At 40.0% G+C, this 122,500-nt stretch overlaps 2 protein-coding genes across 13 annotated transcripts; both read left to right on the top strand.

The window, feature by feature from the left end:
- Positions 1 to 24,716: 24,716 nt before the first annotated feature.
- On the top strand, positions 24,717 to 78,400 carry LOC121872970 (protein prune homolog 2-like). Of its 12 annotated transcripts, none has more exons than XM_042376140.1 (13): positions 24,717 to 25,191; positions 40,807 to 40,823; positions 46,566 to 46,737; positions 50,147 to 50,309; positions 51,702 to 51,884; positions 52,818 to 53,042; positions 53,656 to 53,777; positions 59,226 to 59,365; positions 60,005 to 60,110; positions 60,379 to 60,491; positions 62,478 to 62,576; positions 65,979 to 66,022; positions 75,053 to 78,400. In XM_042376140.1, the coding sequence occupies exons 2-12, from the start codon at positions 40,813 to 40,815 to the stop codon at positions 66,016 to 66,018; spliced, it is 1,374 nt and encodes a 457-aa protein (XP_042232074.1). In that variant the 5' UTR covers positions 24,717 to 25,191; positions 40,807 to 40,812; the 3' UTR covers positions 66,019 to 66,022; positions 75,053 to 78,400. The 12 variants fall into 12 exon arrangements, with proteins under 12 accessions (XP_042232074.1, XP_042232079.1, XP_042232080.1 ...); XM_042376145.1 differs by having other exon boundaries at positions 40,807 to 40,843; XM_042376146.1 differs by having other exon boundaries at positions 40,807 to 40,941.
- Positions 78,401 to 79,136: 736 nt separating this feature from the next.
- On the top strand, positions 79,137 to 91,053 carry LOC121872972 (voltage-gated hydrogen channel 1-like). The gene is made up of 6 exons (XM_042376150.1): positions 79,137 to 79,168; positions 82,717 to 82,898; positions 84,088 to 84,282; positions 84,688 to 84,823; positions 87,042 to 87,243; positions 89,840 to 91,053. The coding sequence occupies exons 2-6, from the start codon at positions 82,725 to 82,727 to the stop codon at positions 89,871 to 89,873; spliced, it is 741 nt and encodes a 246-aa protein (XP_042232084.1). The 5' UTR covers positions 79,137 to 79,168; positions 82,717 to 82,724; the 3' UTR covers positions 89,874 to 91,053.
- Positions 91,054 to 122,500: the final 31,447 nt, after the last annotated feature.

Genomic DNA, 122,500 nt, shown 5'->3' with positions numbered 1-122,500 from the left:
AACACAAAAGTAAAAAACAAAATCTAATCGCATTCACGTGTTTTAAAAATGTATAAAACAAATGTTCAATACGTTGTAATTCCCCTTGTTAGTAGTTTACAATGTGTCGCCGTATTTATTCGTAACACAAATGTTCAGAATAGTTTAAAATTGTGTTCAGAATTCTAAATCACTTTATATCTAAACCGGTGATGAAAATATTTTATTCTGAATTTTCTTGTTTATTAATATAAGGGATAAGTGCGTGAGTGCGTGAGACAAGAAGGTTATAATATACAAGACCGAAACACAAGTGGTCTTTAGGATTACCAAACAAATGACGAAACAATGGAGGTCTCTCTCTCTCTCTCTCTCTCTCTCTCTCTCTCTCTCTCTCTCTCTCTCTCTCTCAACAGGAGATTTGTGCTCAACATAACTTTCAGTCTCGCTTTTTCTCCTTTTAAACAGCTAGAGATGTTTATGATTTCCGGGCAGTCCAGAGAAAAGAGAAGAAGAGAGAGAGAGAGAGAAGATAAGATAGTGAGTGAGAAAGAGAGAAAAGATCGAAAGACTAGACTTGGAAGATATAGGAGCAAGATAAGAGATAAAGAGAGGATATTGACTTTCGAAGACCAGTAGAATTTACGCTCGTAGATTGGGTACAGTGTTAAAAGTTCGAATGACAGAGTACAATATTGACGTTCTTAGATTGAGTACAGTATTGACATCAGTGGATTGAGTACAGTATTGACATCAGTGGATTGAGTACAGTAATGACATCAGTGGATTGAGTACAGTAATGACATCAGTGGATTGAGTACAGTATTGACATCAGTGGATTGAGTACAGTATTGACATCAGTGGATTGAGTACAGTAATGACATCAGTGGATTGAGTACAGTAATGACATCAGTGGATTGAGTACAGTATTGACATCAGTGGATTGAGTACAGTATTGACGCTAGTGGACTGCGTGATGTTTATATGTATTGGCGTTCGTGAATAGTGAGGAGGAGGGAATCCGGATTCGACTGGCCGCTGCCCACCATCCTCACGACCCATTGGTCAGGCTGATCGATCGTATTCCACTAGCTCTTTGAGAGAGAGAGAGAGAGAGAGAGAGAGAGAGAGAGAGAGAGAGAGAGAGAAATAAACGGTGTAATTTGGTCCAATCGAACACCACACATACAGTCCAGTATATAAAATAAACACAGAACTGTCCTACCCAGAAGACTATACACAGCCCTATACTTACCACGACAACCAGCAGGCCAATAAGCAGACCACCAGCGTCCTACACAGGCCAGCAGAGGAAGAGTATAGGAGAGGTCTTTTAACCGGGGCAGTTGAGTTGCGGAGACTTTTAACAAATCCTCCACCACAAAATATGCCAAGAAAACCCGCTAAAAGGAAAACGTGTTTGGACTTGACGGCGGCCAAGGGATGGTTGGGGTGGGGTGTGGGGGGTAAACTCGTCTCCAACCAACCAACATATTTAACTTCTGTGTGTGTGTGTGTGTGTGTGTGTGTGTGTGTGTGTGTGTGTGTGTGTGTGTGTGTGTGTGTAAGGAGAGGGTCATCAGGGTGGGAATGGAGATGGAGGAGGCTGGTGATGGATGAGAAAGGAAGATAGGATGGAGGAAGGAGAAGGGGGTAGGTATAGGTGGGGGGAAGGATTAGGAGAAAGAGGAAGAACATTAAAGAAGGAGAAGTCAGAAATAAAGGAGGATAATGATAGGGATGGGAATGGTATTAAGAGGGATGGGAAGGATAATAAGGGGGATGGTAAGGACAAAGAGGAAGAAAAGAAGATAATGAGAGGGATGGGAAGGATATGGAGGACGGGGATGAGGATGGAGGAGAGGGAAAATAAGGAAGGTAATTAAGAAATAAATGAAGGAAGACGAATAAAGGAGAAGAAAAGGAGAAAAGAGAGAAATGGGGAGAAGGAAGAAGAGAAAGGAAAGAGAGATGAAGAGGAACACAGAACAGATACAACAATTAATTAGACAAAGGGATGACGCTGATTGTTAATTCTGACACAAGCGAGACCGACCAAACGAGAAAAATCTAAAATAATTGAAATTCTGAGTCACACAGGAATCAGACTTTAAAAATCCCACTAACACCATGATGAATCTGACACTCGAGGAACTCTTTAACTTGAAAACATCTGACAGACTTATCTATAACACAGGGATGTCTCTTATTAGAAGTCTTGTCAAGGGAATGCAAGTTTTCTACCATAGTTAAGGCTGATTTAGACTGGGATAAAAAATCACTAAAGTTCCCTTTAACTCGGACAGCTCAGACAAATTCACTCTGACTGATTAGCAAAACATAGAAACTCACTCTGACTGCCAGAGAAAATAACACAAATCCACTCTTAATACAACAACCGAATCACACAAAAATTTCCACTAAACCTGACTGACAAAACACACAAACACTCATTCTGACTTCAAGACAAAACACACACAAATAATCAAGCTGACTGACAGGCCAACACACACAAATAATCAAGCTGACTGACAGGCCAACACACACAAATAATCAAGCTGACTGACAGACAAACACACACAAATAATCAAGCTGACTGACAGGCCAACACACAAAAGTTCTCCCTGACTCTGGCGGACAAAACTCACCCGACTGACTTACGGAAAACAGCAGAATTCCAGTGGGAAATTTTTCTCAACCGGACTATAATTTCTGTCGTTTACGTTCCGGCATTTGGCTCTGTAGATTTTAGCTGACTCACTATTGGAGAGGGATGTGCTGTGGTGGTGGAGAGGGATGTGCTGTGGTGGTGGAGAGAGGTGTGTTGTGGTGGTGGAGAGGGATGTGCTGTGGTGGTGGAGAGGGATGAACTGTGGTGGTGGAGAAGGATGTGTTGTTGTGGTGGTGGAGAAAGCTGTGATGTGGTGGCCGTGGAAATAGATGTGTTGTGGTGGTAGAGAGGGATGTGCTGTGGTGGTGGAGAGGGATGTGCTGTGGTGGTGGAGAGAGGTGTGTTGTGGTGGTGGAGAGGGATGTGCTGTGGTGGTGGAGAGGGATGAACTGTGGTGGTGGAGAAGGATGTGTTGTTGTGGTGGTGGAGAAAGCTGTGATGTGGTGGCCGGAGGGATGTGCTGTTATGATGGTGGAGAGATGTGATGTGGTGGCGGTGGAAATAGATGTGTTGTGGTGGTACAGGGATGTGTTGTGGTGGTAGAGAGGGATGTGCTGTGGTGGTGGAGAGGGATGTGTTGTAGTGGTGGAGAGGGATGTGTTGTAGTGGTGGAGAGAGATGTGGTGTGGTGGTGGAGATGGATGTATTGCCGTGGTGGAGAGGGATGTGTTATGGTGGCGGAGAGAGATGTGGTGTGGTGGTGGAGATGGATGTATTGCCGTGGTGGAGAGGGATGTGTTATGGTGGCGGAGAGGGGTGTGGTATGGGAAGCTGTTGTTGATGGTGATGACAAGGAGGAGGAGTCAGTAGCTTTATTAAAGGCAACATCACGGGTGGTGGTGGTGGTAGTGAAGGTAGTGATGGTGGCAGAGGTAGTGACGATAGTGATGGTCTTAGTAGTGCTGGTAGTGATGGTGGCAGTGGTAGTGACGGTAGTGATGGTCTTAGTAGTGGTGGTAGTGATGGTGGTAGTGATGGTGGTAGTGGTGCGGTGGCGACGGTGGTGGTGGTGGTGGTGGTGGTAGCTAGAGGGTGATTTTTTGTGATGGTGTGATTAATCGAGAAAGGCCGCGTCTGGTGGTAATACCGAGGCCAAGTCGTGGAAAATCTTCAAGCTGGTGTAGTGATCAAAGCCAAGGAGCAGAGTCCACGGTTAACTATTCTGAGACACAAACTTAAACGCTTTTAAAGATCTCCTGAAGATTAGGCACCCCAGCTTATATCACCTTATGATTAAAGACCCTAACCTAACCTAACCTAACCTAAACTAACATTACATAATATAACTTAACCTACCCTAACCTGACCTAACGCTACATAATCTAACCTAACTTAACCTACCCGAACTTGACCTAACATTACAGAACCTAACTTAACCTAACCTTAGTAACTGTTTCTTCACTTTCTTGAGAACAAAGAACTTACAACAACAACTACGATACCTCAGCAGACACACACAGGCAGGACTGGCAGAAGGAAGGAAGAGGGAAAGAAGAAGGGTAATGATAAGTTGAAGGGAAGGAGATGACAAATATGAAGAATAATGACAAAAACTAGAATGAAGAACAAAGGAATAAAGAGGGGTGACGGTAAGTAGATGGAATGATGATTGAAATTACAATGAAATAAGATGGAAAGTAAAAAGAAGGGACATAGAACGTAGATAAAAAAGAACACAAGTATCATCACACGGGAAGAACCAACAAGAACAGGACGACAATAATAAAACTAAGAAGAAAATTGTAAAAAAAAAAGGGGGGGGGAGGGATTTAGACCTTATTGTGGCAAAGACCTTCAGATTATGTTTTTTTTTTCCTCTTATCACTTTGACATAATGGTATACTTATCCTCCCCTTAATCCCTATATAAATAAAAAATCTCATTATCCTTACTCCAATGTGTTTGTGACCTTATATGAAAAGATCAGTGAAAAATATTGTTGTTGTATTTTTTCTACCGTAATGACCACACTTGGATTTCCTTAAAGGCGTATTTACAAAGTCCTCTGAATACGGTTCATTATGATGGTCCATTATAGTAGTCAAATGGTGAATTAAACTGAATAGCACGTGAATTAGGAATGGGAGGAAGGGGGCTCTCTCAGCCCTTACCTCACTGAACAACCCCACCCTCACTCTCCAGCCCCTCCATCACTCTCAGCCATCACTCTCCAGCCTCCCGTCACTCCTCAGCCCCATCCTCTCCAGCCCCATCACCTCCAGTCTCCTCCATCTCCAGCCCCTCCTCACTCTCAGCCTCCATCCTCCTCAGCCCCTCATCTCAGTCCCTACCTCACTATCCAACCCCTCATTTCTCTCCAATTTTCCCCCTCACTCTCAACCCTACCTCAGTATCCACCCCCTCCCTCCTCCCACTGAAGCTGATGGTAACACTCACACAATTCCAGGTCCAGGGTGTGGTGGTGAGAGTGAGGCGGACTCTTTCAGCTGATGCTCCGCTGTGTGTAACCAGTGAGGCGTCATCACATGGAGAGAGATCCTCCCTCCTTACTCCCATAGTAGTGCCAGGGAGAGAGATCTTGTCCTGCCTCCCGCAGTAGTGCCGGGGCTCACCTCCTCCTTACTCATAGTAGTGCCGGGAGAGAGAGACACCTCCATTTCCCCCATGGTAGTGCCTATAGAGAGAGTGAAAACCTCACTCCATTTCCCCACATGGTATTGCCTACTCTAGAGAGAGAACACCTCGCTCCTTCCCCCATGGTTTGCCTAAAGAGAGCGCCATCTTCCCCGTGGTAGTGCCCTACACACACAGAGAGAGAGAGAGAGAGAGAGAGAGAGAGAGAGAGAGAGAGAGAGAGAGCCTCACTCCACTTCCCCCGTGGTAATTCGTCCACGGACCAACACGTCCCTTGCATATAAAAATTCCTCTCTTCTTTTTCATCAACCTTACGAACCTTCAGTCCTTCCCGCTACGTGAAGAATGTGGCCTAATTTTTTACCTCTCTCAGAATACCAATATGGAGCTTCTCTCAGTATAATCATGGTGAAAACACGGTCGACGAGTCATCAAATGTCACTAGAAGTACAGTATTATAATTTACAAAAAAATATAAAGTATCAATGCTTTTTCCTTAAAGTGTTATGCCAATTTACGCAATTTGAACAATAAAGATTAAAGAAAAATTCAATTAATTTACTTAACCAACAAAAGTTCCTTCATATTTTCAAATAAAATAATCTTCTTGTGTCATTTAATTAGGAAATGTATTGCAGTTAAATTAAAAAAAGTCATTTATATGATATGAATGAACTTGTATCTGGTATTGCTTGTGAACTATGTTCCATACATAACGAGACACAGAACACCATCTTATACCAAAGCTTCTGAACCTAGTTTCATAGTTAACCAGTACGGAGAGTAATAGAACACTGACTCATATGAAGCAGCTGACAGATAATAAAAAACAAACACGGAACATCAGAAACATATTTCATATAACCAACCCTTCAACATGATACTATGAAACATATCTCTCACACATAAGATTTTTCCTCAGCTCAAAATAGCAATAAAAAAAACAATTCTCTCCCGGACTCGATTAGTAAGAGGAGGGTTCAACCACCTTAGTCGACCATCTATTAATATGTGCCGTTGTGAAATTAATTAATGCCTCGACTCATCTCCCATCCTAAGCTGGCTACTAATACTCATCTCAGCAGCCAATAGCCAAGTTCCCCGTTGATTAATTTCACCATTATTTATGTCACCCCTACCCCCCTCACCCGGCTATTATCACCAGGAGAGAGTTATATAGCATTAATCCTTCACTGTTCTTCTGTCTGCTTGATCTGTCCGTTAAGTCACTATATCACACCTGTCACCATATCACACCTGTCACCATTATCACACCTGTCACATCAATCACTGTCACATTATCACTGTGTAACCTGTGCATCAATTTCCATCAATTAACAATATAATAACAACCATTAATAGTTTCATCTCTCTACCCGTTACTCTGATTAACTACGATAGAGAGACAGACTGACAGAGATATTGAAACAGAGAGAAAGAAAGAAACAGACAGAGAAAGAAAGATATAGACAGAGAAAGAAAGAAACAGAGAGAGAGAGAAGCAGAGAAACAGACAAAGAGAGAAACAGACAGACAAAGAAAGAAACAGACAGAAATATTTAGACAGAGAAAGAGAGAAACAGAGAGAGAGAGAGAAAGAAAGAAACAGACAGAGAAAGAAACAGACAGAGAAAAAGAGAAACAGACAGACAAAGAAAGAAACAGACAGAGAAAGACAAAAATAGACAGAGAAAGACAAAAACAGACAGAGAAAGACAAAAATAGACAGAGAAAGACAAAAAACCGACAGACAAAGACAGAAACAGACAGACAAAGACAGAAACAGACATATAAAGGACACACTCCATTAAAACCTATACATCTCATCTAATTGACCGGACAAAAACATACATTCCAATTACTAAAAAAAAAAAAAAAAACCGTCTTATTAGTTGTAAATATTTAATGAGCTTATGTTATGATGCTATAAATACCCTTTCCCTATGAGGTGGCTTTGGTATGGCTTAGCTGAGGTGGCTTTGGTATGGCTTAGCTGAGGTGGCTTTGGTATAGCTTAGCTGAGGTGGCTTTGGTATGGCTTAGCTGAGGTGTTTATGTACCCAGATGCCTTTTTCATTAATACAGGTGGCCAAGGTGAGCTTATTGGATTGTTATTGTTCTGGTGGTTAGGGGTAGGGTAGGGCAAGGTGGGGTAGGGTAGATTAATTGGATTAGGTTAGGTTAGGTTAGGTTAGGTTAGGTTAGTATTCAATGTTCCGAGATCGCAACGTTAGCCTAAGCCTCCAGTCAACAGTCCCTAAACCTCCAGTGAACAGTCCCTAAACCTCCAGTGAACAGTCCCTAAGCCTCCAGTCATCAGTCCCTCAACCTCCAGTCAACAGTCCCTAAACCTCCAGTCAACAGTCCCTAAACCTCCAGTCAACAGTCCCTAAGCCTCCAGTCATCAGTCCCTCAACCTCCAGTCAACAGTCCCTAAACCTCCAGTCAACGTCAAAACCTCCGGTCGACGGTCCCTAAACCAGTCGACAGTCCTAAACTCCAGTCGACAGTCCCTAAACCTCCAGTCAACAGTCCCTAAACCTCCAGTCAACAGTCTAAACCTCCAGTCAACGGTCCTAAACCTCCAGTCAACAGTCCTAAACCTCCAGTCAACAGTCCCTAAACCTCCAGTCAACAATCCTAAACCTCCAGTCAACAGTCCTAAACCTCCAGTCCAACAGTCCCTAAACCTCCAGTCGACAGTCCACAAACCTCCAGTCAACAGTCCCTAAACCTCCAGTCAACAGTCCCTAAACCTCCAGTCAACAATCCCTAAACCTCCAGTCAACAGTCCCTAAACCTCCAGTCAACAGTCCCTAAACCTCCAGTCAACAGTCCCTAAACCTCCAGTCAACAGTCCCCTAAACCTCCAGTCAACAGTCCCTCAACTTCCAGACAGTCACCCAGGTTTTAGGCACAGTCAGTCCACCAACTCCCTGAACTGAATGAGACACGCGGAAGAAGACAAATGGAGAATAATGACTATATAAGTTGTATTACTCCATCATCATCAACATCATCATTCTCTCTCTCTCTCTCTCTCTCTCTCTCTCTCTCTCGTCCACCACCTGAACGAGACGGTACGCCAGCTTCCAGAAAATGGGAGAACCACAAATAAAGCGAATTTCCTTTTCTTTTTAAAGTGAAGGAAAATATTTCTCTCATAAGGAAAGGAGCGACTTTTTTCTTTGTATATATTTAAGTGTTACAGTGAACTAAACTTATATTTTCTCTCACATGGGAAACTGAGTTAAATAATCAGGTGTATATTGCGACTTGTAATGTAGCTAAGAGAACTGATTGATATCTTTTTAATGGGTATTTCTCGTGTTGCTTGTGCGGTGTATATAATGTTAATATAGTGCGTGTGTGTGTGTGTATGTATGTGAGTGTGTGTGTGTGTGTGTGTGCGTGTGAGTGTGCGTGTAATAATAATAATAATAATAATAATAATTAACGGTTTATTGAAAGAGCTTGGAGCCAGAGGCTGAAAATTTACAGTTACATATTTGGGGAATGGGTTGCAATTACAAAAATATACAAGTAACATAAGTGGCACAAATAAGACATATAATAACTTAGATGGGGATCGGCTCAAACTACAGTTCATTTCAACATAGTGACAGTGTAGGGCAGTGTGTTCATGTGTGTGTATGTGTGTGTGTGCGTGTGCAGTTGCGTGTGTGTGTGTGTGTGCGTGTGTGTGTGTGTGTGTGTGTGTATGTATGTGTGTGTACTTGGATGGTTTCTTACAGCAGCCGTCACAAAAGCCTCATCAGGAAGGACACCACCACGAGCCCATCATCCTCACCTCTCCAGTCCATCATCTTTACCTCTCCAGCTCCTCTTCCTCGCCTTCACCACTCCTAATCATCATTATTCTCTTCTGTCTCCCACTTACTTCTCCTTATCCATTACTACATCACGAGTATATCTTTCCACATCTTTCTTAATTCCATCTCATCCTCAACTTTCCCACTCCGTCTTTCATCACTTTCCTAACTCTTTTTATCATCCATTGTATCCCTTGAATCTTCCTTATCTTCCACTTCGTCTTTCATCATTCTCTATCTTCTTTTTGTTATCTTTTGTATCTCTTAAATCTTCATAGTATTCTTCGTCTCATCATCATCCGTTTCCCTCATGTCTTCTGGTTCTCGTCCTCCTAAACACAGACCCACATCAATATCCTATAGTTTACCCTAACAAGGTCATAATTTTCTTTTATCTCCTTAACTTGACAGACCAAAAGCCATTCAGTTTCATTAGACACGTAACGAAATACTATAAATCTTATAATGCCCCACTTAAGCTGTCCTTAGTTGAATTTACAGAAATATATCATCTTATAGTTAACCCTCAGATGTTCACCGTTTTCTATAATTCTCCTCAACATCACAGGCGAAAAAAGATCTTCAGCCGTTTCATTAGACAAAATTAATGCTCAAGAAAGCGTAATAACTTCCTAGGAGGAGAAAGAGACGTTTTCATTAGACTCATGTGACCAGAAAGACTTATTGGAGAAGTTATGGAAGACTTATGACTTTGTGTTGGGGATTTATGATGAAGAATCCCACCCACTTGAGGTTGAGTGCATGGTTTCTCTTTCCCTTCTTCCTTAAGCTTAATAATAAATCCCACTCGTTTCTGGGCATGACGTATGCTGATTGGGTGTTGTTGTACATACATATACCTTAACGAACGCTAATTGGTCCTTGTCCCGTTCCCGCCATGCCGTTTGCTTTTGTCAGTCCCAGTACTGTACTCTGTTAAGTTATGATTAGATTAAATTATGTTAGGTTTAAGTTAGATTAAGTGATTGTGTGTGTGTGTGTGTGTGTGTGTGTGTGTGTGTGTGTTTTCACGATGAGAAGAGGAGAACGTTCAGTGGAGTTCAAATCTTTGTTCAATATGAGAGAAATAATAAATAAAGGATGAAGGGAACAGACGAGACTGGAAGAGGAGGGAGAAAGGAAGAGGGAGGAGGAGGAGGGAGAGAGGAAGAAAAGGAGGTGGAGGGAGAGAGGAAAACGGAGGAGGAGGGAGAGAGGAAGGGGAGTGGGAGAGAGGAAGAGGGAGGAGGGGAGAGAGGAAGAGGGAGGAGGAGAGAGGAAGAGGAGGGAGAGAGGAAGAGGGAGAAAGAGGAGGGAGAGAGGAAGAGGGAGAAAGAGGAGGGAGAGAGGAAGAGGGGAGGAGGGAGAGAGGAAGAGGGAGAAAGAGGAGGGAGAGGGAGGAAAACGAAGGAGGCGAAGGGAGAGGGGAAGAGAAGTATCGGTAGGGTGTGTCCACAGCTGGGTTTCATTTTTCCAGCTGTCAAACAAAGGTGAAATGTGTTAAGGAAAAGTCTTGACCAGAGATGTTCTGCACACACACCACACACACTACACTACACCACACCACACCACACCACACCACACCACACCACACACACTACACCACACCACACACTCTCTCTCTCTCTCTCTCTCTCTCTCTCTCTCTCTCTCTCAGCCCAGCTTTTAGCCCCCTCAAAGTTATGACACAGTCATAACTTAGCGTTGAAGTGGTCTGTATCCAGTGTACCTACCGTAGGCATGGCTCTGAGATGATGTACTGGAGCTGAGAAATATACACGGGCAGAACTAGGAATTTATGTACAAGAGCTGGGAATTATACACGGGAACTGGGAATTTATGTACAAGAGCTGGGAATTATACATGGGAACTGGGAATTGTACACAAGAATTAGGAAATTTGACATAAGAACTAGGAATATATACAACACAATCGGGAATTACACCTTCGAAAACTTGTTTGGTGAAAATAATTATAATAAATACTTACACTTGCAGTACACACACACACACACACACACACACACACACACACTATTCAAAACACTGACTAACAAGAAGGAAAAACTTGACAAACTTTTTTTATTTATTTCAGTGAAATTAATTCCAGAGGTGAATGAAATTGATCAAGGCTTACCTGGGGATTAGACTCCCCAACTTCTATCAGGTGATGATGAAACACCCTAACCTAACCTAACACTAATTTACCGTATGCTAACCTAATCTAACCTAACACTAACTTAATCTAACACAATGCTAACCAAACCTAATCTAAATTTACTAAACCTATGCTAACCTAACCTAACACTAATTTACCGTATGCTCACCTAACACTAACCTAATCTAACTTAACACTAACCTAATCTAACATAATGCTAACCTAACCTAACTTAATCTATCTTAACATTTCCAGGCAAGCTTGCGTTCATTAGATGATGTTGAGGCTTCTTATGTAAATTATTGTCGTATACGTCAGTTTTTGTCGCATACGTATTACGAGTCTGAATGAAATACCTGTCGAACTGAAATGGGAAATGCGAGTCTGTGTTATGTAATTTGTCATGGTTTGTCGCAAGGGAGGGAAGGAGAAAAAGACGGAGAAAGAAAGATAAGGAAATGCTTTAGAATATTAGGGAGTTGCATCAGACTCACGCCAAGGTACACAATGAACACGTAAGAAGAAGGCGACTGTGTAATGACTTTAACACATTGACTTAACCCCCTCTGAGTACGATAAATTAACCCGAGTACGATGAATTAACCCCTTCAGTACGATGAATTAATACTCTCATTTGCAATATCGTAGTATTCGTATTCAAGTGGTTAAATCATCATCGTCAAGGGGTTAATGTTCACACCTCAATAAATAAACCAAATTAACCTGAATATAACAAATAAATGATTATTATCCACCTATCTAATATACAGTTGCTGCTGCATCAGAACTCTAGCTTAAGCCTCGAAATTGAACCTCAAAGATGGCAACAAAAATGGTTTTAATCAAAGTGAGGAACATTTGGCTAAAACTTTGGTCAATACTTCCTTGGGGTTCCGTGAACACTTTTAGCTCTGGCTTTCTACCGGCAACAACCACCCATAACCCGTGTGGTTCAAATTCGCTTTTACTCCCGGTTCATAACATATGGGTGACATTTTACATCAGCTTATTTTCTAAATTCGATGTGGACGGAGGTTACATATATGGACCCGATCACTCTACCTCTAGCAAGAAATGATTGAAGTCGCAAAAGAAACAAAACAAGATGATGTTGCTGTTGATGTCAAAGCGTATCCGGTGGGTTTGTAGGCATGTCTTGGCTGACTGAAGGGCTTGAAAGGGAACATGATGGTCTAACGGATGTCGTGCTTGATTACGCCCTAACTGGGTGCGACTTCACTTCCGCTTTCTTTCGGAAAGGGAAGATGAAACCCTTTAGTCGGTTAGAGGAAGACTTGAACACTATCATATATCTTCGGAGTTTAGCATCAAACGAAGTAGACACTGAGGGAGTCACAGGGTTCATCTGCTCTATGTATGGGTATTCAGGCAACACCTTCAATTAATGTTGGTACAAAGCTTTCCTGAAAGTTAGCAGCAGCGGAGGGAAGACAGCAATACTCACCAATTTGAAAAGGATTAACTGTGCCCTCCTTCCTCCTTGTGAGAAGACCACTTTACTCCACATCAAACGTGCAAACTAAGTTACCAGAGTATGGAGGAAGGCAGACAGACCTAATCCAACTGGCGACGGGAATCCCTGCGATTATAGCTGGTTGGCAACCACCAATGGACTTCAGCCCCAGTGGATTCCTGGAAACCACGTTCCAGACTCCCTCTCTGCACTGAATTGTACCACAGATCAGGCAACTCTCTCAGATTTATTTATTTTTATCAAGAGAATGCCTGGAGTGAAGACACTGAGAGCGACACTGACGACGAGTAACCTAATAAAGTCACCAAGAGAAGGGATTTTTTTCTATATTCTAGGATTATCAAAGTCGTTTCATGTTAAAAGCAAAGTTGTGAGCAGAGTGAAGAGAACTTGGCCAAATATTTGGATGGGCATTTTTATTTTGGCCATGGAGAAAATAGTGATATTATATTGTCAGGATGTTTTGGCTTTTAGTGATATCAGATTTAAAATACACTAATGTCATAAAAGACATTGCTACCAAATACAGCTCTGTCTTATTAGAGATTCATCAGATTAAATAGGCATTAGGTACTGAGGACAAAGTTTGGGGAAGAGCTGCCGGGTAAAAAGCTAGCGATGAAATTGTTGGGATTGGTCATTCTGTGTTCAGGGGGACCCCAAGGAAGGTCTTAGGAAAGTTCAGCCAAATGATCGTAACTCAATCAATCCTCTGGGCTGTCGGTCTACGTGTGTGGTATGTGTATCTCCTAGTCCCGCATTAATCATTATGATGCTCGGCCCAGAATGATGCACCGTATATTAATTCCAGGTTGGTAAGTCATCTTCTCATGGTTATACAATTTAATGAATATATTAACGCCACACTCCCTCTGTCTCTCTCACATTCCTGTTCTCCAGTGTCCCCTCTCACACATCCTCTCCTCTCCCCTCCACCTCATCTTCCTGATTCCCCTCTCCCACGTCATCTCCCCTCCCTACATCCTCTTTCCCTCCTCTCCTCACGTCATCTCTCCCCCCCCCTCCCACACACACCATAGCTCTCACATCAACAGATATAATTGTTAAAAATACTGAAGTGTTGATGAGACTCTTCCTCATTATAAGACAATATTAGGTCTTGTGTACACTCCTAACACTACTACACCCCGGTTCTTTTATTAGGTATTATAAAGGAAAGATTTGTCTATTATTCATATCTAATTTTAAATCCAACTATCAATTAAAAAACAACATTCTCCTTTCACTCAAACGTATATGAACGTCCTGTCTACTTATTCATCCATCAACCGTATTCAATTTCTTGCCAAACGTGATGGAACAGGTATATTTGTTATGATGAAGTAGAACGTCTGCTTACCTGGATTATGTAGAAGACAGCAGAAGGGCCCGCCCGCCAGCAGAGACCAACTTCTACTGCTGGTGTGCCGACGTCTGCTTCACTATCACCACCCGATAAAGTTACTACTGTGCTATAGTTTATTTAATCAGCAGAGGACACCTTTCTGGTTATCCTCACCACCTGGTTACCTGTCTCAGCGCCCTGTAGGTGACACGGGTTATCTGTGTCGTAAACAAGGGGTATAATATCTAGCTCTCAGCACGTCTCAGGAGACCTATCACAGCAGTGTACAGCATCATCCATCACAGCGCCACCCTCGACAACCCTCACAGCTCCACCCGCGACAACCCTCACAGCACCACCCACGACAACCCTCACAGCGCTACCCTCGACAACCTTCACAGCATCATCCACCACAGCAACACCCACTACACCCATCACAGCATCATCCACTACACCCATCACAGCAACACCCACGACAACCCTCACAGCACCACCCACGACAACCTTCACAGCATCATCCACTACACCCATCACAGCATCACCCACTACAGCAACACCCACGACAACATTATTACACACACACACACACACGCCCCTCCCCCTCCATACATACCCATATTCACGCACATGACACAAAAGATGGCAGTACAGGCGCTCAGGATCTTCAAAATCTATTTCTAAATAAGATTTTAGAATCAGAAATGAAATTATCCTATAAAAAATCACAACAATTATAATTAAGAAAACACACATACACAAAAAACTTCCCGGTACAACTGAAATATTTAAAAAACTAATCACATATATTTTAAGTTTGTAGTCCATGCTGTAGTTTACATATTTTTCTAATAACAAAAGTTTTACGAGTCTCAAACTTTTTGTGTCACGAGTCAGAAAATACCCAAAAGTTTAAATTTCCAAGTAGCGTTTTCACTTCACTTATTTTTTTTTAATCTTTTGGTTTTTCTGGGGTTTTTTTTTCGTTTCACATTTAAAAGTCGTCACTTGTAATAAAATGTCAAGTGTTGTGAGTTAACCAGGTGAGAGAAGGAGAAGCGGTCAGTGTTGTTGTGACGACGGTCCGGGAGAGAGTGAGGCACCAGTGTGGGTGTGTGTGTGAGCAACCCTGCAGTCCACCCACCACCACCGCCTCCCCCACCACCACCCACATCCTTCTCCTCCATCTCCTCCTTTTCCTCCTCCTCCCTTAGTGTGTTTCCCATCACCACCATCTCCACCACCACTCCATCCCCACTACCTCCAACACCACCTCCACCATTTCTTCGTACTCCCTCAGTGTCTCCCCACCATCTCCACCACCACCACTGTAACTATTAAAGTTTATCTCATCCTCCCCAACTGTAACACCAAACTACATAAACTACCCCAGACCCCAACTGTAACACCAAACTACATAAACTACCCCAGACCCCAACTGTAACAAGATTGAAGAAGGGTTTTCATCTGTATAGTCTAGAAGATTAACAGACGCCATTACAAGCTTAATCCTATTCAGTAACACCAAACGTTAAAACAAACTGAAATATTATCACTATATTTCAACTTGCTATGTAATAAACCCTCCACACTTACCCTTAAATACCGCAAACAATGGTACCTTCCTTAAATACCGCAAGCAATGGTACCTCCCTTAAATACCGCAAACAATGGTACCTTCCTTAAATACCGCAAGCAATGGTACCTCCCTTAAATACCGCAAGCAATGGTACCTTCCTTAAATACCGCAAACAATGGTACCTTCCTTAAATACCGCAAGCAATGGTACCTTCCTTAAATACCGCAAGCAATGGTACCCTTCTCAACTACCGCAGAAACAACAGTAGTTCGGTGTTCAGTATATATCATGAGAACGACCGAAGAGGCGAGAAATAGGAGGAGAGTTTGTGAATGGTGGGAGAGTGTAAGAGTGATAAACGATGTGATAAAAGGCAGATGGATTATGGGCAGTGTTGAGGAGGAAGGGGAGAAGGAGACGGAAGGGAGAGGAGGAAGGGAGGAGGAGGAGGAGGAGGGTGAAATGGAGGGGAAGGAGGGTGATGTGGATGGGGAGGAGGACGAAGTGGATAGGGAGGAGGGGGAAGTAAAGGGGAAGAGGAGGGTGTGGGTGCTTACACTTAGTATTATTATCTCACATCAATAATAATAATAATAATAATAATAATAATAATAACAATAATAATAGCTTTAATTCACTTAGCATCTCAGACAACAACAAAATTACATGATGGGACAGATTATGATGGTCGGAGAGATGACACATGACAGTACCTGAAAGTAAGTCGTCCTTCACCAGCCCTCTACCACGCACACACACACACACACACACACACACACACACACACATCAACAATGTCTGTCATAATTCCACCATTATTTTTTGTCGAAGAAAATATCGTTTGGGTGAGAATTTATTTTTAACAAAGATACAAAAAAATCTGAATATATCTAGAATTGTAGAAATTCCATTTGCAATAAACTATACAAGTTGCTTTTATGATAAAACTCCCGCAGATCGCAGTTAGCTTCAGGAAGTCCTCGACCTTATAGAAGAAAATTAAAACCGTTCAGGGAAAACTGGAATAATTTTACCTGGTTTCGCTTAACCATCGTCATCTACAACCCGTAAGTTGTCTATGGTTTGTTATGAAATTTCTTTATTCCTTATATAGTAAAACAAAGAGTTGTGATGTAATGACTTTAAAACTCCTCCACCACCTGTTCCTCCGTCTACCCTTCCTGGATCACTACACAGAGGTGTGTCTGTGTGGACTGGGGGTGAGGTGTGTGTGTGTGTGTGTGTCTGTGTGGACTGGGGTGAGGTGTGTGTGTGTCTGTGGACTGGGGGTGAGGGGTGACTGGGGTGAGGTGTGTGTCTGTGTGGACTGGGGGTGAGGTGTGTGTCTGTGTGGACTGGGGTGAGGTGTGTGTGTGTGTGTGTGTGTGTCTGTGTGGACTGGGGAAAGGTGTGTGTGTGTGTATCTGTGTGGACTGGGGGTGAGCCAGGCGCGAACCAGCGACCCGTAAAATAGGAAGCGAGCTCTATGTCCACTCGGCAGCTGCACCCCTTCGAACCCCTTGGAAAATTACTAGAATATCCTCTGAGGACGAAGGTCCATATAAGGAAGCCCTTAACATAAAGTGATACCATTTAAATATTTCTTGTGTTGACCTATTACGACTAGTTAAGGCAAGACAAACATAAATAGCGCCATTATACCATTTTACACGTTTAACTTATAATCCTGTTTTGTTATGGCCCCGCCCGTGTGAACTCCTGTACGCGACCGCCAGATTTAATGAAATTTTTACCGAGAAGGACCGACCAATAACTTCTCCGGACTATGATTTGGTAGTAGTCTCCAGCAGGGAGAGACACAGGTGGAGAAGTGGTGTGAAGAGGGAATGACCATATATATATATATATATATATATATATATATATATATATATATATATATATATATATATATATATATATATATATATATATATATATATATATATATATATATATATATATAATATATATATATATATATATATATATATATATATATATATATATATATATATATATATATGCAAGTAAATCACTGTAGGTGCGCGTGATCTAGGTATATGCTGATAACCACAAGGAAAGAAGAAAACACGAAGTTCCCAAGCGCTTTCGTGTAATTCACATCTTCAGGGGTGAGTACAGACTAGAGAGAGAATTACAAACCAAGGTGTATATATACAGAGGAGGGTGAGACCAGGTCCACAATGGTCAGGTATTAGGTAATGACCCTACTAATCTTTAAATAGCACGAAACTGTTAACACTAGAAGTTGTTTGTTGTTTTTCTTTATTTTTACTATACTTATATTTTTGATGATTTTAATTATATTAAAAGAGACGACAACTTTCTAGCATATTTTTCAGTATTTACGTTTTTTTTTTATTTAGTCTATCCCGCTTAACAATTCTCCTCCCGGCGCCATTTTTTTTACCTCGCTGAATCCCTCTTCAAAAGACGTTTCCTAAATGATGGTGAACGCTTCCATGAATTCCTCCTCGCCATTGCTGATGTATATCCATCTAAATATTAAGGTAAGTTGTTTAACACATATATTAACAAGGTGATACATAAAACCTAATAAAACCTGACCTAACATACCCATATGTTAGGTCAGGATCTATTAGGTTCTATGTACTGTCGTTTCCATTTCTGTGTTTAACATTATGCTAATAATACCCAAAATTTTTAACCAAATCGCACATTTCCTTCTGGTGATAACGGTCTCGTAAGCCTTTACCATATATATTACCATTATGCATATACAATAAAAAATGTATATGATCAAATGACATCTTCAGTACCAAAGCCTATAGATAAATGGTTCTTGGGCACATATTAACATAAGAAAACATTATAACATAGTATCTCATCCATGTATTACATTTTCGTTTGTAGAACCTCGAGAAAAAACACTCAACAGGGATAACTCCTTAATAATGAAGGCGCCGCATTGGTATGAAATATTGGCAAGGTTTAAATTGTTACCCTAGCTCTGCTTTTAACCTAATGGACATGCATGACCAATAAATGAGACCTAGACCATTGGACCTAGTTTACGGTAAACTGTGCCATTAAACTTGTCATTTTCAAGGGGAGATATACATACTCGTACATTCAGGAGCCGGTGCATGCCCAGTACTTGCCAACAGTGCGTAAGAGAAGTGACCGACCGCCCAAGCGGCTAACGAGCCTATTAGTGGCGAAAAGGATAAAAATTAAAGTAAATATGGTCTACTGAGTTTACCGCCCATTGGGATTCAATAAAAGAAACAATTACATCTAACCAAATTGTTTCGTAATAATTAAACTTTCACTTACATCCTCTTCACCACTGATCGGCTCGTTAGCTTCTTGGGCGATCGGTCACGTCTCTGTTACGCACTGTTGGCAAGTACTGGACATGCACCGGCTCCTGAATGTACCTGAACCTGCTCCAGTGTTGTCAAGTCTGGTGTTGAAAGAGCTTACGCTCGGTTCCGTCACAACACTTTCTGGCAGATTGTTCCAAGAGTTCACAACTCTCACTCCGAAAAAGTTTGCCCTCACAGTTTTCTGGACCTGCGGCTTCTTTAATCTTGAGCTGTGACCCCTTGTGAGGCGAGCGTCCGCCAGCTCCAAGTAAGGACACCCGATTGAGTAGTGCCCCTTGAGATGCTTATACACCTCAATTAGGTCGCCCCTTGCCCGTCTGTAGTATAAGCTAGGCAAGTTCAGGCGCTCCAATCTCTCAGGGTAGCTGAGGTGCCAAAGCGCAGACACCAGTCTGGTGACCCTCCTTTGAACATTTTCAACCAACTGACAGTCCCTAGTATATCTCGGGGACCAGACGGGATGACTGTACTCCAGATGGGGAAGCACTTCACTCTTGAAGATATCTGAACGACCTTCTTATAAGACCTAATAATTTATTTGCCCGATTTACCTTCTTCTCGCAATGGCCCGAGAACTTCAGCTCATTGTCAACATACACACCTAGGTCCTTCTCACATTCAGTCTCAAATAGTGCAGTTTCTTCATCCCGTTGGGACATATGATGCGCCTCCTTACCGTTGGTACGCCCCAGGTGCATCCTCTTACACTTCGTGACATTGAATCTCAGCAGCCATTTCTTCGACCATTCTTGAAGCTCACAGAGAGCCTTCTGCAGTTCTTCCCAGTCCGCTTGGTTCTTGATTTCCCGAAATAACTTGGCGTCATCCCCAAACATTTGCATGGAGGAGTGTACAAGGTCAGGCATGTCATTTATGAAACAAACATGTCATTAATGAAACAAACAAACAACAGCGGGCCCAATAGACTGCCCTGTGGTACCCAGCTTGTGACAGGTACAGATGATGATTTCGTGCCATTAATCACCACACACTGCGTGCGGTCATGTAGAAAGTCTTCTATCCACGCTAGGACATTTCCCCGAATTCCGTACCCTTCCAGTTTGATTTTCAGCCTTTCGTAGGGGTACACTGTCGAAAGCCTTGGCAAAATCTAGGTATATCTTGTTAATATTACCACCCCGTTCCAGAATATGGGTCCAAATATTCAATACCTTGAGCAATTGTCTTAAGCAGGAGCGCCCCAGCATAAAACCGTGTTGGCAATCCTTTACAAGGTTGTTTCGAAGTAGATGTTCCATCGCGGCATCACTAATAATATTCTCATTTACTTTACATATTATGCTGGTCAGGCTCACCGGTCTATAGTTGTTCATGGAGTGACGATCGCCCTTCTTAAAGATGGGACTCACATAAGCCATTTTCCAATCACTGAGGACCTTTTGTTCATCCAGGCATTTACAGAACAGGATCTTCGGGGGCTCGGCAAGCTCGTTTCACAACTCTCTTAGCACTCTAGGATGCACCATGTCAGGGCCGGACTCTTATGGACCTTTAGCCTGGACAGTTTATTTCTTATACCCTCTTCTGTGAACACAATGTGGGTCAGTGCTGTGTCGAACCGTCTGTCCTCAAACGCAGGGAGGTTAATCGCATCCTCTCTTGTGAACACCGAGGAAAAGAAGCTGTTCAATGCCTCAGCTTCATCCTGGTCAGAATCTGCATAACTACCATCTTCAAGCCTCAGGTCTGATACTCCTACACGCATTTTTAATTTCGATTTTGCATAGCGGTAAAACGCCTTTGGGTTTGACTTGACCTAACTTGCAACCAGCTTCCGGAACTCTTTACAGCCCTTCTACACTCTACATTTGCTTGGTTTCTGGCTCTTGCATACATCCTCCTGTCCTGCTCATCGGTTGACCTAACCCACGTCTTGAATTTCTGGGTTTTCTTCTTAACTTTGTCGACCGCCGCATGGTTCATGTGTAGAGATCCCCTCGTATTCCTAGAGGCACTGGGTTTGGTCTTGGGTATACGTATATTTATCGATTAAATGGGTCACTTTACTAGTTATGATATTCAGCGTAGTGTCTGCTTTCTTGTGCCTTAGTGAATCAGGCCTCATCTCTTCCCTCATCCCGTTGTAATTTCCCTTGTAATATTTGCACCTTGCCCTGGCTTTATATTGAACTAGGTAACAATTAAATCTGAATGACAACACTACATGGTGACTGGTGCCAACTGGGGCAAGGTGTTCCAGTATGGCCACCATACCCTCCGCGTTTGTTATGGTGAGGTCAAGTGGCTTGGGTGTTTGCTCCCCTCAGTAATGTGTCGGGTCTCTAACATATTGGAACAGAAAATTATATTGCGGAGTTTCTACAAAAAGAGTAGCAGGGTCATTCAAGTCATTTGGGATGAACTCGTTTCTCCAGTCGATGTCGCCATAGTTAAAGTCCCCCATGATAAGGAGGTGGCTGCATTGTCTATTAAGGCTCTTAAGTTCCTTTGATTTAGTGGGCCACAGGTTGGGGATCTGTAGATACACCCGACAATAAGTAAGTCCCCTCCCTTTAATTTCATTTTACACCACTTGGACTGGCTCTAAGGTCTTGCCTAGCATAGATAACCACATCCCTCTTGCAGGTTTCTTGAGAAAGGTTCGTAAAATAGCAATAATAAAAATAAAATTAAAACCCAACAGTTGAACCTAACAGACCATCCATGGCTACACCATCCTGCCACATGTAAGTATTTGTTAAAAAGAAAAAGATGAAAAAGGGTCTATTCAATGACTATAGAAGAGATTTTAAATATTTTCCTATATATACACACAAAGCTTTTATCAAACTACGTTTTCCATGCAACAAATGTATTGCCGACACACGCAAATTATATATATATATATGTATATATATATATACACACATATATATATATATATATATATATATATATATATATATATATATATATATATATATATATATATATATATATATATATATATATATATATATATAAGGCTCAGACCTACCCTGTTCGTGATCTACATTAACCATAATAATGAAAATATATCGAGCCACATTATCGAGTATGCGGACAATACGAAGATACATGGGAAGGAGGCAACCAAAAGATCTGCAAGAGTTTTCAAATGGTCGCAACACTAGGAAATTCATTTTAACAAAGTAAAATATAAAACTCTGCATGTGGAATACAATAACCAGAAACACAACTACCCTGTATTAACCCTCCTTTGGAAATTTTTGACAAGGAAAAAATATCTAGGCATCATGATAGATCAGTCACTGAGAGCTGTGCCACATGTGGGAGCAGCAGTGAAAAAGGCCAACCGAAATTCAGGAATTATAAGTGATATTTTCGAATACAACGATAAGAAAATGTTTCTACTATTTTAAACGTCAATTGTGCGTCCCCATCTGGACTACTGTATACCAGCATGGAAACCAGACCTCCAGATAGAAAAGGTGCAACCCAAAGCGACTTGGGTTATTCCTGAATTAAATCATCTGCATTATCCAAATACGCTAAGAACATAAGACTGACAATTCTTCAGACAAGACACTATACTGTAGAGCGGATCTCGCAGATATATTAAAAACCTTGATTGGGGTGGAAGACGACTTGTACAACCAGATTAATTAATCTTAATAGAACGATAGAATGACTAGCGTGACCGCAGTACCTGTGTTTGTATGTCTCGGCCTCGATGTTGTGATGCTTGTCGTGAGATAAATAAGACGAGGAAAGTCCTACTGGGAAATTCAACCTCCTCACCCCATCTCTCCTCCACACCACCTTTCTTCCACACTACCTTTCTTCCACACAACCTCTCCTCCACCCCACCCTACCTCTACCTCACCCCCACCTCTCAAAAACCCCACCTCTCAAAAAACCCCACCTCACCTCTTTCCACTCCTCCCCCCACGCCAGGTTACCTCCCTTCCTCCTCTCCCCCACTCCACTTCTCCTGCACCTCTCCTATTTCCGTCCCCACCTCTCCTCCACCCCCCTCCCACCCTCTCCTTCACATCTGCGACCTGGATGTCGCCATTGTGGTCTGGATTTCGTTTCTTGACGTGCGTTAACACTCAATTTCTCTCTCTCTCTCTCTCTCTCTCTCTCTCTGCTGTATTTATACCGTAGTCAGAAATAGTTGCCAGTCATTGAGGTTAAGGCATCATGACTTTATTTAATCTTTCAAGGATTTCTGGGAAAGTAAAAAAGCAAATTTTTTATGTTGTTTACCTGCATTATTCTCAGGTTTGTATGTGTACAGGTGTAATAGTGTACAGGTGTAATATACGTGCACGTGTAATATGCTTACAGGTGGAATATGTGTACAGGTGTAATATATGTACTAATGTAATATACAGTATGTACAGGTGTAATAAGTGTACAGGTGTAATATGTGTACAGGTGTATTATATGCACAGATGTAATATACATACTGATATAATATACGTACAGGTGTAATATACAGTATGTACTATACAGGTGTAAAATGTGTATATGTATACATTAGTTTCGATTTGATTTGTGTACGTTAAGCTCGTGAATACAATTATGAAACCCATTGGGGACGATAGCTTAAATTATCGTCCTTAAGGAAAGATAGTTTAAAACATCGTCCTTAAGGAGTTATATTTAAATCACCGCCCTCAAATTATTAATGTTTTAGTCTTCATTTAATAAGATGTTGGCATGGTTCTATTTCTGTTGCATGGGCTGCCAGGCTTTAGATTCACAGATATTTGCACGATGAAATTTTTTTGGTAATATTAGATGTTAGAAAGGACTTAACTGATTGATTTAATTAAGGTAAAACAAAATAATGTAAAAAAAAAAAAAACATGGAGACGCTACCTAACCTATAATACGTTCACTTAGCACTCTATTGTACACTCAAGAGCCGCTGGGTTCTTCAAGCTCACGTCAACACTGATTACACTTACAGTATTTATTACCTTACCAGAGCTTGTGTTGTCCTCTCCAGTGAAACACCAACATAAACATTGACTATAATTAGATCTAAGTGACTCCATCACTTTTTAATGCTCTTATAAGCAGTTTTTAACGCACGAAAATATTCCAGAATACTACAACAAGAAATAATAATAACAATTGATAATAAAAAATCTTGGACTTTGAACCTTAAAGAAGCGTGAGGAAATTGTATTCGCAGTGGTTGTGATGTGCGATTATTTACGAAAAATCAAAAATTTTCGTCTGCTAATGCATGAAACTGTCGCCAAGAGTGAACGAAACGTAATGGGGATGACCGGTAAGCGCACTCGTATTCGTTCCAGATGAAATAATAGTTGCTGATTCTCGTTTTTACATATTTTATATTTGATTTCATGGTATTTTCGGTATGGGAACATAAAGCGCTTATTAGTGAAAAATAAAAGTGATAATTTTATATGAAAAGAAAGATACGATAAAACAATACAATGAAAAATGGTAACCTGACAACTTCCCAAGTCAGCAGAGCTGGAACATCCTGCGTTGCCAAATGCAGGTCAATCATTCCCAGTCTTTTCAAATAATTCTACCTTTCATTTATGTTATCCTTTCGTTCCTTATATCACTATTTACAACTATGATATAAAAAAAATTCTTATATATCTAAATTGTTGACGCAATTTTATAATTATAGAGCGACAGAGGGAGAGCTAACAATGTGGTGGCTAGAAGCTCGGGTGGCGCATGAGCAGTAATATGCGCTCCAATCAAGAAGGTCTGGAAGGTGGCTGCCAAATCTTTGATCCCAAATTCCAGTGGAAGAAATTACTAGTTTAGGAAGAGATCGCCGTCTTACTGAGCAGTACTGGCATGAAAAGTGTATCGGAACTTGGCAGGAAGTGTAGGGACTACCATGCACCGCCTAATCGATAAAATCAATGTTTTACCAGATAATACAGACGCCAAACCCTCAGTGATTCACCACAGCAAAACACTGACCTCACAAAGATGTCCTCGACACTCTCATCACCCTGCCCAATGTCCTGTGTGAAGACATACACCGTACAGTTACTTCGAGAATAACCTGAGAAGAGAAGTAGAACAGTGTGGTGCCAACCAGTAAGCCACCCTCCACCGCCACACCACCACAATCAATTCTGCTCAAAGTGTCACGACAGCAACCGACCTACACATCGAGGTTTCTTAAGAACATGTGGTGAGTAGTTGTGTTCTGTTGTTGTTATTGTGGCGTTACTGACACTAGCCCCACTGTTAAGATAACTGCCTGTGTTGTCATCAATTAGGTTTAGTGTGTGCGTCGTCGTGTTTACATACGCTATGAAATTTCGCCTGGGAACTGCGACGTGCCAGGGATGGTGGTATGTGGGTCAGGGTGGCAGCTCATAGTTATCCAGCAATACTCTCAGTGTGGCGTCATGGCGAACTTCAGCCCAGGGAGTCTGTTATACGCGGATACGATATTCATATAAGGAACTCTACTATAATAGTTCACATCATTTAATGAATATCTAATTTTTATTGCCGTAATTTTTCTTCTCAGGGTTAGCGGAATATATATTACAGTATAATATTTTCATGATCCAAAAATAATGTTTTCATGCAGTGGTTCCCTCCCCTCCCCAGGCGGCACAGGGTTCCCTCCCCTCCCCAGGCGGCACAGGGCTCCCTCCCCTCCCCGGGCGGCACAGGGTTCCCTCCCCTCACGGCTGATGCACACACGTAAACAAAACCATCTTAATCTATTAATAGTTCAGTGTTAAGATGTGTAGCTGATGTAATAATTCTCAAACATTTAATTTTTCTTCATATAATATTGTGTGTAAACATAAACTTAATTGTATTTTACAACAATGATTTGGCCTTACAGCATATCTACATATAGAGATCTATGTAATAACGTAGACCTCAACATTCGTATAGTAAACAAAGCATAAATTAACATGGAACACCTGAAGATTAAACATCCCAGTTCATTTCACTCGTAGATTAACCACCTTAACGCTACCTGGGGAAGGTTAAATTTGGTTAAGTAGATCAGTTTAGGTTAGGTTAACATTCGTGAGAAATATGCTGAGATGTCTAATCATGAGGAAATCAATTAAATATTTGACTGATTTTTCTTTAGGGAAGTTGTGTTCTTCATACAAAAAAAGTTATTTGTAATTATAACTACTATTGACACAGAGGTCACATGCCTCTCGGTTCAACAGTTGACGACCCAAAATTTCTGAGTGAATTTTAATGTAAGATAAACAACCTCCAGATCATCGAGGGACCCCGCCCATTATAAGTGACTGGGGAGATATAAGGGTCTCGAGTTCCGGATGTCTTGAGTGACCTTCACCTCTTCCTGGTTGCTGCTTTACCTTGTCACCCGTGTGTGTGTGTGTGTGTTTGGCTCCAGGTGGTTCCTCTTATAGTGACCTGGAGAAACTAACATCTTTTCCTTCCTTTACTGTCATATAGCTATCGGTTATTTACTTTTGGATCACCTGAAGATTAGACACCCCAGTTTATATCACGTGAAGATTAGACACCCCAGCTCATATGACCTGAATAACCACCTTAACCTAACCCAACATAAATTACTCAAACAACCCCCAGGCAGCGTTAGGATTTAAAATTAATCTTCAGGTGAAATAAGCTGGGGTGCCTAATATTCAGGTGATCCCTACTTTATACATTAGTGCTGAGGTTTATTTCTTTAGCATTAAAAAGAATAGCCCCAGTGGTCCTTTTGTTTTCAAGGACGACTCACGTAATAAGGAGAAATTCAAAGAAGAAAAAAAAAAGAGTCACGCCCGTACAGTATTTCGTTTTGCCAGCAGACTCTTGACACCAATGACCTTAATCCTATAACATCACCAGACACAAAACCCTCGACCCAAGTTTTATAAAATATGTTTCTTTCCTCCCTCTTTTCTTCCCCTCTTCCTCCTCCTAGTAACACTATTTATTACTATTTCTCTTTCTATTACTACTTCTGTTACTACTACTATTATTACAACTACAAATACCTCTATTAGTAATACTATTACTTTTTTTTTAATAGCGTGGCCTCCATCCCCCTTATAGCCACACCTTCGCCACTATTTTATCACACTACTACTGTTACTACTTCTACTATTCTGTAACTACTACTACTGTTATTACTACTGCTTGTTACTACTACTACTACTACTACTTTTTCTTGTTGTTTCTACTACTACTAATTACTACTACAACTTATTGTTACTACTTACTACTACTACTTTTTGTTAATTCTACTTCTACTACTTATTTTAGTACTAGTACAACAACTACTATTAATACTACAACTAATCTCACTAGTTATCTCGAATACCAAAGAAAAATTATAACCCACTCCTACAATATATAATTTTGACTTTTACACTTTCATTTTAGTGTAGAGTGTTAAAAAGATATTATTTCCTTCACGCCAGGTCCCTCCCTCCTCTCTCTCGCACACACACAGTCACCTGCCTCTCTCACGCCTAATACCTAATTACCATACTCTAGCCTGGGTCAATCATGTGATAATCCGGAGATCCTTTCTGTCAATCTATCATGCTGCTGACCAAGACATGACTTTAACATAAGAACATGAGAATGGAGGAAACTGCAGCAGGCCTATTGGCCCATACTGGGCAGTCCCGATAACACCCAACCCTTATTGCTCATAAATCCATCCAACCTATGTTTGAAGCTATCCAGCGTATTCGAGTTGATGATGATATTTGGTAATGATATTTGGTAACTTGTTCCACTCATCCACTACTCTATTTCTAAACCAGTGTTTACCTATCTCGCGCCTAAATCTAAATTTGTCTATTTTTAAACCATTGCTACAAGTTCGCTTCTGGTTGGATAGTCTGAGTACCTTTGTTATATCACCTTTGTTTAGCCCTGACCTCCATTTATACACCTCGATCATATCGCCCCTCACTCTATCACGGTGTTAAGACATGACCTTCATTTAACGTCAAAATTGATCATGTTTCTGACCAAGACATGACCTTTATCATTCTAGTACATAAATGCAAATTGACATAATTAACTCACCCAGGATGACGGTGATAGATAATAAGAAATAATCATTATGTCTGGTAACAGTAATAGTGACGTACTCAAAATGACTATCACATTGCCCCCCCCCCCCCTCCGTGTGACCTACTGACGGTATCAAAAACACAAGTCCATTTTAAACTGTACAACAATCAACAAAACATATTCTCGCTCACTTAAACCTGACACATATAGCCAAATTTACGGGGGAAGTGACATAATGACTCATAATTAGAATCTATGGCTGATTTTAAACCACCGAAGGGAAGCAAGTCATATATAAAAGACATTGAGACATATTATATCTAAATTTTATAAAAAGTGTGATGTTTTTTGGTGTTAATCGATAACACTTTGGTTCAGGGTTACTGCGTTGCTCCTCTTCATAACAGCTTTAGGTTAAAATTCTAATTGTGATAGAATGGAGGAACATGTAATGACGTAATCGTGACGTCACTATGGGCAAACGATGACGTCATCTGTAAACAGCATAAGAATTCTGAGAAACTTGAATTTATTAAAGTGACACATGACTTATATCCCTGATGGACCCCAGAAGACACATTATTTTTTATTCCGAAGGTGACACACACACACACACACACACACACACACACACACACACACACACACCGAAGAACCACATCCGCTTGTGTCATATATACCACGTAAACTCTTCAGAAAATAAAGTAATAAAAACAGAAGGCGAGGACATGACACAGTCCTCTTGACACATGACCTCGCTGCCTCTCCTCTTCATAGGCAGTGTATAAGGTTAAGGGGGGAACTCATTTATCATTTACCACGGCATTAAAGGTAAGGTCGGGGTCAAGGTTTTAGGATGGGCGGGGGGGGCAGGGTGGGAGGGGGTTGAAGGTTTAAGATGGTCGGGGAGGTTGAGGGTTTAGGGTGGGAGGGGGTTGAAGGTTTAAGATGGCCCGAAGTCGAGGGTTCAACTACCAATTCCCTTTCTAGGACATGAAAGTGGCCCAACTTCAAAGACTCACGGAAGCTTTATAATTATATCAAGTAGTAGTAGTAGTAGTAGTAGTAGTAGTAGTAGTAGTAGTAGCTACCTCTCTCCGCTAACTAATAGGACCCTTGGGCGATTTTAGTGTTGTTTAGATGGTAGGAAGGGTTCGTGTTTACATCAATTGGAGAGGCAGGGTTGTTAGGGGCTGCGTTGGATAAGAGGTATGGAAATAACGTTAAGGGGGTTATAAGGTTGGTTAGGTATTCTGTACTTATATTTAGGGGGATATAAAGGGTGTTTAGGTTGGGCGAGGGGTTCTGTACCTATCGTTAAGGGGATATAAGGTTGGGTAAGGGGTTCTGTACTTGTCTTCGAGGGGATATAAGGGATTTTATAATTACAGTTAAGGGAACTGGTAAGAGAGGATATTGGGTATCTGTATTTACCTAAGGGGGACATGAGAGAAGATTAAGGGGGTACCATATTTACCCAAGGGGGAGTTGAGGGAAGATTAAAGGGGTATCATAACTAAAGATAACTTCAAGGTAGGGTAAAAAGAATCTGTACTTATGGTAACTTAAAATCTCCTTTAAGTGAGAATCTCATTAAAATGTGAATCTCCTTAAAATATGAATCTCCTTAAATGTGAATCTCCTTAAAATGTGAATCTCCTTAAAATGTGAATCTCCTTAAAATGTGAATCTCCTTAAAATATGAATCTCCTTAAAATATGAATCTCCTTAAAATGTGAATCTCCTTAAAATGTGAATCTCCTTAAAGTGAGATTCTCATTAAAGTGACAATCTCCAGAAGACGAGAATCTCCTAAACGCCAAGACCTTAACTCAAACAAAGCTTTTACCTCGTAAGAAGAAAAAAACTTCACCGACTACTTGAGCTTTGAGAAGAGTAATTATCGCTTCTTTCATTTCTTTCTTTCATTAATTCATTCATTATATTGGGATAACCTGAAGATTACACACCTCAGCTGATTTTACCTCAAGATTAACCTCCCTAATCTAACGTAAAACTAACCCGATTTAACCTAAACTAACCTAACCTAACGCAAAAGTAACCTAACCTACCCTAGCCTAGCGCAAAACTAAACAAACCTAACCCCTCAGGAAGTGTTCGAGGTAAATAATCTTCAAAATAAATAACCAGGGGGTGTATAATCTTCAGGTAATTCTTATCACAACAATATCTTATTTCACCCAGTACCAATGATGAGTTTGGGCACGCAATGAGTCCAGATATATCAATGAACGGTTCGAAACGTCCAATCAAAACAAATAGGCGACTTGCGGTTCTTTGCGGTTCGATTCGGGGTTCATTTAAACTTTACTTGACCTCCGGACCCACGAATCCTATACAACAATAGTGATAATATGGTGTTTCGTACAGAAGTGAGATTGGTACATACATTTCTAATACCAATATATCTGCAGATTGTGAGATGAAGGTCAATATATTCGTCTTGTTTATAATAGGTATTAAAAGAACAGTATAGCGAATAGATTTTACACTTATTGGTAAACATCTTAGTATTGAAAGAAGATTGTCTAAAAGGTAAGTGTGTTTACTTTAGTATAACCCATTTTTTTGTGTTGATAATTATTATTAGAGAACACAAATGGGGGAAGCTTGAGGTGTTCCATAGTTTAGTTTAAGTACCTGGTTCATGATATTATGCGTGGGAAAATACAAACTAGCCGTGAGAAATACAAAAGACCCGTGAGAAAATACATACGTACAGGCCATGGGAAAATACAAGTCAGCAGCCACGGAAAAACACAAACTGGCCTTGGAAAAGGTACCAACTAAACAAAAATAAAACTCGTTGGTTGGGTCGATGTGTTTTTCCGAGGCAATCTAGAGTTGAGACGGTTGCCAATCAACTAGTTTCCAGCGCTTCTCGCTCCAGGAGGCCACAGTTTTTTTCTCAACTTGGCGGCCTGGCTGTGACCCACACCTGCCTCGGCACAATGCCTGGCTGTGACCCACACCTGCCTCGGCACAATGCCTGGCTGTGACCCACACCTACCCCGGCAGTGCCTGTCTGTGACCCACAGCACAGTGCCTGGCTGTGACCCACACACAGTGCCCTGTGCCTGGCACAGTGCCCTGTGACCCACACCTGCCCCGGCACAGTGCCTGTGACCCACACCTGCCTCGGCACAATGCCTGGCTGTGACCCACACCTACCCCGGCACAGTGCCTGTCTGTGACCCACACCTGCCCCGGCACAGTGCCTGGCTGTGACCCACACCTGCCCCGGCACAGTGCCTGGCTGTGACCCACACCTGCCCCGGCACAGTGCCTGGCTGTGACCCATACTTGCCCCCGGCACAGTGCCTGGCTGTGACCCACACCTGCCCCGGCATAGTAACGGCTGGTACCGTATATGGTAACTGACGGAGTATGAAAATAAACAAGTTTGGTAACTATATTAACCCGTACTTAGTTTTATGTTTACGAGACATAATAGAGGGGTTACGGATCACTGTAGAGTTTTCTTAACTAAGCCTCAAGTCTTGTACATAACCGTTTATTAACGTTATCAGGAGCCGTTTCAGTGATAGTGTATACGTAATAACTAATACTGTATACAGTAAGAAGTTGTTTTAATTATGATACAATCTAAAATTTAAGACATAAGGTACAGTAAGTGTTCATTTAAACCATTAAACAAGAAAGGTACATTTTGCGCATAAATAAAATCAATAAGCAATTCTGATACAGTCGACCTGCTTCCCTGCTTCCACTTCCTGCTGTAATTGCTCGCCCAATTATAGAAGGTTCATTCTAATCCCCAGTAAATGTTTTACTTGAATAAAAGATAATTAAATAGTAGAATTACAGATTCATTTCGCCTGACGTATCTCACAACATGTGGCTTCTACTTGAGGGTCACGTAGGTAAATGGTATTGGAATTTTCTCCATTTCTGAGTACTTTCCTGTTGTTATTCAAACATAATAATAAGCATAGTTCACTCGCTGTAAACCAGCCACTTGTACGACCCACAAACAGGTGCCGGATATTACCAAGTATAGAGGGAATTTTTGCCACAGTTGTGTCAAACGTCCTCTAGACTACACCCCCCTCCCCTCATGACGCAACTAGTAAGACGCACCACATCAACACTACACAATGTTACACGATGGATTTTTATAACATCATGACAGCTTGGGTAAACATATACATAGATTTTTACATTCCTCGACGCTGATTCACGCAAGTTCCTGGGATAAATATTCCTCGTAACTGAAGCTCTAAGACTGCACACGTCTGACTCGCTTAAAATAAACCAGAAAAATGACGTTCTGGAATGCTATCAATATTACCCTGGGAATTTTTACATTAAATACGTTCACTTTTCACAGGGATGACATGTTAAAATATTCTGTGTCTTGGTTTTATAAATGAATCAAAGTAAACATATCTAGGTGAGGTAGTGAACGTATCTACTGTAGGTGAGGTAGTGAACGTATCTACTGTAGGTGAGGTAGTGAACGTATCTAGGTGAGGTAGTGAACGTATCTAGGTGAGGTAGTGAACATATCTACGTAGGTGAGGTAGTGAACGTATCTACTGTAGGTGAGGTAGTGAACGTATCTAGGTGAGGTAGTGAACATATCTACGTAGGTGAGGTAGTGAACGTATCTAGGTGAAGTAAACTCTCAATGTATAATTATCCTGTGTTAATTTTGATAGTTTTTTGTGTTTCACCTTAAACCAACTCGTCTGGTGTATCTTGACGTCACCAGTAACGAGGAACAATTAATCATACGAGCCATTGTGAATCTGAATCCTGTCTTCCTAATGGTTTCCTGGGAATATAATGGCTGAAATACTGCACCACACCACTTCACAATTACACTCCCGACAGTCAAAACAAAATAGTGACTCGTCGTTAGATCAAAACACAAGGACGGAGCCTTAACATAGCACAAGACAAGTGAACCAATATTGATTAAATTTGTGCAGACCATTGGCGGAGAAGTTGAGCCACACCCCAGTCCATGACAATGAATATGCAACGAGGAGAAATATATGGTTTATTGCCACGTGTCTCGGAACCATCTGAAGACTAAACCTCCCCCAGCTTATTTCATCTGACGCTACCTAGGAGAGATTAGGTTAGGTTAATCTTCAGGTGATATAAGCAAGGGTGTCTAATCTTCATGTGATTCCTTTTTTTTGTAAGTGTTGATCTCTGTAGAACAATGAACATTTTACTGACTTCACTGATTGTTTATTCAGGATATTGATGAGGTTCTAAGTGTTGTTCCTTGTGGTGGTGAAGGACGGTGTGGTGACGCTGACCTGATGATGAATACTGCTTCATAAATAACTGTCATGAATAATGCATCAGAAGTCATTGTAAATCATAATGACAAACCTGAAAGGGACGTAACTCAGGTGGTTTTTTTTTATATTGAGGATAAATCACCGTTATTTCAATGTGCTGGCAGCTGTAGTTGATCATTACTGTTGGGTAAATGGATTTTATGATTACCTCTGAGTCTGACTTCAAGCTCATACGCTGTGACCTCCGAGCCACTGACCTAGCCAAACAGATTCCCGCATTGCCTAACACACAATCAAGTTTCATCACAATCTGTTCTCTGGTTCCTAATTATTTCATTTGTTTGGTTTATGAAATACCACAGTGATGAACCCCTGACTCGTTTGTTATTATACTGGGTGTACACTATTACCAGAGAGAATTTCTACAGTATTAACTTCTTTAGAAACATTTAAAATCACACACACACACACACACACACACACACACACACACACACACACACACACACACACACACATACATACATACATACATACCCAAACACACACATACACACAAACAAAACATACACACACAAACAAAACATACACACACAAACAAAACATACACACACAAACAAAACATACACACACAAACAAAACATACACACACATACATACATACATACATACAGACAAAAAACATACACACACCTACTTACACACACACACACACACACACACACACACATAAATTGTATTGCACTCAGCTGAACCGATTTTGACGAAACCTGTCAGATATCAGACAACATATTGGCTGTGGGAAAAAAGGTTTAATTTTCACGAAGGTAAGTTAAAGGTGGAAGATCAAAGATGCACCCCCTCACCCTGACACAATAAGACTCCTAAAACAGTATTGTGTTACCTATGAACCCCTAAAACGGCCGAGTGATGAAACCCTAAAAAATTCTCATAACTGAACCCCTAAAACGACTCATTATTGAACCCTTAAATTTTCCATTAATGATTCCCTAAAATGACCCACTAATAACCCCTTAAATTCACCTAAAATTAACCCCTCTGGCCCATTAACAAATCCTCCTAACAGAACCCATTAAAATACCCCATTAATATATAAAAATACGCCTCTCTCTCTCTCTCTCTCTCTCTCTCTCTCTCAATGTGGTTGGGTTTGTTAGATAATAATACTAAATTAAAATGTATTTCTTTTACCTTAGGAGTATAAATATGTTCCATTTGAATGTTTAGTTGTATTTTCTGTCTATATTATTCTCGATCTGTTTACTGTTAGGAGAGCCTGTTTACTGTTGGTTCATTTGCTTTACTGTTGGGACAAATTTTATTTATTATTTCTCAACCATCTGGATATACTCGTACAGTACATATCCTCGAACCAGTTACATTATGTCGTCCTCGAACCAGTTACATTATGTCGTCCTCGAACCAGTTACATTATGTCGTCCTCGAACCAGTTACATTATGTCATCCTCGAACCAGTTACATTATGTCAATCCTCGAACCAGTTACATTATGTCGTCCTTGAACCAGTTACATTATGTCATCCTCGAACCAGTTACATTATGTCATCCTCGAACCAGTTACATTATGTCGTCCTCGAACCAGTTACATTATATCATCCTCGAACCAGTTACATTATGTCGTCCTCGAACCAGTTACATTATATCATCCTCGAACCAGTTACATTATATCATCCTCGAACCAGTTACATTATGTCGTCCTCGAACCAGTTACATTATGTCGTCCTCGAACCAGTTACATTATGTCATCCTCCAGACCAGTTACATTATGTCGTCCTCGAACCAGTTACATTGCATCTTTCCGGTACTAAGGGTGACTGACTGGTGTTGTTGTCATTATTATCGCTGTTGTCATCACAGAGAGAACGAAACTAAACAAAAATCCTCCCTGTCACCAGGTGCTCATGGTTATATTCATCCCATTGAAGGTGATACTGGCACCCGACACACCCCCTACCCCCCACCCACCCGACACACCCTGGCCCCACCTGGCACACCTGGCCCCACTAGCACACCCTGGCCCCTACCCGACACACCTGTCCCCATCCTACACACCTTGGCCCCCCTACCCGACATACCCTGGCCCCTCACCTGGCACACCCTGGACCCTCACCTGGCACACCCTGGACCCCCACCCGACACACCCTGGCCCCATCCAGCACACCCTACACCCTCTCACCCGATACACCCTGGCCCCCAACCGGCACACCCTGGTACCCTCTCTCTTTGGCCTCCACCCTTCATTAATCTTATCATTTCTCCTCGGATGCTTCCTACCAACTGTCCACCTCCCAGTTACAATTTAAGTGGTGGGAGTGTGTGATGGGGGAGGAGGAGGAGGAAGAGAAGGTGGTGATGAAAGAGGAGAGGTGTTGGTGAAGGATAAATCAGGAGGAGGAGGAAGAGGCAAATAAAAAAGAATGAGGGAGAAGTGGAGGAAAGTCAGGAAGGCGAGGAATAGGTAGAGGAAAATCAGGAGAGAAGGAGGAGAGAGGAGGTGAAGGAAAACCAAAAAGAAGAAGAATTTTACCACTAGTAGGACTCAGCATCACCTTCATCTAAGAGTAAAAACAGATAGATGGATCCTCACTGGAGACTGACCTTACCACAAGATGGGTCATACATATTACCTACGGCCGGGTCATCCAGGTAATGGGTCACCCCTGGCAGGTGCTTGGCAATCAAAGGTCGCCCAGGAAATGGATCATATCAGGTCGTCTAGTGGAGAATTACTACCCTGGAAGTTAATTATTCCAGGGAAGATTTTTTTTTTTTTCAGTTATGGAGAAAGAGAGAACCAAGGAGAGAGGGCGTGAGTGGGGGGGAGGGAAGGAGAGCATCCAAAGAGAGGGAACGCTCCAGAGAGTGAAAGAGAGAAGGGGGGCCTCCAGAGTACACAAAAAGAGTCAGAGAGAGAGAGGGAGGAAACGTCCGGAGAGAAAGAAAGGAGAGTATCGAGAGAGAGAGAAAGAAGGAGAGTTTCCAGGGAGTATCTAGACTAGAGAGAGAGAGAGAGAGAGAGAGAGAGAGAGAGAGAGAGAGAGAGAGAAATCATTCCAAGCTATCTGTCAGATCTCTTGTCACTGCCATCCTCCAAGGCACACACTCTATCCTTTATCATGTGGACGTATAGGACACATACAGGTACATGAGTGTTTGACAAGTGCGTTGATGACGTGATAAGAATTCTGTAACACCCCCTCACGTGATAGGCTTCTGTAACACCCCCTCACGTGATAGGCTTCTGTAACACCCCCTCACACATGATAGGCTTCTGTAACACCCCCAAACGTAATTGCAGAATATAACAGTGTCTTACCTGCCCTACTAATGAAGAGAGTAGAGGGCGTAGTGTTTATTTTGACTCAATAACAACTTAAATAAGCGAAGTATTAACTCAATATTGTGTGTTTTTAAAGGAAGTTGCCCCTTAAGTAAGATAAAATATATGCCCGTCACTCCTCCCCTCGCTCAGTAAACATAAGTAAATTTCTTGGGAGGTTAATATTTTACTAATGTACACAGCATCTCTGAAACAATTACCTGCTGCCACAGAGTCAATATAGACTTTGGAGGAAACGATATAATTAAGTTGTATTGCTCCGCTTTACTGCGTCCCATCATACATGCATTTTCTTCCTTCTCTTTAAAAGGTTCATTACCGACTGAATTACCCAAATGCAGTGCTTTAAACTGTTGACCACATTTATGTCACTTGAGAGACCTGTGGTGTACCACACTAATGACTTCAGTCACCAAGATCCCGAGACAGCAGACTCTCTCACCAATGTTCTCAGAATGTGCCGGAGGGCTATATAGAGCCGCCAACTCTGGGGTCGGTCGTTTACACACGTCCCAGCTGATTTATCAGTTCACGACTTAACAGCTTACTAGCCGTTGGGGTGGTTGGTCTGTTCTTTGTTATGACCTTCACTGCCCGAAGTACCCAGAGACACCCTGCCATGTTTGGTTGGGTCACACTGCATAACGCCCTTCTCACATTTGACCCGGGCCTGGACAATGTTGTGGGAAGCACACGTGTTTTATATATATATATATATTACTCAGTGAAGTTGACAACATCACCAAGTCATTTCCGTATCAATAAAGTAACAATAAACATTTTCTTCCCGGAGGTAATGATGGATTGATGGTAACGTTAGCCAACAATGGTACTGACGTAATGTCACCGAACTATGAGTGGAAGTGCTTGGGGGTGTTATCGTGACGACTCCTGTAGAGAGCCGTCAGGACAGCCACACGAACTGATTTGAGGAGTCGAGAAGAGAACGATCACCGCCCTATACGCACATCTTACCATTGCCTTTTCATTATATTTTTAGAGATCATTTGGTAACCAAAACTTGAGCTTACAACTAATAGTTTCTTTCATTCAATGCCACTATACTACAACTCTGTTCCTGGCCTCAGAATACGAGTCCGAGTTTTTTATCAGAGGTAAAATTGTGATGGTAAAGTAGTACTTGTATGTGCTACGTTTACTGTCAGCTGTACTTAACAGTGTCCTGCGTCACCGTATTGTTAATTAAACGTGAGTCTAGGCCCGTGTGCACGAGAGGGTTGGTTCTTGTGCTTGAAGAGGGGAATCCCGTGTGCACGAGAGGGGGAGGGCACGTGTGCACGAGAGAGGGGAGCCCGTGTGCACGAGAAAGGGGGCCCGTGTGCACGAGAGGGAGGGTGTGTGCACAAGAGGGGCCCGTGTGCACAAGAGGGGCCCGTGTGCACGAGAAAGACGCCCGTGTGCACGACAAAGACGCCCGTGTGCACGACAAAGACGCCCGTGTGCACGAGAGAAGCACGCCACTCAGCCTGGTGGTGATAGGCGGAGAAAGGCACGCCTTGAACAAAGACTAGTTTAGCATAGTTTAAAGGCGCGAGCGAGATAATGACAGGAGGAACTTGACACCCGTGCCCAGCGCACCTGCTGAGCTCCTTCTACAGGAAAGAAGTTAAGGTGTCGTTAATAACTTGTTTGTCTAACATTAACGTTAATTTGGAGCTGGAGTTGGCAGCTACGCAACGTTAAACCTACACGTGAATTACTTCGCGTGGGCTGGATTTTTTACCAAAAGTAATTACCTGTACCACTTCTTTATACGAAACAAAATTGCAACCATGCGAAGTTGTATGGCATTCTGTCACCGATTTTAAAATTATAAAAATTTACAGGAAACAAAGCAGGAGAAACAACTTCGATAACAGTTGTCTGCAGGACGTAATCACACCCGTGTGAGCTGGAAAAAGAGAAGAAGGGAAACGATGGAGCACCTTAGCTTTCGTCTTTATTCAAGACATCTTCAGAGGCAACTGAAAATGTCTTGAATAAAGACGAAAGCTAAGGTGCTCCTTTGTTTCCCATTTTCCTCTGTGATTTTATCAAGATTTATCTTATCCATGTTTCCATTGTGGATCTACATGAAATATATATATATATATATATATATATATATATATATATATATATATATATATATATATATATATATATATATATATATATATATATATATATATATATATATATATATATATATATATATATATATTTATATATATATATATATTATCTATCTATCTATCTATCTATCTATATATATATATATTATCTATCTATCTATCTATCTATCTATCTATATATATATATATATCTATCTATCTATCTATATCTATCTATCTATATATATATATATATATATATATATATATATATATATATATATATATATATATATATATATATATGTATATATATATATATATATATATATATATATATATATATATATATATATATATATATATATATATATATATATATATATATATATATATATATATATGTATGTATATATACATACACAAGAATGTACAATATCTCACTAAAGTGTCTGTCCACACTCCGTGTGAAACATTATTTGACCACGGTTGATAGATATTTGGACATGCATTTACTTTGGTATATAGTTTAACATAAGTAATGCAATGTGCATTTATTTCGGCGTAATTAATATGATGTTCGGTTACCAATTATTGTACGGTCACGAGTTGCATGTAGCATTTCGGAAGTCATCGGACCCATCCTGACAGATACTTTTTTGAGGTACTGCACACTAAGTGTCTAAATCAATAGATAATATAAATCATACAAAAATTTCGTCTATCGTGATGCTCTTTTTCATTTCACTACATAGTTCATGCTTGTTTCATCCTTCATATCAGTCAGATCAATAAAATAAATATAGTCAACATGTCTAATATGCCTTCTATATTTTACTATATGGGTAATAATTGCTTAACTTAAATGACTTTAAAAATAAAATCCCGTTTTTCCAGACTGGCCAAAACGCAGATTCAATTTATCTCCGGAAATTTTGAGAGCATCTTGACACTGGCCCAAGAGAGAGTGGATCTAATGAAGGGCTCTTGTACGGCGGCTCAACAAACTCCCTTTAAAACAATAAATGAAAGCTCGGGGTGGTGAGGAGTCAATGCTTTAGTAAACCACAGTCTGGCCACTGCATCTTTAAGCCCTGGCTATTTATAGTGCTGCTGTGACCACTAGAGTTTTTTTAACAATGCCTCCCTGAAACTCTATGGGTAAAAGTATACAATTTTAATTAATTTTCCTGTTAAAATAGTAGAGGTTTTATTCCTCCACTGGTAGCGTAGTAACAACTAAGGCTTTATTGATTAACTTAGCAGGGGCGGATCCAGGGGGTCCTGATTTCCCCTTTCATCAGAACATTCCAATACTTTTTCTTTAATGCAGTATTGTACTCAGGCTTTTTTGTATTGAGAAAAATAATTGCTTTTGACCTCATAATATGTCCTAATGTCAAGTGCACATGATGTCCTAATGTGAAGTGCACATGTCTTCAAAATGGCCTCTGCTCGCCATGTTCCCCCACCCACAACTTCTTTGATATTCCTGGATCAGTTCCTGTTCAGTTAATATTTCCCTTCGTACTTCCGGCCTTCACTATCACAAACAAAAACTACCGGGTACTTGCAGTTTTTTATTTTTCACTTGTTGATGACCTGTTTAACGTCTGGTCTCTCGATCCTTACTTTTTCTCTTCAGATGTGTATCTGTTTAATACTTGGATTTCCAGAGTTATACGGTATATACAGGGAGCTTTACCAACTGGTGGGACCAAAGATTCTATGTATGATATTATGAAATCTCTTGGCGTCCCAAAATGCTTCACCTTCACTGTCGTCATCCCACAGGGCATTCAATGACATTATCCCGAGAGAGAAAAAGAGATAGAACATCCCACAGGCTTAGTGGCACTATCCCGAGAGTCACAACGCAGGCAAGTACAGGTAGGTAGAAGGTGATCTTGACATGAATAGGTTCCTTGTTTACCTCGAGCCACTAATCAGATGTTCTCATTACAGGTGAACATGAATGACATGTGAGTGGCCCCACACACCTGTGAGTATACTTGTGTACTGGCTAATGAGCACCTCCCTCACCTGCCTACATTTCCATTAATCACGCCAACGACATGTGTCTTACGCTATCCTCAAATGGTAGGGACGTAGCTTATGCATGGTTGGATAGTCACTTTTAGGAATGATGGTAGAGTGTATTTAGGAAAAGTAGGATTTGTTATCTGTGAATGGTATAAAAGGATGGGGGGAGGGTTACGTAGAGAAGTATTGCCGAGATGATATCAATATTTCAAGTATAGTTACCCATAGTAGAGCATAGTTATCAATTGTTTTGTGCAGATAAAATGGTAGCTCGTAGTTACGCATGGTAAGTAATTTAGCAATGAACGATTATATGAACTCAGGAAGGATAGGCGTGTGATTAAGATATAATCAGGGTTGTATTAAGGCAGGATGGATTAGTTATAAAGAATACTTAGCATGCGATTACGTAGGTTGGGCTCTTAACTAAAACCAACAAGGTGTAGTTAGGTAGGGTGGACTTGTAATTAAGAAGAATTAAGTGTAGTTAGGTAGGGTGGAACTGTAGGGTGCACTGAGAAAAATAAAGAAAAAGTAATTCAAGAGAAAGAGTGTTCGTACAGTGTCACGTGACCAGGGGGGTGAAGGGTTGACCAAGGGGGGTGAAGGGTTGACCAAGGGGGTGAAGGGTTGACCAAGGGGGGTGAAGGGTTGACCAAGGGGGGTGAAGGGTTGACCAAGGTAGAGACGAGAAGGAAATTGAATTATATTTAAGATTTTTTTCCTGTTTTAATTATGAAATTTTCGTCTGTTGTATTTTGGTAAGTTATATTGTTGGAGAAACTGTTATGGTGGGTAGTAGTGTTGGAGAAACTGTTATGGTGGGTAGTAGTGTTGGAGAAACAATGCTGTGGAAACTTGTTGTACGTAGTATTTTGGGAGAAAGTTGTGGGTTGTAGTGATGGAAAAATGATTCTGGAGTGTAGCAATGTTGGAGGTTCCAGCTTGGAGCTACTTATATTAGTTTGATGTGTAACAGTGTTGAAGAAACTAAAGTGAGATGGTGTGTAGCTTTGTTGGAGGAAGTTCTGGTTTGTAGCATTGTTGGAGAAACTGTTGTGGTGTGTAAGTGTTGGAGAAACTGTTGTGTTGTGTAGCAGAGTTCAGGAAACAGTGTTGTAGCGTGTAATCATGTAGAAATTGTTATGGCATGTAGCAGTGTTGGAGAAAGTGTTTTATTGTGTAGTGGTGTTGGAGAAAGTGTTGTGGCATGTAGCAGTGTTGGAAAAACAGTGTTATGGTGTTGTAACTGAAAAAGGTTTTATTAATACTTATTAATTCTATTTGTTTCTGTTTTTCCTTTTTCTATTCCTTATTTCGTAAAAAGAGGGAGAGCGGAGGTGGACACACACACACACACACACACACACACACACACACACACACACACACACACGGCCTCTGTGGTTTATACAGGTATCTAGAATGAGGCCAAAAAAATTATGTCAACCCATATAATTATGGTTTGTAGCAATTAAGACAATATCCAATGTCCCTTCCTTCCGTGAACTTGAGACTGAGTAAGTTGCTTTACGCATTTATTCATTCAAGTGTACCAATGTCATATTCCTTGAAAGGATTATTTTTTTTAACACAATTGCAATTTATGCGAGTCAACTAATAAAAAAGACAGCCTATAGAGCTATGGAACAAATCTGAGGAAAATTGATTGGGATTATTATTATTATTATTATTATTATTATTATTATTATTATTATTACAATGAAGATCTAAAGAATGCAGGTGCGTGGAAAAGTCGCACAGTGTGAAGAAGGTGGGAGGAGGTTCTTGTGGACTGCAAAGGGGTTAGTGATAGTCTCAGACTGAAGAGGGGTGTAAGAGGGTCTCATAATGAAATGGGATAGGAATGGGTTTCGTAGACTGAAGGGAGTGGAGGAGGAACTCAGACTGAAAGGGGTGGGGAAGGGTTCATAGACTTAAGTGGTCTTGTAGACTGGAAGGGGGTAGTAAGATTCCCGTGGAGTGGAATGCAGTAAGAGTCAAGTTGAATAAAGTCGATGGGAAAAGTGTTCCTTGGGGTGGAGTGTGGTCAAATGGACTAGGGGTGTGGCGAGACCGTGAGGACGGTCTCAGTGGATGTATGATATATTAAATATATATATATATATATATATATATATATATATATATATATATATATATATATATATATATATATATATATATATATAATCTTGGGAGGTTGAGAGGCAAGAAATAAACCAATTGTGTGAGGTGTGTGAGGTGTGTGTGTGTGTATCATGAAGATACTAGTCATGACTCATGAGGTGCTGCATGCGAGCAAACAAAAAGAAAAAATTTGTATAGACGTCTAATGTTCAGTATATATTTCATGTTGTGTGTGTTCTTCTTTCAACACTTTTTCTGTATTGAAGACTTAACTTAGAAATATATCTGTGTAGTGGATATATTTCAAGTTGTTTCTTAGTCTTTTTTAAGTGTTTCGTATGTGTTGAAGGCTTAATTAAATGTTGGTTGGTGGTGTACAGTACTGTATAGTAGGTGCTGGCACATCATGTCGGGGACAACTCCCTTCCTGAGCTAAAGTTAGTTCAGCAGTTAAAAAAAATGCGGTTATATACAGTATTTATATCACACACAAATACATGATGTAACTTTGGCAGCACTGCTGGATTTTTTTTATGGCTGTATTATATATGTGACATTACGATGCATGTACTGTACTGCATTACAGATTTTAGTATATGTTGCATAATGTTCAATGTATGTACAGTAACACAGTAATTTAGTATGCATGTGACATGTTATATGTATACTGTTTATGTATGTGACATCATGATACACTGCAGTACATGTATTATATATCATATACCTGTATGTGACTATTATACATTTACATGACAATCTTCATTTTATTATTTAATCAATAATGATATGACTACTGATTTCTGTATTCAGTGTTTAATACAAAATGTATGTGTATGCATTGTGTGTGTACAGTGTTTGTCTTTTGCTTGTTTGTTATGTTTGTTGTGACTGCACCATGGGGATATTTTTCATGTTTTATTCACTTCACCACTGTGTCAGCCTGTGTCTCTCATGTCTTAATCTTTGCTGGGTCAATGTGTCAATGTGCCCATTGCATAAACTTGCATGTACTATATCACTTAGTTCAGTAATTGAACTCTTGCTTTCAAGAAGAAAAAAAAATCCGGTATTTCAAATATCTGATTACAAATACAAAGATAGGTTATTGTTTGCTTTATAAATATGTTCATTCGTCCCTCAAAATATTCCCTCACAGCCAGACAGAGTTTTATAATATAGGTATATGCTGATAACCACAGAAAGAAGAAAACACGAAGTTCCCAAGCGCTTTCGTGTAATTCACATCTTCAGGGTGTTATCAGCATATATATATATATATATATATATATATATATATATATATATATATATATATATATATATATATATATATATACATATTAACTAATACTGTACAGTACAGTACTGTACTGCTTTAGGTATACTTTTACTTTTATCCTCTTCACCACTGATCGGCTCGTTAGCCGTCACCTTTTCGTTGGTGTTCAGAGTTCACAACTCTCACTCCGAAAAGTTGCCCTCACAGTTTTTCTGGTCTTGAAGCTTCTTCAGCCTTGAGCTGTTACCCCTTTCTGAGGGGCAGTATCCCCCAGATCCAGGTAATGACACTCGAATGAGTAGTGCCCTTTGAGATGCTTAAACACCTCAATTAGGTCGCCCCTTGCCCGTCTGTAGTATAAGCTAGGCAAGTTAAGGCGCTCCTATCTCTCAGGGTAGCTGAGGTGCCGAAGTGCAGGCACCAGTCTGGTGGCCCTCCTTTGAACATTTTCAACCAACTGACAGTCCCTAGTATATCTCGAGGACCAGACGGGGTGACAGCACTCCAGATGAGGAAGCACTTCACTCTTGAAGATCGTTACGAGGGACGGACCCTTCGTCTAGATATCTAAACGACCTTCTTATAAGACCTAATAATTTATTTGTCTGATTTACCTTCTTCTCGCAATGGCCAGAGAACTTCAGCTCATTGTCAACATACACACCTAGGTCCTTCTCACATTCATTCATAAATAGTGCAGTTTTTTCATCCCATTGGCACATATGATACAACTCCTTACCGTTGGTACACCCCCAGGTACATCCTCTTACACTTCGTGACATTGAATCTCAGCAGCCATTTCTTCGACCATTCTTGAAGCTCACAGAGATCCTTCTGCAGCTCTTCACAGCCCACTTGTCTTGGTTCTTGATTTCCCGAAATAACTTGGCGCCATCTTCAAACATTTGTATGGAGGAGTGTAAAGCGTGAGGCATGTCTATGAAACAAACAAACAACAGCGGGCCCAATACACTGCCCTGTGGTACCTCGCTTGTGACAGGTACAGATGATGATGATTTCGCGTCATTAACCACCACACACTGCTTGTGGTCATGTGGAAAGTCTGGTATCCACGCTAGGACATTTCCTCGAATTACGTACCCTTCCAGTTTGATTTTCAGCCTTTCATGGGGTACACTGTAAAAAACCTTGGCAAAATCTAGTTATATATTGTCTATATTACCACTCCATTCTAGAATATGGGTCCAAATATCCAATACCTTGAGCAATTGTGTTAAGAAGAAGCGCCCCGGCATAAAACCGTGTTGGCGATCCTTTACAAGGTTGTTTCGTACTAGATTTTCCAGCGTGGCATCTCTGATAATGCTTTCAATTACTTTACATACTATGCTGGTCAGGCTCACCTATCTATAGTTGTCTGTGGCGTGACGATCGCCCTTCTTGAAGGTAGGACTCACATAAGATATTTTCCAATCACTGGGGACTTTTTGTTCATCCAGGCATTTACAGAACAGAATCTTCAAGGGCTCGGCAAGCTCGTTGCACAACTCTCTTAGCACTCTAGGATGCACCATGTCAGGGCCGGGACTCTTATGGACCTTTAGCTTTGACAGTTTATTTCTTATACCCTCTTCTGTGATCACACTGTGGGTCAGTGCTGTGTCGAACCGTCTGTCCTCAAGCGCAGGAAGGTTAATCGCATCCTCTCTTGTGAACACCGAGGAAAAGAAGCTGTTCAATGCCTCAGCTTTATTCATTCCCACTTTGATGGATGAGGTAACCCAATCAAGTCAGCTTAATGTGAATTTGATAGCACTAATTTTTGTGATTCCATAAATCTTTAAAACCTGTAAAAAAGAATTTAATATCCCTTAAGTCTAAAAATTTACTTCATAAACAAGTCAAGTGTTAATTAGTGGTGAAGAGTCCAGCAGACTGTAGTGAAGTCATCTTCACAGTCTGTAACATAATACAACTTGGTTAAAGATCTTTGATGAGTAGGTGGCTCTTAGTGTAACTCTGTATTGTACTGTACCCAGGTGTAGGTCATTAACTTAATGTTTAACAAATGTCTTTGAAGCATATCAATGTTTACATATCATTAATTAAAATAATACCATAATCTGCATCCCAAGGTTAGGAGTTAATTTCAATGAATATTAATTCTGAGAATGTGAATAAATGATAAGCCTTGCACAATGGCCATCATCATCAATCAATCATTTCCAAAACAGTTGTTTAAAATTTGTTTGCATATTTTCCCCATGGTGATTTATCCAGGTAAAATTAATTACACCGTTTGTGTGTGCAGCTCGGTGGGAGAAGGTGTTGGGGACCCAGCCAGTGAGGAGAGTATGGATGTGTCTGAAGCCAGCAACAGCAGTGGAACACTAGCCAACCAGTCACCTCTCTCAGACCACATCCCCAACAACATTTACAACTTTGAACACGGTGTCCGAGACCCTCTACGATTCCCTATGCAGGTGAGAATGTGACAAACAACTCCAGGCGAGGTGAGACTCCTCAAACCATTTAGATATTCAACAAGAGAATAGGTACAAGTAAGATTCCCCTTGAAGGTAAGACATTATACTGTATAACTTCTCATGTACCACAGAATGTCATGAGTACAATTTGACCAATACAGATGAGGTTGTAACGTGATTCAATATTCAGTAAAGGACCAGATGTTCAGTTTTAAGTTTAAACTGAATATAACGTCTAAGTTTTCAGTACCTCCAAGTTCCCCACTAAGGGAAAATTAGGACCAATCATTAATAAAAAAAATAATTACTTATCCTTTATCCTATTTACCACTGATCAGCTCGTTCGCCGCTTAGGCGGATGGTCACGCTTCTGTTATGCAATGTTGTACTGGGCATGTACTGGTTCCTGAATATATCTACCTTCTGCCAGTGCTGGTCAAGTCTGGTCTTGAAAAGAGCTCACACTACCTTCTTCATGTTTCTGCACAGCAAAGTTGATCTGGTTATCGCAGAATGCTGTTACAGTAGTATATAAACCAGAGTCCTAACTGTTTGATCATGAAAATTTAAAAAGCCCTCATGCCTGATGTAATTTTGTCAGATTTGCTGCCTTGTTCACAAAGAATGCTGTGAAGAGGATAAAAGAAAAAGAAAAGTAACAGAGACGTGACCAATCGCCCAAGCGGCTAACTAGCCGATCAGTGGTGAAGATAAAAGTAAATGTGAAGGACACAAGGAAATTATAATACAATATTTAATTACCAATTTCCCCTTGCATGTGTAAAAATTATGTAATTTCCATTGTACATGAATATTATGGAGACACTAACTGAGTGATCCATAAGTTGGGTTCCTTTTATGCATATATGAGGTACTGTAGCTACCATGTCCTTCATGAGCCACTCAAAGTAAGAAATTCAAGCAAACTCGACAAGGCTCCCAGTCTGCCTGTACAGAAACTTTACTACTGCTGTTACTGTTGCAACTGTACCATCACAAATTGCATGAATATTATTTTATTTACATAATTTTAGTCCCTTGTGACAATACATTTGAGTCGCATCTTGCGCACATTTAACTGACACACATTCCACTTTAAGCACTTGGCATAGGGGAAAAAAGGGGCGCAGTGAGTGTAAGAGTGCATGGCTGGGGGAGATACTTTCACCCACGTCTCTCTCAGCCTCAGTTGCCGCGTGTACTGAACAAGGGAGGTTTGTGTTGTATGCCTCTACCCACTGACCCTTCACAACAGTTGCTCAGGGTCAGTTGTCAGAGACAGCACATCCCAGCAGAGCTGCGATGCAGTGTATGCTTTATCTTGTATAATTTTTCTTTTTTTCTTTCATTATTTTTCCTACATATTCTCTGCTGAAATCAACTTGACAATCAGTGGCAAAGAGGATAAAGTAAACATAAGCAGAGATGATTGTGTGGTGCACATTTAAACTAAAATAGGCCTAACCAGCTGAGTCGCCAGATGCGCTTTGACAAACTGCCCCCTGCTTCCACACTTACGATCACCTTCCACATGAAACACACACCCATGCTCTTCATAATTTTTATTTTATAGTGTTACGTATATTATATTTTCTTTATTTCTAAGTCACATTCGAATCTTGAAATGATGTTTCCATAATTTTATAGTTTCATTATATGTAACAATGGCACATGCATTACCATCTCAGGCCTCACAGGGGTGGGGATGACTTATGTCACTTCATCTCTGAGATGTATTAATGTTTTTTGTATCTCAATAAACGTATCAATCAATCTCAGGCCTCAGCTGACTGGCATGTCAGCCAGCTAACTCCCGGCATGAGTCTCAGAAAACGGACTTCTTTAATAATTATTATACTACTGTACTTTATATAAATGATGTGGCTTAGAAATAAAGAAAATATAATATAAAAACTCCAAAACAAGAAAGATGAAAAGCATAGGTGTGTATGTGTGAGAAGTGAATGTGTGTGTAGGTGGTGGGCTATGACTTCATGTATGATGTATGTCTCCGACTCACCAGCCTTTCCATCGTGTTTATTGTTGCTTTTAATGAAACTATAAAAGTTGTCAAAAAATCATTACAATACTGTACTCTAATTTGGCTTAGAAATAAATTATATATAATATATAACAAGAAAACAAAGAGCACCGATGTGTATGTGTGAGAAGTGAACGTGTATGGAGGCAGTTTTAGCCAAGGCCTTGGCTATAAACTATGTGACCGACTCGCCAGCCCAGTCGCTTGGTGTATTGTTACTTGTAATGAAACTAAAAAAGTTGTGAAAAAAATTACAATACTCTAATGTGGCTTATAAATATGGAATATATAATATAAAACTATAGAATACGAAAAATAAAAGAACATATGTGGGAAGTAAATGTGTTTGAGGTGGTGGGTTATGGGGCTTTAAATGCGTGACATGACATCATGGCATATATGACCATGGTGGCTGCTAGACATCTGAGTCGGCTAAGCTGGGTGATTGCCTGAACTATGTTACGAGCTGGATGCGTGGAAGGTATGCATGTGGAAGAACTTATTCATTGTACATAAATACTGCGTTGCCCATTTAGCAGGAGACAGCGAGAGAGCGGAGCAGTGAGCGAGGAAATGCCAGCTGTAGCCAGTGCCGGATTTAGACCTGTGGAGGCCTATGGTCAGCCTCTTTGTGGAGGCCCCCCTCATTATAACTACCCAAGAGGGTGGGGTGGCGAGTGAAGCGAGCCTAAACATTTGGGAGTTCTGGGGGGCGCTGTAAGCCCCCCAGGAAAATTTTGAAATTTGAACACTTCTTTGGAGAATTTTGAAGCCATTGCAGTTATATTGAGGAAATTAGAACATTGAGAAATTTTTAATTAACTGTATATTTATTGATAGTGTACAAATTCCCAACACACACACACACAAGTGAGACATGACTGGAGTCATTCATGTGGTTTCAAGTCGACCAGCCCTGATATAGCTACTACCGCACATGTGGAGGCCCCCAGATTGTGGAGGCCCCTGGGCAGCTGCCCACTTTGCCCACTCCTGAATCCGGCCCTAGCTGTAGCTCTCTCCCTCCTACCCTCAGTGCTTGCTTCTACACACACAATTATTAATTCCCTTTATGTTTTCGACCTTATGCTAACTATTTTATATTTTTGGGGCACACTGTGTGTGGCGCACATTTAAACTGGAATAGGCCTAACCAGCTGAGTCACCAAATACGCTATTGACAGGTATTATAACCATGTACTTTTGATTAAACTGATGGATTTTCAAGGAAAATTTTGACTTTACGAATTTTTGGCTTTATGCGCTCTCTTTGGAATGTAACCCCCACGTAAGATGTGACACAACTGTACTGTACATCAAATATTTCCACTATAAAAACATGACAGCACTCCTTGTCATCATCAGAACGGACGACTCGTTGGTGCCGCTGTGGAGGGTGGCGCGACCCCTCCAGGTGTAGGGGCAGCCGCCGCCGCACCACCTTCTGGAGGGCGCAAACCTTCACCCTTCAATCTCTCTCACCTTGAATACACTTTACCCGACACTGAAATATATGAACCTGAGACAGGTACTAATACGGTTTCTACTTTGAGTAAATGTTATTAGCTTGGTAGATATTCATCATTTCAACTGCCTTCATATCCACCCAAATGTGTATTCCTTCTCAGGTGTTTGTTTACTTCATAGAAAATTATACAGTATAATTTATCTGACAGGAAATATTATATCCTGTAAAAGCAAAATACATACTATAGTACAGTACTTGAGAAAAAATGATTGAACTGTCATTGTTGGGTGGCTATGAAGTAACAATTATCACACCTATTACTTTACTGTTGACTTATGAGATGTAATCTTCTTATGAGAAAATTAGTTTCTATTCACTATCATCAGTACAACTGTAGCCAAATGTACACGTAATCAATTATAGTAGTGTCCTGATATTAGATGTAGTCAATAAATCATTATATATATATATTGGAGATCCTAGATAAGACACTGAAAATAAAATCCTGCACAACCCTAAATTAAAAATAAATAAAATAAATAAAAATATAAAAGGTTCAGTTTAAGGATTTCAATCCCTGCTATACTGTACAGTACAGTAATTGAAATTTTTTTTCTAATCTTTCCTTGCAAAAAGTACATTTGGTCTACAAGAGGTGAGCCTTAAACCTCCTACTACAGACAATGCAGGGCAGAATGACCATGTCCTACACGTGCAAGAAATTATATATACAGTATGGAGAGTTCAGTACGAGTGAGGCATAGGTGAAGGGTTGTGCAATATTGGTCTGAAGAGCATGATAATCAGGTGAGTTTGCTGCTGATGATAATATGGGCAGAGATGATGAATCTTCTATGCAGAGTGAGCTGTGTGAAAGATGGTTGAAAGTTAATTACTCTGCAAAACTGTTGAGGATTGGATATGAAGTTTTGGCAAAGCTTTCGGAAAATGCATTAGTGGAGATAACTACAAAGCTATATGAAATGTAAAGAAAGGTTTTAGAATGAGATTATAGGTGAACAAAAATGATACAGTGACGAGCAGAAGTGACATGGCTGTGTGATTTGATTGTTTCCTGATACAACTGGGTACCTGTTATTCTTATACATTACTATGGGAGGAAGAGAACAGGCAGGTTTTGAAGCCGAGAGATAAGTGCTTCGCATATCTAAGTTGTGACCAAGGATTTCATTTGTTTCTTCAATATATGATACAGCTCTGCTGCAGTGAGGATGTAACAGATATGAGAGAAAAGTGGTGGTAGTAAACATACAGTATGTTGAGGATGTGAGTAACCACAAGGAAATGTAAGGACTTCAAGATAAGTAGAATACAATGTAGTAGTATGAGGGTAGAAAAAATCGAATGGAAAGTAGGTGTGCAACGTGTCCATAAGCACCTTGTCTGATGTACTGTTCCAACTATTTCGCTCCTCCCCTGTTGTTGCATCAGTGGACTTCCCAAACTCCCCTACTGCCCTCCGTTACTTGGTGCACCCTGACGATGAGTGTGCCGGTGTGCGTCTAGCAGAAAGAGAGGAAACCACACAGCCACCTGTGACACCCACAGAAGAAGATCGATCCATGTACACTGCTGTGGTCTCTCCGCCCACCGGTCAGGTTACGCTCAGGAAAGGTAGGCTGACAGAACTTGTTGTTTTGTTGTCATACTTTTTGAGTAAATATTTGTGTAGCTTGAGGTTTTTATATGTTGAGGTAATTAGGGTAGTTACTAACACATGCCATTCTAAATATGTAAGGAAAGCCACTACAGTATTCGGGAAAATGGTAATGTATATTTGTTCTGTTATTTCTCAAATTGACGAATAATGTTGAAGTACTGTATTCATGGTCAGTTAGGCAAATACTGTATCATTACACAAACTTAATCATACTTATTTACACCTCACATATAAAGTTTTAAGATGAAACTAATCTAACAATTATCACTTAATTCTGCCAAATGTTACACTCAGAACCGGATATCATCAGTTATCAGACATTGTACAATATATTACTTGAAAAATACTTCATGTGTTGTCACAATTCATTATACAATACAGTATTTAAAATTGAATTAAAAAAAAAACAATAATATTCATCTTTGTTTTAACAGAAATGGAATATTTTACAAATGGTGAGATCCTTCTTCATGTATTTATTTTAAACATCTCTCAGTTCTAAGGGATTGTCAGCATATATTGTAGTGAGTGAGAGAATTATTTTTATGGGGAATTAGCAGAGATTATACTGTAATGTTAAAATAAATGACTCGTGTAACAAGATTCCTTATAAACAACAGTTTACATTATTTAACCATTCACTGTCTACGTGTTACCTCTTCTCTCCCAAATCCTCACATGATAAATTTACTACCAATGAGTTCGTGAAAGTTTATGGGAATAGTAACTGAATTATACATCATTCACCCTATTTGCTACTGTACATGTCATGCTCTCTGTTTATACATCACACACACTACATACATCCTTCATTCCTTATACTGTACTGGTAGATCCCAGTAAGGTCAACACATCACTATTATTCATTAGTTGTTATCTCTCCTCAGAACGTCCCTCCACCCTAGAAGTAAACCGAAAGAAGCGTCTCACAGTGACCGAGGAATTGTTAACAGTGGCCGTCGATGATGACCAGCACTCCATCTCATCTCTTAGTCAACACAGTGATGATGAGGATGACGATGCTCAGATGCTCTCTCACGATGAGTTCACAGACATGCTCACACCAGATGATATTGATACCCCAGATGAGTTGGAAGAATCCATAATGGAGAGTGAGTCTGAACCTAGTACTCTTCCCTGGTGCATGGGAGAAAGATACAGTCTTGTCACTTGTCAGTCAATCTCTTTCTGTTCATCACTTCTGTCACTCCATATGATACCATCCAACCTTTACTGTATATCAAGTCGCTCCAACACTTTTGTTAGTCTATTCTAGCTATACAGTACCTGTATTGTCTAACTTTTGTGTCAAACATCTTCATATTCTACTGTAAAGTTCCAAAACATGATTCATTTTATTCTATCAATTATTTATTATATTAAGTGATATCCCAAATTACACTAACCAACACTGAAGTTATATCATATCAGACTGAAAATATTTTTCATTGGGGTATGTCAGCCCTAACTCCTCAGCCACATTCTTGTTTATTTCAAAGCAGGAAAATTATTTCTCAAATAAACATTGTCTAAAACTTTCAGTTTACATGTGTACTCTCACCTTACAGTATTAAATACCCACAAATATTTAACATATAAAATGTTTACCTGTGTTTTGCACTCAGTTCCTCCCTAATTATATTGACCAATTAGGTGTTGATTTTCAGGCTAGAATGAAGTTTCTTTTCTTTCACTTTGCTTACTGTATCCATTAATTTTGTTCAGGGCTTGGTCCTCAGCCAAGGATAGACCCCGTCCCTGAATACACAGCAACACAGGTAACCAGAGAGGAGAGGTCATGGCGGTCTGTTGTCATCTCTGGGATTGAGAGACGAATTGATATGAAGGTTAGTGTTGGATATTAATAGTGAGTATGTGTCGTCAGCATGGCACTCAACCACACTTCACCTCCTCAATTGTAGGGCTAGATACATATATACAACCTAATCATCTGTAGCACTCGGCTCTACCAAGAATGGTCGAAGAAATGGCTGCTGAGATTCAATGTCACGAAGTGTAAGAGGATGCACCTGGGGCGTACCAACAGTAAGGAAGCGTATCATATGTCCCAACGGGATGAAGAAACTGCACTATTTGAGACTAGGTGTGTATGTTGACAATGAGCTGAAGTTCTCGGGCCATTGTGAGAAAAAGGTAAATCAGGCAAATAAATTATTGGGCCTTACAAGAAGGTCGTTCAGATATCTAGACGGTCTGTCCCTCGTAACGATCTTCAAAAGTGAAGTGCTTCCCCATCTGGAGTGCTGTCATCCCCGTCTGGTCCTCGAGATATGCTGTCGCCTTCATTGACTTCACTAAGGCATTCGACCTAGTCGACCACAATTTAATCATCAACAAAGCTATCGACCTCGGGTTTCGAAGAAGTCTTATACCATGGCTTACAGACTTCCTCAGTAACCGACGCCAAGCTGTACACTTCCGAGGGGTTGTCTCCTGCTTTCAGTCACTCACCTGTGGCGTCCCCCAAGGCACCAAGATGGGACCACTATGCTTCCTTATGCTTATCATTGATGCCCTAAGAGAAACCCCTGCTCGCTGGAAATATGTCGACGACTCCACCATTGGAATCAGCGTCAACAATTCTGCTCCCAACTATACTGCCCTTCAGGATTTATTGAACAGTCTCCAAAACTGGGCCACCAACAAACGCATCACCATCAACCATACCAAGACCATGGTTATGCACATCAACCTCTCCTCCAACGTTGTCCCACCCCCCTCCATTACTTTAGGTCCCAACACACTCCAGGTTGTAGATTCCACTAAGCTCCTCGGCGTCACCATAGACAACAAACTAAATTGGAAACCACACGTCAGTGAAGTTGTCAAATCCTCCAGTTTCCGTCTCCACCTCCTCCGCTGACTCAAGTCCCTTGGAGTTCCTGCCCCTGAGCTCCTCAGTGTTTACTCAACATTTATACTTCCCAAGCTCACCTATGCCTCCCCTACTTGGTCTCCCTCCCTAAATGCCACACAATGTAAACACCTAGAAAAAGTGCAAAAGAGGGCATGCAAGATTATTCTCTCCCCTTCCTACTCCACATACTGTATCAAGAAGCACTCAACACACAGGTCCTCTCGGCTCTCACTGACCATCACCACGACCTCATCTGCAAATTTGGTGAAGCTTCTGCACCATCCTCGACACCGGCTACTACTACAACCCGAGATCCCTCGCCCAAGAATTGCTGTTCGACACCACAACCATATCCAGCCCATACGAGCACGAACTGATCGCTATAAGAACAGCCCAGTCCCAACCATTGTAAAAATTATCAATAACTTGTAATCAACCCCAGTGTATTCACTCCCAGTCAATTTTACTTTTTGCACTGTCACTATGTTGAAATGCCCTGTAGTTTGAGCTTCTCCCCACCTAGTTATTATATATCATATTTGTATCACTTATGTTACTTGTATATTATTTGTAAATCAAGAGACCCATTCTCCAATTATGTAACTGTATATTTTCAGCGTTCCGGCTGCCATGCTCTTTCAATAAACCGTTAATTATTAATATTATTATCATTAAAATGTTCAAAGGAGGACCACCAGACTGGTGCCTGCAATTCGGCACCTCAACTACCCTGAGAGATTGGAGCGCCTGAACTTGCCTAGCTTATACTACAGGCGGGCAAGGAGCGACCTAATTGAGGTGTATAAGCATCTCAAGGGGCACTACTCAGTTGAGTTTCCTTACTTGGAGCTGGCGGACGCTCGCCCCACAAGGGGTCACAGCTCAAGATTGAAGAAGCCGTAGGTCCAGAAAACTGTGAGGGCAAACTTTTTCAGAGTGAGAGTTGTGAACTCTTGGAACAATCTACCAGAAAGTGTTGTGATGGCACCTAGTGTAAGCTCTTTCAAGACCAGACTTGATCAACACTGGAACAGGTTCAGGTACATTCAGGGGCCGGTGCATGCCCAGTACTTGCCAACTGTGTGTAACAGAGACGTGACCGATTGCCCAAGCGGCTAACGAGCCGATCAATTGGCGAAAAGGATATAAGAAAAAGAAAAGTAACAGACATGACCGATCGCCCAAGCGGCTAACGAGCTGATCAGTGGTGAAGAGGATAAAAGATGAAAAGATCATTTAACAAAATTTACTCACTAAACATTTGGAAAAACAAGCATAGGACCAAAAAACATGCAGATCCTAATTGTGTAACAAGGAAACAGAAAATTTGCTTACTATTAATTTGATCATTGTTATACTCATACACTACTTTCAACACAATTTAAACTAGAAATTCGGTAGAGAAAGGTACAGTAATACTGTATTTTGTTAATTAACTTTATACAGTACAGTGAACCCTCACTTTACGCGGTTAATTGAACCCAAGGCGGCCCGCGTAAAGTGAACAACATAACATATGGGATTAATTGAAATAGAGACCGGGCCGACCCCCAAACTCCACTTTTTCCCGACACAATATGTACGTTCTACTAAAAATAACATCTTAACTTTATGATGGTATTCACACACACATAATATAGAAGGGAACAATCAATAAGAGAATAATAAACTGAAGGTTAGGTTAGAAAAAAACAAGGTTGGGGTTCACACTTACGTTAGTAGAAGAGATGGGTCGGCGTAGGGGAAAGGAGGCTGGTGCCGAGGCAGAGGGCAGGCTACTGGCCCTCAGGAGTCTTCATCGGTGTCATCCACACTTACTAGTGCCTCCCTGACAAATCCCTCAAAGTCATCATCACTGTCTCTGTCACTATCACTGGCTTGGGCTGGTTGTGGTGGGTTGCGGGCGAAGAACTCTGTTATGCTTTGCTTATGGCTGGTGTTTATGTTGTCGTGATAAACCTTGATGTAGGGCTCCATAGTCTGCAACAGCTGAGTAGTGAAGATTTCATACCTGTTAGCGTCAGGGTCGTCGAAAAGGAGGAGCTTGACTTTCTCAATACACTCGATGGCACCCCTTACATTACTATGGGATAAGCGGCGTTCTTCTTGCGATGACGCACCACCTGCCTCTTCATTGACGTCATCATCATCTACCATCTCGTCGGTAGTCACATCAGGATCCCTTATCACCTCCAGGATGTCGTTGTTGGTGGTCTCGGAGAAGCCTGCAGCTGTAACACTCTGTGCAGCTACTTTGGCAAGGTCTACTGCTACTGCAACAGTCTGAACCTCACCAGTCACAGATTTACTCTGCCTAACACCCGGAATACCTTGCAACACATGTCTCCATGCGTGACGAACAGTTGCTACAGACAGCTGATCCCATGCCTCCACTAAGAAGTCCACAGCTTTCTTGATGTTGAATGTTCTCCAGAATTGTTTCAAAAGCACTTCTTGCTCTGCCAACTGTTGATCCTCGTCGTCTTCGCTCTTGCTATCGGTGTTGGTGTCACTCAGGTTACGCAACTCTTCCTTGGTGTTGGTGTAATCGTTCAGGAGCTTGAATTTTTTAGCAGAGAATGCATCTTTTACATTACAGATCAATTCTTGGTCCATGGGCTGTATTATAGACGTAGTGTTAGGAGGAAGGAAGACCACTTTTACATTGGGGTGACGATCTAACAGTAGGGGCGAGTGTCCTGGTGCGTTGTCAAGCGGCAACAAAATCTTGAATAGCACATTCTGTTGCTCACAGAATTTCTTTACATTGGGAACGAAACAGTCATCAAACCAGGAGAGGGACAGAGTAGAGAACATCCACGCCTTACGTGCGGTCAGCCAGTGGACATTTAGCTTGGTCATGTCCATGCTCTTGTAGGCGTGCGGCTTGCGTGCTGTGTGGATCACCGATAACTTGAGCTTACAGGTACCGGAGGCATTGGTGGTAAACAGGACGGTGATGCGCTCCTTCTGCAACTTCCGGCCCCGACACTTGCTGGCATTCTTCACAACGAAGGTCTTGGAAGGTAGCTTTTTCCAAAAAAGACCAGATTCGTCCATGTTAAACACCTGGTCGTCGGTGTACTGTCCTTCCTCCATAATCTCACATAAAAACGGAGGAAATTCCCTAGCCGCAACACGGTCAGCACTAGCTTCTTCACCACCAATGTTGATAGTGGTGATCTTGTTCCTCTTCTTAAACCTCTGTAACCACCCAGAGGAAGCATTAAAGGGTTTGGGCTCTGTAATTCCCATCTTTCGTGACACTGCAGCATACAGTTCACGTGCATACTCCTTAACTGAGCGCGTGTCCACCGCCATGTTCCGTCGCGCCTGACTCACCAAGTAGCTCGCAAGTAACTTTTCCGTCTTGAGAAGCACCTGGTTGTGGAAATACTTGACCATAGAAGCGCCTGTAGACTTTGTGATGTTCATGTGCTCCTTTATCTTGGCTGCATCCTTCTTAATTGTCCTGATAGTTGATTCGTTAACACCATGCTGGCGCGCGAGATCAACCTGTCTTGTTCCTTTCTCCAACTCTTGTATGATCTTATATTTGATTTCGTAGCTTAAGGAACGTCGTGTCTTCTTTGGCTTAGGGCGGCTGGGTCAAGGTAATGCAAGGATTCTTTGAAGTGGTGGTGGTGGTCCGGTGGAAGCCATTCTTATGGAACAATGGATACCGATATACACGGTGTAGCCGGGAGGGGTGTAACTGACGCGGGTAGGTCAAGGGGCTTGAACGCTCCTGCAGCGGGGCACATCATAGTACATTAAACCAATCACAGCTAGCGGGGAGGGAGGTAAGGATGCTTTGCCCTATCACAGTCCGCTACGTCATATGACGTCACCGATAACGCAACAAAGACATACACTGCGCAACCTACTCGCGCCGCTTACACAACATGGCGGGAGAGATGGCGGGAGGTTTGGATCCAAAAATGGCGCGGCGCGAGAGGACCGCCAGCCGCTCTCCGCGTAAAGGGGTGCACGCACCGCGGAAAGTGAGCATTCCGTGTTCGGCAGGGTACCGCGTAAACGTGGAAACGCTTAAAGTGGGACCGCGTAAAGCGAGGGTTGACTGTACTGTACTGATTTTTGCCTTGCCTCTATATTAACCTATAGCAACTTATCAAAGGTTTTTTTTATATAATTTGCATGTCATAAGATACTGTACAGTATGTACATTGTCAGACTTTTAATTATCCAATTTTATTAGCAAAAAAATTTTAAATTTGCAAATTTATGTTATTATTGTAATGAATAATTTTATTTCATAGTTTCCTGTCCTGTTTGATTAAATTTGAACCATTTTTTTTATTGATGTACTGTACTTTACTCTACTATTCTGTACTGTATTGTGAAATACCTAATGTGCTAAATGTCACTTTTTAAATATTTTTATTTACCACTACAGGTAATTGAGCCATATAAGAAGGTGCTAAGTCACGGAGGTTACCTTGCTGGAAGTAATGAAGCCATTATAGTCTTTTCTGCGTGCTTCCTACCTGACAGGTCACGCAAGGATTATGATTATGTCATGGATAATCTTTTCATGTGAGTATGAGTAATTTAAGTAACATATTAAATTAAATATAATTTGTACTTTACAGTAAAATAGACACAATCAATGTTTGCCAAAAACTACCAAAATAATAACCTGTATTTATGGATGGATACAGTGCTGATCTATAACGTAATGGAGGAGCCAGCATCCACCCACCACTAGGCATACTTCTCTTATTCCTTACCCTCACACAACAAGGCTTACTGGAACTTGTAAGCCAACCCTGTCTTACCACAATGAAGCTGTGTCACTACTGTACTATCATTTCCGAGCCTGAAACTGAATTACCCCACAGTACTAAAGCTCCTCATTCACACCATCTCAAACTTCTGACATTTTAATATACTGTACTGTACTACTCTGAGAATAAGGTCCTTTTTTTCTAATTTAGTCATTCAAGCAACATTTTAAATTCCTAATTTTAGATGTACGTACTGTACTTGAAGTCCAAAACATCACAATTATACACATACTGCATAATTTGTACTGTACAGTAAAATAGACACAATCAATGTCTGCCAAAAACTACCAAAATAATAACCTGTATAATTCATATGTATACTGTACTGTACTGTATTTATACATATATAACTTAGTACAAAAATTAATGAAAGTTCTTGGCGGAACAGGTATGTCTTGACAACCTTAGACCAACTGATCGCTGAAGACTACGTGTTGGTCTACCTCCACGGAGCCACAACTCGGGGTAATATGCCATCGTTTGCTTGGCTCAAAGTAAGTATTTATTTTATTTATGTAATTTTTCAAACATTCCAGTCTGTGTCAGTCCTATCTTTGCAGACAGGGGAGAATTCAAGCATGACCACTGAGAGACCCAAGCTAGTTGTTTATATTTCCCCAGTGTTACAATTAAGATGGAGGCATGTAGTAGATAATTTTTAAATACTTATCCTATTGAAAAGTTTGTCACTCACTGAGAGGAAAATATTGATGAAGAAAATATCAGGAACTCCTAATATGAGTTACTTTCTGCATTTCACAGCGATGCTATCAGATGATCGATCGACGACTTCGCAAAAACTTGCAGGGTCTTTACCTAGTCCATCCTACCTTTTGGGTCAAGACTGTGGTAGTAATGACGAGGCCTTTTGTCAGGTGAGGGGATTGTCTGTTCTGTGTCAGGTGAGATGGTTGTCTGTACTGTGTCAGGTGATATGGTTGTCTGTACTGTGTCAGGTGATATGGTTGTCTGTTCTGTGTCAGGTGAGATGGTTGTCTGTACTGTGTCAGGTGAGATGGTTGTCTGTACTGTGTCAGGTGAGATGGTTGTCTGTACTGTGTCAGGTGATATGGTTGTCTGTACTGTGTTAGGTGAGATGGTTGTCTGTACTGTGTCAGGTGAGATGGTTGTCTGTACTGTGTCAGGTGAGATGGTTGTCTGTACTGTGTCAGGTGAGATGGTTGTCTGTACTGTGTCAGGTGAGATGGTTGTCTGTACTGTGTCAGGTGAGATGGTTGTCTGTACTGTGTCAGGTGAGATGGTTGTCTGTACTGTGTCAGGTGAGATGGTTGTCTGTACTGTGTCAGGTGAGATGGTTGTCTGTACTGTGTCAGGTGAGATGGTTGTCTGTACTGTGTCAGGTGAGATGGTTGTCTGTACTGTGTCAGGTGATATGGTTGTCTGTACTGTGTTAGGTGATATGACTGTCTGTGAGAGGATTGCTTGGTGTATATTTACAATGTTACTTTGTTGCTTATTATTTTTAAATACAATATGTAATATAAAACCTTATAGACACTTTAAGAATCGGTTGAAATTTCCTTAAAACAGAATTCTGCTATTCTAAAAGAATCAACCAGCCTTATCAACAGCAGAAATTAAATTTTAACCTACACAGAGATGCATAATCTGTTACAATCATGATTCAATGTTCATTAAATGTAGTTTTAATCAATCTTTCTTCACGGGCTCCATTGAGAAGGGATTAATATTACTAGATTCAAATAAATAGTACAGTGTCTGCATCTCTACTCTCTCCAAGATTTTCATGAGATAATATTTTCATAGTCGGTAACAAATTTCGGTATATTTTAACACATAACCACATTTGTGCCGAGTGCTCTCATAACACTAGGAGTTATAGAAAATTAAAGCACTGACCATCAGCAAGAAAGACGACAGACACACAAAGTAGTACAGTAAACCCTCGAAAGTCGAGACCCTGAAAGTCGGGATTTTGGATATTGCGACCCTTTCCATGCATGAACCATTTGTCCGAACCCTTCAATATTTGTAATTTGAAATTGTTGCCATGTGCGGTCATTTGAAATTGCTGCCAGCGAGGAATCCATTGAGGCCACTCTCCACCTCTCAGATCTGTGAGTGAGCAGTTTATTCTCCCCACTCTTAGAATGCACTCGCCCATAATGCTGCACTGTGATTGGTTAACTTCTGTTAAGCTGTTAAGCCGCAACGCATGCTTCCCTCATTCGCCACAGAAAACTGATAAGATTTTAGGTAAGATAATCCAAGAAAATGTGATCGTAATCCTTTGGGAAAGAGAGCAGAAGACAAGCTTGTACTGCATCATCCATCTGTCGACACACACACACACACACTCTCTGCTGCGTCCATCTCAAGTCTCTATAATATATTTTATATTATTAGCGACAAAACATACACCATAAGAGGCTATTCATATGAGAATATTATACAGTAATTAAAAAAAAACCAGCGAACGTAGTCCCCCACCAGCACATTTACACATGAAGTGTCATCTGTGTTAGCTCTCGTTAGGCCTATATCAAATCTGATTAGACCACTGTACAGTATCCCCCTTAAAGACAATGCAGTACAGTATATATGTTAATAATAAATAAGTTAATATTCCTTATGACATTTATTGCACATTAAAATACAGATTTAAGTGTTGCAGTTGGGCTAATGAGTAGCTGGTTAGTGCACAGTTGCCCCCAGAACCCCCACTTGGTAAAAGTCTGGACAATCGGACTTCCGAGGGTTTACTGTACATGTATACTGTACAAAGATTCTTATAAGCTAGCTGAAAATAATTTCTCTATACTATTTGGGATATAACAAACTAAGATTCTTCTGTCTTTTTTTTTTTTTTACATTCTCAGTGCAAAGTTTGCTAGAAAGCTAAGATTTGTGAATAGCTTGAAGGAGTTATCCAGCCTCATCCCTATGGATCAAGTGTGCATTCCTGACCGGGTCAAACAGTAAGATAACCGAGTTTATCATTTGTAATGAAACTTTCATTCTAGTTATTTAAGTCTTCCCAAAACATCTTTCATTCTTACATTATTTCTCTTTGGTATATAAACACCAAAATAACCCATCTCTTTTACCCTACACTTAGCCAAGACCATAATAATATGGGTCTGCCCTCTTTATATTCCACCACTTAAATCTATCATTTTATCACTAAACAACAGAGCCACACAATTTTTTCTCATTCAGACACTGCAAACTTTACACACATTATTTAGCCTCTACATTTTCTGTTGCACATTGTCCTTTGAACATATTTACATGTAGATTATGCAATGCTGTGCCAACTAACTCCTAAAGTTAATGCTACTAATGCAAACTACAGTATGTACCATAAAATTTAGTGCTGCTAAAGCTAAACATTCAAAATTTAGTGCTGCTAATGCTAATTTTGCTGCTATTGCTAATTTTGCCACTAACTTTTCTGAAACCACTTCAGTTTACTGTATATACTGGAACATGTCCTGTCATCAGTAACTTAAACATGAGTGGAGTTCCTTTCATATACTATACTACATACTTTACTCTACTGTATAAGGAAGACAAACCAAGGAAAAAAGAAATACTAAATACTACTCAATTTATACATCTACAGGTATATTCAATCAAAATACTATACCCTGTAATGTACACAATTAAAAGAAAGTATAAAATTACAGAACAAAAAAAATCACTGAAATATTGCTGTTGCAAATTACATTAATTTTCAAAGCAAACAAAAAAATTACCAGATGTCATCAGTATGTGCTCTTAAAACTATGAGATTTTTTTAGCTTCAAAGATTATTTTTCATTTTTAACAAATGCTTCATAGAATTTTGCTCATTTTTAACAGTCATTTTCACAAAAGTTGATTCAGACAGGCCAGATCTTTTAGGCTTCATTATGTCTTTCTCTACAGAAAAAAACATTCTACAGCTGTAGACTTTCTTATCCACATTCACTATCACCAGTAAATAACAAATATTCATTAATACAGTACAGTATATGGCTAAGGGTTGGCACATGCTCCTCTTCCATTGGTGTCTTTCTTTGAAACATTAGCCACAGGGATGTCATCACTTGATAGAGACATTATGACTGGCAAGAGACAAATGCAAAACAAATGCCTCCAATGGATGGGCTCTGTACCTGCTACTATCCAGGACCAAGTTGACTTTATGCATGATGTCATGCATAACAGTAAATATGCAGAGTTTGGCCAACAAGGAATGGCAGCATGGTTTTAGGCCCAGCTGCTCCTGCTTGATGCAATTGCATATAGTGATGGATGAATGAACACAGAACCTGAAGCATGGTGGCAATATTGAATACAGTATATATTTACCATATTTACCTAATGGCCACCCAAACTACAAGTGGTCATGCCAAAGGAAGAAGGCCAGTAGCCTGTGTAGGATCCCTCCATTGGTCTTGATAATCTTGTCAAGAAATATTTTGAAGCCCAGTACTGTTCCTGATTCCACAGCTTGAGCTGGTAGACTGTTCCAAGGGTCTACCACCTTCTGTATGAAGAAGTATTTCCTCATATTCATATGGCATGACATCTTGGCAAGTTTGAAATTGTGTCCCCTCATGTCAGTGGTGCATATCATGAAAAATAGTTTGGATTCAGGTTTTCTATCCCTTTTAAGATTTTTAATGTCTATGAAATCCACCCTATTATGTTTTGCCTGAGGAGTTGATAGTCATATGGTCCTCAAAATGATAATCAAGATGATGTAATTCAGGAATCATCACAGTCGCTGTGTATTGCACCTTTTCTAGGGATGTTAAGTCTTTCTGGAGGTAATACTTTGACTTTGCTAAGGCATTCAACAGTGCACCTCATGAAACACTGAAATTAACTGGAAGGGTATGGGATTCAAGGAAGTGTCCTGGCATGGACCGGAGACATTTTTCATGAACTAACAGTGTGTAGTGTTTATTAGCACGAAATTGTCATGTGTACTAATGACGGATGGTGTAGCACAGGGCAGTGGGCTGGGACCATTGTATAATTTGTTTGTTTGATAAATGATATGCAAGATGCTATTCATTTTTCCAAACATACATTTTTGGACTGCTAAATTATTCAGGGAAATTAAGAACCAAACAGAATGTCTAGTGTTACAGGAAGATTTTTATCGGTTTTAGGAGTGGTCAAAGAAATTGCTGCTATGATTCAGCATTACAAAAGACTAGCTGCACCAAGGTCATCCAAGTAATAAGAAGGCATATCACATGTCTCAACATGATGAAAAAACATCATTAACTGAGATCAAATGTGAAAAGGATCTGGGTATGTATATTGACAAGAAGTGAAAATTTTGGATCATTGTCAGAAGAAGGTGAATCGAGCAAATAAAGTAATTACACTACATGTATACGAATCATACACATATACCTAGATAGTCCACTCTTCATAATACTCTTCAAAAGTGAGGTGCTTCCTCTCTTGGAGTAGTCATTCCATCTGGCATAAACTGACAATTGATTTGGAATGTCAAAAAGAGGACCACAAAACCATGCCTGCATTCCAGCACCACACACAGTGAGAAAAGATTAGAATGCCTTCAGTTGCCTAACTTACACCATAGATGGACAAGGGGTGATTTAATATTAGTTTATAAGCACAATAAAGGACATTACTGTGCTCAGCCAAGTGTTCATGTCTGGAGCTAATGGATGACCCCCATTAAAGGTCACAGCCTTAAGTTAGACACCACAAGTGCAGACAGTTGTCAGAGCTAACTTCTTCTTTTTTTTTGGAGAAAAAGTTATGAACTCTTGAAATAACCTGCAAGATAATGTTATGATGGCACCATGTGTGAGCTCAGTTAAGGACAGACTTGATCAACAGTGGTGTGTGTGCAGGTACATTCTAGAGCCAGTGCTTGCCCACAGGCATAACAGAAAAATTATCAGCTGCCCAACTGGCCAGAAAGGCAACCAGTGGCAAAGAGGATAAAATAACAAGTTGCAACTTTCATTTAGTGCTGCCTCAGTCATTTATAATGTCGACTGCAGTCATGAACTAATTATTAGCACAGTACAATTTTTTATAGAAAATTAGTGATTAGCAGTCAATGAATCATTCTCTCAAAACTTGGCACTGCAACCTGTTTCACAAACAGTTTTGAAAATTAGCAGCACTAATGGTACTGTATTACTAACAGACTGTTAACACCACAATTCCCAGCACTGCATTTACTGTATGTCACTTCAAACCATTTTCTGATATTGTGCATAATACTGGAATGAAGTACTGTAATAAGCATTACAATACAGTGCTGTCATCAAAATACAGTACCTTATAATATTTCAAAGGCAGTCAAACATTTATTTACCATCTTGATTTGTGTGTTGCAGATATGATGAGATACGGGAAAGTTTGCTTGAGAAGGCATGAAAGGGTAAGTCTTGTGTGTGACTGATTATAAACTAGTAGCAAGACTCTGTAACATAACTTATTACAAATTATGTAAAATACATGTACAGTACTGTACACACGCGATACTAATTCATTTCTCATCACTGATTACTTTCAATAGGTATACCTGTCAATTTAGTACCTTCTGATTATTAGCTACATTATATAGTTATTTTCAGTTAGCTGTCAAGGAATAGCATAGCAGCTCAATCTTCAGTGATGGAAGTAATATAGGGACCAGTGGAGTAATGGTCAGCATGCTCACCTCGCAAATGATTGAACCTGGGCTCAATCCCCAGGCAGGGTGAAGCTAAGGGCAAGTTTTTTTTATGCCATTTACCTCTCTACCCAGCAGTAATTGGGAACCTGGATGTTAATCGATTTGCAGATCATGTTCAAGATAATGGTTAGCCAGTGCAGTGGGAGAGTTGTCTGGTCTTCTTGGACTATTCCTTCACACTGTGTCATACAACTCATTAACTTAGGTGTGGTTCTTATGTTGATGACAAATTCACACCTAAGTGGCCCGTGAGCTGGCCATCCTTGAACATGAGGAACAACCATTATTGATATAGAGGATTAAGTGAGAGATATAATATTGGGGGAGTAACAGGGATTTTTCATAGCCTTTTGTCTTGAAATGGAAATTAATGTGTTTGCTTGTTTAGTACAGTAACTCCAGTCTTTCTGAAAACTTTGTACAGGAAAAGCAGCATCCGAAATTTAAAGAACAAGAATAATTACTGGTAGTGTTAAAAAATGGGAGAAATTAACTTCAAGGGTAAATGGTATCCAATACAAATAAATACAGTACCATATTCACAAAATTTTTACCCTAGATCCTTAATCAGCATGTTGAGGAGTACAGTACATTATCAGGCTGTACCTCTGTTGTACTAGTTTGATGGCAATGCAAAGTAAGAACCATCTCATGGGTCATGTCTAAACTAGAATACCAGTCATAAAATGTCATAAAATGTCAAACAATATTACTGATGTCTTGATACCATTCTAATATACAGTATACAATAAGTAAATAAAAATTGCTTTACTTTTTCCTCTTTGCCATTTGTCAGCTTGTTGGATAGTTGATCAGTTCTCTGTTATGCATTGCTGGCAAGTACCTGTACTGGGCATGTACGGCTCCTTTCAGAAGTTCGTGATAAAATGGCAGTGGAGGGTGAATAGCTTGTTGCACCCTTCCTAGATGGCAGATCACTATGAGAGGCCCAGCCATCAACTCCTGAACCATGTCTATGCCCAATAGGAAATTTGCAGGCGTAGGCCAGAGTTTATTCGTGACCTTGTCTTCTATGCCAGTTATTGAGAAGGGGTAGACTGGACGAGGTATTAAATGATAATGTGGAAAATGGAATTAATTTGTTCTTCTAAAGTGTGTGTTTTATTATTGTTAAATAGACATTGGTAACCAATAATATGCAGACTACAATTGAGGCGCTCCACATTACAGGGGGGGTAAAGAGCCATCCCCGGCAAAATGCGTTTTTTGATGGATGTCACTATTTTTACCCTTCCTCTACATGTTGGCGTTGGATGTAACCCCCTAGGTAGACTAGAAACATGGTTGAAAGTTCATCAAAAATAGGGTGTCATTTCGCCTCAGGCCGGGAACTACGTATCTGGCTTTGGTTGCATCCCGTTCAGAATGAGAGGAGCGCGAGCCAATGACAGTGCACATCCTGCGGACCATACCCCGAGTCAGCCAATCACAATGGATTTCCCTTGCTACGTCACAAGCTCCTCGGCCAATCCACTCGCCCAGTTTTGCCGCACTGCGTAGCATAAGGAGGTTCAGTGTTTCTACTGCTATTTTGGATAACTTTTCCCCGTAACATTGACATAATTCGTGTTCCATGGGTGTGAGAAGTGCTACACAATGTCTGGCCGATTTTAGAGCAAGATTTGAGTGAGGCCAGCCCTTCTGGTGTGGGTTCAGGTGCCCTGAGTCCTGAGCATGTGTCTAGTGACGACAGTGCTCACGTGGCTACCCCAGCCATGCTTGGTGACAGTGATTTTGATGGTGAATTTAGTGGTGATTATGGTGATGCAAGTGCTACTGGCGATGGTGATGGCCATTAAAGTTATACGCACTCCTCAGGATTTACGTAACTTCAACTTAGTACGATCATCAGGGATAATAAAACGAAGGAACTAAACAAAGTAAGATTGTAATACTATTATCATAAAACTGTTTTTACCCAAGATTATGCAAACTTTCTCCTCCTTTGTATTCGTATGTTTCTTACGTTAGGGAGAGGGGAGAGGTTAATGGTTGGGGGATGAGTGTAGTGGCATTTCCTTATTATTACACACTACTATTATACTAAACATTATTATAAATCTTTGGCTAATAATAGGGACGGAAAGATAAATACTGATAGGCAAATGAATTTTTTATTATTATTTAATTTTTTGGTGGGTCTGGGGGGGTTTATGGGGGGCGGGTGCAAGACGAGTGCTGTTTTTGGTGATCATTAACTTGTTTTACAGTATTAACACACAATAATAAGAGAATTAAGCAGAAAAAAGGAATTATTGTTGGTTTGAAGCTCAAACAACCATACATGAAGGGTAGTTATTCTCATTCAACTCGCGATAAAATAACTATTCACAGTACTAACTTCCAGTTTTCAGTGTTCGCTAGGAGAGGGATTGAGCTGCACGAAAAAAAAATTAACCCTCTAGTTTAAAAAACAACAACAAAGTTATGGTTGTTTGAACTTTAAAAAACTTTAAATGCATTTTTCTCTGTTTTTTAAATTTGGTGCTTCACCCCCTTGTAATGTGGAGCGCCTCAATTTATGCATACACAATACGTAAAGGCAGCAAATACAGTACAGTACTTGTATACAGTGTATTTATAATCTATTCAGGCTATTGTTGGTGGTTGTTGGGGGTAGTATCATTCATGGCCTATTGTGAGTTGCATACTGTATAGTGAACATCAACTGAAACTAACCTTCTTGTTTGTCTTTCTCACTGTAAGGAATAATTAACAAGTGATGGTGATTATAATATAATATATTTAAAGGGTTTATTATATTACAATGTCTCCCCAGTACTTGTATTCAAGATATATACAGTAATACCATTAAATTACTAATGCTCAATTGTATCAGGAAAGTAGCAAAGACAACTACCACTGGCATCTCCAGACCCACAAATAGATAGATGTTGAAACATATAGATAGATAATATACTTTATTGAACACAGCTGACACTTTTGACATTTGATACACAAATACAGTACATTATAACAGAAATACCTAGGCAATAGGCCTGTTCCAGTGCCATCTCGACTGCCAAAGAGTAACCTGACACTCTGAAACTCATTTATAAAGTGTTTGTCTTAAAAAGATTGTGCACTTTAAGACAATCATCCTTGGATTAACTTCTTCATTCACATTACAACTTGCAAATTTTTGCTTGAGAAACTGATATACTGTAAGAACATTTTCTCAAGCAGTCATTGCATCCATGTTTCCATTTCTTATCAAGTCTCTTGTATTATCCTTTTGGTGTATTAGTGTTGGCTATAAGAGTGATCACAAACTATAATGGGTCATCAGTGAGGATCACTATTTCAGACCATATGTATAAGAAAAATTTATGTTGTTTTGAGTTTAACTAAGTATGGCAACGGAGGGTAACCTGACTCAACAAAACACGCTTGGTTCGGTGTCATTCTCCTAACCTCTATTACAGTACTGTAGTTGTTATCATGGTCTAAAGAAGAGGAAGTCTACCCACACGCAGGTGGGTGGAGCTTCGCTGACGTCACATAGCGGATTCCTCGCTCCCTCACCTCACCTCTCACCCCTAATCAGCAAAACATTTATAGTTCCACATTCGAGAACTCTATCTCAATATCTCACATGCAAAATAATATTGCTTATAACTTTAGCTAAAGACACCAATGGATTTATACAGAATATACAGTGTATGTATACCAGAGAAGGAACATTTAAAAAGAGAAACGATGCAGCTTATAGGAGTTCCTTTCATCCCTTGTCTGTGGCATTAAATTTTTCTATGATAGAGATGGCATAGATAGATATATAGATACAGATAAATAGAGTGAGAGAGAGAAAGAGAAGGGGAGATGGAGGAGAAAGGCAGAAGGGGTGTTGTTGTGTTGTTATAATGTTATCACTGTGCTTGAACAACAAAGGTCTTTAAGCAAGTAGCATGGTTAGTAATATACTAGTCCAACAGTGATAAAAAATTATGAGAGATAAAACTCTCCGTTGAAGGGGAGAGGAGGGGTAAGTGTTCTGAAAACTCACTGCCAGAGACTGACAGAATTCCCAATTCATTATACAACAATGACAGGGTGCAGAGATCTACTGCATTTGCTTTTAAATTATTTATGCAATCATTACTGTAAAATGTATTGCAAAGTTATGAAGAATGCATGTATTCATATTTATTTGTTGTCAAAATATTTGTACAGTGGGTTGCACATTTTGTCAGCCTCTGGCAGTTCAAGATAAAGCCAGGCCAAGGTGCAAATATTACAAAGGAAATTACAGCAGGATGAGGGAAGAGATGAAGGGAATCCACTGTCCTGACTCATTAAGGCACAAGAACACAGACACTACCGTACGCTGAATATCATAACTAGTAAAGTGACCCATTTGATCTATAAATTAATACCCAAGACCAAACCCAGTGCCTCTAGGAATACGAGGGGAACCCTACACATGAACCATGCGGCGGTCAACAAAGTTAAGAAGAAAACCCAGAAATTCAAGACATGGATTAGGTCAACCGATGAGCAGGCCAGGAGGATGTATGCAAGAGCCAGAAACCAAGCAAAGGCAGAGTGTAGAAGGGCTGAATAGGAGTTCCAGAGGCTGGTTGCAAGTGAGGTCAAGTCAAACCCAAAGTTATTTTACTGCTATGCAAAGTCGAAATTAAAAACGCGAGTAGGAGTATCAGACCTGAGGCTTAAAGATGGTAGTTATGCAGATTCTGACCAGGATAAAGCTGAGGCAGTGAACAGCTTCTTTTCCTCGGTGTTCATAAGAGAGGATGCCCTGTAGGTGCGCGTGATCTACGTGTTTTCTTCTTTCCTTGTGGTTATATATATATATATATATATATATATATATATATATATATATATATATATATATATATATATATATATATATATATATATATATATATATATATATATATATTTTATATATATATATATATATATATATACAGTTGGTCCTCACATTACGCGGTTAATGTAACCCGGAGGGTCCCGCGGAAAGTGAGGAACGCGTAAAGTGAACAACATAACATATGGGATTAATTGAAATGGAGTCCAGGCCGATCCCCAAACTCCACTTTTTGACGACACACAACTATGTTGTAGTAAAAATTTTATCTTAACTTTATGATGGTATGAAAAAACAAGTAATATAGAAGAGGTTAGGTTAGGAAAGATAAAGGTTAACATAGGAAAAATAAAGAATAGGTTAAAAAACTAAAAATTTTGTGTAACACTTACGGTAGTAGAAGAGATGGGTCGGCATACGGGGATGGAGGCTGGTTCCGAGGCAGAGGGCAGATTACTGGCCCTCAGGTGAATCACCATTACTAGGTGAATCATCATCACTGTCACTTACAGTTGTCAGGGCTTCCCTGACAAATCCCTCAAAGTCAACTTCACTGTCACTATCACTGGCTTGGGCTGGCTGTGGTGGGTTGCGGGTGAAGAAATCTGTTATGCTTTGCTGACGGCTGGCGTTGATGTTGTCGTGATACACCTTGATGTACGGCTCCATAGCCTGCACCAGCCGGTTATGGAAGACTTCATAGCGGTCATCGTCATTGTCGCGGGAAAGGAAGGACTTCATCTTCTCTGCACACTCCATGGCACCCTTAATATCACTATGACTTAAATTGTGTTCTTCGGAGACTGACGCACCTTCTTCCTCCTCTTCACTGACGTGTTCTTCTTCCATCATCTCGTCGGCAGTCACTTCAGGATCTCTGATCACCTCCAGGATGTCGTCGTTGGTGGTCTCGGAGAAGCCTGGAACTGTAACAGTCTGCGCAGCTTCTCTGAGGTCCACTGCTACTGCAACATTCTGAACCTCACCAGTCACAGATTGACTCCTCCTCTCACCTGGTATTCCATGCAACACATGTCTCCATGCGTGACGAATTGTAGCAATAGACAGCTGATCCCATGACTCCACCAAGATGTCCACAGCTTTCTTGATGTTAAATACTCTCCAGAATTGTTTGAAGAGTATTTTTTGCTGTTCTAACCGTTGTTCCTCATCTTCGTCGCTCTTGCTATCGGTGGTGGTGTCACTCAGGTCACGCAACTCTTCCCTGGTGTTGGTGTAGTCGTTCAGGAGCTGGAATATTTTTGTTGAGAATGCAGCTTTCACATTGCAAATCAACTCCTGGTCCATGGGCTGTAATATAGACGTAGTGTTGGGAGGAAGGAAGACCACTTTTACGTTGGGGTGACGATCTAACAGTAGGGGCGAGTGTCCTGGTGCGTTGTCCAGCAGCAACAAAATATTAAATGGGACATTCTGTTGCTCACAGAATTTCTTTACATCGGGAACAAAACAGTCATCAAACCAGGAGAGGGACAGTGTAGAGAACATCCATGCCTTACGTGCTGTCAGCCAGTGGACATTTAGCTTGGTCATGTCCATGGTTTTGTAGGCATGCGGCTTGCGTGCTGTGTGGATCACCGATAACTTGAGCTTACAGGTACCGGAGGCATTGGTGGCAAACAGGACGGTGATGCGTTCCTTCTGCATTTTCCGGCCCCGAATCCTGCTGGCATTCTTCACAATGTAGGACTTGGAAGGTAGTTTTCTCCAGAAAAGACCAGATTCGTCCATGTTAAACACCTGGTCGTCACTGTACTGTCCTTCCTCCATAATCTCACGTAAAAACGGAGGAAATTCCCGAGCCGCAGCACGATCAGCACTCGCTTCTTCACCACCAATGTTTATATTGGTGATCTTGTTCCGGATCTTAAACCTCTGTAACCACCCAGAGGAAGCATTAAAGGGTTTGGGCTCTGTAATTCCCATCTTTCGTGCCACTGCCATGTACAGTTCACGTGCGTAGTCCTTCACAGAGCGCGTGTCGACCGCCATGTTCCGTCGCGCCTGACGCACCAAGTACCTCACAAGTAATTTTTCTGTCTTGAGAAGCACCTGGTTGTGAAAATACTTGATCACAGAAGCACCTGCAGACTTTGTGATTTTCATGTGCTCTTTGATCTTGGCTGCATCCTTCTTGATCGTGCGAATCGTAGATTCGTTGACGCCATGCTGGCGCGCGAGATCAACTTGCCGTGTTCCTTTCTCCAAATCTTGAATAATTTGGTACTTCACCTCGTAGCTTAAGGAACGTCGTGTCTTCTTTGGCTTAGTGCCGCTGGGTCCAGGTAAGGAAAGGTTTTTCTCTGGGGGTGGTGGTCCGGCGGAAGCCATTTTACGGAACAATGGATGCGCGTTAACACGGAGTGGCCTTGAGGGATGAAACTGTCGCGGCTAGGTCAAGCGTCGTCTTTCCTCCCTCCCTCCCTCCCCCGGGTGGACACGTCATAATACTTTAAGCCAATTACAGCTAGCAGCAGAGGAGGGTAGGGATGCATGGCCAATCACAGGTCTTGTACGTCATATGACGTCAGTGATAACGCAACAAAGACACACTGCGCAACCTTACCGCGCCGCTTGCCCAAGCGGAGGGAGGAGGAGGAGGGAGAGGCAGGCAGGCGGGTGGCGCGTGGGGAAAATCTAAAAATAGCGTCGCGCCGGACACTCTCCGCGTAATGGCGTTCGCGACCGCGGAATGTGAGAATGTTAGGTTCTGGCAAGGCACCGCGGAACGGTGAAACGCGGAATGCGGGACCGCTTAATGTGAGGACCAACTGTGTGTATATATATATATATATATATATATATATATATATATATATATATATATATATATATATATATATATATATATATATATATATATATATATATATATATATATATATATATATTTATTTATTTATGACTTATTTTTTACTTTCATTACTGTATTTTGTCATTCTATTTCTTCTTTTCTCTTAAATTATATGATTTTAGATGTGCCTGTATGCAGTATAAGGACTTAAGCTATGCTATACATAGTGGGATTTTAAACATTGTTCTGTAAGTACAGTATGCACATAGGGTATGTGTTTCGCCTTAAATACATTTTCAACTTAAGAATGTCTGTATGAACGGAACTCATATGTAACCCGGGACAGTCTGTATATATAAACACACACACACAGAGTATTAATGTCGATAACTACATAGGAAAAAGAAAACACAAAGTTCCCAAGTGCTTTCATGTAATTCACACCAATCTTCAAGTAATGAATTCATTGAAGAGGTTATATATGAGCTCTGCTCAACTACTTCTTCTAGTGTTCATTTGGAACTGATTTCCCCATTGTATTCTCATATTGGAATGGATACGTTTATCACTAATGGTTTTCTTCTACTCATAAGCAGAATATTAACACATCATCCATTAGCAGTAACGTTGGCCGATATCCATACAGTATTACCGGTAATATCCTTCTCATCTCTTTTTGATAAGTCTTCATTCAAATTAAACTACTCTGTTGTCAGTTCCACTTTGTGTGTTGGTGGGAGGTTCAGTATAGTGACTTGCCATCCAGGAAGGGCACAACGGACTATGAACCCTCCACCACCAATGTATCACAAACTTCTGAAAGGAACTGTACCTTAATACATGCAAACTGGGCTGTATCACCTTTTTATGAAAAGAATACAGTTACACATACCGATTACCATTTAATACCAGCAGAGATTTAAAAGAATATGTATTTTTGTGGGTGTAGGGGGAGGGGGATTCTTCTTTAAATAAACTACAAACATTCATTCACTGTCAGATATACTGTACTTATTATTGTACCACTTAACAGACTAACATTTTCTTGTCTATTTTGATACAGATAGATTGTTTATAGAAGAGGAAGACTTCCCTCTTGTGGTAATTAGTATTCATGTGACCTGCTGAGTCCATGCTCTTCAGGTAATGCACACCTCAAGTAGAAAGTTAGGAGTACAGTAATCCAAACAAGCCAACCAAGTGTTTACAGCATATTTTACTCAAATGGACATCAGTAATCAGTTTCCTTGAAAACCAACAGTGTTACCAGGTGAAAGTGCTAATACAAAATTTGAAGACAAAAAATAGAAAGATTTAATTTTGATAGTGCCAATAGTAAAAAAGATAAGGTGGAATTTAATGTGATACAAGGAAGAAAGTGAACTGTGAGATAGACTTCTAAGTGTTGCACTGCTGTTATATGTCTTATTGCTGATAATATTAATTTCTCATAAACCAAGTCAAGCTGTTGGTATGAGAATGAAGGTCGTGATTCTGAGACAATTCGCCATCTCTCTATACGAGTGAGTGGCGGGACAGGTCTTGCTAGAGCACAAAATAGATACTGTTCGAGTCCCCAATAACTGTGGAACAACCGAGACAAGTGCAACAAAGGTGCTCCCCATGTGTGCATTATTTGAATTTTCACTTTCAGTATGATGAAAAGAATGTCTCTTATAAGCAGTGAGAGGCAAGTTATTGTGAACTGGACTGTGGATGTGATGTACCCCACCCAAAACCTGTCCAATAGTTACTTGTTAATATAAAACCACTATGTAGAGACATGTGGTTTGTCTCGTAAAAAATGTTAAATGTGCTGTAAATTAGAATGTTGATCTCTGCACAGATAGTTATGGCTTAATACCAACACCAATTAATGCTGCATACTTGTGGGCTCAATAACACAATTATTAATTATGTAAATGTTATTACTATATATATATATATATATATATATATACAGTATATATATACAGTATATATATATATATATATATATATATATATATATATATATATATATATATATATATATATATATATATATATATATATATATATATATATATATATATATATATAATTTATTAGAAATCAAATTTTACATATAATATGGAGAACAGAAGTTCCTATAGACACAAAATGACAAACAGGCATTGTGCCACCTTTTGTAGGTGTGTCTTAGAGGTGCATCATTGTTCACATCCCACTACAAAAGAGAGAACCACGACTTTACATAGTGCATACACTGTAAATGTATAGAATTCTTATGATGAAATATGCATGCATGCTTTGTGAATATTATGAGCATATGCATTATAGAGCATGTGTTATAGATAAATTATTATATATGAATTATTGCAGCCTTGGTAATATGTTATGTACTGCTGCCCATCATTGCAGCTGCAGGTGATATATTTGAGATTTTGGTGACCTGTAATAAATATGGCATTAAGTTTGATGTGCACACATTTATATTGCACATACGTTTCAGTAGGCAAAACAGATTTTTTTTTTTACCTACACTCATTCATATTCAGCTTCCCAAACTATGGCAATAATCAATTTAATTTTCTCATTTGTAATTATCATTTTATGTGGCTAGCATTTGTATTACAAGACCTTATTTTGCCAGTCTAAATAATGTAGTATTGGAGTGCATAATATACACATTGTACAATGGTAAAATATTGCATTGCCTCTGCTCAGACTTGCCTGTTCATTCTCCTTCATTCATTGAAGGTTTAGAATCCCCCCCAAGAGGACACTGTAATGCTCCCCTGTTCAGGAACATATATAACAGCTACTGCTTTACAAATACAAATAACAAAGATCTTACTGTAAATTATTTTAATTACTTTTACATAATCATTTCCTAGAAGATGGTACAGTATAGTATAAAACATACAGCTCTGTAAATACACAGTTTATGATGACAGTTTTCACAGGCAAATTAATAATAAAATAATTGTGATCTTGCAATGTTATTGAATGAGAATGTTATAGTTCATTTTGTGTCTTAATAGTCTTCCCTGGATGATATTAGCACTGAGAGCATCAGCTTCCCTCACTACCTCTACCAGTTTTATCCACTACTGCATATCATTTCACATAATCGATAAAAATGAGCTACCCGGCAGGTTGACTGCAGATATTTTGATTCTGGTCTGTGATGAACAAACAAATATTAAGCCAATTTATAAGTAGAATTTCTTGCAATCTGTCTTTGCCTTCAGAAATAACCTATTTAAAGTCAGATTACAAGGAATAAAAATATAGCTCTTCATTTTATTTTTTCAGGTAACTATGAAAGATGCCTCACTATGAGTTACTGTTAGACATTTATGATATTTTATGTGATTAAGTTATTTGACCGAATTGTTATTAGCAATTCACCATCTATGTCACCAAGACCAATTATCAGTTACAGTAAGCAGTCGTCCCCCCTGCCTGAGTGTTGCTGGAGCTGTTATATGTTAACATTATTATACTAACATGCAAAGTCATTGGAGTTGAATTCTTAGCCACCGGGTGTCAGCTTATAGTACTCATATCAAGTTCTTAACTCTGAAGCTTCCTCTGAATCATGAAATGTCTTCACAGTTTTGGAATACTGTACATTATGTACAGTAACTACAGATTCTAAGTGATACAGTACTTGCACTTTTTTTTCATCAACTCAATAAATGAACATACTGTATATTTCAGCTTTAAGGCAAAGAAAATGCTTTACATTTCATTGCCTTTCTGTAACTTAGTACATTAATTTTATTGATCATAAAACAAGTCATACAGAAAGACACCCAACTAAGAATTCAACTACCAGAACTAACATAAATATATTAAAAGGCCAATATAAAGAATGGACATGTCATAAAAACTTATGGTACAGTATATTATGTGCAAGATCACAAAGACGTGTGATAAGTTCAGAGGTTCACAGTCACAGTTGTAGTGTCAGTTCCAGCAGTGCTAAGTGCCATTTCAATTTCACTGAAACACGATATGATGTACTTTTTTATGTCGGTATATCTAATAGTCACAAGTGATTAAAAGTGCACTGACTATGAACTCTGAGCTTCATGAACCTGTTTTGTCTCATCATTGGTTGTAACCCTCCATGGTATGGAACCTGCCTTTTTCCAGCACAGATGAATGAGGATTACCAATCAGGCGAGGACAGACTACACATCTGGCTTGGCTTCCACTACACATCTAACTCCTTGTGAAGACCAACAGTTGGCTTCTGAAGGCACTACACCAGGATCAGAAAGCTCCCACACCTTGCTTGAGATGGCTCCACACCTGACTAATACTGAGCACCTGGCTTAGTAAGATCCCATTCCATGCTTGGAATGATTGCTGTCCTGTATGTGGGGCGATATAAACAATAAAAGCAAACCAGTCCCAATATCTACTTTTTCACCTTCATTTGTACAGTATGCATAAAGCAAATTTTGCAGGTGATGGAGTTAAAGAAAATTTACAACATACACAACTTTATTAGTGCAGTAATTCAAATTTCAAATGAGTGCTCACAAAGGCACATATTCACAAAGAGCAAGCAACTATTTTTTTTTTTTTTTTTTGCTGATGGTGCAATCCCCACCCCCTTTGTAGTGCCTTGCCAGCTCATTGGCTCATATATAATATTCAATTAATATTGATATACTGCATATAAGTCCATATCAAACTGCCATGGATATCCAATTCTGACTCACATTAATGTTGAATTTAAAGTCTGTAATGATATAACTGCTTGAAACCATTAATGTGGGATGTCCCATTATTATTTTCTATCTGCTGCAATACGAGAAGTTCAACAGCTGCCTAACCGCCATAGAAATTACTGGTTATTACAAGACTCTCACTATTTATCTAACTAAAACATAGTACACTAGGTAACTATCGTTTGGTTTATAGGAGTCTTCATTACGTTCACAAGCCGTCCTCTTAAGGTATTACATACACACCCTAAATAAATAACAATATAAGAATATATAAAGAGGAACATACTATTTTATGTATAGAAAAATAAATAATAAATCATGGGAATAAAATTTGTATTATGGATGCCAAAAATAAAGTACGAAATATATGGTAGTAGTACAGCCTCGAGCGTAGGTCTGGACAAAAGGTGCGTAAGAGCGTATATTTACCTCAAGAGTTTTAAGTAGACGTAGGTATACATTTAGACTTCACTACAGGAATAATGATGTTATAATGAATTATTTACTGTGTTAATTGTATTTGTCACATTGAAGGGGAGTAGTGAATATTTGTACATCTGTCAATTAAGTTCAAAGACAAAGCGAAAATTATGACTCGAGGTGTCAAGTTTTAATAATTGTTTTAAGCTTAATGTTTTATTGTCATTAGTAACCTGTATGTGTGAAGTGCATATTAAAATCACCTATTTATTTATACTGTATTAAGACAATATGCAACTTTACCAAATGGAATGAAAATACATTGAAATTTACTGTACATATAATGACTTCACAACTAATTATGTATAGATATAAAATGAACTGAAGCTCTTTTACATTAATAAATTTTGCTTTTTGTCTGCTAGGACTGTCAGTCTGGTCTCTATTAAGCAAAGTTAACACGTACTGGGCATGTTTGGGCTCTTGAATGTACTTGAATATGTGCCAGTGTTGGTCAAGTATAGACTAAGAATTCACACCTGGTCACCTAAGAATTCACACCTGGTCACCTGGTCTTGTTACAACACTTTCTGCCAAGTTATAGCAAGAGTTCGTGTTATTATTTTAGTTTCAGTCATCTAGAGAATTTTAGGGGGGTCGCTCCCTCGGTTAGGTCAGATATGGTTCCTGGGTTTTGTGGCTAGGTTTAGGTTAGGTTCGGTTAGGTTAGGTTTGGATGTCTAAATACAGGAATGACCGAAACCAAAATTTTACCGATTTCACAACTCTTACTCCAAAGACGTTAATTCTGACAGTTTTCTGTACTGCTTGCTTCTTTAACTTGAGACTGACCTCTAGGGGGCGGGGAGCAGCCATCTGCTAATTTCATGACATTTTTTCATTATCTATCATTTCTACCACTTACAATCTTACTAGCCATTAAGGCAGTTAGTCTGTCTTTGTTAGTTTATTACAACCTTCAGTGTACAGTGTTATTACAAGAAGAAACCAAAGTATCTGGAGAAAACTGCTATATTTGTTAGAGTCATACAGGATAACACCCTTCTCACATCAGGCCTGGGGATTCGAACCCATTACTGCAGTGGTGGGAGGAAAGCATGTAAATGCTGTACCACCACCACACCATGTACATTTGACTAAGGTGCTTATTAAACTTATATTAAATTGGCCCTTGCCCTTCTCTAGTACAGTGTAAACGAAGCAATTGAAGACTTCCTAATTTATTTTTTTAAGTGGGGTGTCTGAGTGCTGGTATTAATTTGATGGGGGGTACATGTCAATAAGTCCCTCTGCCCTACTGTTCCCCTGCTCTAGAGTCCCCCTGCCATAGTTCCTCTCTGCCCAAATGTTCCACTGTCTTAGTGCCCCCCTGCCTGAGTGTTCCCCTACCCGAGTGTTCCCCTGCCTGAGTGTCCCCTTACCCAAGTGTCCCCCTGCCTGAGTGTTCCCCTACCTGATTGTCCCCCTGCCTGAGTGTTCCCCTACCTGATTGTCTCCCTGCCTGAGTGTTTCCCTACCTGAGTGTCCTCCTACCTGGGTGTCCCCCTGCCAAGTGCTCCACTGTCTGCATGTCCCCCTACCTGAGTGTCCTGCTGTCAAGTGTTCCACTGCCTGCATGTCCCCATACCTGAGTGTCCCCTGCCGGAATGCCCACCTGACAAGTGTTCCTACCTGAGTGACTCCCTGCCTGAGTGTCCCCCTACCAAGTGTCAAATTACTTGTATGTCTACCTGACAAGTGTTCCACTGCCTGCATGTCTTCCTACCTGAGTGTTCCCCTGCCTGAGTGTCCACCTGCCTGACAAGTGGTCCACTGCCTGCACATTTCCACCTGCACTTGGCAGTGTCTGGCATTTAGGTACTTGAGGATCATTATGTGAAGGGGATTGCAATTTTCTCTGTGTTAAGGATTTGTTTCCCTTTTGTGGTTCCACTATAATATGTGATGAAAAGCAGCGTTATTAGATATAAACTAATCATATATATGACCCAGAAGTAGATGCCAGATATTGCCAAGTGTTCAGGAAATTTTGTCTGCAACTGTACAATATGTCATCAAATAATGTACCCTGAGGGCTATTCCTCCGAGCTCAATCATGCATACTTTGGGCTCCGGCACTCATCCAACAACTGCCTTACTTTGTCAGACCCTTCAGTTTTCCTGATCCCAGAACAACAGTGCCTTTAGACTACCTATGCATGGGCCCTGTTAGTTAAAGTGTTCAGTTCCCGTCTAGTTGCCGAGTTGTGTCTTTCTGCCTATTCGATATCCTATTCCACCCAAGATGATGTATGTGTTCCATCCTCTAGTTTGCCCAATTGACTAGGGGACCAGGACACTCGAGCAGGGGGATGCAATGACTATAATTCTTTGGTGGCCCTCCTTTCGATATTCTAAATCAATATGCAGTCCTTGGCATACCTTGGACACCAAGCAGAATTGCAGTACCCCTGTACAGTACTCCAAGTGAGGCAACAGCTAACTTTTGAAGAAAAATTATGAGAGGTAGACCATCTAAGCATGAATAATGAATGCCTTAAAGCTTAATCTATAAAAATAGTTATTATTGATTAAACTAGGATTCTCTATGGGAAGTCATATGTCATCCATATTAATTATCTCAAATTATGTCTCTTAGTAACTAAGAGAAGAAATAGCTAAGGTTGGCACTGGTGTAATTTATATACGTATTGTATACTGTATACTATACAGCAGGTAGTAGGCAGCTACCAAACAGGGAGGTACTACCGCCTGGGAAGATATTGGAAGCATAATGTGTTGTCTAATGGTAGACCCTGCTGCCATATGGCATAAAAAAAAATTGTGACCAAGTCCCAGGTTGCTGATCTGACTTTCTGACCCATTTACACACAATTGCAGGGTTTCAATTGTTTCTCTTACTATTGACAACACACCTTACTGTACATACAGTAGTGTATATTGTTTCTCACTTTTTATCTTTTTTTCATTTTTTGTATTTCTTTATGGTTTTTTATTATTATTATTATTATTATTATTATTATTATTATTATTATTATTATTATTATTTTATTTTAAATTGTATTTTTTATTGAAAATTTTATGATGAAAAGGGGGGTCCAGACCCCCCCAAGACTCCCCCTGCCAATAGCTACATACATTATCTTAGGGAGGCACTATTAATCAGGCAAACTTTGGCATAAAAAACAAAGATGATGTCATCTCAATCCTTTAGTGTTGAGATAACTTATACAGAATCAAAACAAATCATCACTGTACTATTAGCATCATCATTCAATGTTTTGGTCTTGTTAAAACTAACGTAATTTAGTGGTGGTTTGATTTAATTTGTTGACCAACAGTGGTCTGCTCATTTCAACACTAACAGTGGCATTAAATGTCTTTTTGGCATGACAATCTAACCTCTGAATGTATTAAAAACCTTACCCTAATACAGTACAGCTTATAAATTTGTCATCACAAGAATAAAGCAATAAAATATAAATTAACATTGTATACAGCTTTGCTTATGCAGTACAGTATAATATTTGAAGTTTTATCTCTTAATTATCTTCAGGAAAAAACATGGAAAGAAACAAGAGTGACTTAGATTATGAAGGAGGAACAGAAGGTGATAGTCCTCCAGGACTGCAGGACACACACAGTCTAGACTCTACCTCCTCAGATGGCGTGGCCCTTAGATCACGAACTTCTGTGAGACAACAATTGCAACATTTTCTTCGTTCGACTCGATGTCAGGTAACTTGGGTGGATAACTCTAATCTATAGTTATACATGCTGTAGGAACATACTGGTCTTTAGGGTGGGTTGGTAATTTAAGTTTTTATCATACAGTTTCAGCTTTATCCATTCTTTTATTGTATATTTCCAGTCGTATAATAAGATCTCAAGTTTTTTTTTCTCACTTTTGTTAATGAAATTAACTAAAATGTACAAGCCAAGGTTGATTATGGATGTAATAAAACACAGTGTTGCAGTTTTTTCTATTTTTAGAAATTGTTAAAATCATGTTTTTTTTTTCACTAGCAGTACAAATTTGAGATTCCCATAACCATCATTATTATTAGCCAGTAAATTAAGGCTAGGGATTCGAGTTAAATGGATATTCCCAATATGTAGAAAGGGAATTTGCACATCACAAAATATTCCCTCATTTATGATAATTTTGCTTTTATTAGTAATATCAATCCATTAGTACAGTTCTGTAAGAAAGTAGTAATACGATGATATAAATAATTTGTATTGCTTGTACAGGATGAGAATTATTTATTCCAAATCCTTGGAATCAAATTTGTGTCACAGATTCCATTTTTTTCTTGGATTCCAGTTGTTTTTTCACAGATTCTTTTTTTGGGGGGAGGGGGATCTTTGGGTAAGTGGTAGGTCAGCCAGAAGGGTCCAGGCTGAAGTCTAACTATCAAATGCATTTATACTTTTTAAAGCATTTCAACTGCATATTGAGACATACTGTACAGCCTACAACTAAATGTCTAACCTAGTAAAATTATATCCCACTAAAACAACACATGTTCAATACAACAACACACCAAGTTCACAACAACAACACACCAAGTTCACTACAACAACACACCAAGTTCACAACAACAACACACCTTGTGGACTTGAGTCATTTCTTGACTGAGTGTCAGCAAGGGGATGGCTTCTTCTCTATCTCAAAGGTGCCAAGTGGGAGAAGTTTATCATCTGATGGTGGACTTCTTAAATTTCAATATGGGTACTCATCCATTTATGATTTTTGAAATAGTATTTTATTTTATTTAGATCATAGTTTGACTTATGATTTTCATTTTCAACATCAAATAGCCACAGGCTGCAACTCTAGATATTTTACCCAATTAATTCATCAATCAATCAATCAATCAATCATGTCTGCTCTTTAGTCTGTTAATAGGTTTTATATCAACAGGTGCTTGTTGTTGCTCTGGTGGTGGTGGATACAATGCTGGTCATCACAGAACTATTGCTGGACCTGGAAATGAATGGTACTCCATCATCTGTACCCTTCATTCTGCACACACTCTCCCTCAGTGTTTTGGCACTTTTCATTGTGGAAATAGGACTGAAGATATATGCATATCAGTTTGATTTCTTCACACATAAGGTAATGATGAAGATAAGTCTGTAACTCTTGTGGCCATATGGGACAGCACAATTATGACACACTAACATTGGTGTCTGCTGGAACCTGAATAGGCCATAGATGTTGATCCTACTGACTGATGGCTATACAGGCTTGATTCAGCCAAGGGATGACACTTCCAGGTGTCATATCAACCCTTCACAACCTTAAAAGGGACTTCACTCTATACTGTAATGGTAATTTAGATATTTATATTATAAACTAAAATAGGTAAAGTGAGCCTCAAGTGGACAATGTTCCATGAATAAAAATTTATTTCTCGGAGACACTTCCTAGTAGAAGAAGGTTGATTTAAACATATTTAAAACAAAACAAGAAAAGTGGAAGCACATACAGATCAATAGGTGAAATTTCAAATTTTTTCAGGGAGACGTATTTGATGCCATTGTAGTCATTGTTGCCTTGTGCCTCGATGGCGTTTATCTTCATTCCCATGATGCCCACACTGGAGTCGGCCTCATCATAGTTCTACGGCTGTGGAGAGTTGTTCGAATACAGAATGGTAACTTAAGTTTAAGCTGCTTGTTAAAAAAGATCTTTATATTTACTGTATTTCTAGTCATACTGTAATAGTTCTTAAACTGTATTAAGCAGAGTGGTATTTATATGAATAACTTTCTTGAAATACTGTAGTCCTTGCATATCTTGGAGTGCATTGATTCATGTGCTCTACACTATCTTCCATTTTAGTTTCTTCATATCTTTCATGTATGTACTGTACTGCATTTATGTTCTCCTTATAGTATTCTTGAATTTCCACAGATCCATGCATGCCCAAACTTCTTCTTATTGGTATTATTACATTCCCCAAACTGTGTATTTATTAACCACTTGTGTGGGATCTCCCCACCTTTGATGAATAAAATCGTCTGCCTTTAGCCAAATAAAATGTTAAAAGTGGTGTCCCTGTAGTGAAGGGATTTAGAAGGACTGTACCATAAAAAAATAAAATTTGATGCTGAAACTTATATAATTAATCAATCAAGCATAAAGTTCATCAACTGCAATATAACTTGGCTTACATTTTCATATGTTTTGGTCATAAGTAAACATTGCTATTTAGGTAGTAGGTAGAAAGGCAGCTACCAAACAGGGAGGTACTACCGCCTGGAAAGATATTGGAAGCATAATGTGTTGTCTATAGACCCTGCTGCCATATGGCATCACGAAAATTGTGACCAAGTCCCAGGTTACTGATCTGACTTTGTGCCTCATTTACACACAATTGCAGGGTCTCAATTGTTTCTCTTACTTTGACAACACAACATACATACTGTATATTGTTTCTCACTCTTGATATTTTTTATTTTATTTCTTTATGGTTCTTTATTATTATTATTGCAGTTATTATTGTTGTTATTATTATTATTATTATTATTATTATTATTATTATTATTATTATTATTATTATTATTATTGCAGTGTTGTTATTGTTATCATTATTATTTTATTATTTTATTTTTTTTATACGTATACGTACATGTTTTTTTTTACTTATCTGAATTATTATTATTATTATTATTAAATTTTTGCCCCCCAGGCACCGATGTGGGTCAGTGACCTGTGCCCGGGTGGGCTAATTCCCATAAAAAAAAAAATAATAAAAATTACATTGCTGTATAGCAACCAACAAGATTACTCAATCACAGCACCTTTTAGCCCAGCTTGTCCAGGGGGCTATCTGCTGGATCATTGTAAATTATACAGTACAGTAGTCTATAAACACAACTCCTTCAAGTGAATTAAGTTTTATGAAAGAAGCTTCCATCCCATTCCAGCTGTATTTAAAAAATATTAAGTCAACTGGTACATTAAAAGTGGCATGACACAAGCACTTTTACTGACAATTTTTGTTTTTGGCTAGTACTAGTGGCTGGTTTTGGGGGGCTAGCAGATGGAGTTTCATCTGCCAGCAGTTGATCGCTCCAGCTGACATATGGTCTTGAAATGGCAGCTACCGGCAATTCTCCGAAGCCAAATGAGAACCACTATTTTATTTTATTAAAAGTTCAAAGAATTGTGTAATATAGTATGTATTAGTGTGATGAATAGTTAACATCAGCAGTCCCCGAGTTGCAACAAGTTCCGTTCCTGGGGACATTCTTAAGTTGAAAATGTACGCAAGTCGAAACACATGCTATGTGTACACCGTACTTACAGAACAATGTTTAAATTCCCACTATATCATAGCCTAAATCCTTATATACATCTAAAATCACTTAATTTAAGAGAAATTAAGGAATAAAATGACAAAATACAGTGAATGAAAGTAAAAAATAAGTCATCGGGTAATTAAAATACTGTAAATTTAAAGTTTAACTTTATGGGACCTCGTTTGTATTGGCAGATGTTCGTAAGTTGGATATTCGTAACAGTAATATTCATAAAGAACTCATTATTGTTGATCCTGCAGCTTTATTGAACCAAAAAGTTCATACTGTACCCAATTTTGAATGAAGAAGCCAGGTTCATCTGCCACCAAGAGGGTAATAATTGGGCGATGCAAATAGATTTGGATGACGCAACTTGCTTTATCGGCCAATTAGAGGGTGAGATTTGTCCAACTGTACAGTAATGTGAAAGGGTTTATTCAACAATTTATAATGATCAAACAGGACTGTGTCCTTGCTTCAGAACACACACAGAACTCTTGCCTTTGGCCATAAAATGTAATATTGTACTTCAGTCTGTTATTTTCTGATGACCATGACTGTCTTCAGCAATGGTGTTACAAGTGCAGAGAGCAGGTGAAAAGAGGCTGCTGGAGGAGCAACAGAACAGGTATATGGCTGAGCAGGAAGTTTCCAAGTACCGAACATACAGCTATGCTCAGGACGTCTACATCAAAACTCTCCAAGATCTTCTGAGAAGGAATGGAATCTCTTATCAAGAAGAATGCAGAAACCTTCCAGACATCAACAGGTATTTGTGGGTGTGTATGTGTCTATGGGCAAGAATGGATGAGGGGGGGGAGGGGATGAAAATTATGCAAAAAAAAAAAAGAGAGAGAGAGACTTCAATTACAGTTAACATATTTGTCAACTGAAAAGTTTGGGTCCAAGAAGCTTCTATAAAATAGATAATTATGTAAAGAGGATATTATCATGAACATGTGTGCAAGGCAAGCATGTAATAAAACTTAGTTCAATAATCTCTAAAATTCAGTGTTATTTAGTCGACAAATAAGCTTTCAATGTGCCACCATTCTCCTACAATCACCAAATAACTTACTGCTCAAACTCACATGAAGAAAATTAGACTTTTCACACACACACACACACTCAAACACAAACACACAGTTGCCTGATTTTTCAATTCCTTCTCATTTACTTTCTTGTAATATGTGGAATTTGAATGAACTAGATTTACTATATATTCTCAGATTTTATGTTTAGAATGCTCAAATCTTTTTGTAAAATAGAATATATTATTTCATAAAGTAGATCTTTGGTTGATGTATACCCAGTACTTTAATGTATTAGAAGGATTTATGGGAGTGTAAAGCTAGGATTTCATATATGCTTTTGCAGTGCATTTGCAGTATGCGTTTGCAGTATGTGTTTGCGTTAAATTGCCTTTGAAAATGGACACCCGTTTCCATTTGCAGTTGCCTATTCTGTCTTAGCAGAAACAGGACAGGAAAGATGGCTCCCAGTGCATCAAAGCTATGATGCTATTTATAAAAACAGGAAGATTTGCTATTAATTATCTTGGTTTTGTATAAGACCATGCATAAACCAAAGGGAAAACAGTGAAGGAAACATACTGGTAGAAGGTGAGTGATTAAATTGCTACTGAATCAGTCCAAATTTGGAGGTCTACAATGCTTTGGTAAAAGAGCTAAGCTTGGATGAAAAATAATTCAAAGAATATTTTGCTGGGTGAGGAGAGCATGTGTATGAAACAGGAACTAGTGATGTCACAGTGTGGGATTACTTTGTCTGTTTTCATGAGGTTGCATTTTCAATTGCTACAGGGACCGATTGAAATGTACTGCAAATGCTACCACTAACGCATTCATGCTAATGGAAACAGCAGTGTACATTTCAATATGATCTATTTTTGGCGCTGACACTACCGCTACTGCGTGAATGGAATCCTAGCTAAAGAGTCATGTCAGACATTGCTGACTTTGATTAGTTTAGGTAATGTGTACTTTGTAGGATTTGGAAAAGGAATATTGGAAAAAAATAAAGGTATTTGAAAAATAGGGTGCAGGAGAGAGAGAGAGAGAGAGATAGAGAAGATGGAAGGCTGGAATGAGGTATGTGTTCGATAGGAAGGGGATGGACATTTAGGAAGGAGTAATGTGTGTGAATGACCAGAGAGCATTGCATTAATTTTTTTTTTTTTATGAAAACTGTATTATACCAAGTTATGTGAAGTGAAAAGGATAAACCAGGTAGGTATCTTGGGGCCTTTTGTGGATGTGGAACACCATAACAAAGCACATCAATTTTAGTGGACAGAAAATGAATGGCAGTGAATGAAGGGAGAGACTGTTAGCTCATGATTTCCGTTAGCCTACCTTGTATCATAGGAGGGAAAGGCCAGTAACTGGAAAAAAAAATTATTCAGTTGTTAGTAATCAAGCTTCCCATCCTATGAGAGAGAGGTTCAATTGTGCCAGGAAAGGTTTGTGAGGCATTTATGTACTGTGGTGTGCATTGAGTTGGCCACCTGTCACATTAATGCCTTGGGCTAATCTAACTCGTCTGGGGTTTCCACCCCTTAAATTATGGGAAGCAAAGTTGAGGATATAAGATACATTTTCTTGCTTTCAGTACCTCTCTCATAAGAAGTAGCAATGACAAAAGTTTCCAGGTCACCCAAACACCACATAATTCTTGGCTCTGACATTCACTGTCTTCCCTTCACTACATTGTTCTGCATTTATCTCCCTTGATATATGTTGTCACCCTTTACCCAGTATACCCTCTTTGTTACCCTGCGCTACTGTATGATATATTATGCATTGTTTGTTGTTTTCTAAAAGAATTTCCTGTCCTGTCCTGTCACTTCCTACAACTCACCAGCAAGCATTTACCGGTAATTAAGATCATATTAATTTTAAAGAGTAAGGGAACTGGACATGACGTAGTTAAAATTGAGAGTTTTGGGGAAGAATTGGGATCACAAGAGGGTAAAATTTGTCACATGATTTAGTCTTCTAGATTGGTAGCACAATACAGAACCAGAATGCACTTTTGATAGCAGGTTTGTACTCCTCTGTAGTACAGTATTTGTGGTTAAGAAAGCAGTTCTTAAGAGTTTGAATTGTCCTGAGGGGTAGAGTGCTCATAAACTCAAAACAATTAGTTTTGTTGCTAGTCTATAATACAGGTATCCCTCGCTATATGAATGTTCGAGGTGCTAAAATTCGCTAATACGAATTTCCTAAATTTATCTGATAGTTTTGCTTGCCAAATATTATACAGTATTAATATTCTTTCACCTTATAATTTTGCTGGAAATCTATTTCTCATGTCAAAACTCAGATTTATATGAATTATTTCAGATTCAAAGTTGTGGCTGAGGTGAATACACAGTAAAACAACATCTAGAAAATGAAATTACTTACAAACAAGCCACCAAACTTTGCAAGATTGATTTTGTACAGTACATGTATTGTACACAGTACTGTAGTGTACTGGGTCTAAGAATACAGCATATTTATATATACTGTACTGTAATGAAACTACACATCATGCAGTCTTATCTCAGGAACCTTTTGATCAGTGTTCATTATAATTGGCAGCACATTATTACTACACTGAGACATACTGTATTGTTAAAGATTGTGAGTGTACTAAATCCATTTCTCCTGCAGTGATATCCCCATTAGCCTGAATAATTGGTGCATAACTCTTTCAGGGATTAGAGATTTCCAGGATACGAGACTACTCTCTCAAATCCGGAAAAATCCCACATCCCTGGAATTTTTCCAGGTACAGTACGTACTGGGAAAAGTTTCTCGGAATTATCCAGAAATTCCACATTACTGTATTTCATCTGCGCAATTTGCTCCCAGACCCGGATTTATTTTATTTTATTTTATTTTATTTTATTTTTTCCAAAATTAGGCATTACAGTATTTCATACACTGAATTTGCTCCCAGACCCAGAAAAAAATTGGAGAGAGTTTCCAGAATTTCACAGAATTTTCAGAGATTTTCTGGAATTTTCTAAGAAATTGTGCCTGATTTTCAACCTCTGAAACTCATTCACAAACCTGAAATTGAAAGAATTTTTCCTGAAAAAAATTCCGAGCCAATTTCAATTCAGGGTATTGGAGAGTTCCGGCTAACTGGGATATCTGCTAACGGAGATATTACTTATTTGTAAAACATGCAAACTTGTTAAATTTCTTGTGTTGTGAACAGTGTCTGCATGTGAGCATTTTGATATAAAATGCACTATTTTGCACATAAGTTCATTACATGTACACCATACAAATGTTTGTGTACTGATGTTATGTAAATAGGTAAATTTTACAAGCCTTCTGTGAAGGATATTGCTTGTTAGAACATATTTTTTTCACAGTTTAAGAAGTGCATTTTTAATGTACAGTAAGATCTCATGTTTCGCGCGATTAATTTCACGTTTTTGAATTTCGCGAGCACTACCTAATGTAACCAAGTCTTATATTTGGCATAAAATATCGTGAATTTCGCGAGATCCAGCCAGCTGAACGCGAGATTCAGCAAGCTGAATGCTGGCCACCGTCTTGAATGACATCACAGCCCTCATACCAGTTACAGTCATTTCTGCTACAACACGTGTTTTGTCAACGCGAATTGGTTATAACGCGATTGATGAATAGGGGAACGCTGTTTGTAAAATGCTAACTTTTGCATACGAATGTTGGCTACAGCACAATTCCATCCTCAATGTTTTGATTCTATCCTTAACGTTTTAAGCGTCACGTGGGGTTATGCAGTGTTTACAGTTCACGTTCGACATCACTTGTTCAATTAATTCGTGTCTTTTGTTTGTGAAGTGTTTTTTGGGAGGTATTCTGTAAATTTCGTTTTTTTTTTTTTTTTTGCAAATTTAGCTGCTTCCCATAAATACTGTATGAAAAGAATAAGTAAAAAGAATGTTTCGCAATGAGGACTAATAAGGGTTTCCATCACGTGATCAGTTGAATCGCGCAGTTTTGTCGATTGCTCCATGATTTTTGCTCTTTTCTCCAATTTTGTTGTGTTGGCGATGAATGTGGAAAGACAAGGTAAGAAGAATGTTTCCAAGAAGCGTCCTGGTGATCGAAATGCTGGTGGTGAACATAAAAGAGGTTTACAAGAACGCAACTATCGCGTTGTAACCCACGCCATCCTAGCGACCGCCCGGGCTGCTATTGTGTGCTTTTTTGGGTGGTGCTACCACCTGTCAAGTCAAGATAATGGCCTCTACCTCTACTGGGGGTCCTACTGGTGCTGGTGGGGGTGGGACAGACCCACCTAAGTGGCCGAATAAGGAAAAGGAGAAGTGAGACTATCATAAGGGAGTTAAGTTTGCCAAGTACTCGATGCAGGATAAGCAGCGTGTGATTAAGTTACTTGAAGGCCTAAAAACTAGTTTCCGGAAAGCACAATCAGGTCAATAAAGGCAGAATTTGTATCATTTGGAGGTTGTAAATGGGAAAATCAGAGGTTGATGTAGAGTGGCCAGTCTATATTGTTATTTTTCCCATTAGTTTATGTATTTGCAATTGGCGAATATGAGTTTGGCGCAAATTTTCCAGTCTATATTACTCGCGAAATACAAGATCTTACTGTAGTCAAAACATACTTTATTCTTTACTAAGACTAAAACAACTGAACTACATTTATTATTAAGGTGTGGGGTATGAGTTCATGAGGATACAGTTTTTGGAACTAGCAGGATTTTTTTTTTTTTTTTTTTTAGAATATAAATTACCTGGTATATATCTTTCTGATTGTTGATGGTGTTTCTTCAGCAAACCCATAGCAGTATAATGCTGGGTTGTGTTCTGACTATCACAAATACTAAAAAAAAAAAAAAAAAAAATTAGTTAAAGTTTGAAGTTTTCTTTCTTGTAGAATTGTATGAATAATAAAAGGGCCAAATGATTAGAGAAACACTGATGGACACTGCACTGGCTACTTTACATTGTAAACATGTAGTGCACACCATTTTAACACTGCACACTTAATGTGATAAAAACGCAGTGTATATGTACAAATCTTATGTAGTATCACAATGTTACTGTGACTACTGTGTCATGAATAATGTGGCAAAATAAGTCATCAACAAGCTCAGGCAGAGGGCACTTAGTCCAAGATATGATACAGCATAAGAACTCACTGAGGTATAAGAATGCAGATACTACGCTGAATATCAGCCAGTAAAGTAAATTATTTGATCAATAAATATATACACAAGACCAAACCCATTGGCTCCAGGAATACAAGGAGACCATTACACATAAACGAAACCATGCAGTGGTTGACAAAATTGAGAAAAACTCTCAAATTATAGACATGGGTTAGGATAAATAATGAGCATGACATGATGATGTATGCCAGGTCCAGGAACCAAGCAAAGTCAGAGTGTAAGGGCTGAAAAAGAGTTTCAGAGGTGGACTGCAAGCAAGGTTAATTCAAACCCAAAAGCCCTTTACCACTATGCAAAATCGAAATTAAAAATGTGTGTAGGGGTATCATATCTGAGGCTTGCAGATGGTAATTACGCAGATTCAGATCGGAACAAGGTTGAGGTGTTAAGCAAATTTTTTTCCCCCGTGTTTACAAGAGAGGATGCAAACAATCTTCTTGTTTTTGAGGAAAGATGGTGACACAGCACTGACTCACATTTTGTTCTCAGAAGAGAGTATAAGAAATAAATAGTCAAAGCTAAAGATTCACAAGAGTCGTCGCCTTGACATGATGCATCCCAGAGTGCAAAGAGAATTGTGCAATGAGCTTGCTGAGCCCCTTAGGATCCTGTTCTGAAATGCCTGGATGAGCAAAAGGTCCCCAGTGACTGGAAATTGGCTATGTGAGTCCTATATTCAAGCAGTGTGATCATCACTTCATAAATAATTATAGACCAGTGAACCTAACCAGCATAGTGCATAAAGTACTAGAGAGCATTATTAGAGATGCCATGATGTAACAACTTTGCAACAGACTGCCAACATGGTTTTATGCTGGGACATTCATGATTGACACAATTACTCAAGGTGCTGGATGTTTGGACTCAAATTCTGAAATAGGTTGGTAATATCTGGATTTTGCCAAGGCTTTTGACAGCGTACCCCATGAATGGCTGAGAATTAAACTGGATGGATATGGGATTCGGATAAGTGGTCTAGCGTGGATCGGAGAATTCCTTCATGACTGCAAGCAGTGTGTGGTGATTAATGGTACAAAATCGTCATGTGTACCTGTGACAAGTGGGGTACCACAGTGCAGTGTACTGGGCCCATTGTTGTTTGTTTGTTTCATAAATGACTTGTCAGAAGCTATACACTTATCCATACAAATGTTATTCATGGAAATTAAAATCCAAACAGACTGTGTAAAGAGATACAGAAAGATCTCTGTCAGCTTCAAAAGTAAGGAGACATATCACATGTCCCAAAGGAATAAAGAAACATCTTTAAAAGAGACCAAATGTGAAAAGGACCTTAGTGTGTATGTTTGACATTGAACTGAAGTTCTTGGGCTATTGTGAGAAGAAGGTAAATCAAGCAACTAAACTAGTAAGTCATAACAAGGTCATTCAGATATTTAGACAGTCCGTCCCTCGAAATGCTCTTCAAGAGTGAGATTCTCCCCTGTCTGGAGTACTGTCACCCTGTCTGGTCTCTGAGATATGCTAGAGACTGTCAGTTGATTGAAAATCTCTAAAGGAGGGCCATCAGACTGGTGCCTTCACTAAGGCACCTCAGCTACTCAGAGACTAGAATGCCTGCAACTGCATATCATATATTATAGATAGGCAAGGGGTGACTTAATTGAAGCTTATAAACATCTCAGAGGGCACTACTCAATCAAGTTTCCATACCTGGAGCTGGCGGACGCCTGCCCCATAAGGGGTCACAGCTCAAGGTTGAAGAAGATACAAGTCCGGAAAACTGAGGGTAAACTTTTTCAGAGTGAGAATTGTAAACTCTTGGGACAATCTGCTGGAGAGTGTTATGATGGCACCCGAGCATGAGCTCTTTCAAGGCCAGGCTTGACCAACACTGGTGCAGGTACAGATACATTCAGGAGCTAGTATATGTCCAGTACTTGCCAACAGTGCATAACAGAGATTGACCAACCACCCAAGCAACTAATGTGCCAATCAGTGGCGAAGAGGATAAAAGTAATTAGAGCATAGCATCTTTATACTGTACCATGGTTTCCTCTCCACACTGCTAGCACCAAATCAAATGTGTTGGGATGAAGGCTGTATTGAACAAAATGTCCTCTGAGCAGGACTGGCTTGCTTGAAACTGCTCTACAAATACCAAACAAAGAAATATCCTCTTATCCAGAGTAGCTTATATCACAAGTCTCTACCGTAATACCAAAAGTGCCCTTTAGATGTTCAAAATCATTGTTTCCTGACTGTATAGGAAAATATTTCAAATGTATTATTTAGGGCAAGATTGGAAGTAAGTGCCTTCAAGAATATACACCATTAGCTATTCATGATATTGTCTTAGTTTGTTTAAGTTACATTAAATATGATTTTCACTTGTACAAATTCTACCTCTATCTTGATCAAATGTGTTTTTATTCTTCAAACCAAGATTTTTCAAATGGTTTGACAGTACTAACATATTTTTTAGCATTTAATTACTAGTGTATGGTGCTCCAGTGTTGATATTTAGTAATTGTTAAGAGATTTGTATAATTAATGTTTCTGACCAGTTAGGTGCTTTCCTTTTTTTTTGGGGGGGGGGTTTCTCTAATAATATTCAGCAAATACTAGACATTACATATTTTTAGACACTGATTTGAACCTTACATACAGCCATACTCCTCCTCTTGTACACCCTGACCCTGGTCCATACATATACTATTCTTATAAACATACAGTACTCCCTCTCTTGTGATGCCTGACACTGGCACATACTGTACTATTCACACAGACACTTCTTCCCTTGTATATCAGTGAATTGAAGTCTATAGTGCATGACATTTTCATGACCATTTCAGTGTATGTTGGGGGGGTGGTAAATTTTAAATCTGCAAATGTACATATATTTGTACAAGTAAACCTAGATACAGTCATTCCTCGACTTACCACTGGGTTAGGGACCAACGACCAGGTCGTAAGTCGAATTGGTCTTAAGTCGATAATGCGAAAATAATACATAGAAAATCTAAAATGGGTGTCTTTTTTTTCTTCTCAGCATAACGAGAACTCTCACTTTTACGCTTTCCAGCCAATTTAAAGGGAATTACAAACGAAAATTTTGTCAGTACACAGCGCGATCACTAACGTTGGGACTCGAAAATACGTAATTTGAAAAATATTTTATACGACTGCGGCGGTTGTATGCCCGGGTGATCGTAAGTCGAGTAGATTGTAAGTCGAGGAGTACCTGTATAATACAAGCAGTACAAAAATACATATTGAACTGCCTAGTTTCTTGGGGAAAACTAAATCTTTATACAGTCAACCCTCACTTTACGCGGTTAATTCAACCCACAGGGTACCGCGGAAAGTGAGAAACGCGTAAAGTGAACAATATCACATATGGGATTAATTGAAATAGAGACCGGGCTGACCCCCCAAACCCCACTTTTTGACGACACACAACTATGTTGTAGTAAAAATATTATCTTAACTTTATGATGGCATGCACACACAATTAATAATTAAGAGGAATATCAATAATTAGGTTTTTTAACACTTACATTAGTAGAAAAGATGGCTGGGCACACGGGGATGGGCGGTTGGTTTCGAGGCAGAGGGCAGATTATTGGCCCTCACTTGTATCAATTATATCACTATCCACCACAAAGGCTTGCAGGGCCTCTTTGTCAAACCCCTCAAAGTCCATATAAGTCCATATCCTCACTATAATTATCACTATCACTGACTTGGGCCGGCTGTGGTGGGTGGCGGGTGAAGAACTCGGTAATGTTTTGATGACTGGGCGACCTTGTGCGCAACATGCTCGCGCCGCTTCCCGCGTAAATGATGGAATGTACCACGTAACTAATAATTGCCGGTCTGGCCAGGTGCCGCGTAAATGACCAACCGTGTGAAGGAAATTCGCGCAAATCGAGACTATACTATATATATATATATATATTGATAAAATCTTATCCACGTTTTCATTGTGGATTTACATGATATATATATATATATATAGATAGATAGATAGATAGATAGATAGATAGATAGATAGATAGATAAAATCACACAGAGAAAAGGGAAACAATGGAGAACCTTAGCTTTTGTCTTTATTCAAGACATCTTCAGACACAACTGAATTACAAAGACTGAGAGAGAGCTTATGTACACAGGGTGACCTTATATATACACACACGCAGTATTTCCTTCTTTTTTATTGATATGTACAGGGTATACTGGGTAAGTGTTTCTATAAGAAATATCTGCCCAACTACACCTTTACATATAGTTTCTTATGGGAAAACTAGTTTATCGTATTGCAATTTTGCCAATTGTGATTAACAAGAATTACTCTACAGTATCTGTATACAGTATCAATTTTGTCATGCAGTCTTTCTCAGCCATACCTATTCTAATTCTTCTAACACGATTACATCCTACTTTTTGTGTTTAATCAGCCCTGACATGACCAGTGGAAATTTTTCACTTAAGAAAAGTATTTCCAAGGGCAGCTTAATGCAGCTAATGACCAATTCTAAATCACCCTTGATAGAAGTGGGAACACTTATAGAAGGAAGAGATGGGTCTGAAGTCACTAAACTCTTTAATTGTCAAAACAAATGTCTCTATAAAATTTTAACCTCAACTAAGTCTCTGATTTCTCGTACAGATTTTACACACATTTAACTTTATTTAGTGGGACTTCCTGTTTTCTCTGGAAGCTTCATGCATTTCTTCTACAATTACTGTAACTGTTTAATTGTGTTGTAGGATAAAGAGAGTTGTATGTTAAAAATAATTCTTCCTAACAAAATATCATTTAGTACAGTATAATTATTAGCCAAATCTCAGTAGTAATTATGTAAAAAAAAAGCTATTTTTTTTTTGTATATTATAGCTTAGTGTTAAAGGATTTTAGTGTGTTTTTAGTTACAGTAGAAAGACTCTCCTTAGTGGAGAGGTGGGGGCTTGAGAGATTAGAGTGTACCTCAAGCAAACAGATGTTGTGATTATTGGTTTACCATACATATGTGTGGTTGTTTGGATAAAATGCTTAAACAATTAAGCTTATAAAGTAAGAACAATATTTTCTTCTATACCATTTCTGGTATCTTCCTAATTAAAAAACCAAACAAGTTTCCAGTTGATATATCCCTGTCACTTAAAACAAAACTGGCATCATGAATCAGCAACACATTTATCCCCTTAATCCACACAACGCCATGCTTCTTGATCACTTGAGTGTATCACTGCCGCTGACATGTCCAACTACCTCTCATCTTTCCACCTCCATAATATATATCATCAAGTCAAACTTATTTATGTATGGTTTTAAAAATGTGAATTTTGCCTTGCTTAAGTAAAAGGTAATTAGCCAAATGCATCCTAAAGTTTTGGTATAAGTATGAACAGGGGTTACTGTAAGATATAAAGGCCACATCTTGCCAAGCTAAATAATAAGTTTGAAAACATCTCCCACAAACTGAAGCTAAGGAGTCCAAACTCTAAACTTCACACATAATTATGAAAGTCACTTAGATTTAAATATACTATATTTACTTAAATTTTTTTTAAAAACAAATGGGAAGTATATAACATAGGCTCATTAAACAAAATAAGTACCATATCTGTAGCCCCCTCCCCCCCCCCCCTCACTGAGAATGGGTTTAACTACTACTTGGCATTATGCTAATCTTTAGAATGGTGTTTGCTGTTTTCAACTAATCAGATAAAGACATGAGGTTCTAATATATGTAATTAACTGTGTATAATTAGTACAAGTATAAGCAAACATATTGTGTGTCACTGCCAGAAATATTTGTGTTCATTCATGTCTTAATTTTTAAAGATATTTTATACAGAAAAAAGTTAAATGGATTGTAAAAGACAGAAGATGGGACAAATGAAGATCATACATGTCCTGGAGTTATGTGACATTATGGCTATACAGTATTTACTTTGTTGACCTCACTTCTCTGCATGTGAAAGTAAGTAAAAATATACAAATATCATCTTGTGAATTGGGCTTTATCTTTCATTATGGTTTCTTGTATCACAGCAGATTGTAAAATTCATTGCAGCTTCATAAACACAGCGGACCTGCACAGAAAACGCTGTTTTACTTCGGGTGTCTTTAAAGTGTTGTGCCATTCAAAATATTGTATTACTATAGTTAAACGATTGAAATGGTAAATAGAGCAATTCTGACTAGAAAATGAACTTTTATCTATACAGTACTCCTGATGGAGATACTGGATACTTTATGCATTTAATAAATTAAGGCTGCTGTTGAGTCAAATATTTACTGTAATACATTATGTCAGTTTTAATAACATTATCTAACTACTTGTGCATTAACAGCAAATTGTGGAATATTAAGTACAAGGTGTATGGTGCTTCTCATACAAATAAATTTTATCTTTGGAATACTCTCCATATTTTCTGATTATTATTATAACCTTATGGGTCTCTTGTTAGAAGCATTGTAAGGCTTATATGTACCAGTAACATCTCTGTTAGTTGGAATCCCACAAACCCAGAACTCTCCCAGAGCTGGAATTGAAATTTTCTCGAAAAATCATTCCCAAAGCCGGGTTCATACATAGATCCTGGGGAGTACTGTACTAGGTCATACAAAGATCCTGGGGAGTACTGTACTGGATCATACATAGATCCTGGGAGTACTGTACTGGATCATATATAGATCCCAGGGAGTACTGTACTGGATCATACATGGAACCTTGGGAGTACTGATATCTTATATGAAACCTGAGTAGTGGATCATACATGGAACCTGAGGGGCAGTAGATCATATATGGAACCTGAGGGGCAGTAGATCATATATGGAACCTGAGGAGCAGTGGATCATATATGGAACCTGAGGGGCAGTGGATCATATATGGAACCTGAGGGGCAGTGGATCATATTTGGAACCTGAGGAGCAGTGGATCATATATGGAACCTGAGGAGCAGTGGATCATATATGGAACCTGAGGAGCAGTGGATCATATATGGAACCTGAGGAGTAGTGGATCATATATGGAACCTGAGGAGCAGTGGATCATATATGGAACCTGAGGAATAGTGGATCATACATGGAACCTGGGGAGTAGTGAATCATACATGGAACCTGGGGAGTAGTGGATCATACATGGAACCTGGGGAGTACTGGATTTTATGCATGTAGAAGCCCTGTGAACTACTGGGTTATATATATTATACTGACAGGCTAAAGTCACCCTTTATCTTATAGCCCCTTCAAGCCAGTGACGGAAGGGAGGATATAGAAAGGAAAAGTGTAGAAAAGGAACAGGGAAAATAGTGGCCCAGGGGAAAGGAGGGAAAAGATATAAAGGGTAAAAAGGAAGGAAGGACTTTTGTAGGGGAAGGAAGAGGGGAAGAAGGGTCATGGAGTGTATTGGGAAGGAAGTAGGGAGAGAGGGGATGGAGAGAGGCTCAAAGGGGAAGGAAGGAGGAATGCTCACAGAGGATGGAGGGAAGGGGGAGGATAGCTCACAAGGGATGAAGGGAAGGAGGAGGAAGGTTTGTAGGGGGACGGGGGAGGAGGAGGAAAGCTCACAGGGAATGAAGGGGAGGGAGGAATGCTCAAAGGAATGGAGGGAGGGAGGGGGGTAAGCTCTAGGAATGATGGAAGGAGAGAGAATGCTAGAAGGAATGGAGGGAGGGAGGAGGGAGGTAAGCTGCAGGGGAGTGAAGGAAGGAGAGGAATGCTAGAAGGGAATGGAGGGAAGGAGGGAGGTAGGTTGCAGGGAATGATGGGAAGGAGAGAGGAATGCTAGAAGGAATGGAGGGAGGGAGGAGGTAAGCTCGCAGGGAATGATGGGAAGGAGAGAGGAATGCTAGAATGGAGGAGGGAAGCCTGCAGGAGGAAGGGAAGGAGATAGGAATGCTAGAAGGAATGCAGGGAGGAGGGAGGGGCAGGAATGATGTTTCAGGGGGAGGGAGGTAAGCTGCAGGAATGATGGGAAGGAGAGAATGCTAGAAGGAATGGAGGGAGGAGGGAGGGAGGTAAGCTCGCAGGAATGAAGGGAAGGAGGGAGGAATGCTCGAAGGGAATGGAGGGAGGGAGGGGGGTAAGCTCGCAGGGAGTGAAGGGAAGGAGGGAGGATAGTTGAGGAGACTGTAAAAAACAGGCAAGGAATACGGAGAAGCAAGTGAGGGAGGTGGGGGCTGGTTGCTATCATCATCAATTATGCTCTTGTTAGCCTGTGAAGTGGCAGGCCGGTAGCTCGCTGCCACACACCACAATATAGCCACAATATGTCTCTTGTTTTCACTATAAATTTACAATATAGCAAGAAACTAAAAAAAAAGAGCTGACATTCATCTTTTACTGTGTTTTACTTAACCCTGGAAATAACCATAAACATAAATCACCAATACTGATTTGTGGTTCATTTTTTACGAAAGGTTAACAAGCGTCCGTCAGCCAGATTGCTATTGGTTGGAGCCTGTGACGTCATCTCTTCAGTGACCGCTGGTGGGGGTGTTATAAACTCTTACAAAAAACGGAAAGTACTGGGCAGACTCAAATGTCTGGTTGATAAAAGCGCTGTGAACCTTCATACCACACTCACACTGCCTGATAACTTGTTGCTGTTTTATGTTTGTATGGTTAAAGTATGTGAATATTTAGCTTCTTTACGTATGCTTGTGAGCAAATGACAATAAGATACAACGTTTAGGCCCTATGATAAAAAAAAATGGGTACATAGACAACTGGACTGTCTATTTATTTATTGAATTTTAATTTATTTGTTAATTATTTATTTATTTTAATTTTATTTTTTAAAAGAGAGTCCCATAGGTATGACTGTCCGTTACGGACAGTATGGATACAGCACATTGTATACGAAGCCTTCGGTACACAAGGAGGCAGCATGGCCGGTACTACACTCGACCACATTCACTTGCCCAGGTTGTAAAGTTACGATTAAGTACCCATTTGCAGCTGGATGAACTGAGAGCGCCCGGGAATCGAACTGCCGACTCCTGGAAAGGAGGCGAGCGCTGTATACAAGACAGTAAAAGATACAATATAACAATAGTTGCAGTTACTAAGTTTTATTTTCACATAAAATAATCAATTACAGTACAGGTAACAGGCAAGTGTGGTCACCTATGAATACAACGCTACCATGGGAGGGGGGAGGGGTACAGTTAGATTAGCTTATGTTCAGTTACGGTGTTAAAGAAAGGGAAAAGTAATCAGAGACGTGACCGATCGCCCAAGCGGCTAACGAGCCGATCAGCGGTGAAGAGGATAAAAGTAAAAAAAAAAGCAATCATCTGGTGAAATAAGTTTGGGTGGGGGGGGCGCTACTCTAAACGTGATCCATTGTCTTATAGAAGTTCTCGGTGACCAGTAAGAGAGGCGGAGTCAATGAACGTAAACACATGACCAGGGAGACTCCTTACCAGGCGGAACATTTTAATGCAGGAATTGGCAACGTTATCTACAGTTAGAAAGGCGGCTTGAAAACTCATCCCAGCGTAAATGGGCTTCCGTTTGAGACTAAATGTGTGTTAGTTTAAGATTTTTTGAGGGAAAAAGAAGTAGGGGTGGGGGATATTCCTCGCTCTCAAACAATTTGGTGTGTGTTTTGCTCACATTCTATGTACTATCTATTCTGATTATTGTACTCTTTTTAGCGCCTCTCCTTCTCTAGTGCATTTCTCTTCCTAGCTTAGTCTCACCCTTCCTCACATTTTCATTCCAAAGAGCCTGCCCCCACCCCCCCTCTCTCCAGTATATCACCCTCCCCAATGGTTCTGCCCACGTAACGTCTGTTATTGGCCAACACTTTTCACTCCCCGTGGTACGCCCCCAGCCTCCCCTGGTGGCAGCAGTGGCCCGTAACTCCCCATCAACAAGGTGGGTGAAGGCCTGGCCGTTGGTGGCTCAGGGACTCACTGTTCGCCTTCAACAATCACCACCACCACTATCACGACCCCTCACCCTCCGCCTTGTTAGCGTATTTGACTCGGGAAGCATTCTTAGAACAACAAATTGAGGTACTGGCTATAGTTCATCTGTAATTACACGTAGTTGTGCTAAAATGACACTTAAACGTGCAATTTAATTACACGTAATCATGTTAAATGCAATTCACATAACCAATTTTCGACGATGTTTATGCAGGAGGCAACACAGAGATCTTGTTTACAGTTGACCCCCTCGTCCTTCCCGAGCTGTTGAGTTACTGTATATCGACACGCCCGGGTGGAAATAATGTACGGTTATTGGCTGTTATCATGTGATATTTTTTTTTAGAATGGGTCTTGTTATTGCCTTTGAAAGTCACTCTTACAGGCGCTAAAGAGTCTTATCCATTACTCTCGGTTCAGACAAATTCAGATACTTTATTTTAGATATTTAAGTACAAATTCATATCTAAAGGTACAGTACAGATACAGTTTCTTTTCAGACTAGTTCATAGTCGCATCTCATTGAGTTGTGAAGTTAGAGCAGCAGTAAAATGAGTTTAGGCCAAGTTTAGCTCTTGGCATCAAGTGCCATAACAACATCAGCTTGATAAGTCACACTTGCCACAACTTGGCTGGTGCTCCTACAGGGTCGCCTCACCGTCCCGTGATAAGACGCTTTTTATCTTCTCACGTGAAATTGTACCTATATGTAAATCTGCTGGTAATACAGTAAAGAAATATTACTAAAGCAGGAGAAGTATTTTTTGCGGAAAAACTCTGTTGCTACTGTAATATTGTTAAAGCAGCAAAAGTCGTAGGTAATGCAGCTTCTGCCACTGTTGAAAATGTTATATGTTGCAGTGGCGTGTTGCGAGCGTATAGGAATGACAATGACGTGTTGTGAGCGTAAATGGCAATGAAGACAGTGACATGTAAAAGCTGTTATTTACGTATTTTCAAGTCACAAAGAGCTTTTACGGTACATTGGGCGGCGTGAATACAATTTTCATCTGTAAAATGAGAAAGATGATATTCACCCGCCGGCCGGAGACTGAGTAAACCCACAATTGGATTTGTCAGCTCCACCGCACCTAATGTCTTCATTGTGTAGATTTAATTTTATGCTGAACAAATACATTAACTGATAAATTTATATTAACTGTGCGTACAAAGTCGACAATTGTGTTGCTGACTCCATCACCCGCTGACATCGTCGTCATGTTGGCCTGTCAGTCGACACTGACCTGACCGCCATACTGTATTGTCAGTTACTGTTGATGTGACCGTTTCATTAGCCCATCATACTCCGCTAAGTAAGCCTCCACATTGGTCTACCATACGGAGGATTCCATAGCAACAACACGCATCACTTCGTGGTCAAGGCATCCACTCCTAAATTTACATAAAGAGGCAGAGTGAAGGTGGACGACTAACTTGTTTACTGGGTGTCTGGACCGTATCATTGCTGTGTGTAGCCAAGTGTAACCTAGTTCAATACAGTGTGTGGCCCTCTATTAACTGGTAGAATAGTACGTGGTGGCCCCGTGTAACCTAGTTCAATAGTGTGTGGCCCTGTGTAAAGCTGGTACAATACAGTGTGTGGCCCTGTGTAAAGCCGGTACAATAGTGTGTGGCCCTGTGTAAAGCTGGTGCAATAGTGTGTGGTCCTGTGTAAAGCTGGTACAATACAGTGTGGTCCTGCGTAGAGCTGGTACGATACAATGTGTGGCCCTGTGTAAAGCTGGTGCAATAGTGTGTGGCCCTGTCTAAAGTGTGTGGCTGTGTACAACAGTGTGTGGCCCTGTGTAAAAGCTGGTACAATAGTGTGTGGCAAATATGTGTATAAAGCTACAGTGTGTGGCCCTGTGTAAAGCTGGTACAATACAGTGCGTGGCCCTGTGTAAAGTGTGTGCACAATGTGACTGTGTAAAGCTGGTACAATAGTGTGTGGCCCTGTGTAAAGCTGTACACAGTGTGTGGCCTGTGTTGCCAGCCTGTGTAAAGCTGGTACAATACAGTGTGTGTGGCCCTGTGTAAAGCTGGTACAAACAGTGTGTGGCCCTGTGTAAAGCTGGTACAATAGTGTGTGTGGCCCTGTGTAAAGCTGGTACAATACAGTGTGTGGCCCTGTGTAAAGCTGGCAATACAGTGTGTGGCCCTGTGTAAAAGTGTGTACAATACAGTGTGTGTGGCCCTGTGTAAAGCTGGTACAATACAGTGTGTGGTCCTGTGTAAAGCTGGTACAAAACAGTGTGTGGCCCTGTGTAAAGCTGGTACAATACAGTGTGTGGCCTGTGTAAGCTGAACCAGTGTGTGGCCCTGTGTAAAGCTGGTACACAGTGTGTGTGTGCTGGTAGTGTGTGGCCCCTGTGTAAAGCTGGTACAATACAGTGTGTGTGGCCCTGTGTAAAGCTGGTACAATACAGTGTGTGGCCCTGTGTAAAGTTGGTACAATACAGTGTGTGGCCCTGTGTAAAGCTGGTACAATACAGTGTGTGGCCCTGTGTAAAGCTGGTACAATACAGAAAACAAGTTCTGCAGACAGGAAACATTTTTACGGACTTTTTTATATTCAGTGCATTCGGTATGTAGTGACACACACACACACACACACACACACACACACACACACACACACACACACACACACACACACACACACACACACACACATTGATAAAAAGTTCATCCAGGAAAAGTGTTATTAAACTTCAATTTAATAAAACAATAATTACAAAGGAATGAGATAAATCTACATATGATCAAAACACAAGATAAACTTGACCGGCACAAAAGCACTAAGAGAGTCACTCGTGAACCAGGATACACCCTAAATGAACCGTCTCAGTGCCGGATGCTGTCTCCTATGTGTCTCAAGAAGTTATTAATGTGTGGCTTAACACTCGCCCACGCACATACACACAACGCGGCTCACAGACAGACAGACAGACAGACACACACACGTACACAACGGTGGCTCTCACACACACACACTCCATGTAGGGATTGTTTGTTTACATTCTACTCATCTCTTCCGACTCTCTCTCTCTCTCTCTCTCTCTCTCTCTCTCTCTCTCTCTCTCTCTCTCTCTCCTGAAAATTAGGTACACTAATATATTTCACCTGACAAATAAACACTCTAACGCTACCCGACTAGGTTAGGTTAGGTTAGGCTAGGTTAGGTTAGGCTAGGTTAGGCTAGGCTAGATTAAGTAAGCGTAAAGGTGTCTAATCTTCAGATGATCCACATAAGTTGCTAACCCCTCTCTCTGTTTTGGTGTTCAAGTAATGTTCATCTATAATGTAACGACTGAAACTAATTTACTATGTCTGTTTTCATCAATTCCTCCTCGTTAATCTTTACCACTAATACAAAAGTGTGTAAAAACAAATATCAAGGGTAAAGTTTTTGTATTTTACGAAAACAATGAAAAAACATACTGCTGACTATACTTGCTGTTAATATATAGAAAAGTTAAACAATGGAACAAAAACCAAAGTTATATCTAGCATCAAAGTGAGGAAGTAATGGTGATAATAATAATCTGGGGTGGGAGAGAATAATCTGGGGTGGGAGAGAATAATCTGGGGGTGGGAGAGAATAATCTGGGGGTGGGGTGGGAGAGAATAATCTGGGGTGGGAGAGAATAATCTGGGGTGGGAGAGAATAATCTGTTGGGGAGAGAATAGTCTGGGGTGGGAGAGAATAGTCTGGGGTGGGAGAGAATAGTCTGGGGTGGGAGAGAATAGTCTGGGGTGGAGAGAATAGTCTGGGGTGAGAGAATAGTCTGGGGTGGGCTGGGAGAGAATAATCTGGGGCTGGGAGAGAATAATCTGGGGGTGGGAGAGAATAATCTGGGGTGGAGAGAATAATCTGGGGTTGGGAGAGAATAATCTGGGGGTGGGAGAGAATAATCTGGGGTGGGAGAGAATAATCTGGGGTGGGAGAGAGAATCTGGGTGGGGAGAGAATAATTTGGGGGTGGGAGAGAATAATCTGGGGTGGGAGAGAATAATCTGGGGTGGGAGAAAGTGCTGGGTCATCTAACACTCCCTCAAGCCCCCAACCTGATTATATGATCAACGTGAATCTTTTATTGGCATAGTTTCCCCCGACGTAGAGTACACAGGAAATCGGAAACTCTTTATCGTCTTCCTAGATAGAGAGATAAATTATTCAGTAAAATCGTCAAACAAGTTTATCACTGCTTCAGCATGTATATCAGGGGCGGATCCAGGAATATCAAAATGGGGGTCAAAGAAATTGTGGGTGGGGGAAAATGGCGAGCGCAGCGAACCCACCCAGCTGGGGGTTTGTAAAACCCCCGAGAAAATTTTGAAATCTGACCAATATCATGGGCATTTTGAAGCCATTTTGAGGCTATTTTAAAGCTATGCGCACTTGATATTAGGGGAGATTCTGAAGTCAATAGTAAATAATTTTTACTATACAAAAATGCCTGAGTACAATACTGCATTAAAGAAAAAGTACTGGAATTTTCTGGTGAAAAGGGGTGAGGGTCCGGACCCCCAGGGCCTCCCTGGATCCGCCCTCGTATATAGACAATGCAGGTATATATTTCAACAAGCATATAGACAACGTAGGTGTGTACCTGTATAGTTGACTCCATTTACAACGGGTACAGTGGTGGTGTGTTATTTGAGATGTGGCACCACTATAACAATGTTTACATGGTAGAAAAACTAACAGAATGGACATAACCCTTCTCGCTATAGTAACCGTACCAAGGATGCTAAATAAGCAGTCCCCCTCTATCTGTGAATGAGTGCATTACCTGCATTATAGTTTTAATATAGATTATCAAGCAGAACGTCATTTGTTCCTATCTGTTGTCTGGTGGACGGTGGTGCCACATCTCACAAAACACGCCAGCCACTGTACCTAGACAGTGCGGGTAAACAAAGTGTTAAAGAGTAAAACAATTCGACCCAGTATACACAATGCACACGTTCGAAATAAGAATGTTTACTAATAAGAGTTTCGTATAAATGATCTTGGGTTACAATAAAAGAAAAATCAGTTTAAACTCATAATATTTACATCGAAGACACAAGAAAGAAAAAATTGGAGCAAAGATTCTGAGCAAAGAAATACCTGGCAAATATTTGGACCTGTGAGTGTGTGTGTGTGTGTGTGTGTGTGTGTGTACCGCCAGCACTCACCGGACGCTGGATATTTATAAGGCTTACTTAAAGTTCAGATAAAAACACAAGTCGTTCCTTTATCATGCCACTCCACCCACTTCCCTCCCCTCCTCCCCCTTCCTACTTCCCTTGGCCTCGTTAGAGCGGTGATAACAAGGGAGGGGACGCGTGGGAGGAGCTTGGGAAGACGTGGGAAGGAGCGACGAGAACATATGAGAGGGATAAGGAATGGGGGAACGTGTGGGAAAGGAGAGTGAGAGAACGTGTGGGTGGGGGAGGGAGTGGCAGAAAGTGTGGGAGAAAGGAAACGAAAAAATTAAAAAAAGAGAATTCATGAGAATAAGAGAACGAAGAAGGAAAGAGAAGATAGATATGCAAAAACCAGAGGAACTAGAGGAAGAGAAGAAGAGGGAAGGAGGGAAGGAGGGAAGGAGGGATGAACGAGAAAGAATGGAAGGGATGGAATGAGAGGGAAAAGAGAGAAAGGGAGAGATGTAAGAGCGCTATGAGAACTTGCCACTGTGACCTGTAAACATGTAGTTGTGCGACTTGTAAAAATACAAACCTATGACCTGTAAATGTTCTGTACGACCTGTAAAAAATATAATCCTATGACTTGTAAACCTGTGACTCTATAACCTGGGGGACCTCTGGTTTTGTATAATGCTAGGTTTAAGTTCAATAAAACACAGGTAAGTCCAATTACAATCACAATTGCAGCAGGTTTTCCAAATTACAATTAACCCTACGAACCCGTTAAAAAAAAATTCAATTACCCTTATGATTACAAATACTTTCCTTAATTGCTAATGCAACCTCGATGAGAAGAGTAAATGAGATTGCAGTCAACGAGTGTTTTTCTAACCACCGTACACAGTGAGATGATAACATGAAGCAAGGGGGAATGTTATATATAGGATGTGGGTCCAGTGTGAGTGGCAGACTATTATGGAGGAAAAACACAGATTTGGATGCTTGAACAGAAGGAGTAATGCCAACTGGGGGTGGAGAAGGAAGAGGATTTGGATGCAGAGAAGAAGGAGGATTTGTAGGAAGAAGAGAAGTGAAGAGGAGGAGGAGGAGGAGGAGGAATAGGAAGAAAAGTGAAGAGGAAGAACCGGAAGAGGAGATTTGGAAAAAAAGAAGAAGTAGAAGAAGAAGAAGAAGAAATTAGAGGAGGAGGAAGCCAGTTTTTAAGTAAACAATAGGTTAAAACTGTAGGTGTGGACTACATTGGCAAGATGACAGACAGGTGTTGAGGAAGTCCTCATTTCAGGCTAAGTAAAGTGTTTAATATGTTGTCTGAGGTCGCTGAAGAGGATAACACCACAATAGCTATCTGTAGAGAACAACACACACACACAGGTGACCCCCCTCCGCTTCACTGCCACATGCTCTGGTACACTCGCCCCCCTCCACCCCACATTGCCGTCGCCATCATTGGAGTGCCGTCATACAGAAAGTTCGTGTCTGCTTCATTAATCTCCAAGATGAATTCGGGATGCGGGTTCCGGTCTCATAAGTAGCTTACGGAGACCAACCGGTGTGGCCCTACTGTGGGCGGTGGGATGGCCAAATTGGCCATACTGAGGATGATGGAGTGGCCACAAGAAGGATATAGTGTGGTTATGCTGAGGATGATAGAGTGGCCACAGGAGAGCGATGGTGTGATCATACTGAGGATGATAGAGTGGCCAGAAGAGGGTGGTAGAGTGGCCAGAAGAGGGTGGTAGAGTGGCCAGAAGAGGGTGGTAGAGTGGCCAGAAGAGGTGGTAGAGTGGCCACAAGAGGGCGGTAGTGGCCAAATGAGGATGGTAGAGTGGCCACAATGTAGGGATAAACTAGGTAACAACACTGAGCTCAGTGTGAGGCACGACTGGTTGGTGTAGAACACTACTACAGAGATTTAGATTTTTAGATTGCCCCGGAGGGGGCTAGTTTATTGGGCATCCCCTTACATCCTGTGCAAGGTGAAGCGCAGAAGCGTTTACAGTGCTCATCTGGGAAGCATGCGGAGTTCATGCTTGTCTCTATGACTCATGCATTAAGGGCGTAGAAGCCTGAAGGGTCATAGGTTTTGTCAGCAAGTTACATAAAGTGACAAAATGATGAGTGTGTGCTAGGAGGCAGAGATACAGAGGTCACGGGGGATCCAGCCACAAGACGACTCAGCTCTGCTCTATAATTGAGAAGGTAAAAATTACCCTCCCGGTCAGACTTTCCTTGCTCGTGTCTTATGCAGAAGCCATGACTTACTTACGTGTAAAGATGGCCAGAGATGCCATCGTCTGCCGCAGGTGCACCCCCCCTCCCCTTACCACAACCTGCGACCTGCTGCTACACTTTACTTAACCACGAGGGAGTGTGTCTGCAGTTTTATTTGTGTAAATACTATAAAGCGTAAGACAAGTTTGTAGCGCTACATCAAACCAATTTATTTTTCGCACGAAAATTGTAAAACACAGGAGCACAGAGCCGAATGGTTACTGTACGTGTTCCCTGGACAGGACGATCACTCACACGTCCACCTCCACTACAGAATCAGAGTCAAACAATTTATTCAGAAATCTAAAGGTTATTACTGAGTTATGTATAAAGTAAAGACGCAACGATTCCTATCTCACGATTCAGAAATGTACGTATACATTACAGGTACAATATCCATTGTGTGGGGACAGCAATCAGAGTACAATGTCAGATTTATGTATGTGGTACAGGTACAGTAATCCCCAGGTGGTAATACAGTAAGATCCTTGGTCGGTGGTGGAAGAGCGTTATGGTACAGTACGTGGCAATCTTCGTTGGTCCATGGTGTCATTTCCCTGTATGTGAGTGAAGCCTCGACCAGCGCCACGGCACAGTACTGAAGTATCACCCAACTTCGTTAAATGTTAAAACTTTAAACAATTTATTATACTTGGAAGTTACGAATACAAATTACACAACTCACTATATCGACATGGCTGAGCCTCGGTAATGTCCTCACTATCAGAGTGAGTATTACTGAAGCAACATTATTTATTACTTAATGTACAGTGTGAATGAACATCACGGAAATTATTAAATGTGTATTCACAACACCCAAGGATGGAAAACACGAAACTGAAAACTATTAAGGTAAAACTGGCTACGATGTTCCAGGGTACGTAATGTGTGGTCTCTCGGGGACTATGATTCAAATGTCACTACCAGGGAATACAATTGTTTTAGCCACAAATGAATAACACTGGCAATATTACCTGAATTATTTGTATTTATTTTACACAGAGAAAGAACATTGTTTTATAACCTTTCAGTGATGTTTTTTACTCCAGTGGACTGTACACGAGAACCTGACCGATGAAACACATAAATAAGTCTGTTTAATATAGTAATTGAGACTTAGTGAACGATGTTCACAGACGCTGACCTAAATCAGTCAAAATAAATAATATATACTATTATCTGTGGCCTGCAGCACCCATTCCTCTCCTCACATCTCCACCCGAGTTTTTTTTTTTTACTTGTTGGAGTTTATTTAACTAATTTATATGTTAGTTTGTTTTTATCGCCCCGATCGAAAGTCCGTAGACCTATAGAAGTGATACTGTCCGTCTAATTGTCCGTCTGTCTGTATGTCCGTCCATCATTAGTCAGTCAGTTTTGTTATAAAAATATAAGTTTTCCATCGACAACTTTCACTATTCTCAATAAGCTGAGACGGTATCAACTTCAGAATGCACGAGCATGACGACAGCGTTGCCAACACCAGTGATTAAAAGACTTCTGGACTCCGGATTTTCAAAGCTTCTTACACAATATCCTCCTGACGTAAGATAACAAAGTATTCCACAGTTAAATATACGACAAAAAAAATGACGTAAATAGTTGAATATACTGAAATGTCGCAACTACAATCGTTCTAAGTCAAAGTTCCGAAGATAAACAACTGCTTGAGAGTCCGAACCTTGACGACCCAACGAGTCCGAACCTTGACGACCCAACGAGTCCGAACCTTGACGACCCAACGAGTTCAAACCTTGACGACCCAACGAGTCCACATGTTCACATATTATGAATCCTAAGACAAAACTGAGAGAGAGAGAGAGAGAGAGAGTCATTACAATACTCTGACCGCTTCATGACTGGCTGGTAGGAGTGAGTTACGAGACCACACGGACCAAGAGTCTGTAATAATAAAAGAAACCAAATACAAAGCGACTTTCCGCTTCTGCACCTACACACCTTGACATTTTTATGATCTTAAAGGCATAAAAAAAAATCAAGATGAATTCAGAGAAAAATCCAATTCCCAGGTGACCATATATTTCCCCGACACAAAAGCAAATTACATCGGATTACCTGAAGATTGGCTTCCCTAAAGATGATTTCATCTTCAGATTTAACCACCCTAACACTAACCTAACACAACACCTCCCCCCCCTCCCCCAGGTAGCGTTAGGGTGTTTAATCATCAAGTGAAATAAGCGGGGAGGGGCTAACTACCCTTCACGTGATCCAATACATCTTCCAGCTTTCCACTACATAATACTCCGTTTATTACGTGCTATGTAGTAAGGTACAGGTCCATTGGTTGTTGCTGGGGAACTTCCACGGAACACTGCCCATCATGCAAGGTAAAGAGACGCTACAGATTTGGGTATACACTACAGGTACACATCCAGGTATACACTACAGGTACACATCCAGGTATACACTACAGGTACACATCCTGGTATACACTACAGGTACACATCCTGGTATACACTACAGATATACAATAGCAGCAACCGGCCCCACCACACACGCAAGAAACTCAATCACTGTCTACGGTATACAATTAAGTCAGAACAAACTACCTGGGTTATATATGCCGGCCATTGGTCTCTGACTTCACCGCTAATATCGCTCGCCACGATTTTCGTATTAAATCCAACAAAATTATGGTTTTTTTAGTTCATGTTTTGTGCATGTGTGTGTGTGTGTGTGTGTGTGTGTGTGCGTTGTTATTACCATCGTCATTATTAATCAACAGATCATAGTCCGGAATCAATAAAGGAAAAGTACAAACAAAACGAGTTCAGTGTTTGAAACCTTGAAGCCTGAGACTCACTGGGGACAGGTACACCAGCGGTCTTAATACATATCATCTATACACACCACTAACAATGATTAACACACATCATTTAGGCCTATACACACTAACACATTAATACACACTAACAATGATTAATACACATCGTCTATACACACTAGCAATGATAAACACATCATTTAGGCCTATACACACTAGCAATGATAAACACATCCCTTAGGCCTATACACACTAACACATTAATACACTATACACACAGACAGACACAAGAGGTGAAATTTTTTACAAGTTATTATATTTACAGAGAATTAAATAGTCACATAACTTACACTAAATTACTTACACACTTACATAACCTGAAGACTAGTTTACATACATACTTACATAACCTGAAGACTAATTTACATACATACTTACATGACCTGAAGACTAGTTTACATACATACTTACATAACCTGAAGACTAAATTACTTACACACTTACATAACCTGAAGACTAAATTACTTACACACTTACATAACCTGAAGACTAATTTACATACATACTTACATAACCTGAAGACTAATTTACATACATACTTACATAACCTGTAAGGAATGATAGCTTCAATGTCTCGGTAGGGCCGTCACAATCCTTCGCCCATTGTGTCATATTGTCCAACATAATTTTTGCAACGATACTTTTTTTTTATAGCAACTGTACATAATAAATCAGTATTTTATATATTATGTAAACAAAAACAACAGGGTAAACATCAATACAATATAAATTAAACTGGGTCATAGATGCCTTATATAACAATACGGAACCGGGTGATTAAAACAGGTAATTATAGGAGTTAGCATTATACTACCTGGATATTAAATGATGTAAGTCTGCGAGGTAAAATAGAGTCAGGCAGAGTGAGTGGTGGTAATATTTGCAAGCTAAGATTAGATCATGTGTGGAGGCGGCGTCTGATCCGGTCTATGTTGGTTAAGCGTTTGTCCCTCGGGAAAAAATGAAGTGGAATTATCAGATTGAAATGTAACACACACACACAGAGAGAGAGAGAGAGAGAGAGAGAGAGAGAGAGAGAGAGAGAGAGAGAGAGTGAGTTTATAAGCACCTAACGTCTTTGATCTATAGTTTAGATTCTAAACGAACCTAATGAATACATACCAGAATTAGATCACCGGTCGAGACATTCTTTTTTTCACCAGTTCCCACAACATCAGATACGGTACAAGTTATCATAAAATGACCTTCCTCGGTACATGAAAGGTTGAACTGTCTCCCTTCCTGGATTAGCTCGAGTCTTAAAACCTTTCACGGTAATTGGGTTCCGAAAGGTAACATTTATTGTCGTATACTGATCAATGGAGAGACGTGGCCAAAGAACAGAATTTTAGAGTCGAGTCGTTTGTTGTTGGATGGAGCGCCACACCTGAATTAACGACACCCTGAATTATTAGGGATTATATTGTTGCTGGATATCTACTGTCATTGTTGTTATTATTATTATTAATATTATTAGTATCATTATTATTATTATTATCTAAAATGTTATCATCATCATCATCATCATCATCAGTCCTCCCACTAGTATTCTCATGCCCACCATCTAGGCGACACATCACCATCCGCCTGTAGCAAGATCAAGCTTCACACTGGCCAGTATGAAACCTTGCGAAGAAAATGAGAACTTACACTAATAAATACACTATTAATGCCCCTTAAATAACTCTGGTACACTCACTGGTCAGAACAAACTGTGTTACATAATTCCACAGCTGTGAGTAGAGGTAGCAGCGCCACTAACCTGCCCCCCTCCCCCCCAAGATTATTTTACTTGATGATTAAACACCCTAACGCTAACTGGGGGGGGGAGGGGTTAGGTTAGGTTTTGGTTAGCATTAACGTGGTTAGGTAAAGTTAGGTTAGGTTAGGTAATGGTTGGTTAATCTTAAGGTGAAATAAGCCGAGGTGTATAATTTTCAAGTGATCCAACATGGACATACTGTGCGGCACAAACCTGACAACATCGCCCTCAACACATGTAAATAATATAAGTAATCCGGATAAAATACAGGTATTCAAGACAGGTATGGTTCGTGGAGAAGCTGTTGCGGTATTGTCTTGACGTAATATATAGGGGAATATATATCCTTGGAACTTGGATTCTCAAAAGCCCTTAAGTTAAAAATATCCCCGAAGTTAAGAGACGCGAGGCGCCATCTACCGGGATAGGTTAAGCTACCACTCAAAAAGGATGGCGGTCAACTTACACTGAGACTCACCTGTTGTTTTAGTCCTTAAGTTACGAGGAGACGAATTATTACAAGAATTTCTCAGAATCTGGTCCCAAGTATTGTCTGACTTCAAACATAAAATTCAATCTTTTATTTCCTCAATATTTTATAAACACATCGTAAATTTTAACAATAAAAGTCAAATTCTTACTTTAAGAAACAGTGAGAAAGTTAAGACGAGAAGATTTAAAACAATTACCGGCAAACGATGATATATTATTTAACGTGTGTCTTCAATTATTTTCAATTTCTATTTGTTTAATACAAATCTTGGGCAACTTAGTAAATTATGTTATTGTACTCAGGAATCACAACAACACCTTAGTAAATTATGTTATTGTACTCAGGAATCACAACAACACCTGTCCTTAGTTATTAAGAGTAAGGACTCTAGTGGCTGTTATCTATCCACCAACGTCAGTAATAACACAACACCACCAACAACAAATACAACTCCAACAACGAGTTAAAATAAACATAATCTTATTTTTATATTCCATGACGAGAGCATAAGCCTGAACCCTGCACAGCTCTGGGCAACAAAAGTAAAAGCTCATTAACAAAATTCATAGAATAATTCACCCGCGTTCATTATGTGACGCATCACACAACAGCTCAGGGGATGATCCCGGCTGGAGATGTTACCATGACGACGAGCTTTCTCACCTGGGAATGTGTTTGATGCTGCCTGTACTTGTTTCTCATTAATACCTTTTAAACTCTCCCTCACATTTCCGTCAGCATTGTCAACATTTGTCTCTTACGATGACAAAACTAACAACCACAGCATACACAGGCACAACCATTTTATGACAATCTTGATACTAAATTCTCATATCAGAAAAAAAGTGAAATACGCAGGACACCCCTGGAATCAGACATCGAGTAATACTGTTTATCGAGAGTTCAAAATAATTAAAACTTTGTTAATTTAGGCCTTGATACAAGAAACATCGTTGAAGTTAATAAGAAAGTCACTTCAAAGGGTCAAAACTCATCTGAGGTCAAGCAGTAGGGATTGGTACAAGTGACTGGCCGACGATAACTCTACAATATGTTTGGCAGCTTATTTCATTTTCTATCTTCTCCATCGCAACAAGGCGGCTTTTTGTTTAATAATTAATAAGAGAGAAAAAATAAATAAAAACCCTATTAAAAAAATTTCTTCCCCGTCTTTTGGCCTTATTCCAACACACCCAGACCGAAGCGTCACCAAGTACTGCGGCGCATTTTGCAACTATCAGTCTGTAACGTGAGCTTCGATTGGCTATTCAAATCCGTATGGGGCAAAAAAGACCCATTCATGTGTTTTAAATTAGGCTTGGTTTTACTAGTATTTCTATTTTAATGTTTTTTTCGTATTCTCTGACCTTTCATTTATCGCATTTCCCAATATTTTCCCGCCATTTTTCAACATCTCTCCAAGTAATTCGCCAGGAGTCTTTTTTTTTCACCCCTCTTAAGTTCTCACGTCACATAGCACTGGCAGTTATAAGTCTCCTTGTGTCTCCATTTCTACCTTGGGCAGTTCCATTAACTCTATACAGTTCACTTTTCCGCTGCATCTTGTTAGTCTCATGTTGTGTGCCCATTATACTTCCTGGTTTAGACTGGTAGTTTCTTTCTGTTCGCTTTAGATCTGAGGAGAATTCTCTTGACAACAACATAGCCCCTATTGTTCTATTCATGTCTTTAGTTGCTGTCGTTGGTCAGGCTGGATGGTGTGGCATTTTTCACAATTTTCCAAAAGTTATAATAGTCCGATATTCTTGGTTTATTTTATTTATTTATTTTTTCTTTTCTATACAGGACGACACACCTCATTAAACCTGTTCCAGTCTCTCTCTCTCTCTCTCTTCTGTGACTTGGGCCACTTCTCTGATGCCTTTCTTCACTCTTAACACCGGCTGGCTATTGGCTGGCCTCGCTCGCTCTTCTTCACCCTCCTCCTCATCCCCTCGTAGTAAATTGAACATTTCACACCTATTGCGTAGTTCTATCTGGCAGTGCAATTTCGTTTCTCCCGTTAATTCATGACAGTTCTGAAGGGTTTCACTTGATCACTGGTTCGGTGATTTCCAGCTTTTAGTCAGTTCTCCTTCTCGGAAATAACCGGAAAATAATCAACGGACGCGTCAACCTCTCTCTAGCCTAGCTCCTGATACTCATTAACGAGGATTTTAATCTCGAGAATTAGCACGCGGGTAATGTGACCTTAGTGTTCGCTCATCTGGTAACACTCATATCCCGCAATGAATTTGTTTTCTTGGAAATGGAGAGTCACTTTTTAGCCGAGTCAAGAGTCTCTGGTAAACGTGTTAACAGGTTCCCGCTCTCTTTGTACCGTCGATGTACCGTTTACACAGAGAATGATTCACTATCTACTGTGTATACTTGGTAATGGCTTTTCTTTACCAGGTTTAAAAAAAAACGCTTCGTGTGCAATTGCGACGAAGTTTTTTTGACAAGTTACAACTTCCTGAGAGAGAGAGAGAGAGAGAGAGGGAAAGGGAGAGAATAACAATAACTTTATTTGGGACATCGTACTGTTGTTTGTATAGTTCTGGTGCATAAATATTGAAGGGTCAGGGAAAATAGTCGCTTTTTTGAGAGAGGGAACATGACGCAGTGCAGCGCCAGTATAAACAATAAAAAACTTCATTCGTAAAGTCTTGTTACTGATAACATTTTACTATTCACTCTCTACCAACATCAGATTTGTGCCAACATCAAATCCGTGACAACATAATTTGTGACATCAAATCCGTGATAACATCAATTCCGGGACAACGTCAGCTCCGTGAGAACATCAGGTCCGTGACAGCATCAGTTCTATGACAACATCAGATCTGTGATAACATGTCCGTGACAACGTCAGATCCATGACAACTTCAGATCCATTACAACATCAGGTCCGTGACAACAATATCCGTGACAATATCCGACCCGTAACATCAGATCTATGTCAATAAACCAATTACAAAAACATCTCAATTGTGCCCTCAAATGATGTAGTCTACCACACCAACATCCAACGAGCGCCAACATCCCACACGCACACAATAGAGTCGCTATTAGTGTACACTAGACCAGCTCCAGTGCATTAGGTCGCTGGCTCATGTACCGCACCTGACCCAACAGCGTCATGGGTAAATTGGCCGCAGTACCTTTTGTGGCCGGCCTGGCCTGGCCTGGTTTAACTAAGCGTTACTGCGGTTATGAAAACTTTCCTGCCGAGGTTAACTTTTCTCATCCTGTTAAGGCAAGTTTTGGCTGAGGTTTGGGTTCACTTTGTGGATTATTTAATGCTCCAGAAATTTGGTCATCTTGAAAAACAGAAGACACAAACCTCCCTAAGTAAATCAAAACAATAACACCCAGGTACTCCTAAGTTACTTTACGATGTTTACTGTTATGGCTTCTGGAACATTTAATTCTCAGAAACTTTTTTCTTCTTAGAAAAAAATAAAAAGAAAGACACAATACATACTTGAATAAAATTAACAAAGCCTAACCCTTCCCCTCTTCCTCAAGGCTGCTTTATTGTCTGTCAAGAAAAAAAAAATCAGAATCCCCGACATTAACGAGTGAAAGTAATTTATGTTACTCGTCTGTAAATCTCCTTCCATACACATCCAGGTTTTGATAAGAGCAACACAAGACAACAGTAAAACGATAACACCATATACTGTACAAGGTGAAAACTCCTACGTATAGAACTCAAGCCACGGTGGTTCTTGTCATACGGAAGTGGCGCCACCTAGATGATAAATCTTCTGGCGGGAAAGTTCGACACAAAACTGTAATCACGATAACAATTTTGACCCATTTCCAGTAAGATATTTAAGTTTAAGAAAGAATAGATCAAAACCATAACGTTGGGAATTAAAAAATATATATACTATATTTACTTACCCAGGAGGCGAGGTTTCGGCAGCACTTCCTTCACCTTGGACAGTTTCAGAATCTGTAAACAGAGAGAACTTAACTTTACACATTGTTCCATCGTAAGAAAAATTGTGTTGCGTCTGCCCACTTCTCTTACGTATTGTGAGCGGTCATCAGAACACAGCGACCTTTTTCAGACAAAAATAATTTTTCCTTCCCTCATATAACAAAATCTACCACACAAAAATAAACCAAAATAAAAATTAGAGAAATCTTGATAATTTTCCTAATTGCTGTCACTACTGCCGTCACCAGCAATAACAGCACCAAGACATAATACTGAACAACAATACACGTCACATACCGGTTATATCTACTGTGATAGTAAAAACGCCAGACGACTATTTACTAGGAAATAAAAACAAAAGTCATGTGCATTATTGTCTTAAATTGTTTTTTAAATTTGTGTCAAGATTAATTACTTTTTGGATCACCTGGAAATCAGACAATCCAGCTTTATTCATCTGAGCATTAACCACCCTATTGTTACCTGGGAGGTTAGGTTAAATTACGTTGTTAGGGCAAATAAGATTAGGTTAGCGTTAGGTGGTTAATATTCAGGTTAAATAAGCTGGGGCATTAAATCATTAGGTAATCCGAGTTTTTTTTCAGTGATTTCTGTGTAAGAGACTGTAACGGAACACTAAGGACAGACAGACAAACGGACTTATATAACCCCCCTCCGACCTCATCGGGAAGAGGCTAATGCAGTTTTATGAATTTTTGTCAATAATTATTTTAAAAAAACACACATTAATTATGAGTCTATGGGCCAAAAACACCAGGGCCATGTCAACTCTGAATCCCTGAACTTAGAACAATTCAGTTGTGTTAGTTACATGATTCTGCAGCTCACTCCACGAGCCCAGCAGCAGCATAGTGTGATGTGGAGGCGGGTGTTCATCGACTGCCGCTGCCATCTCCACCAGCTCACATAAAGAGAAATATTCTTACCTACACTCTGCTGTATCAAGATGGACCTCGTCAGCTGCACAAATCCTGTGTCACCGTTTTTGTACTTTTCCTCTACCTCAACCCACCCACCTACCACACAACGCCTCAACCCACCCACCCACCTACCACACAACTGTTTTACACTCACTTGTTTATTTCCATGTCTTATTGGGGTTAATATATCCTGCACTGAAGTATTGGTTTGTGTCATGAAGGAACATAATACCCAGAAATCATTTAAATATTGGTGTTTGAACATTAGTTATACACTAGTTTATCGGCCCATCTATCTATCAGTCCAATTATAATTCGACTGATAGATAGATGGGCCGAAGGGAAATAATTATTTACCCTGTTATTTCAGTTTGTGTATCTCGCTCTCTCTATCGAGGAATCATTTTGGAACATAGGAAAGTTGAAAAGTATCATTATTAACAAGAGAAAAACTAAATTCCTAATAAAAAAAATCTGGATGAATTTTGGGGTACTACAGTAGTTTAGTGGCACAAGACGACAATTGGTGGCCCTCTGTAACAAGTCGGGGAGATTATTGGACTGTTGTCATTACAGTATTTAAAAACTGGATTAAATTCCTAACATGTAGTGAGTTTTCTGACCCGGGATAACTTTCCTTTGATTTATTATTTTATTTTAGAACATTCTTTATAATAATCCCTGCAAGACCTCTTTAACCTTTTGATGTTTTAGTGACGAAAGAAAACGAGTGGCGGGATCCGAGTCAAGAATTAGAGTAATCCATTTGTCAATATTTTAGAATCATACTGAACCATTAGGAGGTGGAAAAAATGCCTTGCAATATAAATTCTGGATCGAATTCTCTTCTAGCGGCGGATTCTCCAGCCTGGGGATACTATTGCTGGAATAAGTTTTATAAATGGAATGTTCCGTTTTGCAATATGGAGGAATTGGACTGCGCCATTATCAAAATTGTTCCCCTGGGATTTCTTTTGCACGTCCCCACCAAGGGTTACGGGTTCAGACCACCGCCACTAGAGGGCAGTAGATACCCAGCTGTTTGAAGATGAGGGACGTGGTCACCAACCCTCAGGACATAAGTTTCTCCCTGAAGGTGTTGCGATCTCCCTACCAACAACACTTTACTTAACTGGAATGAAACCTCTGTGCACTATAGCTGAGGACAATGGAAATCTCTTTATATGCGATGGTGAGGCGATTGAAAAGTACTGTTATAGCATAAATTCTCTCTCTCTCTCAAATCATCATTCTCTCTCTCAAATAATCTCTCTCTCTCTCTCTCAAATCATCATTCTCTCTCTCAAATAATCTCTCTCTTTCTCACCTCATCCCTTTCTCAAATCATCTCTCACCTCATCTCTCTCTCCCCTATAAAAAGGCATAAAAACTCTCAAACATTACGTTCATCATAATAACATTAGACCTTTCCACACAACACCCTTATTTAATCTATTGTTGTGGTTCCTCGTGCCAAGGCTTACCACTGAGGGTCACAATGAATACAAATGAAGTATCTGACAGTGTAACAGTTAGGTTAGGTTAGGTTCAAGGTAGTTTATTCTTATTTGTGGTTAGGTTAGGTTAGGTTAGGCTAAGTTCAAGGTAGATTATTCTTACTTGTGGGTATAGAGTTGATTGTGAAGATAGATAAGTGGATAATCCTTCGGGAAACCTTCTTGAAATGTCGACTGTTCTTGGTATTCTGGTTCACTGCTCATAATCTTGGTTCACTATACTTAATCCGGGTTCACTACGGTTAATACTGGTCCACTATCCTTAATTTCGGTCTACTATCCTTAATTCCATTCCACTACCCTTAATCCAAGCCCACGGCCCTTAATCCCGGTCCACTGCTTTCAATACCTGGCCTCTTGTAGTGTGTGTAGAGGTCAGGCTGGGTCGAGACAGGCTTGGTTGTCAGAGGACCAAATTCTGGCTGGCCACGTTTGTCCTCAGTGTGTTACCTGGTGGGCCGTGCTGGGCTGAAGGTGAACACTGCACTATAAAGTAAAAGGTTCATCTCTTATCCAGAACTCTTGGCTTGTTCTTTTTCTTGTTTTCTTTCTTCCGTTCTTCTTCCTCTTATTTCTTTTCTTCTTTTTCTGCTTCTCTGTTTTCTTCTGTTCTATTTTTCTTTTGGTTGTATTCTGTTTTTCTGTTTTTCTTCTGTTCTCCTCCTTTACTATTTCTGTTCTCCTGCTTTTCTTCTTCTATTTTCCTTGTTTTCTTTTTCTTATTTAATTTCTCCGATTTTCTTCTTCTCTTCATGTTTATCGATAGACATCATGTTAGCTGGGTTCAGGACGTCACAGGCTGAATGTATCGATTTCCCATACCAGGCCAGGGTTGGGTCTATTAGCTCAGGGCCGGGCCGGGCTGGACCTAAACAACACCAAGGACACGTCAGATCCAGGCCAGACCTACACTAGAACCTAAACAAGACCAACGACACGTCAGATCCAGGCCAGACCTACACTAGG

Source organism: Homarus americanus, unplaced genomic scaffold, assembly GCF_018991925.1.
Source record: "Homarus americanus isolate GMGI-L3 unplaced genomic scaffold, GMGI_Hamer_2.0 scaffold11022, whole genome shotgun sequence".
Classification (NCBI taxonomy): Eukaryota; Metazoa; Arthropoda; class Malacostraca; order Decapoda; family Nephropidae; genus Homarus; species Homarus americanus.
The sequence above is the reverse complement of the archived record's forward strand: the minus strand, read 5'-3'. Positions and strand labels throughout refer to the sequence as shown.

Bases quoted from the DNA above. Each gene is read 5' to 3' on its own strand.
- LOC121872972 (XM_042376150.1), top strand. From the start codon at position 82,725: ATGGAAAGAAACAAGAGTGACTTAGATTATGAAGGAGGAACAGAAGGT. The intron at 84,283-84,687 runs GTAATGATGAAG...AAATTTTTTCAG, and splicing joins TTGATTTCTTCACACATAAG to GGAGACGTATTTGATGCCAT. The intron at 87,244-89,839 runs GTATTTGTGGGT...GAATTATTTCAG, and splicing joins AACCTTCCAGACATCAACAG to ATTCAAAGTTGTGGCTGAGG.
- LOC121872970 (XM_042376139.1), top strand. From the start codon at position 40,792: ATGTTCTCATTACAGGTGAACATGAATGACAT. The intron at 46,738-50,146 runs GTGAGAATGTGA...TGTCATCATCAG, and splicing joins CTCTACGATTCCCTATGCAG to AACGGACGACTCGTTGGTGC. The intron at 53,778-59,225 runs GTTAGTGTTGGA...TTACCACTACAG, and splicing joins AGAGACGAATTGATATGAAG to GTAATTGAGCCATATAAGAA.